Source organism: Pseudonaja textilis, chromosome 2 (assembly GCF_049901715.1).
Source record: "Pseudonaja textilis isolate UNSWEBS1 chromosome 2, rPseTex1.2, whole genome shotgun sequence".
Lineage (NCBI taxonomy): Eukaryota > Metazoa > Chordata > Lepidosauria > Squamata > Elapidae > Pseudonaja > Pseudonaja textilis.
This window is the reverse complement of record NC_141991.1, coordinates 77,267,575-77,411,753: the sequence shown is the minus strand read 5'-3', so window position 1 is coordinate 77,411,753 and position 144,179 is coordinate 77,267,575. Positions and strand designations below refer to the sequence as shown.

Below are 144,179 nucleotides of genomic sequence, written 5' to 3'. Positions count from 1 at the left end.
TGCACAAAAATAATTGGGAGAACATTCAAATATATATGAGGACCAGGTATTAGACTGTTCACTCAGTCAAAGCATGATATTGGAGGTGAATGAAGTGGGGAAGTGAGAAGGCTGGATTTAAGGGGTGTGGGTGAATGGATGGGTTGTGAGAGAAGTTCTGAATCCTAGTCTTCGGAAAGCTTCATGTGAAGAGATAATTTTTGCTAGATTACTCAAGTATTTGTAAGACATTGTAATATCGAGGGAACCTGTTTATTTAATAAACATTAATTAAATTCTTTGTTTAAATGTTACAAAGTAACTGTGCTGTTCTGTATCCCCCTGTGATGACCCGGGACAAGGCATGAAGGTCACACAGTCAGCTGAGAGTCCCCTTTAATGCTCCAAATTCTTTCACAAATGCTCCCATATTCTTGGCAAGTCCCAGAGCAAAGCATGCACACACACATGGCAGCTTCTAGCTACACACAGTCCATGAAGTAAGGAAGAAGCAATGAATCCATGAAACAAGGAACAAACAATGAGTTCACGAAGCAAGGAAAAAGCAAGTAGTCTTGCAAACTCCAAATGTCTGTACTGACACACCAAACTACAAATTCAGCATTTGTTCTCGACAAACGGCCCTCCCTTCAGCATCTCCTAAAATCTCAGTCCCCAGGTGTGCCTTGTGAGGGGTGGGGCGCTCTCCTCCTGAGTCGTTGGGTCGGCCTGCACTGTTCATGCCTTGTCTCCACTCTCTGTGCTTGGGGATTAGGAGGGGGTGGTCCTTGCTCATCGCCTGAGCTCCGTTGCTCCTCATGTCCACTACTTGCCCTCTCTTGGTCATCCTTCCCCCGTTCCTCCCTGCTAATAAGCCACCCCAATCCTGGTGGGCCTTGGGCTGCCTCGTCCTGCTCCTCCTCACATTCCTCCAAAGCCAACAAAGCTGCCTCATCGATGTCCGTCAGCTCCAGCTCCAGCTTGTCCTCCTCCACAGATTCAAGTTCCAACGGGGGCATGACACCCCCTTCTGTTTAGTCACATTACTTCTAATATATAAATTGAGGAAAGAAATTTAAAAAAATATTTCCAAGCTAGGAGGGAGTTTGATGGTGCCAGGCAAACCAATAGACCCCCAAGAGATCTGTTTTATGGGATTATGTTTCAGTTTTGAAAAACAAAAGATTTATGGAGGGTGCAGTATGCCAGCATAAAATTAAGACAATAACCTTTTTTAAAATACCAAAGTGAACTTTCTATATATGCCCTAGCCATATGGGAATGCCTGGGAACAGCATTCAAAGCAAAAAGGTACTTCATTCATGTTTCTTTGGATGCTGAAGAATTTCATATTTTTATGAGCCAATTCTGAGTGAGATTGAAAGATCTGACAAAGCAAAACATTGCTCTGAAGACTACAGAGATTGAATATGAAGTAACATCTGTTATTCAGTAATATGGAAGAGAGAATTTATTTCTAGTCCAAAGCTGCATAAGGGAAGAAAGGTGAGAAAAGAACTTTCAATAGAAGAGAATATATGTGGCTCATATATTGTTGAATTCTGGAGTACTTGGTGCTCTCTGAACTTGGTAGTTTGCTTGCAGGTATTTTGTTACTCAACTAAGTAACATCAGTGCCTGCCAGCATCAATATCTACTGACAATCTGAAGTAAGTATAATATCAAAGATTATTTAGGTACAGTAAAAAGTTACATCTTTTTTTGCATTAGGAAACTACTTTTCAGAGTGGCATCAAAATTGATGAAGTTTGTTTGAGACTTTAAATACTTTTCTCTAGTTATTTGCTGGTTATATTGTTACACTTTCCTCATATTTTTTCTCTTGGCATCTCTCTGCTGATAAGGAGAATGGAAAGGAAAGGAAAGAGATTCTCAGTAATCAATCTTTCTGTAGGTCGTCGGAGCTTTCTAATTATATTCCATATTTGAAAGACCTTTCAGAAGGTCATGGGCATAACTGATGGAAGTTTCTCTTATTGCTCTGAATTTAGAAATTTATCCATCTTGAATTCATGTACATTCCTTTTTTCTCCAAGTATATCTTGGATTCTGCACCTCACAACTAATTCCAGAAACATAGCACTGCTGCTTGATACAAGGGTGGTTGAGTCCAGATTTCTTCGAGAAGAAAGACATTTAGGTGTTTATCAAATTAAATCCAAATTCCTTCCAACCTGGAAGAATACAGTAACTTTTCTTATTAGTGAAACTAATTAGCGAAACTACTTGGAAATGTGGAAATCACAAATCTGCAATGATTATTGTGATTTGCTTTAAGTGGGTTAACTTGATCTTGATCTTGCTAGCAACAGTTAATAAAAATTAGAGTTTAGTTTCTTAGAACTTTGCACATGCATGTCCCTACCTTAAATCTAAGATGGCTAGCCAATATTCTAGTCCAAAATCAAGTACTTTAGTGTCCTCCAATATGTTGAACAACAATTCCACTGGATACTTGCCATCAGTCATGTATAAGTAACATTTGATGAGTATAGGTTGCTTTCAATTCCTTTGGGTCAATATTTGAGTACTGTCCAAGGTACTGAACCTGCTTTGCTCCAGCTTTGTAAGAGATGCCTATCACTCCACTACACAGAAAAACAACCCTGTAAAGAATATAATTATATTTTTATATTAGCTGCTTTGAGGGTCTGTTTTGAGAAACAAAACATGATGCATGGACATGTTTGAAAATGAATGGGAAAATTTTGTTTTGACCATGCACCCAACACAACACCTCTCAGCTACTCATTAAAGCAGCCACATTTCTCCCACAAAATGTTCTGCTTTAACAAATCCACTCATCAAACTCAATGGGATTCCTAGGGAAGTGGTACCATCTCTTCTTCCAGATTTGTACTGAAAGGGAAAAAGTGGGGCCATTCTAAGGAATTGTAGAGAATGCTTGCATTCATATGGCATCATTTTCCCCCAAATCTTTTCCCTGGGTACTCGGCTCTAATAAATAAATACATAAATAGTTTAAAATATATAGTACAGTTTAATCTGTCTATTAAAATAAATATTTTAAAAAGAACTTTGGAATTTTCTGCTCATGCTTGCTTGCTAATTCTGCAAGTTCCTGCCTTGTGATGTGATGCACCCCAACAAGTAATTAGTTGGAAGAAATAATTTAACAGCTGATGCTCTTCAGATGTGCAGGCATATCAAGTTCAAAAAGGAAAGAATGCCCATCTCTCACTAATGAGAAGATCAGTTCGCCTTATTTCCCCAAATTGTTGCTGAGACATTGATGACTTTGAGAAAACAACAGTTTAGTATGTCTTCGTTAAATAATTGAGAATATGGTGGACTTCTCTATTACCCAGCTGTTTAAATTTCAATCTGTCTGGTATACATTCATAAATTATTGATGCTTCATAAATCTCACTATTGTGTTTTCAGGCTTGTTATACCCTTACACAAATCAACAGACCAGCAAGCCCCAGTCTAGGCACAGCAAGTGATTACATGTTTTTATATCAATGCATCCTGGCTTATGGAAGTTATTAATGGTTTAAGTTTTCGCCTTGCCGTATGTGAAGGAACAAATCAAAAGATGACCAATCCAAGGGAGAATAGGGCAGGAAGACAAACCTTAACATTACAGCTGATATTACAGCAATTGATTAAGTATGTAAACGAGAAATATATCAGCCAATCAAACCTAGGCCAGAAACCTTCCTGTGGTTTTTGATTTCTAATAGGATGTGACCATAGTCAAGGCTGGAGTGTTCTAATCCTGTGATGACCCATTGCCTTCTGGAGTATGTTCAGAGCTTCTCCACTACCATGGTTGAATAAGAAGGATCAAGAAGCTCATATCTCATGTGTTTTTTTTAAAGAAAGAAATAGCAGATTGAGGGTGGAGTGAACCCTCCACCCTGTCCTCTCTCAGAGGACTGAGGCAATAGCATGTCCAGGATTCCTCTTCATGGTCCTAATTAAACTACCTCCCACCCAAGCTTCAATTAAAAGCAACTTCTGTTTTGGAATGTCTAGCAATTTTGAGGTTGCACCTTTCATTAGGCTATGGACTGTTTTCTAAACCATGACCAGATACAAACAGGGTCACCAAAAGTCAGGCCCCATAGAGAATTTTTAATATAATTTACATTAAATGGTCATATTCATTGCCATTTTCTTCTAAATATTTCCTTAACACATTACTTTTGAATGTGCCTACGAGCAGTAACATTATCTCTAAATATATCAATAAAATAAATTATTGTCATTGGCTTATGGGGTTTGAGGTTTCATATACTCTGTGTATGTTTCTCTCTCTCTCTCTCTCTCTCTCTCTCTCTCTCTCTGTGTGTGTGTGTGTGTGTGTCTGTGTCTGTGTCTGTGTCTCTGTGTGCAATATATGTTTACAGCAAAGGAAGTAGGAATGTCATTGATTATACTGACTTAATCAGTGAACCCAATTAAGTAAATTTGGAATACATTAACAAATAATCAAGAAAAAAGTGGCAGAAAACTAACACTGAACAGGAGTTTTAATTTAATTTAAAAACATAAAGAGGGGTAAGTCTGTTCTATCAATGTTCCCTAGGTGGTAAAATCACTTCTTACTGGTGTAATAATTTGAACAAAAGAGATAATTACTGTATGATCAATTGCAAGGTATTAAAAGGAAACCTGCTGCTAAATGGGAACTCTACTGATTAGGAATTTATATAAATCTATCCATGCAATCCAGAGGAAATGAAAAAGGGGGGATGAGATACTGACTTTTGCTTAGTAAAGCCATACATGGTTGGCTTAGAAATAGAGAAAGATGGAATCCAGTCGCAAGACAAGACATCTCATTACACCTGTCTATATGTTCAAATGAGGCTACCTATGGGAAGTTCAGCCCAGGAGCAAGAATTCTGTGGACTCAGCACTTGTGATGTAATTTAGTAGACAAAATAAGCACATACGTAGCACCTAATCTGGGTCACTTTAAGTCAAAAGCATCTTTTCCCAGGAATATATACCAGCAGCAAAGGGGAGCTAGACAAGTCCAGGAAAACACGTGGCTGCTTTGTAGCATTCCAAATAGATGCTCTGTGCAAAATAATATGGGCCTTAATCACATATTGACCAAGTGGCAACACCCAGCTGACTGATCTTGAAAAAAACAAGAAAGATTAGTGAAACTATTTAAGGAGGTGATCTGGAAACCACAAGACAGTAGACTAGATTGAGAAAGCAGTGTTGACAAGAAAATAACATGGGTATTAGGAGTTGCCAGGAGTCAAACAAGTCTTATCTATAACTTCAGAGATTTGGAAAAAATAATCTGAAATAAATACCTCAATTTAGTAGTGGAATCCCATGATCAATTCTGTGCTAATTTTTCAAGTAGCATCAATCAACTATCATTTAGAATAAATTCCCTCTGTTTTATGTGTGGCCATATTATTTATTAAAAACTGACTATGACTCTTTGATTCAAGTTTTCTACAATTAATAATATCTGACTAACTAAGTGGCTTTCCTTACACCAAAGGAACCATTTCTTCTGTTAGCGGAATAAATATAAAACCTTTTATGCAAAAATAAATCACTCCAATTGATGGTAAGAAACTGGACACACAGATAGTCATTCCATAGGAACCAGAGATGTATATTTGAATGTACACCTTAAACTCAATAATTGACACCACTTGGGAGAAATACCCACTTCTCTTGACGGCCCTAATTGCTACATGTAATTCTCTCTCAATGACTAGAGGTGGACCAGAGCCTGGGGCTGAATATGCATGCAATATTCCAAATGTTACCATAATTCTATTTCAAAACACAGTACGTCATGAAAGAAAGGTCAACCATTATTTACCCAGTTTTTCAAATTGATGAAATATGTGTCCCACTCTGTGTTGTAGTGCAAAATTTCACAATGGGTTCACCACAAATATGCAAAAATGGCTCTTCACTAATTATGCCACCAGAACTTTTATGATGTGATTGGGTAGTTGTTTGGAGTATAAAAATGTTAAAAGCACCAACTGTTTCAACGCATTCAGGCATATTCAGGAGGGAGATTTTTTTTAGTTGTTACGGCAATATAGGTAAGGATATGCACAAAATATTCAGTGGTTGGAGGACATGGTGCCTCAATGGAGATGCCACCATTACATATGTATTTAAATTGAATTTGCTCATATTGCCACAACATGTTATTTGAAGCAGTTAACAATTGTTTGGAGGGTGTATTTGCAAATTTGGTGGATTATATCTGTTGGTAACTGTTTCCATTTTTTAACAGTACTAATACCGTTTGCCTATAAAATCTAGTTATGGAAAATTAAGAAACTGCAGGATAACCTGATTGCACATGCTTAGAACATACCTCAGAAATTAAACTTGGATTGGTAGTTACATAGCTATAGTCTCCTTAAAGCTTTTGCAGTTCCAGTTGAATACCATTAGACTAAATATTCCACCCAATGTGATGCTCCTAATTAAACTGTTAAACTACTATATAAACTCTCCTATTACATAAGAAGAAAAATATGGTTTCCACTTTTTTTCCTGTAAGTTTCTGAATATATTGCGTGTCTAAAACAGAATGTGAAAATAGCAATAGAATTTAGACTTATATACTGCTTCACGGTGCTTTACAGCCCTCTTTAAGCAGTTTACAGAGTCAGTATATTGCCCCCAACAATCTGGGTCCTCATTTTACCCACCTCGGAAGGATGGAAGGCTGAGTCAACCTTGAGCCGGTGAGACTCAAACTGCCAAACTGCTGGCAGCCAGCAATCAGCAGAAGTAGCCCACAATATTGCATTCTAACCACTGTGCCACCACTGCTCTTAATGGCACAATGATGGGATATATAGACTAACAAATGTCAGTGGCCCAATGCAATAGGCATTGCCTCGGGATTGGCTTCTCTGCATATTAATGTGTTTGTTTCAGGTTTCCCCATTAACAATCCTACCTGAAAGACCAGATCTCATGGGTGAGTCAGAGTAGCTCTCAAAGAGGGTATCATCTCAATGAAAGAAGTTTAATAATAATGTAAACACCTGAGGATTATTTCTAGGTGTTAGAATTACACTTGTGGCGCAGGTGTGGTGCTTTTATAGTCAGTGCTTTCCTGTTTGAAAGAAAGCCCACTGCTTTGAAGAGGCTAAAATTTAGTTCCATATCTGGATGGCTCTGACTTGGACTAATTTAAAGATAAAAGGAAACAAGGGAAAGAAGTCAAACATCTTCATGCTGAATTGTAAGTTTATCTAATGTAAGCAACTTGGCTGAGTGGTACAAAGAGAAAGGAAGGTTAAAAAAATATGATGGTATTAAATGAAAAGGGGGCTTATGAAAACAGGAGCTGAAAGAAAAAGGAACAATGGTGACCTTGTCAGGACAGTGAAAATAGCTAAGCCACTAAGCGGGGAGACTAAGAAGCTCAGGCTGCATCTGCCAGAAGAATCCTGGGTCTTCCTCCCTTGGTTCCATCACCTGATTTGGGATAGCAGCTTAGTAGTTCCTATTACTATCATGGAGAGGCATCTTAGGTGGTGCCCTGGCATTTATGTGAGATAGAGTGCCCACTCACCCATAGAAAGACATGGCGGTCCCTCCAACCAGTTATTTAATTTACATAGGTTTACCAGGTCCACAGTACCACAGAAGAACAGCAACCTTGTGTGAGAAAATCAAGAGGGGAATATTCATGCCCTGTCTGTATTATTTTAAACATTGCAATAATCTAGGAATAGATCATAGGAAAGTGGCAGTTCCACAGCTGCCTCAACGTAAAACACTTCTAATCTAAAAGTTTTGTCATTTTGATAAGATCAGAGATCTTTCCTTAATGCTACTTTGAACAGATTTAATCAAAAACCAAAAATAAGAAAAGGAAGAATTGATGGAAGATTTACAGCTCATGCAGAGTAATTTTGAGTTACTAATACCATGCAAATAAAATCTGGGCATCAGTTATTTCTTTGGAAGCTTACAGAATAGCTTTCAATAGACCTGTCATTTCAGCAAAGATCTTGTTAGTAATTTTACAATTAGCTGACTCATAGAAAATTACCAAATCCTACACCCAACATATGATTCTCAGCAAATTTCTTAATACCTGTTAAATGTTTATATGTTTAATTAATGTATTTGTTTTATAAAACATATTCAAGGTGTGAGAAGTAGGAAACAAGGCCCTTGCTGTATGGGCTTTGTTGTATCTGTTAGTTGTCCCAGTCCTTTTCCTTTGAAGTTCCATAAAAGCAGAAAGATGCTCAGGCTTGTACATTTCTCAATGTTCAAGTTAAAAATAATAATGCCAAACTGTGGAAATGATTGTTTTTCTTTTTCATAAAAGGTTCTTGTTAGGTATAACATTGGTCACCTAACTAGTTTGGGTAAGATAAAATAATATATAAGCTATGATTCTTAGTTTAGAGTATGTGTTACTTTAAATGCTGAGCATGTATTTTGGGTGTGGTGTGAAAACACCATAAGAGGCAGCTTGAGACGCTGACGAGATGCTGACATTCCCTGCTGCTTTGCTGACAATTACTGGAGTTGCAAACGGAAGAGAGGAGTTTCGGAGTTTGTTGCATATCTCTTTTTACTGCAAAGAGATAAATTACCGGACTGTTATTTTGTAAGTGTACCGACCTCTCATTTTGGACATTGGAATTTGCAAATGAATACTCCCTGGACGGACTGAAATAAGTGTATGATATATGGACTGTTTTTGACTATGCTTAAACTCTTGCTGGAATAAAACTACTTTAATTGGCACTGTATCTGCTTTTACTGAGTGTAAGCTACACAATACTCATCTCACATATTTTGCCTGCCTGCCTGACTGCCCTGCAGATCTTGCTAGGGGTATATCCCTAACAGTTCTTTTAAAATACTTTGCGGAGACAGCCCCAAACAATATTAATTCTCTGAACAGACACATTTCTTTAAATACTTCTTACGACTGGTAAGCAACAAACTGCTAGAGTTTCTTACAAATTATACTGTCGTAAACATATTCTGCAAGTAAACAATAATTATAATCAACCATTTTCTCCTAGCAGAATAATGTCCAGTTTGGTTGAAGAATTTAACTAATTACTGGTAGATAGCTGCATTTGGCTTCTCTTTTTACCTCAGGAGAAATTGAATAAATGTTTTAACATCTTCACCCTCACTGTCTTTGCTTTAGCTTTTAAGGGCCTCCTGCTGCCCTTATCATGTAAATTATGACACTGAATGTAGTGGCTATGTGGAAGTGTAATGAATATACTTGTAAATGTTCATACCAATCACATAATATTCAGTTTTCTATTTTAAGCCATAGGAATTGTTCATTTTAGCACATGTTCAAGAAAATTGCTTTTTTTTCCCCTAGCCTAACTTTAAGCAAAACACTCCCTGTATTCTTCATATTTTGCTCTTTCTGCTTCATTAATTAAAGAAGTGCTTATTGTAAAGGATTTAGATGTAGTCTGTCAGTAGTGGAAAAGAATCTTCTTAGTGAACCCTTAGCTCAAAAAGTAATTGTGTATCTACTTTGCACTAATTCGGTAATTCTTCCTCTTTCCCACTTCTGCAGTGTTACTCAGAAAAACTGGATATTTTTTCTTCCTCTGAGTAGAGTTTTCCCATTATGAGAAAAACATAAATATCAAATAGAACCTATAACTGAAATAGACTCTCTTTCTACAATGTTCCAAAAATAAAAAATAAACAAAACAAAACAAAACAAAACAAAAACATGCAGGTGGGACAACCAAACAGTTTAAAGCAAAACAAACCTCAGGGCAAACCTACATCTAGCTTGTCTGAACTAGAAATCTTGTCTCAAACTCTTCCTTGTTGTAACTGATTTGTATATACAAGACTTCTTTTTGAATAAGAGATCTTTCTGCTACCCCGACTGCTATCCTATACAAATTTACATGAGAATAATTCTCCTACTGAATATGGTGTGGTTTACTACTAAGTTAACATGCTTCAACTGTGCAAGTCAAATTCTTTGTGGTCAAAGGAAAGATCCTATGGGGTTTAGGGAGGAAGTGAAGGGAGTGCTAGGGAAAGTAAGAGATGATTAGAAAACAGCTGTGGTAACTATTGGCACATTATATGGTGCCACATTATAGTAAAGAATATATGGCATGCAGAATGCCACCAATGGCTCATGGCTCACACAGATAACCTACTGATTTAACATTTAGGTATATATTGGTGACTAACCTGAAGGGCAATAATAGAAATGAAAGTGTCATCTTGACCAATGACCAATGTAGCTTGACCTTTAATTTTCTGAAATTAAAGTAAAGAACCACATGTTCATACCATCTGCTTTTTCTCCTTTGCTAGCTGAATATTATAACAATCTGGAATCTCTTACTACTACCTCTGAGACGGAAAGACAGAGAACGGCATGCCCAGAAAAGAAGTAAACAGGACAGCTCTTCTGGTTTTTGTTTTCTTTAAAATAGGATATCTTGGAAATCTGAGTCTCCTTCCTGAAAACCAGGCTGTTTCTTATTTAGCAGGAACATGGAAGCTTTCTATTTGTTGCATTTTCTGAATTTTGCTACTCATCCTAAATGTCACTAATTGTTTTTCCCTACATTTGTGACTACTTGAATACACAAACCAAAAACACGCAACTCCCCGCAGACCTCTCTTAATGCTTGCTAAGGTTCATGGTCAGATTCATCATCTGATAGATCCAGGACAGATATAATCTCATCTGGAGCAAAGGTAACCCACCTTCATTCAAAATTCTATTTTTTTTTCTGAGATCCACTTGGGCTAGATCCATGAACTATATGGAATGAATGGATTGCACAGAACATAGTTGTTATAATTGTATTTGTTAAATTTATTTAATGGCCTATCTTGCTGTAGGGCTACGCTTAGGCAGCTTATAACAATAAAAAGGAAGAAAAATGAAAAGAGTTTAACCAAAAGTAAAATAACAGAACAATAAAATAAACAATGACAAAGGAACACAATCATTGTTATAGAATTGTTAATACTTATGACAACACAATTGGTGGCTGTGGTTAAGAGTCTGATTAGTGACCCTATAGAAAGAACAATTGCTACTTGAAGAATGTGGGCATTTGAGATATATCTTCTGGCAACTTGATAAGAATGAGATTTATGCCAAAAAGGGGGGAAAAAGAAGACTAGTAGAGCAGCTATGGAAATGAAAGCTCCTTAGGGTGGGAGGCAGGATCGAACTACAAGTTCTTAAAATGATTCTGTGACATTGCTGAAGGATGATTGTCTGGGGATGATTTGTTTTTTCCTGCTATCTAGTAACTGCTTTCTGCAAGTAAACTGTCTGAGTCAAATGAAGCTTCTTTCTAGGTTAAGTAAATCTAGCATTGCAGATTTAGACGAATTTTTTCACATAATTAACTGAATGTAAATCTTGGATGCTTACGAGTGGCCTTAACCACTACACCAATCTGCCTCTACTGATTGCACTAGACTCCAAATAACTGGATTGCTTCTCCCAATAGCTCAATATAAATATTCCAGGGAGGAGAAGGGGAAGAGAATAGGTTTCTCCACTACTTAAAAGGGAGCAACCACTAAGCTGCTCTTTTTCCCCCAACTGACTGTTACTTTCCTCTAAAGAAGGGTGTCCATGATTGGCTAGGAAATTCTGGAAGTTGAAGTATACAAGTCTTAAAGTTGCCAAGCTTGGACATCCCTGCTCTAAGGAAAGAGCAAAACAAACAGCTGATCAACAAGCCAGAAGCAGTGATTTCACACCTCTCGCTGGTCCTCCAGATAGTTTCTTCCTTGTTATCCCCAACTCATTAGACAATATACCCCTTAATGCCTACACTCAAAATAACTTCCCCTCCATTGACCCACCCTTGATGTCCCACTAATATGGACATGGATTGGAGGCAGATGTGGAGTTTTCCAACTACAACTGAGACCAGGTGTTCTGACACCAGATACCTAGGATTAGAAAAGGAGGTAAAAAAAGGAATTATTTTGATGATTTTTCCTCTGTTTCAAATATCCATAAATAGAAATATTTAGACCTCTTTTGTGAGTTAATATCAGAGAAGAGGAAAGGGATGAGAACTTGGTTTTGTATGTATGTATCTTCAATGTTTTAGTACGTAATTTTTAAAATAGATAACACATAATAGAAACACAAGTGCTGTCCCACAAGGCATTTACCAACAATAGACTTTTGTTTGCCACAAATCTCCATCTTCTGTCTCTCTCTTGGGTGATTACTCATAGACTTTGTGTTCTTCAGCCAGGTTTTACATTCTTGATATTGAATACATTTTGTTAAGAAGCAAAACACACATTGGGACTTGAGATCAAAGTCTAGGACTTCTAGCATTTGGGTGGTCATTTATAACCATTTAAGTCTTCGGGTATTTAAGACTTCTTTTATTAAGTACAACATTCTTAAAGATTAATGAAAAAAGCAAGTGAATATTAATATTACACTGCTCAAATGGGTGACTTCTGGGGATTTAGTGGAGCAAAGACCCAAATGCTGAGAGCTTTAGGCTGAATTTGGAATTATAAAAGAAACATCCAGGAATTAACAGTAGACTTGGCCCAGTTTATTTGTAAATGTTCAGGTTTCTCCTCTTTAAAATTATGATTAACTCAAGTAAATGACTGATAGCTCATGATGAAATTCAAAATAATAGTTTTGGGTCAGCTTGTCCTTGATATAAAGGTCAGTGAGTGGAATGCCTATTCACATGTGACACAAATAGATTAGCACTTCAAAATATGTTGTGAAGAATTACATTGGGTCCTCTCTTCCTCCCTCTGCCTCAATATGACACAACATCTAAGTACTGTAGAACTTAGAATTACAATTATCTTTATAATGCTGGTTTTAACATCAATCCCTTTAGTCTTTTAAACACACTTTGTGATGCATGAACCTACTTAAGGGCCCAAAAATATCACTAGATAATATAATGGTTAATACATGATTATGAGAAGGGCAGCTGTCATGATTTCTGAAAAAATTATATATATTTATAAATTATGATTGGTGTAGGCTGACATGTTAACCATAGGTATCTATTGAATTACTGTTGTGTTAATATGCATTGACTGTTTAACAACAGACTATAAATAGACTACACTACTAGCGTAGGTGTGTATAATTCTATTCACCCATTAATACTTAATATATGTTTTACTTTTAGAAGGATATACCTTGTGTGTGCATGTGTGTGAATGCAAATGTGTGTGAGAGAAGTTATTGCCCAATGAAAACACAGACATCTAGAAACATTAGTGGTTACTTAGAGATCCAATTATGCTACTTCAGGCATGTTTTAAAAAGTCTCAAGAAAGTAGGAAAAATGTAAATGCTGTATGCCTTCGTTCCTTTTCTGAAGACTGTATTATAGTTTGTCATTTGTGCCTGATAAATAAACATTAACCAAAAATAAGTCTATAAACATCTTCAAGATGATTAAGACTGGTGACGTCTGAAAATGGTTTATTTTGGAAAAACAAATGTTATGCTATTTGAGGATAGATTGTTTCTATGTGATAGGAAGACTTGAAAAAGTCTTTTAAAAGTATCTTGGGCATTCAAAATCCAGCACAATAGGGGTTTGGTTGTGTCCAGCTTTAGCTCTTGTGCAAAACCATCACTAAATTATGCTGGTAAATTGAAAAGTGATAGAATACTGACAAGCCAACAAGGAGAAGGCAAAGGACAGTTTTCCTAGCTGATACTCACAAGTGAAGCTGAAGCTCTTTTGATTGTTATGTTGAAAACATCCTATGCGTTCATATGCTATGGATGTTCATGGAAGTGGCCTTATGACAATTTGACACATGCCCAAATCACAGGCTGATGCATCTTAACAATGGAATTAAATTTGTGCACAAGCACAAATTGTTATGATATACAAAATAATGTATTTCTTCCTAAAGAAAGCAAATTTGAAACCTAATGTACTGGGCCAAATTTTTAAAAAAAGTGGTTGCTGTTTTTTAAAAAATGGCTGAAAGTGTATTGCGTTGATGTTTTTTTCTTCATAGTGATTGTTTATGTGCCATTACATCAATGCAACTGCATAGATTTTCCCCACAATAATGTATTCCTAAACTGGTTCTCCAGGTATTCTACAGCTATAGTTTTTCTTGCAAAATTGGAGAACAAATTTTCTAAACAGTTAGTCCTCATCTTACGACCACAATTGAACCCAATGTTCCTATTGCTAAGCAAAACTGTTGTAATGTGAATTTTGCCCCATTTTATGACCTTCCTTGTCCCCGTTGTTAGGTGAATCACTGCAATCATTGAATTAGTAAGCACAGTTCAGTGAATCTAGCTTCCCCGTTGATTTTGCTTGTTGGAAGGTCACAAAAGGTAGATCCCCTGATCCTGGGACACTTCAAATGTCATAAAATACATGACAGTTGTGAAGCATCTGAATTTTGATCACATGGTACATGTCAGCATATAAGAAATTATGAGTTGGGATAGTGTTGTGGTTAGCTGGTAGCAGGTGCAGATGGCTGAGGAAAGCGAGGAGTCAGATGAGGGGCCAGGACCATTAGGGAGTGGACTGCTGCCTTTAGAGATTGTGGGGGCTGGCAGCAGTGTTGAGGAGGTTTCCAAGGAGCCAAGTGCACATGCGCGCAGGATTGCTCGTAGGAAAGAGCAGCTGCAACAGCACAGGCAACTTGGGAGAAAGGCTGCAAAGTAATGGTCCCTCCTTCAAGAAGATAAAAGCCAGCTATGAAACGAACATACTTTGCAGAAGGCAAAGACATTTTGAAATTACAGCCTCGTGGACATTCCAATATCCTGAGTTTGTATTTGAAGATTCGTATTTTGCAAATTATTTCTTGTCTGTTATCTTTTGGCAAGTCTCGCTCAGTTTGGCAAGGCTTGTGCTTATCACAGCTAATTATTTTGTAAAAGCATTACAAGGTTTCTGTTCTTTTTGAATTGTGTTTGATATGTCAGAATAGGGCGACATAGAACAGATAGCCATAACAACAAGTCAGCCAATGGGAAACGTTTGGTGACTAAGAACCAGCTCCTGTTGCAAGCCAGACGGCTTGGACCCTGGGCATGGCTTAGCTTACTGATCTGTATATAAGAGTTAGTTTGTCCTTGGATCTTTGCTTCTGTGTTTATATTGCTTCTGTGTTCTGGATTCTGAGTTCCAGTTCTGGGTATTGTATACATGCATCATACTTTATATTATTGAATATAAACAAGTTTCTTCTGTAAATGAACCCTGCTGAATTATTTACTTGTGTGCTGGTTGGATTGCTGCAAACTCTGACAGCATGGGGATGCTACAACAGTCATAAACATGAGAAATGGTCATGCCACTTTTCTCAGTACCACTGTAACTTCAAATGGTCACTAAATGAATGGTTGTAAGTCAAGGACTACCTGTAATGGTATGGATTGAACATGTTGTTGCCCAGGACTTGGGTACAATAGCCAGTAACCAAGCAAAGGGAACTTACATAGATATAAGGAAGCAGGATTCTACCCCTTCTTCTCTCAGGGTGACGATACAGCATAACATTCAGGCCAAGGGGCAAGAGAACCATCATTTCAGCAGCCTCACCAATCAGTCAAATCATTTGCTTCTCCTGTACACTTATGAATCACATGAATAGAAAACTGCTGTAGCATAAGGCTTCAGCCAGAGGTCTAATATTTAAAGGCTTCTTTCTTTTCTCTCTTAGCAGAGGATGGGCTTTAGGCATTGATTAAGAGTTAAGAGCTGTTTTGATTTGATGCCTTTGAGTCAGTGTTGATTCCTGTCAACTACCAGACAAGTCCCTACAGTTTTCTTGGCAGGATTTCGGAAGTGGTTTGCCATTGCCTGCTTCTTAGGGCTGAGGGAAAGTGAGTGGCCCAAGGTCACCCAGCTGGCTTTGTACCTAAGGCTGGATTAGAACTATTTTGGTAACGCATGAAGCAAATTAAGTTGTATTTCCTGTCAGTGAATAGATTGACACAGGCAGATCACAAGCCAAATGGTGCAGATGGCTTTTCTATTCACAGGTGATATTTACTACAAATAGTAAAAGAAGAAGAGGGAATGTGAAATCCCAAGAATGCCAAGATTTGGATCCGTGAAGATGCTTTTCCTGACAACATGCCATGTCTCTTTGATGTCTTTGTAGTTCCACACTTACCTGAGATGGGTGGATTCCAAAGTTTTCAATGGTTTTGGAAAAGGAAGGGCTCCAACTATTTACACCTATGTATGGTTTCATACTGTGGGAATTAAAGATGCAGACTATGATCTGGAAAAGTGGGATAGTACACTGGAAACAGTATGAATTAGAGAAGTTAAATGACAGAAACAGATATATGCATAGTCAACCTTGGGTGGCAAGATTCTATGGAGATTCTTAGTCATCCAGATTGTGGTTGTCCCAAAGGTGCTTTTTCAAAAGGCAACTGGGCTTTATTTTTCCTTGAAGACATTTTGCTTCTCATCCAAGAAAATTTTTCAGTTCTGACTGAATGGCTATTCACTTCAGTCAGCCCTGAAGAAGCTTCTTGGATGAGAAGCAAAGTGTACTCAACGAAAAACAAAGTCCAGTTGCTTTTTAAAAAGCACCTTTGGGACTTGGGTGGGAAGCATCAATCTAAGTCCATAATATTATACGCAACCACATACCATCACAGTATATCAAATCAGTAGTCACTTTAAAAAATAAAGATCCTCTCCTCTCCTCCTCTCCTTTCTCCGTTAGGATGATATTTGGATTAATGAAGGTGACATCTTTCTCCTCCATCTCAGTATCCTTGTTCTGGTTTGTTTATAATATTTTCATTTTCACTGTCATGAACCCTAAGCACAAGGCAACTAATTTCTAACGAATAAATTAAGTATAGTGGATACTAATGAAAGCAAGTTTAAGGAAAACAATGCTTTAAGGTCCCAATGCATTTCAGATAAGCATGACCACATTTATTTGATTGTCCCACAGAAGAGGACTGATTTTAAAAGGCAATTATTATGGTAACTTCTTAATTGCCAGGTTCATATCTGGTTTCCTAAGAATAATATTTTTATTAATGGAATTGGCAGTCATAAATACAGATCTACTTGTAAGTTTAAAAAAGAAACCCTTCCTCCTTTTCTCTATCCACCCACCACCCACCTTAATTGATATCAGATGAGTAATTACTTCTTTGATGTTAGAGTTCCTTTGGTCCACTTGCCAAAGAGGTGAGGAGCAGTACAATCACTTTTCCGCCTACACTCTGCTACTCACTCACAATCTCTTTCTCGTGTACTATACTTTCTTTGAATTTCTTTTTTGGCAGAATGCCATTTTGTTATTCATTGATTACGGTGTACTTAGTACATCATACCGATACTGGACAGCTGTGTAAATACAATTAAACATTTTACTATATAGGATTATGCTGGAGAAGCATTCATTTCCACAGTATTACAAAACAAAATGATTTTGGAGGATCCATCATGTAATTGTGGGACAACCCCCCCCCTGCCCCCCCGTAATACTATTTTTGAATTTAATTTGATTTTTTTCCTCCTCTTCTTTTAGCTCCTTGTTCTTTGACCAGTAAGTTGAACATCTTCAGAGTACAGCCAAAATTAGGCACAAAGTGACCACCCAACCTGATTTGGTCATCCTATCTGAAACTCCAGAACTGGGATAGACGAGGTTGTAGTTGTAGTTGTAGTTGTAGTTCAGCTGACTCTGGAGCCAGGTTTGGGAAGGAAAACTATAGCACCTTCTTGGAAACCCCTTATGCTTTCAGAGTAATTTATTAAACTGTCCCAAAGTATATCAAGTAAAGGATCAGCCTTTCATTGCCTTCTGGATGACAGATCCAGTTCTCAGATTTTGTATATGATCCAGTCCCTCCTAGGTGCGGTTACTGCCAAACCGCATAGAACAGGTTCTTGAGTAAACAAAGACAGCTTGGGCATTTGAGCATGGTGGCGCAGTGGTTAGAATGTAGTATTGTAGGCTAATTCTGCTGACTGCCAACAGTTTGATTCTGACCGGCTCAAGGTTGACTCAGTTTTCCATCCTTCCAAGATTGGCAAAATGAGGATTGTTGGGGGGAATATGTTGACTCTGTAACTGCTTAGAGATGGCTGTAAAGCACTATAAAGTGGTCTGTAAGTCTAAATGCTATTCCTATTTCTTGGGGTACTTGTCCATTTTACATCTGCACCAGAAGGCATTTAAATCCTGGCTGAAAAGGGTTGTTTGGAATGAAGGAATGCTAAGTCAGGCTGGCTTTTCTTTTCGTTCTCTGCTGATGTACATTGGTCCTTCTAAATTACCATCCAACAAGGAAAACCAGTAGAAGAAAGAACAGTATTCAGACAGCTGCAATTTTAGTAAAGGCTTCTACAAAAGGACTACGTCAGTATATGTCCATAGTAATTATTAGCAAAAAGATGGAATATTGCCGTATAGATACAATGTCTTTATTAGGCTGGAACTATAACCTATAACGAGTACATGGATTTGCAAAAGCAAATTGCATGAAGTTTGCAATTGCCACCACATCATCAGTATGAACTAAATAAATGAATAAAACTAAGCCAAATATGGGATATGATCAAATTGATCATCAACTCAACTTCAATCTAATCCAAATTTAGCCATAAGAGGGACATCCTTTCAAGTTAGAAGACATTGTAACTATTTTTGTACGGATAGTATAAATTCTCACCCAGAAATAGTTGATATCTCTGAAACATAATATTCATATGTACATTGCATATATTTATATATTGATTCATATACATGTATAATTGAAGAGTTCAATGTCATACTTTTTCAATGAAGCTCTATACAAGTTTTTACAAGCTTCTATATATTGTCATCAGTTTCCTGCTGCAATGAGAGAAAACATAACAATGTAACAAAATATTTCTGGAATTAGCCAGTTCTTTAAAGCACCCCAATGCAGACTCCATTATGAATAAACCAAGAAATGCTACAGGTTTTGTTTTTGCACACAGGGCATGTAAACACTGGTGGTTTATACAAGTGCTACCTTGTTTTGGTAGAAGCTGTTCCCATTGGTATCCATTAACTTCTAAAAATGTTAATCTAATGTAAAATGAAGGCCTACGCTTAAAAAAAAAACCTGTGGTACAAAGGCCAAAAGCTATTCAGCTATGTTTTTATAGGATTGGGATTTCAATATATATATCAATGATACTCCAGAGAGATTCCACCAAACGCTGCTATAGGTATCTCTGTCACCAGTTTCAATCCTTCTGTCCACACAGAATACATTTTGAAAGTTTGGAAAAGAGAAACAGAAAAATGTTTACTATACTGAATGTTGGCAGTCAAAAACATTTTTAGGGAGAGTGTATTCCATTTAAACTGGATTTTTTTCTCCTAGGAATAATATCAGAAAGATATAGGAAGGATTTAATGTATCTTATAGTACATGTATTGATGGCAGCTAGAATAATATATGCACAATACTGGAAAAATGAAAACATACCTCCAGAAACAGACATAATGAAAAATAATGGCTTGTGCGAATCAGATCAGTTAACTCTAGAAGTAAAAAACAAAGGAGAATCTAAATATTATGAAACATGGAATAAATTTTATCAATGGTTATATAGAAGAAGGCATGGTTGGATCATTAGTAGCTATGATGATTAGAATAATTAGTAAATAATATATCAAAAAAGGAGATTATAAATGATGAAGTAAAATGTATATGTGTATAACAATTGTAATGCTAGATTGGCTGCACCATGTTGTATTCTTAAAATTAAAATAAAAAAATAAAACATTTTTAGGGTTCCCATTCCACTGTGGCAGGTGTCAGTTGCTTTCATGACAAACTGAAACTACATAAACAATGTCTCATTATTCAAAATATTTCAAGGTTTTGAACATTTGCTAAGTGAGGTGTAGCAACGCTGCAGAGGAATCCTCAAATGCAAACAGAATAGACAGGGCCATCAAATACAGGTCAAAACATTTTTATTTATGCATTTATTCTTAAAAAAAAGAACAAACAACTCCACTATCCTCATCACCAGCAACAGTTTAAAGGCATTTGGAGCTCATGTTTTTACAAGGTGCTGAGAAACAAGCTACATTTTCAACAAAATTGTATTTAAAACATTAAGACGTAGCATGAGGACCATCTGTTCAAAGATTAAAGTGAAAATAGCCTTCAATATTTTAGATCTCTGGGCAGATGAAGCTAATCTTTAGAAACCAATCTCATTAATGTTCTGTTTCACAATGATGGAGAGATGCCAAAATACTTAAGGATAATGAGATATATAACACTTTTCTCCTACAAGGAAAGATTGAAGCAGCTCAGTCTATCTTTGACTTATTTGGAAATATATTCAGTTGGTGCTCTTGTTTTATTGCATTACTCACTCAAATTTATATTTCAACACAGATCTTTTTAACATTTATATTTTATTGTGTTTGACTAATCTAGGTGAAATGTTAATATACAGTATGTTACTAGATCATGTATGATATGCTAAATAAATACTCACACAAAAAGACTCCAGAACCATTTATATGTAAACAGTGGGAAGGGAACAGGAAATAATTAGAAATCTTAAAGTTTATTAGTCATTCTTACCAGTTAAAGGTAGAGGAAACATTCAAGAATCCTGAACTTAAAGCAGAAATGCTCTTTGTGGCAGTAATTTGAAACTTCTGCATCACTATTCTTTCCTATATCTTTCCTGGAAGATACTGGCATTTTAGGCCATCAAAAGCATTATCAAGATCAGCTGAGAGTATTGACTTGGGGCTGCTAGTTATCATTGTCACACTACTGTGCTTCCTTCCAGTCCTTCAACTGGTAGAAAAACATGCTGGAATAAAATGCTCTGAGTGTCAAACTCTAATCTGCCCCAGCAATAAGAGTGGGCATGGCACTGACCTTATTGCCTGAAATAAAATAATAATTGAAAGTCAATGAATGGCAGATTCCTCAGCTTCATTGCCCAGTTGACCCAGCAGAGGAAAACTATTGACTGTTCTAAAAGTCTGTAGAGATTCTCAGTCATCCCTGGTTGCCCCAAAGGTGCTTTTTCAAGAGGCAACTGGACTTTGTTTCCTCTTTGAAGATGTTTCACTTCTTTTCCAAGAAGTTTCTTCAGTTCTGACTGAAGCAAAGTGTGCGCTCACTGAACCGGTTGTTATGCCGGCAGGATACTACCCACTCCCTCCACTAGTCCCAAAGATGCTTTTCAAAAAGCAACTGGACTTTCTTGGTTCTTTTTTTCTTTGGAAACATTTTGCTTCTCATCCAAGAAGCTTGTTCAGTTCTTGGATTAGAAGCAAAACATTTTCAATGAAAAAAACAGGAAAGTCCAGTTGTCTTTGGAAAAGCACCTTTCATTTTTAATCAGATTCAGATTATTCACACATATCTGCCTACCTGACCTAGAAAATGTCAAGAAAGGAAAAAAAAGCTTTGTGACAATTGGGAGGAAATAGAAAACCAGAAAAGTTGTCCCAAAGGTACTTTTTCAAGAGGCAAATGGACTTTCTCATTTTTCTTTGAAGACATTTTGCTTCTCATCCAAAAGAGCCTCATCAGGGACTTCAGCTCAGGGGAGGATAAACTAGTTCTTGGCAAGTCAGGAGCTCAATTGATGACTCTGAGCATCTGGCTTCAGCTGGCAAAAGCATGTAGTTGCAGATGTCAGTGAGGAAGAGGAGGAACTGCCTTCTGTACCTGATCCAAGAACACATAAGGCAGAGAAAAGGCAGGAGCAGAAAAGGTCAGCCAGACTACTCGAGAGGAGAAAGCCTCATCCTTCTTGATTGGCAGCACTAGAAGCTGGTTATTTAGCACAACAGAGACAGAGGGAGGCATTACTGGGAAACAACATGTCTGTTTCCTAACTGTGTATTTTCTGGTCATTGTGATTCCTGACTCACTTTGGATTGATACTGTACCATGACTTGAATCATGCTTGGACTTTTCTTGACTCGTGAGCTCTCTTATGCTGTGGGTTTAAGTTTGCTTGGGGGATTTATTTTGTTTGAGAAACTTTCAAGTGCTCTGTCGACTTTTTGGATGTCGCTCTGTGGACTAACATTGGCCTGCTTGTGGCTGGACTTATTTGGGACAGTTCTGGGTTTTTTTGGTGAAGGCAATTATTGGGGAATATTAATAAACTCATCAACCGTGTGTGTGTGTGTGTGTGTGTGTGTGAAAGGGGCAGCACACTATTAAGAGACCTATGCAAACAGATTCATTGAGGGGGGGAAGAAAAGGGGCAAGGGGAGCCAGACTCCAAGACAACCGCCTTTGCTGCTTCACTAGTGGTATAATTCCCATTGAGTAGACTGGACCCAGATGTAGAAACAGTGTTATGGTTCCCTTCAGATTTATTTCCAATGCGGCTAATAAAAAAAAAAGATAACAATCCCTATATACCGAGTTCCATGTCATTTGAATGTTTGCAATATATTATAATCAGATAATGCTGGAAACATGTCTTCTAAATCTTACCAGGGAGTATATAAATCTCTTCTGATTTTGCACGTGTCTTTTTGGGAGTGGGTGGGGAGGGGGGAAAAGTAACATGTTTTTACACATTTTTTTTCCCTATCTCAACTATCACCTGGCCCTAACCCCGAGCTATGTGAGTCCAGAAACACACACATGAAACAGCTTGTATGGATGCATCTCCTTGACATCCATAAGACATATATTTTCCTCAAGTCATCAGGACTCAGCATGCACTTTATCACTGATCTTCACAGAATGCCAACTTTCATAAAGTTTTGTTTGGAGTCAGCAGGCTAAGGCACTGGGAGGCGGGGAGTAGGATCTGAATGATAATCATACAAGAAACATGATATACAGCAGTAGAAGACATCATATTAGCACAGCTATTATTAATCCCCTTCTTTTTCTTTGGGCCAACCTTAAAGATGGAAAATAATCCCAGGATAGATCAGAGGCTGGCTTGCGTGAGGGACCTGGCAGGCAAGGAAGTCCGGGGAGTTGCAAAGCCAACAAACAGTGATTAAAATATTTAAAGCATCATTACTTTGTACAGGTGAGTAATAGAATCCATCCTCTATGACAAGGGTGTGAAACTGGTGGCCCAAGGACCAGATGTGTCATGCGCAGGCCACGGCCACCCCAGCTCCATGAAGGGAAGAAACATTGCAATGTCACATGATGGCAACGTGATGCCGTGAGTTTGACACCCGTGTTCTATGACCCATAATCTTTGCTCTTGCTGTTTTCTTTTGCCTTCCTTTAAGTCTTGGCATGTTTGCTTTTTCCCTAGTACAGGAAGTCCTCAACTTAGAACCATAATTGAACCCAACATTTATGTTGGTAACTGAGAAATTTATTAAGTGCATTTTGTCCCATTTTATGACTTTTTTCACCACATTTATTAAGTGAGTCATGTTCTTAAATTAGTAACAGTGTTGTTAAGTGAATCTGGTTTCCCCATTGACCTCGCTTGTCAGAAGGTTGCAAAAGATGATCCCATGACCCATGCAACCCATGCAACATAAATGTGAGTCAGCTGTCAAGCAGCCAAATGTAAATCATGTGCCCATGGGGATGCTGCAATGGTCATAAGTGTGAAAAATGATTATAAGTCACTTTTTTCAGTGTGATTATAACTTTGAACTGTCACTAAATAAACTGTTATAAGTTGAGGACTACCTGTAATAGCATCTGACTTTGAGATATACAGTGAGGTTTTGTCATTTCAGAGCCTGCTCTGGACCTGTGAGATCATATGGCAATATTATAGCTGTTTTTGAGACCTGAACCAACCAACTAACCAACTAACCAACCATCCTTCCTTCCTTCCTTCCTTCTGTTATGTCCGTGGAACTGGTGGGGGTTCCCAACCAGGTCCGCTGTTTGAGTGGGAGCACCAGCCGCTCCCATTGGTTGGCTCCGTTTGACAGTCGGCTATATAAGCCGGCTGTCGGGCAGAGCCAGCCCGTTGTCGCCCGCTAGTCTGCAAGTTAGCAAGCAGACGTGACAACCCTTTATTCCCTACAATAAAGCCTTGTTAGTTGTACGCTCTGGTCTCATGCCTCTTCCTTACCATCGCTCCACAACACTGGCGACGAGGATGGGATGGTCGAAGGCTAGCCAGACGCGTCTATTCAAAGAGCTGTAAATCACTGAGAGTGAAGTCACGAGCGCTGTAGCCACAGCCGCGCAACGCAGCTCACAAAGAGCGCGAAATTCAAACCACCATTACTCGAGCCGCAGTCACTGAAACGAGCCGCCGGCACCGTAGCCGCGGCCGCCAATGCTCACCAAGAGCGCGAAATTCAAAAAGAGCTACGTAGCCCAGAGAGACAGTCACAGCCTGCGCTCTTTTAAGAGCGCGATTTCAAAGACGATTGAAAAAGACGAACCCGACACTACCCACGATGAATACTAATCCAGCATTCCCGCCATTCAAGCCAAACGAGGAAACGTGGGACTCCTACAAGAATCGCTTCAGCCATTTCCTCGATGCCATCGGGTTAGCTGACGCTGCGGAACATAGAAAGAAGTCTTATTTCCTCAGCTATTGTGGGGCCGCCGTTTTTGACACCGCTACAGCGTTAGTCACACCACGCGCCATCAGAAGCGTCCCATGGGATGAACTACAAGAAATACTCTCCAATCACTACGCGCCAAAACCATCCCAGATCGCTAGAAGGTATGCCTTCAGAATCAGGAAGCAGGCAGTGGGGGAGTCGATCAACGAATACATGGCTGCCCTGAGGACAGCTGCCTTACAGTGCGGCTTCAAAGAATATCTGGAAGACATGCTGCTGGACCAGATCGTCTGTGGGGTTAGAGACCTGAGACTCCAAAGACGTTTGCTGGCAAAAAAGGACTTGAATCTGGCCCTAGCCATGGAGGAAGCCCTGGCTGCTGAGCAATCTGGCTAGTCAGCAGCTGAGATTCAGGGCACTCCATTAAAGCCCAGCAGTCCAACCGTCCATTCTGAAGAAGTGCTCAGTGAAGAAGACCCCACAGACTCATCAGACATTAACTGCCTTAAGCATCAGAAGCCTTCACAGGTAGGAGCGGGACAGACAAACAACTTCAAACAACCGCCCTTGTGCCTAACCTGCGGAGGCTCCCACTCTAGGGCATCCTGCAGGTTTAGAAACGCCATCTGCCTGAACTGCCAAAAGAAGGGTCACCTCGCTAGAGTATGCCAAGCAGGGCGCTCCTTGCCTCAAAGACCTCCACCACCTTCTATTTCCCAAAGGCAAGGGGAGGACTGCTATACCTGCTACCACGCTAACCATACTTCCCAAACCCCCGATAAAATTAAAATTTCTGTTTTCCTAGAAGGTAAACCCTGCAGGATGGAGGTAGACACGGGATCTGCGCTCTCAATCATCTCCTGGGACACTCTGAAGAAGATCCAGCCCAGACTGTCAAGGAAACAGCTCCAAAGATGCCACCTGACACTGCGGGACTACCAGGGGAAGAACATTCCTGTCCTCGGGAAAGGCAAGTTCCTCGTTCAATTCCAAGCCTTTAAAGGCCATTTGCCTCTAGTGGTTGTTAACGGTGCCCTCCCCAGCCTGTTGGGACTTGATTGGTTTCCTTCCCTTGGCCTTAGTGTAACTGGGATCCATGCTGTCTCAACTTCTGACGTAGATACATTATTTTCTGATTTTTCTGACGTATTTAGCAGCGAACTGGGTTGCTATTCGGGCACCCCCATCTCGTTTTCCATAGATCCCCAGGCAATTCCTCTCCGCCTTAAGCCACGCAGGGTGCCTTTCGCCATCCGTCCTAAATTGGACGCAGAATTAGACAAACTACTTAAACAAGGGGTGTTAGAACCTACTGATTTTGCCAAATGGGAGACCCCCATAGTCACCCCACTCAAGAAGGATGGCAGTTTAAGGATCTGCGCAGACTATAAAACCACGCTCAACCGTTATTTACAGGTCAGCGCATACCCCGTCCCTGTTATTCAGCACCTGTTACACACATTCGAACCTCGGTACCATTTTCGCCAAGTTAGATATGTCCCAGGCATACCAACAGTTCCCTGTTGATGATCAGACAGCTGAATTACAAACCATAGTCACGCATAGAGGGGCATTCAAATGTAAGCGCCTCCAATTCGGGGTCAGTGTGGCCCGGGTATTTTCCAATCACTCATGGAACGGATTCTCCAAGGTCTCCCAGGAGTTGTTCCGTATTTCGATGACATCTTAGTCTCAGCTACTAGCCGACCTCAACTCATTCAGAGGGTCAGGACAGTGCTAGAGAAGTTTAGGCAGCATGGACTCAAACTTAAAAGGGAGAAGTGCGCCATCGCCACTAGGCAGGTGGACTTTCTGGGTTATAGGATAGACGCCTCTGGCATCCACCCAATTGAGTCCAAGGTGAAGGCCATCCACGAGGCACCCACACCAACCAACAAGACTGAACTACAAGCCTTTCTGGGGCTTCTAAACTTTTACGCCTCATTCCTCCCGCACAAAGCATCAGTCGCTGAACCCCTACATAGACTCTTAGATAAAGACTCACCCTGGCATTGGGGACCCAAAGAAGCCCACGCTTTCAAATCAGTCAAATCATTACTCACATCGAAGCGGTTTTAGTCCAGTTCGATCAACGCCTTCCTCTGGTCCTGGCTGCTGACGCATCCCCTTTTGGGATTGGGGCTGTCCTAAGCCACAGACTCCCCAACGGCTCCGAGGCACCAATTGCCTTCTTTTCTAGGACCTTCTCCACGGCAGAAAGGAACTACAGCCAAATCGATAAAGAGGCCCTGGCTGCGGTTGCTGCAGTTAAAAAGTTCCACGAATTCTTATTTGGCCACCATTTTGAACTTGTGACTGACCACAAACCTCTCCTAGGACTTTTATCTGGAGATAAGCAAACCCCGCAGGTACTTTCACCCAGAATGACCAGATGGACTTTGTTTCTGGCCGCCTACTCATTCAAGTTGGTGCATCGTCCTGGCAAGAACTTGAGTCATGCCGATGCCCTCAGTCGCTGCCCCCTGCCAGTCCCAGTCGAGGACCCTGCACCAATTCACGCCATTTTTGAGGTCAACGAACTCAAACTTCCAGTGACAGCCGAAGACATCGCGGCGCACTCAAAAAGACAGACAAATAATCGCCCAGGTTCTGGACTGGGTGGGAAGGGTGGCCGGAAACTCAATGTACAGTTGACTTTGTTCCCTTTAAAACCCGCCAGCAGGAACTGTCGAGGCTACAGGGATGTCTATTGTGGGGCACAAGAGTAGTCATCCCAGCCACCCTTTGAGTACCCATCCTGAAGGTGCTTCACGAGGGCCATCCAGGCATTGTAAGGATGAAGGCGTTGGCCCACAGCTACGTTTGGTGGCCCGGCATGGATGCTCAAATCGCCAACTGGGTAAGCTCTTGCCAACCTTGCCAAGAAACCAGGGCTGCCCCACCCGCCGCCACGCCCACCAGGTGGGAAAGTGCTAGTGCCCCGTGGTCTCGCCTGCACATCGACCTGGCTGGACCAGTGCATGGCAAGACTTTCTTGGTGGTCGTGGATTCCTACTCAAGTGGATTGACGTGGCCTTGCTTCCCACGACCACCACCCAAGCAGTAGTCAAAGCCCTGACCCGTTTGTTTGTCACCCATCGACTTCCAGACACGCTGGTGTCTGACAATGGCCCGCAGTTCACATCATGTGAGTTCAGTGTGTACGTGGCTAATTTGGGCATCAGACATGTCCTTACAGCTCCCTTTCACCCCGCTAGCAACGGGATGGCAGAAAGAGCAGTAAGGTCAGCCAAAGAGGCACTCGCCAGGTTTGGCCAGGAAGACTGGCACTCTAAACTGTCTCGTTTCCTGCTTAGCCAATATACGACGCCTTGCACCACTACTAACAAATCTCCCGCCAACTTTTAATGGGAGACGCCTTAGAACCACCCTGGACAGGCTACACCCCACTACTGCCCAGACACCCCTTTAGGGTCTGACAGTCTGGTCAGAGACTTTGCCTTGCAAGACCTGGTGTTCGCCAGGAACTATGCAGGGGATCCTTTGTGGGTACCAGGTCAAATCGTGTCAGTCACAGGTCCAAGATCCTACAGGGTCCTCCTGGAAGATGGACGCTTGTGGCGAAGGCACGTGGACCAACTCAGAAGGGGACGTGCGGCTGATACCAACCCAACCCGACCTGCCAGCGCCAACGCCCCTGCCGGTGCCAGACGGAAGCTCCCTGTGGGACCCGGTTTTCCCGACAAACAGGAAGGTCTACTGGAGAACCCGAGCCCGCCAGGATCACCGACTCAGCAGCCGAGCGTTCCAGTTTGCCAACCGGACCATGAGACTCGCCCGGGTCAGCCCGAGCAAAGGGACTCGCCGACTTCGCAGAACACCGCGCCAGGGCAAGCCCATGCCCCGACGACTGCCGAGGCACGTCCCGAGGGCCTGGACTTGTCACCAGCCAACAGTTCACCCGAACTGCGACGTTCTGGTCGCCAGCGCAGACAGCCAACTTACCTACAGAACTACGCATGTTCCCAGCTGGGGGAAAGGAGTGTTATGTCCGTGGAACTGGTGGGGGTTCCCAACCAGGTCCGCTGTTTGAGCGGGAGCACCAGCCGCTCCCATTGGTTGGCTCCGTTTGACAGTCGGCTATATAAGCCGGCTGTCGGGCAGAGCCAGCCCGTTGTCGCCCGCTAGTCTGCAAGTTAGCAAGCAGACGCGACAACCCTTTATTCCCTACAATAAAGCCTTGTTAGTTGTACGCTCTGGTCTCATGCCTCTTCCTTACCATCGCTCCACAACACCTTCCTTCCTTCCTTCCTCCCTCCCTCCCTCCCTCCCTCCCTCCCTTCCTTCCTTCCTTCCTTCCTTCCTTCCCTTCCCTCCCTCCCTCCCTCCCTCCCTCCAGTTTATTGAAAACTGGAGCAGAAATGACATTCCTTTTGTCATATTGTGGATCTGTTACTCAGTGTCATGCTCCCGTTAGAATCTGACTCCAAGGGAGAGGGGGAACAGCCGACAGGGAGTGGGAATATGGCACCAGAGGTTGTGGAGGAAACTGGGTAAGGGCATTGAGAGGAACACCCAGGCCGATCCCCTCTTCATCCTAGGGCACACAGGGAGGAGCGGATAAGGGAGAAACTTGAATGATGTGGTCTACAGGGGAGGAAAGGGCCTTGATCCCCTTCATAGGCTGCAGCGGTGAGGACTGTTTAAAAGGACAAACTGCACATGGGCCAGTGCTGGAAGCAAAGCATGAAAACATTTCTGATTTGTCAGTTCTTGTCTGAGTCCTGGCATCCTTCCCAGTGTATGTATTTTGATATCTGTGGACGTCTTCAAGCCCTTATCCTGCTTTGTCTAATTAATTGCTTCAGTGTGGTTTCTGGTTTTTTTTTTTCTGTTTATAATTTATATGTATTTTGAGTTTGAATGAAAGTTCTTCCTTTTTGCAACTGTTTGTGGGGGAGTTTTTTGTCCAGTCAATGATAATTGGACCTTTGAAGCCAAGTTGAAGGAGTTAAAGGGACTTCACCTGTTTTTGTGACTTTGTTGCTTTTATATCCCACCCTGGGTCATCACACTCAGCTTGTAGCCATCTCTTTCTGGAATTCACAGCTATTAAAAGATCCAGCAGGATTGACAGAAACAGACTTTGTCTTTTTCTGCAAGAAGTTATCTGTCAGGATCACCATAACTGTTTCTTCCGGGATGCAACTGCTCTAGTAGAATGTTCAAGATGAAAGATCATTTGATGCATTTGCAGCTTCCGTTCGTACACTGGTTGTTGTTGTTGATTTTTCATTCATTCAAGCATAACAAACTGAGGAGAATTTGTAACAGTGTGTAAGTACCCTGTGTTTGCTGTTCCCTTGGAAATTAACCTTCTAAATTGTTTACAGTGATCATCACGTATACAAACATACCAGGAAAACCCTAACAGATTAAACACAATGTGGTATAGAAAATAATAAGGGACAATTTAACCAAATTTTTCTGCCCATACCTTAAATACTATCTTCTGGGAAACAACCCAGAGATGGGCTGCTGCAGGTTTGCACGGGTTCAGGCAATCCTCTAGCTAAGATTCTGTGTGGTTCAGTGAACCCACAAATCCCACCCCTGGCTGGCCCCACCTGTCCTCCCCCACCGCTCCCAGGAGTCCCCACACAGCCGGTTTTGGATGCCAGGTGAGTACAGGGCCTGCGTGGAGGCTCAGGGTGGGTGAAAAATGGGCCTCTCAAAAGTTCCAAAGGCCAAACACAGGCCTGTTTCTGGCTTCCAGAGGCCAGGGAGGCCATTTTTGCACTCCCAGAGGCTTGAGGAAAGCCTCTGGAGCCAGGGGAGGGTAAAAATACCCCCCCCCACACACACACACCATAGTGCAGGAGCTGACTAGGCTGCACCCACCATGGTCACACCCATCCAGCAACCTGGCAGAGAACCGGTTGCTAAAATTTTTGAAACCCACCCCTGAAACAACCCCTTCCTAAACATGCAGCTCAAAAGCATCTGTTTAGAAACACCATGACACAAAATGCTGAACTAGATGATGCATTTAAGTTGATACTTTTGTTAACAGCTGGATAGACAACAATGGGGAAAAAAATCTTCCCTCTCCTAGCCTCATACCTGAATGCAAGTTCAATCATTTCTCTGGCAACCATTTTTTAACTTTTAATGTAACATCCTAAGTATATAGAAGAAAATAGAGTCTCAGCTGTAAATTCTGTATTTAGTATTCAATTTATTTTGACTAAATCAGTTCTTAAATTGAGAAGGATTTGTGGACTAATTTATTTATTACCACTGTATCTTGGTGAAACTGGGGCAACTCCTATTTTTGCTCTCACCACCATCATTTAGATAACACAATACAGTCAAATTGTCATGTTATGTATTTAAGGAGCATAAGGTTTTGGAACTGTATTTGTGGTTTGTCCAGTTACTTGATAATATCCAGCTTGGGTCAGTATGTCATTTGTTAATTTAGCTATACTCACTGAATAGTTAATTTAACAAAGTTAGTTTTAGTGATGCAAGACAAACGGGTAGACAGCGGATGGGTAGTGGATGTGGTCTAAACAATAAATGTTTTCCCTTAAAACATCTGGTATTCAGCAAATGGTTTTCCAGGAAACCATTTCCATAACAGTCTAGAATGCCTCTTAATTCTCATTGAGAACCTTAACATGTTGTGGCAACAATCAGAGTTCAGTGTCTTTTTAAAACAAAAAACACTGTTGTATAGCTAAAAATGGCATTCTTTGTTAAAGTGCATGTATTTAAATAAATAGCATGATTTAACATGGAAAACATTACTGGAATTTATTGCAGCATGGAAAAAGTCAAACATGACAGTAGGATTTAAGGCACCATTTCAAGGAACAATTTGCCTACAAATTTAATATTTAAAGATCTGGTGAATTACTGTATTTTACAGATTAATTCAATTGGAAGTATTCAAATGGGCTATGGATAAAGCCTCCCTAAATATATACCATGGTAGAAGCTAAAGTCACTTTGATGGATAACCTGAAGAAAGGGTTTCCCAATATCTATCAAATGATAATAATTTTATGGCAAAATGACACAAAAGATTTTAAAAATGTACCCAAAGTTTTCATCTATGTATGATGTCTGCACATCAAAATCAGATTCAAGTTGTTCTGAGTAGTTGTTTAGAAAAAAAAGGTTATACAATGATGTTCTGAAACATAAAGGAGTGTGTATGATTCCTTAGAAAAACCATGGGATGGTTTCCTCACAGACTTGGGAAGTCCTCCTGGCTACTTTAAAAATTCAGAAAAAGGTTTTTTATTCATATTCCTGCATTTTCCAAAGCACCTTGTTCAAATGTTTTTCATAACCATCATTAATGGAAAGATGGGATACATATTTGTATAACAATGAATAAATACAGAGCTTGTAGACTGAACAGATTAGTCATTGGTAGGTTTTTTGATGTCAGGTTCTACCAGCAAAGACAAAAATAATGGGTAACTTTCCTCTCTCACTTTTGAATACAAAAGCATGTGTCCCCTTTTTCTTCTGTGCTGGCATGACAGCATAGAATATGTTACTAGATGAATAGGTAAAGATTACAATAGAGCGAGCTGATTTTTTCCAAAGTACTTGATTGCTGGCTTTGTGCATGCAATATTCTTATACTTGATACTTGAGTGGTGTTGACAAATCAATAGAGCTGCCATAATTCCTATAATGAAGTTCTTCAACCACAACTCTAATCTAGCCTTTTCCTGCCTTTAAAAAACATTTTTAAATAGGTAGTATGTACTGATTTGTTCCTTTTCTTAACCCTCTCTGTCTGAAGCAAATTATTCTCTCAATACCTGAAGAGTTGACAGCATCCACCCAACTTTGGATGATCCCCAAACTCTACAATTCAAGATTTAGTACTGAGATAGGGTTGATGGCTAGACTGGGAATCAAAAATAAAATAAAATGGAAATGGAAAACCACTTCTGTAATGCTGATGGGAGCACTGCATGGATGCTGTTCCCAGGAGTTGAGCTTAACTTTGTAGGATCTTCCTTTTTAAAATAATCATGGCACTAAAGAATCAAACTCTGTAGTGTGTGTGAGGCTATCACTGCAAAAAAGCTTCTTGAGAAGTACAATTTTGTTCTATTACTTGACTTACAGTGACTGAGGTCTAGAGTAGACTAGCCTGGTTAACATTGTTTTGTAAGAGTTTTCCCTTAGTATAGGCATACTATACTAATTAATTAATTGGATCTATTAAGATTAAAACATTAAAATCACTTGATGCAAGTGCAGGCAAGTCTCAATTCTTTCTGAAAGACAATCAAGCAGATTTTAAAAAAATAAGTAAAGAAAAGAAATAAGTAAAGAATTCCTTTAACAAAGAAATTTTCTAAAAATATATCAGGAATGGACATTTGTTTAGCTGACTTTTTTTGGGCCTTCTTAACATCTGAAGAATGAATGAGTCTGGAAAATTAAAAAGACAAAAAACTTTTGAGGGTGGGAATGGAAGTGGTAAGGCAGAAGAAAGAGATAAGAAGTTTAAAGAACAAAAGACAATTGTTCCACCAATACACTGTGAAAGCAGAGATAATGAGGATAATGAGATAGATGAATGGGTATAAATTAAATATAGTTATATCTCCTTTTCTTTTTCTATTAAATACCTTTATTTCTAGAGTTTACAATACTTTACTTCTTTTCTGTAGCTTGCATAACATGGCTTACCTTAAAAAGGAGTAGAATGTATGTGTGTGTAAATTGTAATTGCAGTTATTTGAATCTGTTTTTAAGCAAACTGCTCATATCATTTTGTAGGGTTAGAATTCCATCCCTATTCATCCAGATACCAGTTAGGTAAAATATATATTTTAGATATATAGATGGAGGGAGGGAGGATAGATAGATAGATAGATAGATAGATAGATAGATAGATAGATAGATAGATAATCAAAATATATCATCTGGTATCAGTTATGTAAAATGTCAAGATATTCACAATATCAGTCTTGTTAGCAACTAGTATCATAGTTATGGTCAAGAAAGGAAGCTTACGATGAGGAAGAAATGGAGGTACAAATTGTCTTTCTCTCAGATTCTAGTATATATGACACAACATAGGATCTGAACAGCTTCTCAAATTATGCTTCATTTACAATGTGTACTTTTTGGAATGAGCACAATGTATCTTGCTTAAAACAACTTTGTGCCAGACACTGTGATGTTTTGCCACAAGAACAAGTTTCCCCTACATTTCTATATGTTGTGAGTGGTTTAAATGATGGACTTCATATAGAAGAATATCTGTTCAAAAAAAGATTTATGTAAGAACTCATAAAGCAAAACAGATGTTATAGGTTCTATAAAAAATTACAAGCCTACATCTATATATTTTTAAGAAAACCTTTGTTTTAAACAAATGATTTAAGCCAGAAAAGTTGTCACAGCTGGCGAGAAAAAGATTACTCCCATATATCTATCCTGAAGAAAAACACCTGGATTTAGAGACTTAATGACATTTTTGAAAGGAACAAGAGGGTGCTTGAAGATTTAGCCTATTATTGATATCTTATGCTTCCTTGACAAGTTTTGCAGAATGACCTTTATTACATTATTCTATAAACCTGTAGACTAAAATTTTGGAGAAAACAGGTGTTGATTTATTCCATTTTCAAATATAATTTGTTCAATATTTCTTATATTTTTGTGTTGCTTAAAGACAGACAACAATATTTTTATTATAAAACATTAACAACCAATAATTGTATTTGCCCCAAAGGAAACTATTTATTGTTTCTGATTTTTCTTTATTGCCTAGAACACATGGAATTGTCAGCTGCTTTTATCTGGCTATTGGGCTAAACTCAAAAGCAATATGCAAAAAAACAGCTCAGGACTTTCATAAGAAATTCCTGTCACTTGTCTGCATCTGCTTGACAGAGAAAGTTGCTTAGAAAGAAAATGCAGGAGAGGAAGAACTCCCTTGGAATCTTATTTATGACCTCACACAAGAATACAAACTGCTTCTTTGATGTCACAGCTGAATCTTTCCATTATTCACGGTCTGTGGTTTAACAGAAGGTAAGCATGGAAAGAGACTACCTACTTATCTCTAAAGCTTCTGATTTATGGACAAAATTTCAAAACATATAATTAAGGTTTCTCTAAAGAAATGAAATGAAGATTTGTGATGTTTATTTAAACCTCCCAACTCCTTGAGCTGAGATTACCTTTTTAACTTTTCATCTCATGATAAACTTTAAAAAGTGTGAATTTTTACTGCATACTAAAAACTTTACAGGATTAATTGAAACACTTTTCAAGGAAATATTGCTCCAAAAATTATAATTGGTAGGAAAAATAGTTATTTAGGACCGGATATAGGTAAAACTCTTCAAATCAAATGCTACGTGAGAAAAAAAGGGTCTTTCAATGTTCCTCTCAAATACAGTAATATATTCCAATTATTGTTGTAGCTGAATCAAGATCAGATTCATTTTGTTACCACGTAGAAAATAATATAGAAACTTAGTAAATGATTTGGAGGTGCGTTGAGGCTGTGCACATTTCTTAGCCTTTGGTTCATTTAAGCTCTCTCATATGCAAACATAATGGCTACAATAAAAACACTGATCTCATTAAACACTGATTTAAATATCTGCTAGGTTAAATCAATGGGAATGTTTGACCTGTGGTAAACTATGACTTGCTTTCATTGCAAGTACACTTTTGAGATGGATAGGAAAGCACCAAAGAATCTAATTTCCCTGCATACCCTTCAGAATATTAAAATCTTTTGTAGGGCAAGGAAAAATTACAAACTGGATTAAACAAAGAAAGTATCCTGGAAAAAGTTATGGGATAATGTTTATAGGCATGGGTAAAACTATTGTAAATAAATGAGCAAAGAGAATCAAGATAGAAAGAGCAGACAAAATTGCAGAAACTTCTGGTAAAAAGAAGGGAGGAGGCTTATGTTTATATATTAACAATCAGAGTTATATCCAGAGATATAACTATACTAAAGAAATTCTGTGATGTGGAATTAGAGACATTAATTATCAATTGTAAACCTATTCTCCACAAGAGCTTTCCTTGTTTCTCCTAATTGCTGTTTATGGTACTCTACAAGCTTGTGTAAACAATGCATTATGAACTTTAGCTGACCAGATTATGTGGGCTGAAGTTAAATACCCAGATTCATTTCAAATTATTTTAGGAGATTTAAATAAAGCAAACTTAAGGAAAGAGCTACCAAAATATTTTCAGCATGTCAATTGTCTCACTAGAGGCAAGAATACTTCAGACCATTGCTACACAACATTAAAAGATGTTATCGGTCTTTACTAGAGCAGCTGTGGGACACTGATCATTGTATGGATCACCTACTTACAGACAAAGACTTGAAACCAACAATTAAATCAGTGAGGACTTGGACTGAGGAGGCAAAGCTAAAGCTACAGGCTTGCCTTGACTGCACTGATTGGAATGTGTTCAAAGATGCCTCTGCAACTTGGATGAACTCATAGATACTGTAACATCATATGTCAGTTTTTGTGAAGACCTATGTGTGCCGAGCAGAAACCTGAGAATATACAATAATAATAAACCTTGGTTCACAGCTAAACTTAAGCAGCTACATTGTAGCAAAGAGGAAGCTTACAGAATAGAATACTGTACAATCAGGTGATCAGAGCAGTGAAAAGAAGCTACTCTGAAAGCTAAGGAATCAGTTCTCAACAAATGAACCAGCAAACATGTGGAAAACTCTTTAAAATATACAGCAAACCTCCTTCTCATGCTGAAGGAAATCAACAACTGGCAGATGACCTGAATGTGTTTTACTGTAGGTTTGAGATAAAACTACTGCCACCCATCTCCACAATCCCCATCTCAGACACACCAACAACAGCCAAGCCTCCTACAACCTACTCCATTCCATTGGGCCCACCACCTCTGGTGATTACAGAGAATGAGATGCAAGGTCTATTTCACAGACAAAAGCCAGGAAAAGCACCAGGCCCAGACAAGATAACTCCTTCTTGCTTAAAAGCTTGTGCTGATCAGCTGGCCCCCATCCTTCACCCACATATTTAATAAACCACTAGATATGTTCTATGTTCCTTCTTGCTTCAAATGCTCTACTCTCATCCCAGTGCTGAAGAAACCTTCCATGAAGAAACTGAACGATTTGAGACTGGTTGCTCTAACATCTGTAGTTATGGAGGCCTTTGAAAGACTAGTGCTGGCCCACCTGAAAACCATCACAGATCCGCTGTTAGACTCCTTACAATTTGACTACAGAGCAAATAGGTCAACAGATGATACTGTTAATATGACTGTGCGCTACATCCTACAACATCTTGAACTTCCAAAGACCTATGCAAGGGTCCTCTTTGAAAACTTCAGGTCAGCAGTCAAAACCATCATTCCATATATTCTTCTAACTAAACTAAATCAGTTAGCTGTACCTGACCACGCTTGTAAATGGATCATAAGCTTCCTAACAGATAGGAAGCAGCATGTGAAGCTAGGCAAAATCACAACAGATACCTGTACAATTAGCACAGGAGCCCCCTCTCCAGGCTGTGTGCTTTCTCCACTTTTCTTATATTTATATACCAATGACTGCATCTCAAAAAGATCCTTCTGTTAAAGGGCTGAAGTTTGTAGATGATACAGCAGTGATTGGTCTCATTCAAGACACCAATACATCTGTATACAGACGGTAGGTTGGACGACTAGCCTAGTGGTGCAACTCGAGCAATCTTGAATTAAATACACTCAAGACCGTAGAAATGGTGATAGATTTTAGTAGAAACTCTCCTATACAACCACCTCTTACAATACTAGACAACACAGTATCAACAGTAGAGACCTTCAAGTTTCTAGGTTCTATCATATCTCAAGACTTAAAATGGACCTCTAACATCATAAACATCATCAAAAAAGCACAACAAAGAATGTTCTTTCTGCGCCAACTCAGAAAGCTCAAACTGCCCAAGGAGCTGCTGATACAGTTCTACAGAGGAATTATTGAGTCTGTCATCTGCATCTCTATGGTTGGGCTCCGCAAACAAGACAGACACAGACTTCAATGGATAATTAAAATTGCAGAAAAAACAATTGCTACTAATCTGCCTTCCATTGAGGACCTGTACATACTACACAAGTCAAAAAGAGGGCTGTGAAAATATTTACAGACCCGTCACATCCCGGACATAAATTGTTTCAACTTCTACCCTCAAAATGACGCTATAGGGCAATGCACACTAGAACAACTAGACACAAGGACAGTGTTTTTCCTGAATGTCATCACTCTGCTAAACAACTAATTCCCACAACACTGTCAAATTATTTACTAAGATGTATTACTATTCATCTTCTCATCCTTCCTAGTACCTATCTCTTTCCACTTATGACTATAAATGTATTGCTTGTATCTTTACAATTTATATTGTTTTATTTGTTTCCTAGTATGAACTGATTGCTTATCAGTAACCTATGACTATCACTAAGTGGTGTATCTTATGATTCTTGATGAATGTTTTTTTTTTATGTACACTGAGAGCATATGCACCAAAGACAAATTCCTTGTGTGGCCAATAAAGAAATCCTATTCTATTCTATTCTATTCTGTTCCGTTCCGTTCCATTCCATTCCATTCCATTCCATTCCATTCCATTCCATTCCATTCCATTCCATTCCATTCTATTCTATTCTATTCTATTCTATTCTATTCTATTCTATTCTATTCTATTCTATACCATAAATACATTTACACACACCTGATGGAAAAATGGAAATCTATAATATCCTATTCAGAGTGCTTTGCATTCAGTAACCACCATTTCCATTTAAGATTGAATTGAGCGCTGGAAAGCTAAGAACAATGATGGAAAGAGCAACAACAAATGGAAACATGAAATTAATTTAGAGTTAACAACGGCTGTATATTTTTCTGCTTTGCAAGTAATGATCAAGAATTGAATCCAGAAACATTCCTTGGTTGAAGTAGCAGGACTTAATTTCATGAAACACTAAACAAAACACACAGAGAGATTTACTTTTTAGATGCTAACAAGCCTTCTGGTTTGACCATATTGTATTCCTTCTCTATTTCACGAGGGGGTCCTGCTGTTAAATCTTTATATCACTTAGATCAAGGGTATCAAACTCAAGACCTGTGGGCCAGATCCGGTCCATAGGGTGCTTAGATCTGTCCCATGGGGCTGCCTGGAAACAGCGAAGAACTGGCCCATGGTGCCTGTGCGAGTGAAAATGCAGCTGTTTTTGCTGGCAGAGCGCTGGGGCCACCACAGGTATCCCCAACACGAGTAACGTCAAGCTGACCATGCCCACCCTGGCCAAGCCCCCCCCCCCAGGTCAAACACAACCCTGATGCAGACCTCAATGAAATCAAGTTTGACACCCCTGACTTAAATATTCTTTGCTTATGTGCGGTTCACACTTAATTCTGGGAGCAGAAGCCGTCAATAGAATATTGTCACTTATGACCTTCTCAACTAGATGGCTTAAAAAGTGATTTTTAAAAAAACTATTCCCATGGAGCAATTGTATTCTTCTCTAAAATAATGTTGCTTCTTGTTTTTTAATATTGTGAAACTAGTTGGGATCATTTTGCAGTTGGGTGGCTTAGAAATTTGATAAATAAATTCAGCACCCGAGATTCTCATCCTATTCTTTCACAATTTCCAAAGACAATGTAAAAAAAAGACTTATAGCTACAGAATCAACTCTTCTCCCAGATCTCTACTAAGGACTTAGTCCAGCGGTTAATTTTGTGCAATTGATATAAAGTTCACAATGAGATAACCCCATATAGAATAGCAGATATAATCCTTTCAATTGGGATGGATATACAAAGATATTACATATCGTGGAGCCTCCAATATGGAAGTCCTTTGAAACTAGGCAATACATTGTTATATCCAATATCCTGGCTTTTAGAGCTGTACTGATTTCTGAATAAATTATTTTGTTTTGATATTTTTTTTCCTCTTAAAGCTGGTCAGGATGAAAAAGGAGAATAATAGAGAAGCAAATGTGATGATCCATGAAAAGGCTTATAGCAAAAAAATGAGATACAAATTAATGAAGAGGCAAACAAAAAATGGAATTTCTCCATGGCAGAAAACTGAGAATAGAAAGGTATGCCATATAGACTCTGATTCAGTATTAGAAGTAGGTCTTTATTTTTTAAAAATTTCTCTACCAGCATTTTAAACATTTGTTAGAATAATAAATGCTACTTTACACTCCTGCCTTTCCTTCAGGAGTGTCAGGTAGCATACTTAGCATCCCCTTCTCTCACATTTTTCCACAACCATCACACTAGTTAGGCTGGGTTGAAAGAGAGTAACTGGTACCCAGTCACTTCCTGATCTCCTATGGCTGAGACTAACCTGGGGTGTCATTGAGGCCAATCTAACAACTCCATTTCTATCTGGCTGTTGCTTTCTTGCACAAAATGCTGCATCCTATTTATTGAATTACTGATACTTATCAACAGACAAAAGATAATCTTTTTAAAAATGAGTGGGAATTATTATATGTTCTTCTGCCTTAATTTTCCAACGTACTTTCTCTTGTGTTATCTGTGTCTGTGTAAGTGTGTGTGTGTGTGTGTGTGTGTGTCTCTTTCTCCAACATTATGATTATAGATGATATTTGCATGGTATTCTAAATAAAGGAGTGAGGAGAAAAATAAAAAAAATCCAATTTCTTTTATACCTTCCATTAGAATTAAATGCAGGTAGCCCTCAACCACAATGGACTCCCAAATTTATGTGGCTAAGTGAGAAATTTGTTAAGTGAGTTTTGCCTCATTTTACAACTTTTCTTGCCACATTTATTAAGTGAATCATGGCAGTTGTTAAATTAGTTAAGTGAATCTGGTGTCCCCATTGACTTTTGCTTGTCAGATGGTCCCAAAAGGAGATCATGTGACTCCAAGACACTGCAACCGTCATAAATGTGAATTACTTATCAAACATCCAAATGTAAATCATGTGACCATGGGGAGGCTGCAACAGTCGTAAGTGTGAAAAATGGTCATAAGTCACTTTGTTCAGTGCCATTGTAACTTCAAACGGTTACTAAGTGAACTGTTGTAAGTCAAGGACTAACCTGTAGATCATATTTTGATACCACTCAGTTTCCAATCGATCAAATATTTAGGATTCCACTGAAGAGAAATAACTGCACCAGTAGTATATTGCAAGTAAACATTCTAGATTCTGTGATTCCTGATAAAAGCTGAAGGAAAGTTGGCTTTTTAATCAACTAATGCTGGAGCCTTCATCCATGCCAGTGAACCAAGTCATTTCTGCATTTATAGAAGGGCACTCATCATTAAACTAAACTAGATTTCCATTTGGTTTCTATGGGGAAAATGATACACAAATTCATTTTCTATCCCACGGATCATCCTTCACACTTTGAAATAATACATTACAGAATTTTGTCTTCATTTGTCAATATCTTCTAGAATGGCGTCCACAGTCTTCAGGAAAGAAATGAAAGCACTCCAACATTAATCCATCCAGAAACTTCAAAACTCCTACCTCTATCAACTGAAGATGGTGTTGAGGATTTCAATACTGAGTTGACACATTTTAATGATCTGGTGGTAAGGTGCAACAACACAACCATCTGTTCTGAATACATGCCTTATTATAGAACTGATACCAATCTTGTGGAAAGCCCTTACTGCATAAACTCAGAAGTGAACCAGAACAGCCCAGAGGGAGAAGACAGAGTTCAAACCAATTGCTGTGTTTTTATGTTAAAATACAAAGAAGAGTCCACAAATGAAAGAGAGCTCGACACTGAATATTTCCCATATTATCGAACATATGAAGAATGTTTGAACAGCTCAAATCCCTCTGAAGAAATGAAAAGAACAGAGGAGAATGAAGAGGTTGATACTAACAGTGATGAAAAAATAAACAGGGAAGCTGTCTCTAATGCTGAGACTGAATATGCTAATACAGTAAGTTGCACAAGAATGGCAAATCTTTTGTATATTTGATCCAGTGGTGTAACTTTCCCAATGTGATGATCTTCAGATGGGTTGCTGACTGGAAATTCTAGAATTTCCAGTCAGCAAAATTGCAAAATTGTATTATAACTGCTTTTTTCAAAGATCCAATATGGAAACTGTACTTTCTGTTCATTTGGGGAAATGGAATTAAGGCATTTAATTGTTTTTACAGATAATTCTTATATTCAAATTTGGTAGTTATTGTTGTTGTTAGTTGCGAAGTCAAATCCCATCGCAACACCATGGACAACGTTCCTCCAGGCCTTCCTGTCCTCTACCATCCCCCGGAGTCAATTTAAGCTCACACCTAGTGCTTCAGTGACTCCATCCAGCCACCTCATTCTCTGGCGTCCCCTTCTTCTATTGCCCTCAATCTTTCCAAGCATTAAGGCTCTTCTCCAGTGAGTCCTTCCTTCTCATTAGGTGGCCAAAGTATTTGAGTTTCATCTTCAGGATCTGGCCTTCTAAAGAGAAGTCAGGGTTGATCTCCTTTAGGACTGACTGGTTTGATCGCCTTGCAGTCCAAGGGACTCGCAGGAGTCTTCTCCAGCACCATAGTTCAAAGGCCTCAATTCTTTGGTGCTCAGCCTTTCTTACGGTTCACCTTTCACAGCCATACATTGCAACTGGGAAAACCATAGTCTTGACTATACACACTTTGGTTGGCAGGGTGATGTCTCTTATTTTCAGTATGCTGTCTAGATTTGCTATAGCTTTCCTCCCCAGGATCAAGTGTCTTTTAATTTCTTGGCTGCAGACCCCATCTGTGGTGATTTTGGAGCCCAGGAAAATCTTTTAATAATTTTCATAACTATCACAAATTCTTTCAGTCCATTTAAAAATTGATCAGTTTTCATCAAATGTGGGTTTGATAGCTGTAGCTTGGTAATCCTTCTCTCTCTCTCTCATATATATATATATATATATATATATATATATATATATATATATATATATATATATATATATATATATATATATATATATGAAAGACTGTCCCATTTTAATTTTAACACACATATTAGGAACTAGTCGTTAGTTCACATTGAACTCATTTTGACAATTTGTCTATTTTTTTGTTTTTAGGATATTCAGGTAAACAATATAACAAATGAAGATACTGGCCAATGCCTTGAGAATTTTGATTTCACTGAATCCATTTTATCCACTAATTCCATAGTAGAGTCTGGTGATTCTGAGAAGTTTTTCTTAGAAGAAATATTAAGCCGGAATCAATTACCTTCTTCTTCCAATGGCTATTTTCCATACTATCGGACATATGGTAAATTAATTGTTACTCCAAAAGACTCAATTAACTTCAGCCATAGTGGCAATATACTGGGATAATTTGCGATGAAAAGGAAAGATTTTAGAAAGGGAAATAATTCCAGCTGTTCAATGTGTTGACTCTAGTGAGACAGAAGTCACAGGCATTGTTTTAAAGAAGTTTGCCTTATTGCAGGCCTAATTTAAATCTTGATATATGAAATTATTATTGAATCTCAGGGAATGTTTTATCTTGAATGATCTTGGTCTCAGAATGGAGGATCTTTTGCAGACAGAGTGAAATGGACAACAGTGATTTTTTTTTTAAAAGCACTTTATCAGAGACTATAGAAGGCAAACTATATCAGTTAACAAGGGAGAGTGGTTGGTTGTTCTGATTGGGCATGTTCTCAGATAAGGATGGTTTTGTTTTTCTAATTGTTTAAAATAATATGAGAATCCAGATTGAAAGATTCCTTTCCTCTATATACACTCCATCCATGAAAAGGAAAGATACTGTAATATGTTTTTTAAATAATAATAATAATAAAGTTCAAATGTAAAAGATGGAAAGTGAGATACTGTAGATGAAAACTAATGTGCAATACATAATTCAGTAGCAACTGGCTTTATTTTTGTACCATAATCTACATTATTTAAACTCGTATATCATCAATTCCAGCAGAAATGGTGCCTCAAAGCCTATGCTTCTCTGTAAGCCCCATTCCACCAAATAAAAAGGAAACCAAAAATAATTTTCTGTACATCAGCTACTTATTTTTGCTGACAAAAAGTCTCTGCTTCCATAGATTTTGAAGGGTTTTTTTTTTCTTATGTATTTTAACTTTGGCTATCACAAAGGGAATTAACTTTTGGGAAGAGGGTCTGGTTTCGCTCCTGACACTCAACCAGAGGCTTTTCTAGGTCTCCCAATTTTGTTTTTCCCTCAGTTGTTAGTACCTGTTGTAAGTCTATTCAACCATATCCTTTAGGGCAGTATTCAAACTTGGGCTTCCTACAATTTCCCAATCGGCCAGAATTGAGAATTCTGAAGATTGAAGCTCGCACATTTGTAGTTGAGGAAATCATGCTCAACAGAAGGCTTTTCACTGCATTATTATTTGCGTTTGTTTAGTTGTGTTTTATCCCTGGGATTTGCAAAATGTCCAGAGGAAAGTTGGTGGGAATTCCAATAGGGAGGTGAGACTGAAAAGATACAGGTAGTCCTCAACTTAAAACCATTCATTTAGTGACCGTTCAAAGTTACAAAGGAATTGAGAAAGTGGCTTCTGATCATTTTTGCACTTAACAATTATTGCAGCATTCCCATGGTGACATGATCAAAGTTTGGACACTTGGCAACTGGAGCGTATTTATGACAGTTGCAGTGTCCCAGGGTCATGTGATCACCTTTTGTTCTGACCCAAGCCTCGTTCAAATCAAACGAACGCAAAACATAAATAAAAGCAACACCTTTTAAATGTGTCTCTATAAATTTTGTTCATTCACAGCAAAGCATTATTAAAACTAATTGTCCCAGATAAGAGCAAGCCCTGTCAAGGTTGTGCAAGGCTACCAGGAACACAAGATTAAGTGCAAGGAAATATTCAAAGTCAAAAGTTTCCGAAAACAAACCAGGATAGACCGAACTCCCACGACGACTTGAAGTGCAAGAACTTCTTTGCTTCCTGCAAAGAATCCCACCTCTGAGGGCTGGCTTTTATCCCTTAAGGGAGGGGCCATCACCTTGCAGCCTCACTCCCAAGTCGCCCATGCTGCTGCAGCTGCTCTTTCCTTCTAGCAGCTCTGCGCACACATGCACTGGGCACAGACTCCTCAGCATCCTCTGTATCACTGCTGCCAGACTCCACAAGCTCTGAAGGCAGCACCCCACTCTCTGATAGTCCTGGCCCCATCCCTGCATCACACGCAGACCCCTCATCTGAGTCTTCACTCTCAGCGACCTCAGCCATCCACACCTGCTGCCAGCGAACCAGAACACCTTTTGTGACCTTCTGACAAGCAAAGCAAATGGAAAAGTCAGATTCATTTAAAAACTGTGTTACAAACTAAACAACTGCAGGGATTCACTTAACAACTGGGGCAACAAAGATTGTAAAATGGGGCAAAATTCACTTAACTGCCTTGCTTAGCAATGGGAATGGTGGGCTCGACTGTGGTCATCAGTGGAGGACAATTTATCATCCTCACTTTAGGCTGATAAATATCTATATTCATCCTTCCCTTTAGGTTATTCTGATAAGGTAAGATGGAAACACATGTATTCTCTCATCCTCAGCTTCTACAGGCTGTCCATCTGCTACTTCAGTTTACTTAAACCCGAGTAAAGTTATCATCTCATTCCTTGATCCCATTCAGAAATGGCATTGAGGGGAAAGTTCTTTGGGGAAGTCTAAGTCTGGTGGAGGCTGATCCTGAGTTGGAGCACCTACAACTGATATAGGGATATCTTCCCTAGGGATCTTATAGCCTTTGAACTAGGATCCAGCCCCAACTTGGATCTTATAACCTTTGAATCAGGATGCAGCATTGACTCCCCACCCCACCTCTTTTAACATACATGTTGGTCATGTTGAGGAATGGAGATCAGCTCTTCCTCTTGCTGATTAACCTTGTTCAGAGTTGTCTTTTTTTCCTACCTCACCCTCCTTTTGGGGTCTACCTGAAGACTTGAACTTAAGGGAATATTGCCTTTGCTGACATTTAATCAGGTTATCACAGATAAACGGCAGAATGTACTGGAGTAATTGAGATCTCATTTGGTAAGAGCCTCAGTGGCGCAGTGGTTAGAGTGCTGTACTGCAGGGCTACTTCTGCTGACTATCGGCTGCCTGCAATTTGGCAGTTCAAATCCCACCAGATTGACCCATCCTTCCATCCTTCCAAGGTGGGTAAAATGAGGACCCAGATTATTGGTGGCAATATGCTGACTCTGTAAAACCACTTAAAGAGGGCTATAAAGCACAATAAAGCAGTATATAAGTCTTAAGGGCTATTGCTGTTGCCATCTCCATTGGGATTTCAAAGATGAGGTGGAAAAACCATACTTGTGATATATGTTGCCCTTGGGATAGAGGCTTCAATTTGGACACCAGGGACAAGAGATGCTTTGGCTGTTTACCTGAGTTGCCAGGTACATGGAGAAATGAGGAGGGCTAGCTTATACAAGCACAATCTTTCAGGCAATGTCTGCCAAACTTTGTACTTTCTGGGGATAAGCTCAGATTGTTCTTGTGGAAGCTGCAATCCATTGTGTGAAGAGCTCTGCCCAAATTTAAATCCTTACTATATACATTTGCTGTTGATGTTCTGTTATAGAGTTTGGGCTTACTTTCCCACATCTTTGAAACATTAATTCAGTAGCTAATATTTTCATTTCAGGGCAGGACAGGATATGGCTTCTTCCCCTTCTGTATTGCTTAACTGTATCCTTAATTTCTACTCCTCTTTCCATTCCTTTTTCTGCTAGTTCAACTCCTCTTTGAAAAGCAGGATTTTTCATTGCCAGCTTTGTCAGTGGAATGAGTTCCAAGGTTCAGACATTTTGGTGTGGGGTGTGTGTGAATTGACCCAGAAATAACTACATATACCTTAAACTGTCTACCGTGGATCTCACTCCATTCGTAAGAGGTCTGTAAGGGGGCGTGCATAAGCACATCAGCGTGCCTACCATCCTGTCCTACTGTTCTTATTTATTCATACTCACTTATGATGTATATGCTTATATCTGTTTATACTTAGATGTTTATATGTTATGTTCATACTTGTTTTCTCATACATGCATGGCAAACTAACTAACTAAAAATAAATATCTTTTAATAAGAAATCCTGATAACAGCAATAAATGTAAATATATGTTCTTTTAGAAACATATTTAATTATATTTTAATATAATGTATAAAAATAAAATATTTATACTTTAATATAAAAACCTATAAAGTTTACACTCTGCAAAATTAGTCCTATTTACTAATTTAGCTGTTATCAAACAGCCTAAGAGGTTCAAATCAGATTGCATCTGGTTTGAAAACTATTCTGCCACCCAAATATTGTATTTGGAATAACCTCTGCATAAAATTTAATTGTGTGCTGTAAACAGATCATTTTCTGATCACACATAATATGTACAACTAGTTTTAAAGTACTTGCCCATTCTTATAAAAGAAAACATGAAGAGGAATTTGAGTCAATATTGTTAACTAGTTGTTTTCAATTATTGATTCCCAAACCCTTAGAGCTGCTCCAAAATCCATCATACAGATGACCTAGAAAAGCAAATATTGCCTATTCTCACAACATATTTCAATGAACTAATCATTCATGCTTTTATTACATGTTCACCCTTTTTAGTAGCCCTTTGTCATTTACAATAGCAATAGCACTTAGACTTATATACCGCTTTACTCTAAGCCCTCTCTAAGTAGTTTACAGAGTCAGCATATTTTCCCCAACAATCTGGGTCCTCATTTTATCCACCTTGGAAGGATGAAAGGCTGAGTCAACCTTGAGCCTGATGGGATTTGAACTGCCAAATGGCAGCAGGCAGCAGGCAGCAGAAGTAACCCTTCCTATAAAATTTGCATGGGTTCAAATACATAAGGACAATCAATGAAAAAAATTGAAACCTATGTGAAGACTATACTGTATCAGGGCAGTTCATAAATCATTATGATTTATGAGGAAGATTGTGCAAATCAATCTTTGATAGTGACGACATCAGCCAATTGATAATTATAAGTGTGTACACACACACACACACACACACATATGAATTCAAATGAATTAGCACCTTTGCATTTAAACTATTAAATCCACTATTTACATAAAAATATACATCTGTTCAATAATTTTACTGTCTTACAGAATTGTTTTGTTTTAACTAATCAAGAAATGCCTATCCTGTGATGGAAAGTGAAAATGACCTTGGAAGACATGGAAGAAAGATTAGAGATACTGCCTAGGGAATGATTAGATAAAAGGGAGTGGAGACCACAATTTAGTAACAAACAGAAAAAGAAAGTTACAAAGGACTCATTCTAACTACCAGGCAATTCAAACAGGCAAGGGAGATTTATACTTTCAGACTTGCAAGATTCTGTTAATGTAGCCTTATAATAAAGTCAGATTAGCTAACTTATTGCATTTCCTGTCTGGTCCACTTGGGAGGCTGACACATTCTTATCAATAGTATTTAATGATATTGACTTTCTTAATATCATATAATCAATCAATCAATAGTATATTCATGACCTGCTTTGAAATAATAGCAGCAGCAACAGTAATTTAATATCATTGTAAGTACTGCAATTAAGCAGTGAGATTGGGTGGAATGTGCAATGCAGTAGAAACATACAGTTTAAAAGAAAGGTAACTATTTTCATTGCTACTGGGAAGAATGAAAGGATATTTTAACTCCTGATAAATATGTCATGTCTTTCAGAATGAACTAAAACTTGACAAAACATATAGACAGACTTTCTCCCCTAATATTAAATGTGTTTATCTTGGCATTTGAATAGCATCATAATTTATGTTAAATGGGCACTAGAAAATTAAGTTTGTGTTCCTTAACAAAACAATCAGCAATGCAATGACAGCAAGACATGGAGGTTCAACCTCTTCACTTTCAGCAACGTTGAATTTGTAGAGCCAAAGTTCTCAATTTCTCTCGTCTTGTTTACTGTATGTATTTACAAAACCCTTTAAAGAATTGGCAGTCCTCATCAGAAGAATTGGCAGAAGGCAACTGGTAGGGCTGCAGCCCTTGGTCTTTGGGGCTGGATTCCAAGACCAAGCTCACCTAATTAATTTCTTTGCAGCATTTCTTCACCAGCTTTCTATGATCAAAGGTAATTTTTCTATGATCAAAAAAAAAAAAACAATTTAGGAGTGGGTTTAAACTATTTATTTACCTAGGGATTTTAATTAGTCTCATGATAAATGTTTTTAACTATTTTAATATTTACTGTTGTGTAATAGGTGGAATAATTTGAATGTTTTAATATTTGGATGAAAGTGTACTTTTGTTATAATTGCTTTTCTGGAAGCACCCTTGAACCATTAAGGCCATACACATGTTCAAAAGAAATCAACTAACCAACCTGTTCTCCCAGTTGTAGTAGGAGTGATATCAATATAAACCGAGGATGCTGACTCTGCTTCTCACTTCTCCAGGTTTGTTGTAGTTGAGGACTATTTTCACTGCTCAACTCTTAATGTATTAAATACAAGGACTGAGGGGTCTGAAACTAGAGGAGAATAATTTATGTAATCAGGGACTCAGAGTCCACCAATTCCATTGAGAGAAATGCCAGTATTTCATAGACTTGAATAAAGCCTAGAAACTGGGGTTTTGTCTCTTAAGAGATTTAGGTCTGCGCCTTCATCTCAGGGGATTTGATTTTCTTGAGTTAGATCTTAATCCAAGTAACAGAAGAATTCAGGATTTTTAGAGTCCACCTTCCATCCCCATTCTTGAAACTGTTCTAAATTTAATCCCATAATGTACATTTGTTATTTTATCTTCCGAATAGCACGATAACTAATCAGTAGTTCCATTTTCAGATCAAGCAGTGAAATTCGATCCTGCTTTGCTCCTAAATTGAACTTAGGCTGGCCAAACTATCCTGAAGATAACAAGGTAATATGACAACAATTCCTTACCCAACAGAAGTCAATTACATGTGCTCAGCATTCATACAACACCAGTTTGCCAATTCCAGTTCGGATTATGACACGAGATGGTTTATGCTTAGGAAATTGTACTAACTATACCCTAAAACAGTTTGGATATGCCAGAATACAGTTTGGATTTGTCAGGGCAACTGGAGCCAGCAAAAAAATTGTTGCACTGTATCTTCTGTTCCTAACACAGAAAGAGTGATGCATGATTCTCCTAAATTGGTGAAATATGGCTTCCAGCTTAATTGGTCAATGGTAGGTGTGGCTGGGAGTTGTAGGTTAAAGCCACATCTGAAGATTAGTACTTCATATGTTCTTCCCCATATTTTGGATAGCCACAACTTTTCCCAGGATCCTGCAAGTCACAGTGAGCAGACTTTTGGTAATTAATTGTTTTAGAAGTATTATAGCTTTTGCCCGTTTGCTGAAATTTCCTTCTTAAAATCCCATTTTTAAAATTCCTTTCTCAGTCTGTAGGTTATGCAAAAATATGAACATTATAATGCAATTTTGCCTTTTTCTGCTCCAACAACATCAAATAAAAATATGTGTAGCTATGAGATAGATCTAAAATTAGCTTCCCTACACCTGGAATTAAATTTATTGGTATTTTTCTTAATTAGGAAAAAAAGTAGCAAAACTATTGAGACCTCTACAATATAGAAGAAGCTATTCATTTCGTCTATAGTTATACAATGGAAGAACAGAAAAGTAAACAAGAAGGTGCAGTAAAGTTCCTTATTTTATTATCTAAATGTATTTTTATTAATATTCCCTCTCCATTGTTTGTTACCTTCCATAGAATTTATGAAGGAGAACAAAGCCCTCAAAAATGTCTCCATTTGTTATGTTCAATCCAAAAGAATATGATGTATCTTTTTGCCAAAGAAAATGCCTCATTGAGGGAATGATAAATATTTTGGTAAAGGCTTGCCAGATGAAACATATTTACTTTTATGTTTCTATCTGAAATATCTACAATTATTACTCTGAGACCTCAATATTTCAATATGGCCCTTTCATGTTTGCAAAACAATTCACAATTACTTAGGTTTACCTCATGTTGTTTTCATTGATCTTATATAATCCTTTAATTTCAGGATTCCATGAAGTTCATTCTTCAAAACAAGCCTAAACAAAATATGCTGTTTTAATAATGAGTGGGACATAGGGTGTATTCATATTTTAATAATGAAATTATTGGTGTGTATTGATGAATCGTCAGAGATATTTCTCAAGAAGTTACATCAGACCATATTTTGAGGCATATTAAAAAATCCATCACATTTTTTGTTTCTGTATTCGATAACATTTTAACTAAACCTATCTCAAAGTGGTAGGCTTCAACTCCCAGAATTCCCCAGCCAACTTCTTGGCCAGAGACCTCTGGGAGTTGCAGTTTACACATCTTAAAGTTGCCAGGGTTCGAAAACACTAATTTAGATGCTCTCTACAGCTTTCAAACTGAGTGAAAAATTCCAATAAAGTACTGCTTTCCTACCAAAAAAAATACAATCAATATGACCTTTACCACCAATATATAATCTTGGGGCACTGAGTTTTCAGTGTTGATATTATCCATAGACTATGTGCAGAAATTGTCTTATAACTTCTGTTAATGCAAGGCGGCATTGCTCCGTATTTTATATCATATTATTCTATATACAGTAAAACACACACACCCAAATCCTACTGGGCTGCTTCATTGTCGAATAGGGGTTCCTGGGAGGGATAAGTGAAGAATGTTGGAAAGTATATATTCCTGGCAGAGTCACCCAAGGTGTGAAGGTCATCCCAGCTATCCACATAAAGCAAGCATGATGGAAGCAGACAATCAATTTAGAGATAATAGCAAAAGCATCCATTCACACTGTGTGGGGATAGGCAATGGTAACTCAGTCCTGTATTTTTACCAAGAAAATCACATGTCACAGAGCCAATCGCTTTCTCTCAACCCTAGGAAGGAGGCAATGGTATACCATTTCTGAAAAACTCTGCCAAGAAACTGCAGGGATTTGTCCAGATTGACTCTGAGGATCGAACACAATTGAAGGGGGTGGGGGGACAGATATCAACATGGACGATATTTTAGAAGATATTCCTTACTTAAAAGAACCTTTAATACTAGAAGATGAAGTTAGATCAGCACTCCAGTCATTATCAGGTTGGAGGATTACAAGGATATCCATTGAAATATGGCAGGGGTGTCAAACTTGATTTCATTGAGGGATGCATTAGGGTTGTGTTTGACCTCGATTGGCCAGAGTGAGTGTGGCCAGCTCAACATCACTCATGACAGGGGCACCTGTGGTGGTCAACTGCTGAGGCAGAACTTGCCTCAGATCCTCCCTCACTCTCATTATAATCTTCTTTCCTTCCTTCCTTTCCTTCCTTCCTTTTCTTCTTTTTCCTTCCCTCTTCATTCTCCTTCTTCTTTTCTCCCTTTCCTTATTTTTCTCTCTTCCCATCTTCCCATCTTTTTCTTTGTCTTTTCTCCTTCCCTTTCTCCTTTCCTGTCCCTTCTTGCATGTTCAAATGCAAAAGGAGAAACCTTTCTCCCTTCATTTTGTTTTTAGTTTGTTTTGCTAGGCCTCTGCCAGTGAAAAGGCAGTTCAGAGGGGCTGTGTGCGGCCCCACTGGGCCCCATTTTTGGCCATGACGGCCTCCTGCAGCCCTCTGCCAGTGAAAATGGGCTCCATTTTCACTGACAGAGGGCTGCAGGAGGCTGTCGCAGCTGAAAACGGGGGCCAGGAAGGCCACATGTGGCTGTCCTGAGCTCCATTTTCACTGACAGAGGCGCCAGTCTTTTGCTGTTTCCAGGGCAGCCCCGCAGGCCAGATCTAAGCACCCCATGGGCCGGATCCAGCCTGCTCGCCTTGAGTTTGACACTCCTGAAATATGGCAAGCAACAGAAGAATCAGTCAAGATTCTAACTAAGTTATGCCAGAAAATTTGAGAAAGTCACAGTGACCAACTGTTTGGAAGAGGTCAATCTACATTCCAATATCAAAAAAGGAGATGTAACAGCATGTGCAAACTAACATACAATATCCTTAATTTCACACATTAGCAAAATAATGCTTAGGCTCACCCATCACAGCTTAGAGCCCTACCCGTTCAAGCTGGTTTTAGAAAAGTCCAAGGAATACAAGACATTGCTGATGCCTGCTGGATAATTGAGAAAGCCAAAAGACTAAAGCATGCACTACATAATTATAGAAAAACCATTATCTGTGTCAATCACATCAAGATGTGGCTCTAATGTTGGAAAAGGTGGAAAGCAAGAGGATGTTCAGCAGCCAAGTAGATGGACTCAGTTACAGTAGTAATGCCTGCAGTGTTGGAAGATCTGAAAAATCAAGTATAGAGATGGGTTGTCACGGAGAAAAATCTATGTTGTTACTAGGAATAAAAAAAATGGCACATAATCATTGATATAAATAAGAGGAAACTGGGAACCATTGCAATCAAGATATAGCTTGTTGCTTACTGATACAGTAGATGCTGTTCATCTGATGTTTATCAGATTTACCAAGTCTTTGCCAAAGAGATTTTAAGAACAATAGAGATTAACATATTTTAATAAGCTCTATAGCGGTCTGTTTGGATTTAGTTTAGCATTGCATATGCATCTAGACAATCATGGGCTATTGAATAAACTGTGGTTTAAAATGATGTGTTAAGTCAGCAGATCTGTGGCTTGGAGTATTTACCAAAGAAAGGAAGTTCTCTCCAGCATAAACAAACTCTACCTAGTCAAGCTAATCACTGTATTACACAGTGAGAAAGTTATGCATTAGACTTAGATTGACATTTAAACTGAGCAAGAATTGGTTCCAGTAGAGTTTAATGTAGTTTTCATTCTTTGGCACAACTGCTGAGAGTAACATAGGGAAGGCTTTGCTTTGGAATCACACACAACTGAACCACTCAGCTCAGATTGGTTGTGGCTCTCCAGGAAGCAAGACGAGATTTCATTCTGTCTCTGAAGAGCAGAAACAACTTTAACTCTTCTGTGTAAAGTCAAACAAGCTGTGCGGATAATAATGACAAATATTTTTAAAAGCTTTTTTCTTATTATAATAGATTACTTCCTTCAATTACTCTCCCTCCTGAATAGCTCAATCAGCTTTTCCTAAACTATTGCCTTCCAGATGTGCTGGAGGATAACCCAATCACCTCCAACACTGCATAGCTGCTGGGATTTGTAATCTAACATATCTGGAGGATAGGAGGCTGTGAGCGGGATATGGGCAACGCTTCAGTGTATTGGGGCTTGAACAAAGCACCTGCTTCCACTCCTTAAACAAAAGGATTTCTCAGGATTGTACAGCAGCTGGGAAGAGCAGGCATACAATTGAGGAAAGAAACATGGCTCCTTGAAGGACTTAGAGGTCAATAGTATGTTTGCATTCCAGTAGATGCTGAAGCACCTTTTTCAGCTTCAAATTGTTTCATGGCCTTATTAGTTCATTTCAATATTTATAGACTGTCCTTTAGAGATGGGGTTGTGCGCAATAAAACAGTAAAATGCAACCTCAAAACTTCATGAAAGGATATTAAATATGTTACAGAACAAGATCGGTATCTAAAGTACACTTATACTAATGTAATTTTCCCCTTCCCAATTTTTTATGACTTTTCCCTTTCTCATCAAATTCTGGTTTCCCATTCTAAGCAAACTTCACCATCTCTGTTCTGAATTAATGACATGTCTCCCTCTCTTGTTCTTTCATAATTCTTCCTACTTATTGATCTTTCCTATCATCTCCACTTTTGCCCTCTTGTTTCTGGGAGACATGATCATGCATGTTGCAGATATGTGAGTTTACTCAAAAGCAACTTTATTTTCGGCAATGTCTCCAGGATACGACACGGTGTGTCTGCTCTGTTTCCAATCATTAACGGCTTTATATGTTTTTTTGGTTGACATCCTTAAACCATATATCTACAAGAGCATATTTCCATTCCAATATCTACTGAGGTTAATCCCCAAAGCCTCAATTTTTCCCTCTTAACCCGCCAAGTTTAAAAATTAAAAGCATAAAGACAATTGCAGAAAATTATATTAAAGGATCTGTTGTAAAGCAATTTAGACAACAATCCTATGCCCATTTACTTGGGAGGAAGCTGCACTGAGCTCCACAAGACAAGCTGGGGCGGGACATTTAACACTGTGCCTCACCTGCTGAATCTGATTTAATGACTTGGCTTTGAACTCTTCTTAGAAGCTCTTCAGCTTTTGGCATTTTGCATTTATCACAGAACAACAGAACTTGACATTTAACAAAAGAAGCTTATAGAGATTTTGCCTTATCATTTCATGCAAAAATGAAAATGATTCATTCTAAAGGAGTTAATTTGCTCCTGGAATTTTCCTTCCCAAGTTGATTTTAGAAACTTGACAAGCTGTTTTTTTTAGGTATATTATTTTATACATTCACTTATCCCTGAAATGTCTACATTCAGAGCATTTCTGGCTTTCTTCACTAAGAGCTGCTTGAATATTTAAGTGAAGTACGTACTGACATATTCAACAAATTCTCAATTTATAATAAAATTCCCCTTTCAGTTCTTGTTCACATGAGTGATTTAGGCTTTCTCCTGAGAATGGTCATGCAAATGGCTACAATTTGTATTTAGATCTGAGCCATTCCCCATATACATCTGCATGGAAAATCTGGCCTAATTCCCTATAACCCTCATTAGGAAATAGAGTTATTAAAATAGCACATGGTCATTATTCCCATGAATGTATTATATGCATAATATGAAGAAAGGTACAATTACTAATAGAAGAGAATATTTGTTACTCATGGTTGAATTGTGGGGTCCTCTCTAAACTCAGATGCTTACTTGCAGACATTAATGCACTGATGATGTTACCTCGTTTGGTAATGAAATGTCTGCAAGAAAACAACCAAGCTCAGAAAGCTCCAAGAACCCCCATAAGGTATAATTATCCACAAAATGCAGATAAGCTTATAAGCTTATCCACTACTTGGATTAAATAATATTTATTTTTAGGGCCAGGTAGGAATATAGGGCCACACATTTGAGTTTCCATTTTCTCTTTTGCTTGTGTTGTTATTTCAGAGAATGAATCATTGCATTTCCTAATCATGTATGATATGCCTATGTAACCATTTTTATATGTCACCAGACAACCCGTGACCTGAATAGAATAGAATAGAATAGAATAGAATAGAATAGAATAGAATAGAATAGAATTCTTTACTGGCCAGGTATGGTTGGACACACAAGGAATTTGTCTTGCTGCAAATTCTCTTAGTATACATAAAAGAAAAGATACATTCGTCAATAATCATAAGGTACAACACTTAATGATAGTCATAGGGTACAATAAGCAATCAAATCATACTAGGGAACAATCAATATAAATCGTAGGGATACAAGTGACAAAGTTACAGTCATACAGTCACAAGTGGGAAGAGATGGATGATAAGGAGTGATCAGAAGATTAACAGTAATAGTGCAGACTTTGTAAATAGTTGGACAGTGTCTAGTAGAACCTAGAAATTTGAAGGTCTCTACTGTTGATACTGTTGGGTCATTTCAGAGATATTTCTTTACCATAGTCCTCAGTGCCTTCAAAAATAAAGAGTTCCTAATGCATTTCCTTCATTGGAAAAGGGAGGGAAAGAGATGTTCGAGAGATATTCATATATATACATATACATATACATATACATATATCTTTGGTTATTCGGGTTTTCTCCTGCGTAAAATTGGAAGTATCTAGGCAACGTTTCGATGAAGTCTCATTCATCATCTTCAGGCTTGTGTCTTCGGCTTTGTGCTTCTCAGAGTGCAATGTTGCCTAGATACTTCCAATTTTACCTGAATAACCAAAGATCCACATACAAATACTCACAAGAACCTCAGAAAACAAATATATCTTATAATCCATGTTGAACTGTATAGTACAGTCAAACATCAGGAGTCGACACAGGAAATGTTTTGGGACATTTTGTATTTGAATTGTACAAATGCTTTGTAAAGCATTTATGTCATAAATTGCTTTATGAGCATTTTATGTCAAAATGTTTGATAAAATTTGCCAAATTTCAGTTCCACTGGAATCGGGGGTCCAAGAATTTGGACTGTATTCTGTATGCTGCATTGAAGTGTCTTGGTTCCAAAAATGTTGCCCCATGTTGTATTGTTTTGCCCAATTAAAGGCGAAATGAGAATTTTAGTAGTTTGGGTATATAAATTATCACTTGGTATTGCATTCTTCCCATCCCTAGTTCATAATAGAGACTCCTTAAAGTTATATTTCATCTTCCAGTTTGAGATGATATTTTCCTAATTCTTCCAGTGCAGATTTTGCTGTGGACATAATCGAGGACACTTCATCAATTATATGCTTTATGATTTCATTGGGGTGGGGAAGTTGGTGTTACTGACATGCCCCCTTTTCGCTGGGCATTTCCCTCTTATTTTACTATGACTATGGAAAAGATCAAATACAAATGCTCAATGGAATGGGGAACCTATTATCATGCGTGGTGGAGCTGCAAAAAGTACAAGAGTTTTGGCTCAGGACGGGGAAGTGGTTGGAGGAAATGTTGGCTTTTAAATTAGATCATGTACCAGAATGATTTCTATTAGGAATCATGTCAAAAAATACAATAAGGATGAGCTATATTTGATTATACATATTATCACTGTGACAAGGATAGTATTTGCCCAGAACTGGAAAGAAACAGCCATACCGAGTGAAGACGAAGTAATAACCAAAACCTTGATAGGCGCTGAAATGGACAAGCTAACTTTAAAGGTGAAAACTAAAGACGAGTCGGCATATTACACAATTTGGGAAAGATTCTAACACTGGTGGGAGCAGAAAGGAAGGTCTTAAGTTGGGAAAGGAGTTCCTGAGAGGGTAAATGGATGTATGAGATGAAAATAGGACTAATGGTGTTGGAAAATGTAATATATGAGTGAACAAATGTATATATGTATATATTTGAATAATTGTATATAGGAAATATGCGATACTGACCAGTTTGACCAGTTATGTCAAACTGACTTCACTCTGTTCAATTTTTGTAATTGTTTTATTCAATAAAATATTTTAAAAAAGAAAAGAAAAAAAAGGAAAAGATCAAATACCTAGCCTCTATAGAGTGTAATGCCTGACTAGTGTTTTCTGAAACACTTGGAAACACTTGTTAGGTTTTGGGTAGACTCCTTATACACATAGATTTAGTGCTGTTTTGAAAGATATCTAGTCCTGTTTTGTACACTTAGTTTAGTGCTCTTGAAAAGAGAGTACTAGTTCTATGCTATACTGAAGGTTAATTTAAGTCAAGAAAAAGGTCTGGGTTCTGTAAACTGTGCATTGCTGCTCCTGTCACCAGGCTTTTGCGCTGCTTCTACCAATAAGGTAGTTCACAAAACCATAGCATACAAACCCAGTGTCCAAGGCTAAAACAATAGCGCCACTCACAAAGAAACACCTCAACAGTAGCAGAGCTCACCCAATCTGTCCCAAAGAATGATGTCCCAAAGAAAGATTTTTTTAAACAAAGATTTTCTTCATTGTTAGCATCTACCTCTAAGATTTGGGGATTTTAGGCTCTCTAACCATCAGGGATTGCTACCTGCTCTCATTTTGGATTTTCTGGAATGCTCGCGAAGGGTATGCTTTTCACTACATTGGATACAAGGGAAGCTTACAATTTAGTTTGAATGAAGGAGGGCATGAATACTTTGCAGACTTTGACCATAGTCAAGGATGAAGCTTGCTATTGGGTGGTTGATTCCCCCCCGCCCCCCATTCAGCCTGTTCCCCTTTGCCATGTCTGTTAGCCTGACTGACAGCACACAGGCTTGAAGGAGGAGAAAGTGCATCTGAACCTCTTGGCCAACTCCACTTCTGCACCTGTGACCTGTCGGCTGGGCTATTCCTAAAATTCTTTGGAAAGAATGCCAATCCCCCATCCAAAAGTGACTATTTGAAAAGTCCCACATATAGAAGTGGAGAGTGGGATGAAGTTAGGGCTCCAGACATAAAGCTATGACTTGGGCACCTTGAAAGATGGCTGTACCTTCAATTCCAAGCACCCACCCTCTCTAGTCCAATCCTGCTCTACCTCCCGTTAAAAACAAGAATTGGTGGTTATTTTCTAGCTGGCAGGTGATGTTTAGTGGGAGGGGAACCCAAGCCAGGGAATCTGCCAACTGCTTTTCTTAACTTGTTCTGCTTTAGAACAGTAAGGATCCCATTAGTCACCAGTTTCATTATTGTGGCTTGGCAGTCAAGGCAGTGCAATATATTCCAACTCAAGGACTGGAGGATAGCATGTTAACATGGACAGCTGGCTGTGCCCGTACAGAAAGAACTGCCAGTTTACACTTGCTCAGCCACAAAACCAAATGGAATCTGCAAGAACAGTGCTATTGAGCTAAGATGGATGGCAACCACACAAAAAAGCAATTGCCCACAGGTTGCTTAACCCTTGTTGTTTTGCTTTCTAAATAAATAAACTCTGGTTCTCATGGTTATTGGGAGAAAAATTACAGCCTTATGTCGATCAGTCTTCATGACACTTAATCCATGATGTTATGGCATACTTGAAAAGAGACAACTGAGGAAAACATACTTTTCTCCCACTGCACCATTCCATAGTCAAGTTCACATCTCCATAACCTCAGTATCAAAGCCTTCTGTCTACCCACAGACTCCAGTTCATGATCACTCATTGCTTGTGTAATACACATATGGTATATTACCAAAACTTAAGATAACTTGAGGCAAAAAAAAAACAACCTTCTGCATTTTGGATCCTGCCACAGTTTTGAACTATTTACTACATGAGGGGAAAAGGTTTCAGTGAGGTTACCTATTTTATTTGTTACTGAGGGCCTGCCCCCATGATGTCAAAGAAATAAATACCTATACTGAACTGTAAGACAAGCTGGATATTCTTCTGCTATTCTGGTGGCCTTGCTGCCCAGTGGGAACTCTCTTGGGGCTCCTGGACTTTGTCACTTGGCTGATATTTAGTTCAGATGTCCTTTGGTGATGAGTTACTTCAATCTCATGTCCTGAGGGAAAGATAAGGAACAGTTATGGAGTTCAGGACCTTCATGGTAGCCATGATTTTGTATAGATAATATCTGGTTCATCACATATAGGTAGACACATTTTGAATCTTATCTTCTGCTAGTCCATTGCACAGTCAGATAACTTCCTCATCCAACTGAGATTGACTGCCACCTGAAAATTTGGTAGAGTTGAAAGACCTGTTAGGAAAATTCTTTTCCCTCCACTTGGGGCAGATCAAATTCAAAAGAAAAAGTTGAAGTTCTATTTTCTTACTTCAACATCCTTACTCCTAGAGTAATACATGTGTTATTGAAATACTGTAAACTGAATGACTAATCTGTGAACCAGTGCTTTTACTATAATACATAATCATTCCTTCAATTAAAAAATGAAAATAAAGAGGATTTTTTTCTTTTTCTTTTAAAAAAGATGAAATTTAAGCACATACTGCTGCCTAAAGGAAATACAAGGAATGATGCAGAGTTATGGAGAAAGAAATAAGATCATCTGGAAAACTAAACGTGAGAGGGTTGATACATCTGCTTGTCTTTTCAGAAATCAAACATGATGCATTTCATTATGATAATTACACTGTGTTTAATTATTCTACCTGTGTGTTCAATTGATATTTTAATTACGATAAGCCTCGAAATGTATGGAGGCAATCTTAAATCTGCATACACTTTCCCTCAAACACTGACTGATAACATTTCCAGAGTGTATAACACTTTATCACGTGTTCTTGAATGGTAGTGTTCAGGTAAATCAATACTTTTATGTAAAACAGATTTTTCACTAAAAACTGAAGTACCCTCCATGGGACAGAATATGAGAAAAGCTTTTTGGAACAGATCAAAATCTACCTAGATCAGAAGTCCTTCCCACCCACCCCCAATAGTGGCTAAACTAAATTTTATGGGATTTTCACATTCCCTCCCCTCAGTAACTAATATTCAGCATAAGCTTTAAATTTTGTGTAAGAAATTATGTATGGGGATGGGGGGAGGATAGAGAGAAAAGATAAAAACATCAACTGCTTTGGGAATAGACAACGATAAATCTTAAGTTTGTGTCTATGTATTTTTATAAAAATCTGTTTAAAAGTAAGGTAAACTACATCATTATCCCTAGCTCCGAATTTCAGGAAACAACAGTCTCTAATTGTTAGGAGGTGATCAGGCTGAGCCTGAGACAGGGGTCAAATATGTCATCAGTCTCAAGTCCCTTTGTGCCCACAAAAGAGATCTAAGTCCAGCCCACCTTAAATTCTACTGGCTCTTATCTACTGCCAGTTTGCTTGGACCATTAGTAGTTCAGATTCTTGTAGAGAGCATAAGCTTGCAATAAACCTTTATATTCATTTGAACTACCTGGAACTTTTGATTTCCCCAGTGCTTGACACTTGAAAACTTGAAAACTTTAGGCTGGTACTTATTCACTCAGATAATGTAGTACAACTACCTTTATCCAGAGATTTATCTAATACCCTTTCAAAGCCATCCAAATGAACAACAGCACTGCATCTTATTAAATTCTGCAGTTTGATAATGTGTTTGTGAGGAGATAATCTTTTCTCTCTATTCTAGACTCTCCCATTGTGCATTATTGGTTATTTCAGGACAGTAATCTTTTGAGAAGAACAGACTGCAAACAAGAAGTGAAACTTTGTCTCCTTACATTGCTGGCAAGGTGTTGTTTTTTTTAATGCAAAAACCTGTGATTTTTTTTTCCAAAGAAAATTAAAGATTATATCCATTTTTTCCCCAACCTATTTTTTGATATATCTATTTCTAAATTGTATTTTACTATGGATTGTATTCCTTTTGGTAGATATATAGGTTCTTAGGGCTAGTCTCTATAGAATTCTCTTTCTTTTTCTGTTACAGATAGCTTGAATTGCCCAAGTTGGCTCAAATTATTTTTATTATTAAAGTTCACTGTTATCAGGGCTTAGCTAGGCCCATTTTAGTCCAGCTGAAGAATGTGAAGAAACAACCCCCCTTAGCTTGAGTCCCACTCAGTCTTCAGCCTGCAAGGTTTCACTGACATGGTTGTTAGTTGGTTTTTCAGCCAGGTTGCCTCAGCTGCTGTCCATTACTGGTTGGAAGGGGAAAGCTTGTTATGCTGTTGGCAGTTCTGCAGAAGCTGGTGTGGCTGCAGAGTTCTGTCTCTGCCCACAGTGCAGCTGCTCTTCTGAACTAGTTTCCCCTTCTTCCAGGCCTTCGGTTGTCTGCTCCCCACAGGCTCTGACCTCACACGTTCATCAAGCCAGCTTTATCTGGGACATCCTTTGCTTTGATCTTCTCTCAGCTATGATGCTCTCTTTCCTGCACTCTAGTGCAAAACTGTGTAACCCCTCCTCCTCCTGACACACCCATACCCCAGCCTGCCAGTCTCCTGCTTCTGTAGCTTTTTGAGGATAGGTGTGGTACAGCTAATTCAGGTCTGGCCTGAAATGGAGTGAAAGCAGGACAGACTTATGCAAACTGCTGCCAGCATCTCTTCCCCTGCCTTTATCTTTATCACAATTGTTTATTCCCTGCATAATATTTTTTAACCCTTTTAAAACCCTTTTTTAACCCTCAAATACTATAACCTTTCCTCATAGGAAAATTCTTCCAATCTCATGATGATTTTGGTTGCCCTTTTCTCTGGACTTTTCTTGTGCAGCTTCTGAATTATGTATAGAGTTCTATACACAATAGCAATTTTGGCAGTGCGATGGTGAATGGCTGGGTCACATTAGTTTAACAGCAAGAATTATGATCATTTATATATGCCTGGGATCCGAATGATCCCCAGTGCAATTCCGCTTTGTATTTGTATGGAGCGTTTCTTCCCATGGACTGTAATTAAAGTAATACTTTTTAAAATATGTCAGTGCATTTGTAGTCTAAAAGTTTTTCCTTTTCTTTTTATTGAATTTGCAGTAAATTATCTCCAAATGTTTTGTTGTGGTTCACAAACCCTGAGTACTTCAGCCTGCAAAGCACATATTATGCTTTGTGGTAGAAATTAACTCTAAGAAAATAACGCAAAGCTTCTACCAGGAGCATTTCTTGTTAAAATTTCACACATGCACATACTTCTGGTTTTGCAATGACTTCCCAAGAAAAAGTACTGTTTCATTTGATGATGTATAATCTAAAATAATAATAAAATATAGGCAGGTACAATCTGAGATAAGAAAGTTATGTGATTATATAAAGCAGTAATCGGTGGTTATTGCTGTTTTTTTTTTAGGACAGGAGATGTTTAATTTGGGATTGTATAACTCTCCCTAAAGGAAACATTTCAAAACATTAGTTGAAGAAAAGGCATCTGAATCAAACAGATTTGTAATTAAAATTTGGGGGAAGTTTAGAACAAATACGGAGATTTGGGTTTTCAAAGCAATGTATTAGCATAACTATTCCCTTTGTACTTACACATAGTATAAAAGATGAGCAAAACCATCCTGCCACAACCCAAAACTTCAAGGAAAAGAAGCACACTACTTTTATAGCACCCTTCAACACAATTACTACCCATACAACTGAAAGGTGCCTTTCCATATAACCAATTAAAACAAAAACCCATAAGAAGAATACTTCTTCCGCACACCAAAAGTATTTGAGAAACAAATTGGCAGATTATTTCAACGACTATTAAATGCAATAGGCAGTTACAGATATAAAATGATATTAAAAGTTTTAAGCAACCAATTGAAACTTAACCACACAGAATCTTATTGCTCACCTTTATGCTGATAAAAACTTCCTGGTTATTACCTTCATGGCAAAGGAAGAGGTGGTATTCAGCCAGTTCTGATAGGTTCTGGAGAACCGGTAGCAGAAATTTTGAGTACTTTGGAGAACCGGTAAATACCACCTCTGGTTGGCCACGCTCCCATCTATTCACTGCCTCCTGAGTCCCAGCTGATCGGCTGGGTCTTCTTTGGTTGCCCTGCACAGGAGAATGGAGCTGGAAAGAAGGTTAGTGGGGTGGGGATGGAATGGGGATTTTACAGTATCCTTCCCCTGCCATGCCCACAAAGCAACGCTCACCAAGCCATGCCACACCCACCAAGCCATGCCCACAGAACTGGTAGTAAAAAAATTTAAATACCACCACTGGGCACGGGGTCAGTTTATTTGTGAGACCACTTCTCCTTGAGTGATCCACCATCCCATTAGGTTATAGTGAGCACACTCCAGGTCCTCTACCTTAAATGTTTTCACCTGATGGGACTTAGCTGTTTTTGGCAAATCATATTCATTTTGTGATCTTGCAAACATTTTAAAAGCATCATTACGGTAGCTGTTCTGTTCTCATTCTACATTTATCTGCCATTATTAAATATAGTATACCAATTTTGAGGTGATTCTAATGTTCACTATATTCATTCTTTCTCAGAAGCTTATGGGTACTTTCAACCATCTATTAATTTTACTATCAATATACATTATCCAAGTGTGTCATATGTGTGTGGTGGTTTTTTTTAAACAACACTGGCATCATTATTGTAGCATTTACTTTCTCTATTAAAATTGCTCAGCAATTAAATGGCCTTTCTAATTGTTTTTTTTTTTCTGTAGGGCATTCTTTTTCCTCATGACTGTTTGCCAGGGTCTGTGAGTAAACAGAAACATTTTCCTTTAAAACAAGCCAGTTTCTCTTTCTTCAGCCATTATTTCAGAGTACAATCATGCCAAATGTTGGCACTAAAATAATCCCATGCAACAAAAGCAAACCACAGGATAAGACGGATAGAAGAATGCCTGAGAGATAAACATGGATGAAACTGTAATTAGCTCTCCAAAACCTCCCACGAAAGTTGAATGAAATACATCAACAATTTAAAAACAGGATTTGTGTTAAGTTTCAGAAATCCATGGCTCTAAACTTGTGAATGTTAAACTACTTTGCCAGAAAAACTCTAATTCACTTCCATTTTTCCTTTTACCAAGAGACACTGAGAAACTAGCTGCATGTCATATTTGTATTTGAGTTTTGAAAATATTAAATAGATGGCTATTTTTAATCAGGACCACTGCATGCAGGAAGCACTATGGTCCTGAAAAGGACTTGTCCTGGACACAGCAATTCACAATTGAAAAATACCTCCCTCCAAACACCACTACAGCAATAGGAGCTTCGTTTTCCATCAAAAACTACAGCACAATGAATTGGATTTGGGGTTTTTTAAATCAAAAGCGTAGAAGAATTAAACTTACCCTTTCTTTACATTCTGATCATACCATTGTATTTTAAATGCTATTTCATTTTTACAAAGGGAAAAGCACTGTGGGCAATGTTTATAACATTCTGAGTACTTAAAGCCCTGTGTATTTTAATTACATAGCCACAAATACTGTAGCAGTCCTGCCAGCGGCATTTGCAGAAAGAATAATAAAAAAGATTATGATGCAAACCACAATTCCATGATTGAATCCCCACAATTTTTATACCAGCCTTCTATTTTTTACATGGGGGCATCCATTATTTTCCTCATCTTCCCCAAAATTGCTAAGATCAGCAATCATCTATACACTTCAAGTAATCAGTTCTACTTTCCTCTTCTTGAAATATAATGAGAGGCAATTATCCTCAGGACAGCAATATGAGAAAAATAGGGCCAATTCTCCAACTGTTGCAGTTGTATTTAGGAAAAAAAAGGAAAGCAAAGTAAATGGAAAGACGGTATTATGTAGAGAAGGTCTGAGGGGGAGGGGTGGCTAATAAAAGCTCAGTAGTTTCTTTAACTTAGAAAGTGCATTAACTGCTGTTTTTAGTATGATGGGAGGCAAAAATTACTATTTATGAGTTCCAATCACAATTAATAAGTGCTAATTGACATGCTGGAAACGAACACTGACACTAGTGTTTTGATGAGAATTATCACAGCTAGTTCCCATATGGAGTGGAACAAATACTTTTTATTGAATTGCAATTCTATTCAGGTGATGTGCAATAAATGGAATTTTGCAACTGTTTGAAAAGGATCTTTTTCTTTGATGTATGATCATACTGCAGTATGATGTAACCTTTTGCTTGTTAAAGCAATGTGTTTGTGTTTTATCTCTTTGTAATCTTTGTGTTTCTCCTTAGAAAGAGAAGATTACTCTGAATTCTGCTAGGCACAAAAGGTTATATTAACCTATGTATGTGAATCTGTACAAGGAATGCTGCCAAAATTTGAAACAAAAAAAGTTCTTTAGTGTTTTAACTGTGAAGGTGGTGACTATGTCCATGGGATGTGAATAATCTTGTTGCTTTAAGCCACAGGCAGACAAGAATGTTTCTGATAGATGAATTGGGGTTCTTGTTGTTATCCAGGTGGCTTGCTTCTTCCACTCTTGTCAAATTTCCAGTTGCCAACTGACTTCAGCGCTTCTAGGAAAGCTGCTCCATTATAGCAAAAGGTATTAATAATGAAGATAAACAAATTGTTAAAATGGGGGTTCCAAAACAGCTAGAATTCAAAAATCTTATATTGAGGGCCTGGAGTGTGCTCACTCTATAACCTGGTAAGATGGTACATACCCTCAAGGAGAAGTGGTCCCACAAATAACCTACATGATCCTGTGCCATGCAGGAATATAAAGGTAATAACCAGGAACTCTTTATCAGCGTAAAGGTGAGTAATATTACATTTTATGTGGTTAAGTTTCAATTGGTTATTTAAAACCTTTAATAGCAGTTCATAGCTGTAACTACCTATTGCATTTAATTCATCACATTTTAATTACATTTCCATTTGAATTTCATTTAATTGTTCTGTTCTGCCAGAAACAAACACTAGTGTTGAAAGACAACCCAATGACTAATTCTCTGCTCTGTGAACCTATTTCTCTCGATCTCATCTTGAGAGCTATTGTTTCCCTCACTACCTCCATTCTCTCCTAGGCCAACTGGAACTAGCACAGATCAAGTTTTGTAACAAAGCACCCCCAGCAGGTAGATTTTATTGTTTCAGTTTTCCATGAGCACAATAGTCTCCGCATAAGGTAACAGTGGCTGGAAGAACATAAAACGTTAATTGAAAGGCTACAATTGCCATAGCCTGAGAGGATCAAAGAAGTAGAATAAGATATTTCAAAGTCCCAAGTCATCTCAGTTGGAGCTCTTGCATAGCAACTGCCATTTCTTGACATGAGGAGATTTCCTTCCATTGTCAGCTGTGTGAATTTCAACTGTTGTCCTGCTTTCTCCTCCCAGAAAGTCTAAGGGGTATTAATCCCTCGGAGTTGTGGAAGCCAAGAGATTGTGGAAAGTTGTGGTGTTCCTTAAATGTGAGCATTTCCGGAAGCAGGAATATGACCTGACCAAGAGATAATGAAGCAGGTGTTATTATTCTATCTGAAAGGAGATAGGAAAAGCCTAGCACCTTGCTAGCCATATCCTACGAAGAGGAGAAGTCAGAAGCATTTGCTCTGTGCATGTGAACCTGGAAAAAGGGAGTGGTCTTAAATTAGCAATCTCTTAGACAAAGATTAGAATGCTATACAAAGAGTTGTCACAGAAAATCCTTCCTGTGGTCTTAAGGTACTGTTGGTGGCACTAGAATTGGACCTCCAATAAGGTTTATTTGGGAGATATGAAGAATTTGAGTAAGAAATGCTGCCAAAAGAATGCTGGCCTTTTATCAGCATCATATTATTTTTATTGATATTACATTTGTACAGAAATATTTTTGCAGTAACTAATCCTTGCACTGTTGCTGTGTGCCAAAGCTATCAACTACCAAACCTGCAAAAATCAAGATTATTTCTAAAAAGCAGCAGTTAGAATTTTCTCTATCTCTTTGTTTCCATCTAGTGGTTATCTACATTTTTGCATCCTAGGCTGATAATCCTACTTTGTTTCTCATATCATGGTAGAAAATGTAGCACCTTGTTACCGAAAGTGTTAAATATTTATCTCTATTAAACCATTTATTGGAACTTTTAAGGAAAAAAAAATAACAACTTATAGCAATTATGAGAAATTCTGGAATAGCAGCATTAAGAGGATTTAATACTCTGTATGCTGTTTGCCCTGATTAATAGAAATGGAAAGATTTGATTTTCTCAGACTAACATTTAAGAATTGTTTTAAATTCCTAATATCTAACTGCAGAATCTTTTCACATTTCTATTCTCAACTATTAAAGGGATGGTTAAACTCAAGATAAATTGATCTTGCTGACAGCAGATGGCAGTGTGATAACATTCTTCCTTTTAAAAAATTTAATATGTGGTTCATGTCAATATTCACAGAGGATTCAGAGCATTTGGCTGAAAGTGAACATTCAAAACATTCACCGATGACCTTTAATCTGTCATCATTACACACAATGATTTCTTATTCTAGAAGTGAATCATAAACTAAGGTTATAGATTCACACAAAGGGCAAGAAACTAACACCTAACCCTTTCTCTTTTCCTGGTTTTGAGAAGGAGAGTTGGAGATTAGTGGCTGGTGCTAGTTCAACACATATTTTTAAGGATATCTTGAATTCTTAATTATCTGTATGCAGAAAAAGTATAATCGAATTTGAAATACAATTTTAAATTATATCTATATCTATCTATCATCTATCTATCTATCTATCTATCTATCTATCTATCTATCTATCTATCTATTCAGGATGTACACATATGTTAATTACTTAACAGGTTGAGTCTACATGTGATGCATCTGGCCTGCGGGCCCCAGTTTGACACCCCTGTCCTACACTTATTTTTGCAATTTCCACACATTTAGTTAGGCATGGAATGAAGAATGTGTGCAATGTTGATATCACCTCCAGTTATTACCCAGCCAGTACTCATGCCCTACTGTGCTATTCATGTCCCAGGCTTTTGGTGTTCATATGTGGCCTGTGGCAGGCCTCCCAAGCCCTCATTCAATTCATTCATGACCTGCACCAGCCCTTCTAAGGCCTCCCTCAGACTCCCAACAACACTCCCTCATGCCCCTCTATAGCAGCACTCCACATCTCTATTCCTTACCTAAGATTCATTTTACTTCCTGATTAGTGACCCACGCATCTTGTGATTAATGATAGGGTTACATGACATCACACTTTACAGCCATTGACCTAGTTCCAATTGCTATCTATGTCATCCCACAGGAGGTATATAAATCAGAGCGGCTGCTGTTTATCATAACATAATATGGCCATGTAGTGTTTCACCTTTGATGACAGATAGGTGCAAATTGAGTTCAGTTATAGAACTTGTATCCATGGCTTTAAAACAGCTATTTCCAGTCCTATATCTCATAGCAAGTGCAGAGAATAACCTGATAAATTTGCTTTAAAGAATGAAGATGGGTATTATGTTTGCATTCCTACCTGTACTGTAGAATCTTCTTAGAATCAGATTTAAAGACGGCACAGCTTATTATAGAAAGTCTTTTTACTTCTAGGTCAATAAGTTTACAGACTGAGTCACTTACAAAATACAATTGAAGAACAATAAAGGAATACTACTAATAGTGGTTAAAAAAAAACCTACGTATGCCATGAGGCTTGATCCAGATGATAAATTCATAAACAAGATTATGTATGATATTCTGCCTGGAGTTACATATCACAAAAGATTTAGGACATGGTAATTAGAAATATCTGGGAACAGTGGAAACAGTTTAAAAGCAATAGTAATAAAGTATTGGGAGGTGGCTGCAATTTTTAAAAAAACTACTATATTTTAACCACTTGCTTTTATCCAAAATAAAATAGCTAAAATATAAGTTAGACTGTTTTAACTTTGTATAATCTGCTTTTGTATCTTAGTTGAAAAGTATTTTGTTTCTGTAGATGTTTCAATATCATTGTTAAAATCATAATTATATAATTACTCACAGGCAAGGCTTTCCGATGCAAAGAAGAATTATCTCTAGTTTAATAATTCTTTCAGACTGAAATAGGTTACCTTTGGGAAAAAGTATATGATGGAGATGATCATGCTACGAAATTCATTATCCCTATTAATGCACAAGGAGCTGTGAATGAGATGATGAATAGCTTGAATAGTTTGTTATTGTTACACACACATAGACAGGACTTTGCCAAACTAAAGTACACTCTGCATAACCAGCAGATATATCCTGTGAAGCAGAGGTGGGTATTCAGCAGGTTCTGACCAGTTCTGGAGAACAGGTAGTGGAAATTTTGAGTAGTTTGGAGAACCGGCAAATACCACTTCTGACTGGGGATTTTACAGTATCCTTCCTCTGCCACACCCACCAAGCCACTCCCACAGAACTGGTAGTAAAAAAAAATTGAATCCCACCACTGCTGTGAAGGTTTAGGAAAAGTCCTTCAAGAGCCTTTTTCTGTATACTAAGGACTCAAGGCGGATTTGTCTCTTAGTTCGTTGGGGAAGAACCCCCCCCTCTTGCAACTAAGCATCAGATTCCATGATAGAATGGAAAAGAATGATAGTTCTGATAGGTTGGTTACTTAGTCTAAGTCCATTAGGCATTTCCCTCTCCCATTCAAAGTACAGTATTATTTTAGAACCCTCTGGAACCTGTATGCACATACTTTGGCCACAGACAGTGAAGTATCAAATGTTTAGATTGGAAAAGAAAAGTATAAATTCTCTCCAAGAAGATAGGTATTTTGTCTTTTGTCTCATTTTTAGTACAATCATGCATCTATTTGGAATGAATGAATATGTGTGTGTGAGTGTGTGTAATATATACATATATATAGTCTTTCTGATACATATATACTATAGTGTATATATGGATCTTTGGTTGTTCGGGTTTTCTCCCGCGTAAGATTCGAAGTATCTAGGCAACGTTTCGATGAAGTCTCATTCATCATCTTCAGGCTTCTGTCTTCGGCTCTTGCTTCTCAGAGTGAATATAGTGTATATCTGTGTATATTCTTTAACTTATGACCATTATGTCTTAGTGATCTTTTGAAATTGTGACAGACATTGTCAGAGCTACTTATGATACAATTTCAAAATTATGATGACTGACACCTCCCTCCTGAAGACACATCATCACATTTTGGATGCTTGGCAACCAGCCCACATTTACAGCAGTGGTGTGTTTCAAATATTTTTACCGCCAGTTTGGTGGGCGTGCTTTGCGCGTGCACACACACTTTGTGCGAGTGCACGCATTTAACGCATACTTTGTGCAGGCACAGAGGTGTTTTGAGTCACCTCCTGCAATCCTGCACTCTTCCTGACGCTTCAGCAACTGCTGCGCAACAATTGCTGTGCTGCGCAAAGCAGCTGCGCTTCAAAAGCAGAATATAGAGGTTAGTACGGGAGCCCGGGCAGGTGGGTGGGCCCAACACAGCGCGTCGGAGAAAATCGGTTCAGTCTCCGCTGCTCATTGCCACTACTGGCTTGGCAGAACCGGGCAGAACCGGTAGAATACCATCACTGCATTTGCAGTATCCAACAGTCACATGACCTCAATTTAGTTTTTTTTTTTTTTTGCTGGAAACTGGCATTTATTTTCAGTTTCTAGTTTTAAAAAGTGTGTATTGGTCAAGATGGGTTTGCTTAATGGCCACAGTATTTGGTAAAGAAACATGCAAAAAGGGCATAAAATTAGGCAAAGGACCCATGGAGGCCTGATTAATGACTGGTACGTCTTACAAGTGTAATTCCGAGCTCAATTACTGTCATAAATCAAAAAGTGTAATTATAGATAGACACATCAACAATACTAATTATGCTGTTTTAGACCCTGCACGGGAGTGTGTATGTGTGTATAAACACACACACACACACACACACACACACACAGAGTTACTTTATATTTCAAAATTTTGAGATTGCTTTTCCAGTTCTCAGCATTCACACAAGAGGTATCATTACTCATAGAACACCCAGTGGTTTAGATCTTTAGGACTCTGTCTTCAAACATATCTATCTATTTAATTTCTGTGCTATTCATTTGTTTCATATTCTCTTTTGATATTAAGGGTCAATTCTGATCTAACGTGAAAGGAAAATTAGCAGAAATAGTAACAATAGTGGAAGATACACAGGAACAAATCTGACAACAATTGTAGTGCTGTTAGTAACATGATTCCAAATCAAATTAATCATACAGGATAACGATATGGAGATGAACAATGGGCCTGCATTTGAATCTATTCAAAGTAATTGTGACTGAGAAACAGAGGAGTGTAGAATATGCATACATAACATCTGCATACAAATTTTACAATTATAACTCTTGGTCACATCTTGGAACAAAAAGAGGGAGCTGAAAAAGGAAAATTCTCTTCTCCATGAAGTTATATAATGCGGATGCGTACATTAATAGTTCTAGAAGTGTTAATATTTAAAGTAATGGATTAGTGTAAAACAGAAGAAAAGGAACAGCTGAGGTCCAGAGACCAGGCATGTATAGTGATGCACAAGCGTTTATGTGTCACAAAACAATGTAATGCTGTTTTATCTCAACTTGGCTACAATGCATATATTGAAGAGCTGGAAAAATTATTAAACATAGCAATACACTTAGGCTTATATATCGCTTCACAGTGCTTTGTAGCACTCTCTAAGCAGTTTACAGAGTCAACGTATTTCTCCCAACAATCTGGGGCCTCATTCTACCCACCTCAGAAGGATGGAAGGCTGAGTCAACCTTGAGCCGGGTGAGATTTGAATTGCAAAATTGCAGGCAACTGGTAGTCAGCAGAAGTAGTCTGCAGTACTGCACTCTAACCACTGCACTACCATTGCTCATAAACATATAACCAATATAACTATAATGTCTGAACATTGCATGTTAAATTATTATGGAAACAGACAAAGAAGCTACAGGTACTCCTTGACTTACAACCCCAATTGAGATTGGAAATAGTAAGTGGTTCAGTCATTAGGTGTGGTATTACATGAATATACCCAATTTTGTCACCTTTTCTGCTGTGTTAAGTGAATAACTAAGGTTGTTAATTGAGACATTATGTGATTGTGACTTACGACCTTCCTTGCCAGCTTCCCCATTGACTTTGCTTGTCAGAAACCAACTAAAGTGGTCACAAATGGTGATCATGTGACTGCAGGATTGTTGTAAGTTCAAACTGATTTCCAAGATTCTGAATTGTGATCACATGACTACAAAGATGCTGCAACGATCATATGTGCACGGACCAATCATAAGTCACTTTTTTCAGCAGTCTAAATGAATGGTCATTCCTTTGAATGGTTGCTTAAACAAATAGTCTTAACTTGAGGACTATCGGTATTAATGGGCTTTCACGCAAAAACTCACATAGAACTCAAGTAACTATAAAAGTATTTCAAATTCTATACATTTATAAAAATTAAAATATGGGGATAATAACTGAAAGCTCACTGGAATTAATATCCATGTTTCTGATACGTATCTACTATATTTTCTTATCAGTTTAAAATAAATTTCCTTTACAACAGAACTCCAACTCAGAAGCATGGAAGAATATGGTGCATTCAACTTAGTGAGCTGGTTACAAATGTCATAAAACTCAGCTGCAGAAAATGTAATGGAACTTAAAGTATGATTAACTTTTTTCACTGTGATTTTCCTTAAAGGATTTGATTCAACTCTTCAGCCCAAATAACCCTGTAGCCAGTTTATATGTATAAAAATCAACAACACCAACAGCAAGGAAACACAAATCTTGAGTTTACAAGTTCACAACCTATAAAACTATACACTTGGTGAAAAGGGAGGACAGAGCAAAGTTCAGACCCCAGTTTTATAATGAAATATGTCAAATACAGTGGCAATCTAGATATAACTTTTGACAATGAAGATATTGAAGTGGTAAGTATCTTCTGCCTTTGACAATCAGTTATCAATGGTAAAGGAACCAACATTCAAGAAATATGACACAGACAAGCATTTGATTCAGCACCAATGAAAGTCTGGAAAAAGTTATTCAGTTGCCAAAAATGTGGCTATACCTACAAAAACCAGAATGACACCAGCATTGTTTTCTCTGTGAATCTATGGAAGCAGGACAGAAAGATTACTCCTGCTTTTGAACTTTGGAATTAGAGAAACATTTGAACTTTGGTATTAGAGAAAACTCCTGAGAGAGTACAATGGAGAGCTAAGAAAACAAATAAACCCATTATTATTTAACCCAATTTGTCTTGATATGGCTATTTTCCACTTCAATTCCTATGAAAATACTACTAAAATATCACATCCTCTCAATGTTTTTGGCTACATCTTCCATTACCCAAGAAATCTTCTTTTCATCTTTTTTTCTCCTATACTTTCAGGTTCTTGGTGATTCTCCAAATCTGCTTTAAAGGATCCTCAATTCAACAGAACAGTTTCAAAGAATGCAGGCTCACTCTTTTCCAATAGCGGATGCTGTTCCATCACTGGATGAACCCAGTTCTATTTCATCCATTGTAAATTCATCCTAGGAGGAATATCATAAAACTTTCAGGTTATAATATTTTTTCATCACCATTCTTCTGAAATACTGTAGTCACTTGGATGCTTTCACTCTGAACAATTTAGTTTCCACATGTACAATTTTGGTTTGGTTTGGTTTGGTTACAAAACCAAATATACAAGACATAAAGTGTTCATTATTTTGTATGTTGACCATAGATTAGCTATTTGCCTTTAATTAGTAACATGCAAGAGTGACTTCTGGAATCTGTGGTTCTTATTGTACTGTCCCTTTAAGCTTTGTGACTATGAGGTCACTTTGTGCTTTGAAGGCACTTTTGCAGGGAAGAGAGACAGAGACTAGAATCGAGTTGTTTGAGTTCTGAGGCTGTTGAAAGTTGTCAAAGAAACCACTGCTCTGCAGTCATAATAGGATAAAAAAAAAACCACCCAGATTTAAAAGAGGCACATTGAGACTCTCTTCTTTGCTTGCCTGGTGCTGAAGGAGATGAATGTAACCGCATCACCCAAGACTAAAACTGAACAGGACTGCTTAAGATATGGTAAAACGGGCAGCTTTCAATTGGATGATTTTATAGCTGGATGGGTAGGAGGTAAGTGTTTCATGTGGGAATAATGTGAAAATACAACAAAGGAGCATTAAAAGGGGCACAGATTTAGCTGGATGTTGAACAATTCTGAATGTAACAGTTTGCACACATAAAGTTCAGTGTATTTCTCAGCCATTTGTACGGTTCCATGAGTATAATTTACCCAATTACTGAAGAAAACATCATCTGAATTAAGTAGTAATTGCTTGTTATGAACACTCAGACCTGTGATCTTTCAAAGGTACTAGATCCATAAATCACAGTTGGTTCAGGAGAGGAAAACACAAACAGGGTTAAGTTTAATGAAAAATTACTCCGGTTCCTTCCCCATTTTACTCATGCCTCTAATAAATATTTAATAGAGATCTAATTAATTGAGCTGTGGAGTCAAATCCAGATCTTTAGACAGCTGGTCTAATATTGGCCAGTCAGAAACCTCCGTACAGCCACTCCTTTCATGAACTGTTGGTTTGACTAGAGATCAAGATAAGAACATGTGGAAAAATACCAACATTGTCTACCTATTTCCCTACTGGTCCACAACTTACAATCTAATGCTCTTATGGTTTCAAATACTCTAAACTCCATAACTGCTGGCGAATGACAACAGAGTGATCATCTGGCAATCACAATTCATCTTCTGTAGTTAAGGTCTGTGTGTTGAAGAAAGAATTAGAAGACATTTATATACTCCTTATATGATCTCCCAGCCATAAACTCATATATTATGAAGTACATTCCTTCAGAGTTAAGGTTATAAATGCGAGTAGCAAGCAGCAAATACTGTATAGGAGGTGATAGTTTCTAAATTCCCAAGTTATATCATGGTTATTAAATAACTGAAAAAGATAAGTTGTGTATTTATAGATCGTCCAGCAACTCTGAAGGTCACAAAAGGCTTTGGAGAAGAAGACCCCATCTGCCCAAAGATCTAAGCATGGCAGATGCAATGGTTCCACATGATTCATGTGCTTTTCAAAATGCACAAGTATTCTGGCATTTCCACAGCAATCCATCCTTGCCCCTTTCAAATTTTCCTCTTTTATTGCCTCTTCTTGCTAGAATAGATTCTGCATCCTGGGTTTATAGCTTTTTGATCTTAAAATATACTCAGAGAATTAATAGGACAGTTAATTCAAAAAGTAATACTACAGAATAACATGCCATGATTATTCCAAACCATTTTCAGTTTGGAAATCCATCCTGCATAGATGTTTCACCTATGATGCATGGTAAGATGATTCTGGGTTATTCTGACAAGTTTAACTTGTTTATTGTCAATTTTTAATAAATTTCCTTTATCATTTTAGTTTTCCAAACAAATTAGACTATTTGCAACACTAGATTCCATGGGGAATGAGAAATTCTACTCCTCCACTTTCATATTGATATCTTCAATTTCATATGAAAAAAAATTAAAATTCCACGGTGGTGTAGATTGAGAAATATGACACACTCCTAAATTGTAATTTGGAAGTCATTCTATTTTTTCAGTTAAACACATCCCCTTCTGTTATCAGTGATTCAGGGGAGACTTTTGTGTAACTGGGTCCATACACAAATGGAACAATTAAAGATAATTTGCAGAATCCTCAAATGGAGCAGCATCCATGGGATAGAGACTTTTTTGGAAAATCCCATTTATTTCCATGGGATGGTCATAATTTAGCGACTCCTGGTCGCTAAATGTGAATTAAAATTACCATTTTACTACATTTAGAAATAGGAGGCATGGGTAACTTTATGACCAATCCTTGAATTTATTACTTTTACAAATTGGTAAATCAAAGGAAAACTAAAGTAAGATCGTAAATACAGTTGCAGTTTCATTTAGTGACTGCTTTGGTTAAGAACTGAGTTGCTGGTCCCATTTGTGGTCACTAAACAAGGACTAACTAATGTTAAGTTAAAATTATCTATTACTATCTATACATCTTGTTGAGATGTAGTGGCCTTTTATAATATCTACTTTTCTGTTATTGAGCCTTGGTTTTAGTATTATGATCTAGTGATTCCATTTTTTTTGAGGGCTTCTATTTTCTAGGGAATTAACTATCCTAATTTTAGTCCTAACTATCTACTATGTTTTCTGAATGCCTGCATATTTCTTTTCTTCAACTCAGAATTATACATGGGCATCACCCATGGAGTATATTGAGTTATATATTGAGTTTCAATGGTGTATATGTAAAAAGTAGAGCTGTACATGGTGACATGATAAATAAGTCTCTGCATAGTTTCCATTACTTGATGAACTTGCTCTCTTAATAAAATAATTCTGAAGGGAGAAGCAGTTATTAACACATGTATTTGAATAAAGTTTATATATAAAATATATGGTTCTGTTCACTTGATTCTTATTTTTTTCACCTGGGAATTATTGTATCTTGTCGAACATGCTTGGTGTCACTGGTTATCCTTTGCTTTTTAAAATAATACTGGTAATAATAATTTACTAGTAATAGCAAAAATAATTTACCAGTAATTTACTGGTAGTAGTAATTTATGCTCTTTATCTATAAAGATTGACATTAAGATCTTGTCAGTGCAATTTAAATGACCAATACAAGACTCATAGTTGGCTTGTGGGTTCATGATAGCAAGCGTTATAGCTCATTCTTTAATAGTCCCTGTAAGACAATTTCTTATAAATTGCCAGTTGCCTTTGGTTGCAATTTGTGTAGAGTTTCTAGCAGAAATTGTCAGAATATACTTAAGTTTGACTGTAGTGGGTGTAGAAGATAATTGGGAGAGAAATCTGGAGTGATGATAGTCTTAGCAAATGAAAATTTACTACTTTTCTGTTTCTTCTATTCATTCAGCAGATGTCCCATATACAAGTATGGAAAGTAGGAATTCAAAGGCTCTTTTTTTGGGGGGGGGGGGGAGAAATTAATATTTGCATTTTCAGACTCAAGCTATATTACACACAGTGGCCTCAACTGCTCCTGGTTTGTATTCATGCTGGTTTAACTTTAAGCTGCTTTAAGACAATGCTGTCTAAGTATCTGAGATCCTTTATCAACATTCTTGCAAGGCAATCAGTCCAGACAGCAGATTACCATGCCCTTCCATTAGATCAGGAGTTTCCAAACCTGGTGACTTGAAGACTTGCGCACTTCAATTTCCAGAATTCCTCAGCCAGCCTTAAAGTCGCCAAGTTTGGAGATCCCATGCAGGGTTAAAAGACATGCAGGCATAATAGCCAATCTGATGTTAGTCCCTGCTTATCTGGGTGTTATTTTCCGGGGAGAGAATGTATTGTGGTCTGTTTCTGTCTTAGCTGTTTATTGTCTCTTTTGAATGGTGTGTAAATGTGGGTTTTTTCTATGTCTGTTGATTGTTGATTTGAATGTCAAATGTTCAGAATATCTGAATGACAAGCTTCCAGGTATTCTCTAGCATTTTTGCACTTAACTTTGTTTAGGATGCTCACAATTTCCCAGTTGAAACTATGGTTGGGTCTATCCATGTGTTATGAGATTAAGCAGTTTTTCATTGTGTCTTTTGATTGCTAGTTGATGTGCAATGATGTGCTCTGCTAGTCTTCTGCTTGTCTGTCCTACACAGTGATCGTTAAGGTCCTTATATTGTATGTGGTACATGACTCCTGTTTTTATTTCTTGGGCTACTTAGATCTTCTGACTTTCTTAATATATTTTGAAGGTTTTAGTTGGATTATGTGCTACAAATGATGCTTTGTGGTTGTACAATCTGTTGATAGTTTCTAAGATGCTTTAAACATGGCAGTTATACCTTTTTCATAGCTCATGTTAGTTGGGCTATAGCGGGTTGAGTGGTGAGGAACTTTCTCATAAAGTTGAGTGCTGCCCATTTTGTTGGAAGTTGTTGTATAGGTGGCCTTTTCCCTTTTTCTGATATTCTGGGTTGTTGCTAGGGAAATCCTGCTCAGCATTCAGACAAATCAGCCATCAAGCAGAGATTATCACCAGACAAACAATCAAGGAAAATACAGTACTCTAATCAATGAACCACCAAGGAGAAAACTACACCCACCACCAATGCTGGCTGGAAAACTTAGTGTATACAAACAGGAAGCAAGCCCCACGTTCACAAGCACTGATGGATTTACGTAGTTGATGAATGAAACATATGCAACCAAACAACCTGTCCATCTAAACAGGTCACATTTCTTAATATCTGGTGACTCTTTGGACAATAATACTGTCAAACTGTAAAATGCTATGGAATGAATACTTTGGAAGATGTAAATGACCTATCGCCTTTCCAGTACAGATAGCAACAGTTACATTGATCAGTCATTAACAGCAAATGTTGTTTACTCATACAGCCAGAATTAAATCTCTCCTTTTCAGAATATGCCTTATGATAGAAATGTGTCTACCTTGATGGTTATCCTTTATACAATAAACATACTATGTTCCCACATGAAAAAGTAATATACTATTACAAATCAGATTAGGAAAATCAGTTAGATTCTATAATTAAAATTATGGGTAGTCATCTCTAAAGCTTACTAAATACTAAACATTATCCAGCAAATTACCTGACTCATGAATCCAAGAAAAGAAAATTTAAAGAACAATGAGTTAAATTAAACAGTGGAATTTTATTTAGGGAAATTTCCTGCAGTGAATTAAAATTGGCCATTTGTCCTTGATCATCAAATGAACACTGGAGGTGGCAGAGAATCTTGTAGGTGGAAGAAAGGATCAATGAAAATAATCTTCCTCCTTGTTCCAAAGTTCGGTAGTTGAAGTCAGCATCTAATTTTGTTTAATTTTCAAATCATTTTGAGTAGCAAAGTTGCAGTTATTTTTTAAAGTCATGCTTTGTGACAAAGTGTCTGAATCTAGTTACTGACACTGTGTTATTGGACTCTCAGACTGGAATAATATATAAATATGTTTCTGGTAAGCAGAATCATAGAGATAACATAAAAAGAAGAAACAAGCTCACATGGTTCCTAAGAACAGGCCTTAAAAGTCACATGTCTCCTCATAATAACAACTTCTCCTTCTTTCCTATTTCTTATAACTTAGGTGGAAACTACTGCTGGGGGGTGGGGGGGGGGGCTGACTTGCAAACTGGCTCCTATGTGCTTCTCTGCTGGCCATCTATGGTTCCCATTGTTTCATCGGTCACATAATTCTGACAGTGGGAGCTGAACAAGGAAGAATTGTGATTAGTTATGGTGACACAAGTGCTGGGAGTCAATAGAAAAATGTTCTTTTGTTGTTTTCTTTTTCATGAAACTATTTTTTTTTTTAATTTCAGGAGCTGCAGGTGTTATTGTGGGACATCCTTTGGACACAGTAAAGGTTAGTGTATAATTAATTGAAATCTTACATGTGTAAAAAAAATCATTTAGCATGAGGGAGAATGGAGATACTTTCTCTGGTAGTGTATATTTTGTGTAATTAACACAACCTACAAAAATCCCGTCCTGGTTTAATTACAGAGCACATTCATAAAGCTCACATGTAGTATGTGATTGTGCACATTAATACTTTTAGGCAGGTTGGGGGGAATCCATTAGTTAAGCAAATACTTAGGACTATTAAAAAATATACTGGCAATGCAGAGTACAGATAAGCCCAGAGTGATCTTGCATACATTCTAGCAAATTAATAAGCTTTTATTTCCCACTTTCTTCCAAGCGGATTATGTTATATTGTTTATATAACATATATAAATTATAGAAGTTTATGCGATATTAAAACTGGGATTTTAATGTGGAACTTTATTCCTTTTGGGAAGTTATTGTAGTTATGTGAAAAACTTTTTTTAACACTGGTAATTATAATTTAAATATACACATAAAGAAATTGACTTCTGAATAAGTATGTTCCATCAGAGTTCAGATTCTTGATTTAGCAGCCTGTCCCCAGCAGTTTATTTGGATGTATTATGGTACAAAGTGAAGAATCGCTTTGGTGCATTTGGATGGCATAGCCGATTCGAAGGAACCCTTTATTAATGTGGGAATAAGTCCTGACATTGTAACAAGCAGTTTATTTTCTTCATTCATGGCCTCATACACTTCGTGGTGCACATTGATGCAATATGTAACAATTACTAGGTTCCCATGAATAGCATTGCGGTTCTGTATGCTTGGAGGATTTTAAAGACAAAAGTGCCAAAGTACAGTGTTTGGTTGAATGCTCCCCTTTCCTGTAATAACGGTGCCAAAGAACTAATCACATTTGTGTATTTACAATTTGCTGTGCTGTCCGTGGATTTGTCTGGAAGTGAGGTCTGAAGGAATATGTGCTTTCCAGTTCTGCCAAATGGATGCCTTTACTGTCATTGCTGGTAGCGCGTGCTAGGAGTCAACAATAGACCTTGTGGGAACATTTTTGCTACGTTTCCTACTTTTGCTTGGGCACAGCCAAGAAACAAGCCACACATCGTTCAATACAACTGTCACGCTGGCCCCTTCTTTACTATTGGATCTCGATGCAGCTTGGGAATGGCAAATAGGCAGCTTTGTTCCATTTCCAAATCAGCAAGGGAAAGATCTTAAATAGCGAATTAAGAAGCAGAGTCATAGAGCAATTCAGTACTTACTGATTAAGTAGCAAAGGTGCATCCTGAGGAATAAGGGAATGAGAGCGGAGAGCTGTGCTGAATAGCACAGTGTATTTGAAAGTGGATTATGTCCTAGTACAGCAAGTCTCTTCAAATCAACAAATAAGGCACAGAGACCATGCTCGAAGTGAGTACTTTGACTCTTTGCAGGAAACCGTGAGCCCAGTTAGAAACACAACAGATTTCAATAAACAAGAAAATAACATGATGGTCGGGGAATAAGAATAATTTGAAAAGCAGTTTAAGTATAACCTGGATTGCTACACTGGACTGGTTTGGAAGGTGGATGAGTGAGTGGGGTGTTCTGATTTCACAATTATTGTGCTGTTGATCTGATGAATAACCAACCTGCTTCCTAAAAAATGTACTGCTTTTTTTGGCATAGACCTCAGTGCAGTAGTTAATGTTTACATTTCTTGTAGGTCATATGCGACTACCCTAAACAGACATTCTGTGAGATCCTCCTCTCCCACATTAAAAAAAAAAAGGAGGGGGGCGATGGCAGTGGTGGCGATAAGTTGACTTTTTCCAATATTGTGTCATTGCAAAAGCAGCAGTGTACAAATAACATTGATCACTAATTAATTAGTTGAGTTAGTGCCAGTATCTGTTTAGGCCTGAACCCAGACCACCCACCCTGAGCAGCGAAGCCCCTTGGAGCTATTTCTCCTCCTTTGTTGCTGAGATTTCCTGGCTGCTTCTCTCTTTCAGAAATCTGGACAGTGAGAAAGGCATAGCCCACATACATTCTCCTTTATAATGCAAGATGAGGGTTCAGGGATAGGGCAACAAACTGAGTGAAAACAAAAGGAGACAAGTTTGCTCTCCAATAGCTCAAACTGATTTGGCTGCTTAGTATGTTTTCCTTGTCACTTCTGGCCTCCTGCTAATAAGACTTATTAATGGATTTTCTCTTCATAGATACATTGTGGTATTTCTTGATAAGGTCCAGGAAAACATTTATATGTCTGAAACAACCATTTATACTGACTGATTGACTATCTGTGTCTGTCTGTCTATCTGTCTATCTAACTTTCCTCCAGGGAATTCATTAAGTTGTATCAAATTTTCTTATCAGAACAGCTATCTAGGTCTAAAACATTGTATGTATTTGGATTGGTATGGTAATACACCTCAGTATAGGTATTTATTATAAAACCAATGAAATGCACATCTGCTAGGTTAATCCTCCCAACTGTGATGGCTACATGGCATTTTTGTACCTATCACATATATTACCTATATGTAAAAGGAGGGATAGAAGTTTGCAGGCTTTGTAATGGCTGCTAGTGAAGTGATTTTGCTGAGAAAACTATTCTTCTTTTCTTTCCCACAATTTATCCAAGGAGTCTAAAATACATAGGCCTCCTTTTTGTCCTCTCAATAATTCTCTAAGATAAATTAGGCTGAGAATTGGTGATGAGCCCAAACTCACTAAAAGAGTTTTATGGCTGAATAGTAACTTGAACTGGGTCTCCTATTCTAAATCAAACTTTTCTAAAATAGCCAATTTTGCACTCATTGAAAGGATCGGCCTTAACTTGTAAGTATTTGCCACTCAGAATAAGAAATTTGTTTTCAGAATGTCCAGGATAAATGATTCCTGACTATAGAGGTTGGGGAGACATTCTGATAATGAAACTTCTGTCTAACCCTTCCAGGCTCAATTTCAGACAATATTATTGAGCTGTCCCTAACCACTGCAGAAACCAGGATGCTTAAGAAAGAGACATTTTGATGCCAGCCAATCCCCTCTTCAGTAAGAAAAAAAGAAACAAAACATTCTGGCAGTATTCTGCTTGCTGACTGGCATTTCTTCATCCTCTGTGCTGTAATCATTGCTGATATATCAGGAGTATTTCCTTTCAAACCAGGGCCCCATGGGAACCTGGGACTTGGGGAGCCAGATTCTCCAACGGTGAGAGCACAGGCCACTTCTCATTATCATTGTTATTCTTCATATGACAAAAGAAATAGGGGCAATATGCATTTGCAAGAATATCAGCCATGGTGAATAATCTGATTGGCAGGGCTCATTTGCCTTCTGTTATTGTGTTATGGTTTGCCAGTAGCAGGTGCAGACAGCTGAGATCTTGGAGAGTGAGGACTCGGATGAGGGGCCTGTGTGTGAGGCAGGGATGGGGCCAGGACCATCAGGGAGTGGAGTGCTGCCTTCGGAAATTGTGGAGGCTGGCAGCAGTTACGAAGAGATCCCCGAAGAGCCTGTGCCCAATGTGCGTGCGCACAGGGCTGCTTGAAGGAAAGAGCAGCTACAGCAGCATGGGCGATTCTGGTGTAAGGCTGCAAGGTAATGGCCCCTCCCTCAATAGATAAAAGCCAGCTGAGAAACCAGAGTTCTTTGCAGGAAGCAAAGAAGTTTTTGCACTCAAGCCTTGTGGATGTTTGGAAGATCTTGGTTGGTGTTTGGAGACCCTTTGTGTTTGAAATATTTCTTAGTAACTTTATCTAGTGTTCTTGGCAGCCTTGCACAACCTTGGCAAGGCTCGTTCTTATTAGAGACAATTAGTTTGAAACAGCCTTTTAACCGTGCAGGAACAGAATTTGTAAAGAATCATTAAAAGGCTTTGCTGTTACCTCTGTTTTGTATTTGCTTCCTTGGATCAAGGTTTGGGTCAGAACAAATTGAGTTGAAATACCAATTTGCAAGTGCTTCAAGATTTTTATGTGATTCTTGAAGTTAAGACTTATTTATAACTGTACTATAACTTTATACCTTATTGATCATCTAACACAGAGGTGTCAATCTCGATTTCATTAAGGGCTGCATCATGGTTGTGTTTGACTTGGGAGGCTTGTGTGGACATGACCAGGGTTGTCATGGCCAGCTCAACATCACTCATGTCAGGGGTACCTATGGTGGCCTGAGTGTTCTGCCAGTGAAATCGGGCAACCCTCTGCCAGCAAAAATGAAGCTCGAGAGGGCAGTGGTGGTATTTAAAAACTTTTATTACCGGTTCTGTCGGCGTGGCTTGGCGGGTGTGGCCATGTGACTGGGTGGGCGTGGCTTTTTTGCAGCCCCCACCCATTTTTGGGAGCTTCTTAGCCACAGAGGAGCCTCTGGAGGTGCGTTTTTGCTCCCCTAAGGCTCCTCTGGGGCTCTGCAAGTCAAAAAATGGAGGGTGGGGGGCTGAGCTCCTCCCTCCATTTTTTGCCTTCCTGGGCCTCAGCAAGGGGAATCCAGGCACAGCAGACTGTATCTACAGCTGATTATTGGGAGGGGGGAAAAAAGAAATACATACCTTAGGCGAATGTCAGGCAGGCGGGCAGGGTGAGCGAGCATCAGGTGGGAGGGCAACTGGGGGGGGGGCGTGGCCAGCCAGAACTTACTACCGGTCCAGCGACCCACGCCAAATTCTTGCTACTGGTTTGCCCGATCCGTTGCGAACCGGCTGAATACCGCCACTGGCCACAAGGTCTATTTTCACTGGCAGAGGCACCACAGGCTGATCTTTGCTGTTTCCATGGTGGCCCCATGGACCAGATCTAAGCACCCAGTGGGCCAAATCCAATCTGCGGGCCTTGATTTTCACACCCCTGATTTAACAGGAAGATTTTTTTCCCCCACCATTTATGTTAGCTTTATAAGCTTCCACCTGGCACCGTTTTCGTATTTCCAGCTTTTGCTGACTGTTTTCATTTTCACCAGTTCATTTTTAAATTAGGACTGCATTAATAGTAAACACATTTCTTTGTGTTACAAATAAAACCAAACATGGTATTCAAGCATATTATCAATTCAAGCTATGGGGTAAGGCATATTGAATGCAAGAATGGGAGATGAATTTCTCATAACCACTTTAGTTGTATTTCTTTCGATAATGTACCCCAACTTGGCAGCATTTGATTCTTATCTTTTCCTTTTGTGTGAGGGCATATTTTATTTTCTGCCCAAGTAAGGCAATTATTCTTGTTTAGTTTTGGAACCAGCTGTTTAGAAGGGTTTCCTATTCTTCCTTTCAAACCATGAATCAATACATTAAACAGCACTCATTTTGGCACAGGGCTTTGGCATGCCCTGTGAGCTCTAACAAAGGTATTAGAGCTCTTGGCCACGAGCAAAACTTAACAACAGAGCATAAGATTTGCCTACAAAAACTTGCAGGTTCATTCTTAGATTATGGCTTGGAAAGACTCATAGCTAGAGGTCCCCTACTAGTTACTATAAAAAGTAGTGAGTTGCAAAAACTAGTAATCTAGTCCAATACAAATCATTTCCTATAGGACCAATCATAATTTGCACATATAGTGGAGAATATATATATAGCCTGAGATAGACACCACAGGATTTTTAGTTGGGCTTTTAAAAATTCCAGAAAACTATGCCTTGACTTTATTAAATAGATTTTGATAATAAATAATAGAGTTTTTTCCTCATCTGAATTTTAAGAAGCGTGGACTACAATTGGGATCATCTATCAGGTGATGGCTAGGGATTCGAACCTCTGAACTGCCAACCTTTCTGATTGACAAGCTCAGCATCTTAGCCACTGAGCCACCGTGTCCCTTCGAATCCCTAGCACTGTGTAACGGAGTGAGTTCCCGTTACTTGTCCCAGCTTCTGCCAACCTAGCAGTTCGAAAGCATATAAAAATTCAAGTAGAAAAATAGGAACCACTTTGGTGGGAAGGTAGCAGCATTCTGTGTGCCTTCGGCTTTTAGTCATGCCAGACACATGACCACAGAGACCTCTTCGGACAGCACTGGCTCTTTGACTTTGTAAAGGAGATGAGCATTGCTCCACAGAGGCAGAAACGACTAGCATGTATGTATGAGGGGAACCTTTACCTTTACCATTATCAGGTGATGGCAATGTGTATAGAATATGAATAATTATATAGGATCATAGAATCATTGGAAAGGTTCTTGAGGTCTTTTGGTCCAACCCCCTGCCCAAGGCAGGAGTCCTTAGACAAATAGTATCCAGATCTGGTTTTCCAATACAGAGATGACTACCTAGATAGTTTCAGACCATCAGATGTTTGCAAGAAAGCTGTTTCTGTAAAATTTAATTAAATGTAATTAATCTGGATATTCTATGCAGAAGTGTACCCATGGAGTTCTCTAAACCTATAGATTCTACAAAATTCTACATTGCAGAAGTGACATTGTTTTACTAAACAACTGCAGAGCTACTTACCAGTCATAAGACGTGTTTAAGCATAATATTTAAGAAAGCTGAACAGATTATTCTGAATCAGAAGTGTGCATAAATAATTTAGGAAGATGACAATCATAAATCAAATACATTTGCACAATACTCAGAGTTGCTGTTTTTCATTTACAGAGTATGCTGACAGTGAATATTAAGCTATTATATACACTTTTTATCTTTGGCAGATACTTGAAAGAATGCAAGTTTTTCTTTTATTTTCTTGTTTTCTCCACTTTTGGAACAAAGCATAGATTGGAGTAAAATACAAGAGTTCTTTGTTAAATCTGAGCTCTCAGTAATTGCATTCTATTATTGTATTCTTCTGCAGACTCGCTTACAAGCTGGGCAAGGCTATGGAAACACATTTAACTGTGTCCGCACTATATATAGAAATGAAGCTGTAAGTATGCTCTTGTGTCTGAAACATACCCTGTACAAAGAACAAGGGAAGTTTTTGATGTGCATTAATTTATAAGCATTGTCTCCAGACAAGTAATATTCAACTGAGAATGAGATTCCTTTAAACCAGTATCACTTGTACAAATGTTTAATGCTGGGATTTCAAAACTGTTTGAATCTATGACAGGAATACAGTCATCTAAAAGATCTGAAGAAAGCTTCAACTAAAATGGGTTAATACCATCCCCCTATTTTAATGGAAGACTTAACCTATTAATATTTTAATCAACAAATTTATGTACTGATAGCACATAAGTACTCAGATTATATAGCAAGAACACTTAAAATCAATTCTGATTTGCTATTTTGCTTGTATATTGTCTATCAAGTAAAACATTTGTGGCCTAATCTATGATGGTATAGAAATACAGTAAGTCAAGCAATCTTTTCATTACAACTGTTAAGAGAGATTATGACTTATTGTATGGGTAAGTAGGATTTTGAACAGTGTTGTCTCAGCTCTCTTCTAACATTGTTACCCATGCAGTAAGTACTCTGGCATGCATTTTGCAGTGCAGTCTGTGGGCTCTCCCAGACAGGTGTTTAGATCTAATCAAAAGAATATGATGTTTCCCCTCCACATACCACTATTGCTGGGTACAAGCAGTTTTTCGGGTTTCTGGTTTCCCCTGCTCTAGTTACAATAGATTTGGCCAATAGAAATGAAAGGAAGATAGAATCCACTCAAAGATATTAATAATAATGGTGTATGTGGAGCCGTGGTGGTGCAGTGGTTAGAATGTAATACTCCAGGATAACTCTGCCCACAGCCTGGAGATCCTGATGGGGCTCAAGATTGACTCAGACTTCCATCCTTCCTTGGTTGGTAAAATGGGGACCCAGATTGTTGGAAGCAATATGCTGACTCTGCTTAGAGAGGGCTGTAGAGCACTATGAAGCAGTATAATCTAAGTGCTCTGCTAAGTGATATGTGTCTGTGCAATAATGTCACATCTGAAAGGCGCCTAACTTTTCCTCATTATTGGGTAACTAGTATTTTAGAACAAGAATTAAAACCTATCATAGAGTTGAAGAGCATCCTAAAGATCTTCACTATTTTCTGAGCAATCTGCTCTACCATAAACTTGAGATGAATTACCCTTTCTTAACGTTTGAAAGTCAGGGGCAGCAAATAAATTCATTCTGTCATCCATGATTTCTTACTTCAGATAGGAAGATATCTATAATAACAATCCTTGACAATATACAAAACACAGTCAAGCTTCCCACATAATGCAACTCAACACACTGTAGTTTAATAGTTAAATATACAAACTTATCCTTTATTGTATCATGAACATCCATAAAACATTTCCCTTTCCAGTTTAGAAATATCATACAATGTACCTATTGTGTTTTTGTCTTCATTTTATGCAAAAGATAGACTTACTGATAAAAGGGGACTTCAAAGCCTTTTATTTTACTTTAAACACTATTACTTGTCCATACATATTTGGTCCCCCCACCCGATATTAAAATGCATCTATTTCATTCTTTTTTCCTTTTCTTTTACTCTTAGAATATTTCATATAACTAAGCTTATTCTCAGGTGAAACTCTCCTGACATGTTCTACATCTTTCTGCTATCAGATTTTCTTTATGTTAGACAGTTGGTTCTTCCTCACTGGAATGGAATTGTACATTCAGTATGTACTATATGATTGATTGATTGATTGATTGATTGACAGGAAGATATATTTCTCTGCTTAAACAATAATAAAAAGAAAAAGCTCATCAAAACAAAATTAAAACATAGGAAAATAAAAGTGTAAAAATGAAAGTAAACAAACAACTTTTCCCTAAGAAGTTGTCCTGAGAAAAAGTAATGGAAGAAACTAGGAACATTCAGTCTTGAGAAGATTGTGATGGATGTAATAACACACTTTGAATACCTAGAAGAATTGACATAGAAGACACTGAACATCTCTATTGTTTCAGAGCAAAAGACATGGAATAGATTATCCGATTAAATGCTATAAAATAAATTCTTAGAAATAAAATCAATTTCCTATAAATAAAGTGGACTCCCCTTTACTGAATGAGTTCAAGTAGAGGCTAGGCATCCTTCAGGAATTTAATTTGAGGCAGCTGGACTTGATGTCTTAAATTGCCCCTTCTAATTCCATGATTCATACCTCAGTGACTTCTAAAGATACAGTCTGCTTTTCATTATTGATACTGCCATTCTTTCTGAAAGTTTGGAAATCTTGTTCAATATGGCATCGTTTTGCATTTCTTAGTGATCTTTGGTATACTACAAACCACTCTCAAAATGTTCCATATTTAGATTAATGCTTTTAAGTGTATACATCAGTATCTCATTATAACATTAACCCTTCCTTTCCAACTGACCTATTCTTTTTTAATATCTCATACGCTATTATAGGATTCAATTTCAACACTCAAATTCTACCTCTCATCCTATCATCTTCCTTTACTTATTACTGATGTATTTATAAACCATTTGTCTTATTTCAAACACATTGCATGCAGTTGGGTGGAGAGATGTTGGAAACCACGTGTGTTTATTACGTTGATTTTTCTTGCATTTTGGGAGTTCTTCCACTGTCACTCTGGTTTCATACATGTTTCATTTTCCACCACTTGGAATCATGCTGGGGTAGTTTTTGAAATTTCATTGCTCTTGATCAGCTCACAAAATTCACACCAAATGCATTTTTCTGCTCCTTGTAAGGAACAATTCAGGGGTGGGATTCTACTGGTTCGCACCTATTCGCTAGAACCGGTTGTTAACATTCTAAGCAGTTCGGAGAACTGGTTGTTAGAAGAAATTACTGGGGTATTCCTGTAAGGAAGGCAGGAAGGAAACATTCTGGTGTTGCTTACAGAAACTGCCTCTCCGTTAACCCTTTTTACATTCTTGGCAGGACTAGACTTCCTGTCTCAGGAACTTCTCTGGAGTTATTTTCCCCTCCTTTGCTGGTATTTTGCTTGTGTGGAGTGACCATTCAAAGTTACAATGGCACTGAAAAAAGTGACTTATGACTGTTTTTCACACTTATGACTGTTGCAACATTCCCACAGTCATGAGAGGCCAAGCGAGGAGATGCATGCCTCAATGTGAGTAATGTTGAATTGACCATGACCAGCCAGTCACATGACCACCAAGCCACACCCACCAATTAATCCACGCCCACAGAACCGGTTGTTAAAAAAATTTAATCCCATGCCTGGAACAATTCTTCTTATGGTAAATATTTTTCATCACAAAAACAGAAACACATCCAAGAATCAAAACTTTTTCAAACAATATTATTTGTGTAGTCCTCTACTCTGAGTATTTCCCTGTCATCTTAGAATATGCCTATAATAGTATATTCAGAATCTAAGATAAGGTGACATTCTGGCCAGTGGGATATTCTCTTGTCAATTAAGATCATACCCTCCTTGACAATTTATACAGATTTTTTTGCTGTTAATAAAAGACTGAAGACTATTTTAACTAGGTGACTATAAATTAGATTTTAAGGTAAAGCAATCCAGTAGCTGAGATCTCTGTAACCTTGTTCTGTTCTCTTTCAATAAATCTTATTAAAAGAAACTCTGGGAGAATCTTGCTTTCTATGAAAGTGGATTGCCAAGAGCTTGACAGTGACCTTCAACAAGAATGTCAAAGAATATGATTTCTGGAGTACTACAAAAAGAATTACAAAAAGAATTCAGAAAGATCTGCTAACATTTCAAGTAAGAATTCCTGGTGCTTAACAAAATTAACAGAAGTCTGTTTTCATGCTTTCCAGTTTTAATACCTATATATTTCTAACAGATAATATTTGTAATGCCAGAATGTACTGTATATAGAGATAAGCATATGTATTTTTCCCCTTCTTTTTCCCATCCACTTCCTTTCTTCTGGATCTCTTCAGAAGAAGGCACAACTGATGAAGAGAAAAAGGAAAGTCAGAGAAGTGCAAGAGCATAAATGATGCTGCCATATAGTACAAAAGGGTAGTTAGTGATTGTGTAAAGATCATCAATGCTATGTTCTGAAGTTCCCCCTCTGGTCCGGTTTCCAGCAGGGGGCGCCTAGCCGCAACCTGATTGGCCAATAGTTTGACAGTCGACTATACAAGGATCTGTCAAATAGGCCAACAGCTGTTGCCTCACAGCTGAGTGGTTTATTCGCTGTTAGCGCGCGAATTCAATAAAGCCTAAGCAACCAATTTAGCCGCCTCACCTCATTCTGTTGTGCATTCATTCCCAATACAAAGCACTGGTGACGAAGGTGGGATGTCCACCCTCAAGGCATTAGGCGAGCTTGAAGTCTTCCTGTGGGGCAACCAAAAGAGCTGATCACTGTGGCAGAGAGAGCCAAACAAGCCAGAAGGGCATACAATAAGAGCAAAGTCACGCTGAGGGAGCTCGATAAAGTCCACCAGCCACCTGCCTAAGGATCAAGGGTTCTGTGAATCTGTTCAGAATGGCAGCATTAAATTCATTTGCTCCATTTGATGCATCCACAGAGACTTGGGAGTCATATATTGAGTGTTTTGACTGTTTCCTAAAGGCAAACGATCTGGTGGATTTGACAGGCAACCAGCGAACGGCGCTGTTTCTAAATTTCTGTGGCAAACGAATGTTTGACACAGCCAGAGCTCTGTTAGCACCTCAGTCCCTGAATTCTGTCACCTGGGAGGCATTAATGGCAAAGCTTAAGAACCATTACTCTCCCACTCCCTCACAAATTGCCCAAAGGCACGCATTTCACTGGTGCAAGCAAACTGAGGGGGAAACTGTTAATCAATTTATGGCGGGTCTCCGAACAGCTGCTCTCAATTGCGAGTTCAATGAGCTGGATGATGCCTTGCTGGATTGGTTAGTCTGTGGGTTAAGAGACCTCCAAATCCAGCGCAGACTACTAGCAAAGTCTGACCTATCGCTACAATCAGCATTGGACGAAGCCTGAGCTGCGGAGCTATCCAACAAGTCAATGGTAGGGATTCATGGCACGAGCAGCCCAGCTTTGGGAAGAAAAACCTTAGCTGTCTACCAAAAAAGGCTACAGAGGAAGACATCGATCTACCAGGGGATGATGACATCCACCAGCTGAAGATTGCGTCAGTAATAATTGGCAATCCACAAAAACAGCCCAGGCACAATCCTGCATAGGGTGTGGAGGTAACCAGCCATGAGCAGCCTGCAGATTTAGAATTGCAAACTGTCAGTGCTGCGGGAAGAGAGGCCATTTAGCTAGGAAGTGCAGAGCTATCCTGCCTGATGACAGAGTCCAGGCAAAACAAGGGCAAATGAAGGGGACCCCTAGAAAAGTTCCTAGGTTGGGGGAAGAGTGTTTCATCATCCAAAGAGATAATTGCCACATCATCCCCAGAGTAGGGCAAACAAACTTATCACTAAAGAATATTTTTTTTCTTTCAGTGAAAATTGAGGGTCAGGATTGTCAAATGGAGGTTGACACAGGATCTTCTTGTCATTGGTCAGTTGGAGCACAAACAAAAGATTGGTGCCCAAAATGGCAAAGAAAGATTAAGACCCTGTTCCCTCACATTAAGAGACTATCAAGGGAATACAATTCCCATTTTGGGTCTCACTAAAGTGACAGTAGCTTTCAAAAAATTCAAAGGCCACTAATAGTTGTGGAAAGGGCATTGCCGAGCTTACTGGGCCTTGACTGGTTCGAATCCCTAGGTCTGGCCATAAGTGGAGTGCATACCACAAATGGTCAAAACACTGACACCATAGTTGCACTGGCAAAGGAATTTGCTAGTGTTTTTGACAATGACCTAGGTAAATATACAGGGAAGCCTATTTCACTGCATTTAGACCCTACAGTTATGCCTAGGAGATTGAAAGCCAGGCGAGTGCCTTTCGCACTCCGCCCAAAAATCAATGCTGAACTTGATAAGCTTATATCACAAGGAGTATTAGAGCCAATAGATCACTCTCCCTGGGAGACCCCAATTGTCATGCCACTCAAGGCTGACGGATCAGTCAGGATCTGCACAGAATATAAGGCAACCCTGAATTTGGCATTACAGCAAAGCACATAACCAGTGCCTGTGGTGCAACATCTATTGCATTCACTGGGTAACGGAATTTATTTTGCATAGCTTGACATGGTTCAAGCATATCAACAGCTGCCTGTGGACTCAGCCATCGCAGAAGCCCAAACTATAGTAACACATATAGAGGCATTTAGATGCAATAGGCTACAATTTGGCATTAGTGCTGCCACTAGAGATATTCCAGTCTCTAATGGAACGACTCTTACAAGGTATCCCTGGAGTCGTTCCATACTTTGACGACATTATTGTGTCAGCTAGAGATGAAAAGGCACTTTTAAACAGCCTAAGGGAAGTTTTTAAGAGATTCCAGGCAAGAGGTTTGAAACTAAAAAAAAGCAAGTGCCATTTGGGTGTACCTAAGGTGGAGTTCCTGGGGTTCCTGATCGATGCTGCTGGAATTCATCCCATGACAGCTAAGGTCCAGGCCATAAAAAACGCTCCCACTCCAAACAACAAAACTGAACTGCAGGCTTTCCTAGGCCTCCTGAATTTCTACGCCATTTTCATTCCTCACAAGGCACCAGTAGCTGAACCCCTATACAGACTTTTAGACAAAAAATCTCCTTGGGTTTGGGGCAAGAAAGAGGCTAGCTCTTTTAAGACTGTGAAGGACTTGTTAACTTCAGACTCTGTTCTCATACAGTTCAACAAATTTTTACCATTAGTGTTGGCATGCGATGCTTCTCCATATGGAGGAGGGGCGGTGTTGAGTCACAGACTGCCTAATGGCTCTGAGGCCCCTATAGTGTTCTTTTCTAGGACCCTATCTCCAGCGGAACGCAATTACAGCCAAATAGATTGTAAGGCCCTTGCTGCCATTACTGGCATTAAACATTTCCACGAGTCTGTTTATGGACATAAGTTTGAACTTATCATGGATCATAAGCCCTTATTAGGCTTATTCGCTGGGGATAAACAGACTCCTCAAATACTCTCCACTCGAATGACAAGGTGGGGTTTTTTTTTGGCAGCATACTCATACACACTGACATATCACCCGGGCAAAAACCTCAGCCATGCTGATGCCCTCAGCAGGTGCCTGATTCCAGCTGCATCAGAGGACCAGGAGGCTGAGGAATCCATCCTCCTCATTGACCATCACCAGAACTTCCTATTGACCGCTGCAGACATTGCTGCCCATTCAGCTAAAGACAGACTCTTAAGGCAAATTCTGGACTGGGTGAAGAGGGGATGGCCACAAGGGTCTGTGCCTGCTGATTTTCATCCTTTCAAAATAAGGCAACAGGAGCTGTCTTGCAGCAAGGGTTGTTTACTATGGAGGAGCAGAGTGGTAATTCCCTCATCCTTACAAAAGCACGTACTGGAGGCACTCCACAAGGGTCACCCGGGCATAGTTCGTATGAAGTCCTTAGGCTGAAGTTATGTGTGATGGCCAGGGATGGATCAAGCAATAACTGAATGGGTGTCAGCAGTGTCAGGAAACTAGGCCATTACCCCCAAAAGGCCCAGTAAGAGAGTGGGAAGGCCCCAGAGATCCATGGTCATGCCTGCACATTGATTTCACAGGGCCCTTCCAAGGCCAGACCTTTCTCATCTTAGATGCTTTCTCCAAGTGGGTTGAGATAGTTTTAATGACCCCCACAACATCCGAAGCTGTTAGCTTGGCTTTACAAAAGGTGTTCGCCACCCATGGTCTTCCTGATCTAATTGTATGAGATAACGGGCCACAATTTACTTCAAGAAGTTTTGAGCTGTTTCTCATTGGTTTAGGCATATGACATGCATTAATTGCTCCTTTCAATCCCGCTAGTAGTGGTATAGCAGAACGAGGGATAAGTTCTGCAAAAGAGGCTCTAGCAAAGATGGGCCCAGGGCCATGGCCAACCAGAGTATCCAAGTATCTGCTAATTCAGCATTCTACCCATGTCCATCTACAAATCATAGCCCAACAGAATTATTAATGGGTCGAAGACTTAGGACAATCTTAGATAGGCTGCATCCTGCCTATACACCAGACAAATTCCCTCGCATAGCAACACAGGGAGTTTGATGTGGGGGACCAGGCATTCGCTAGGAATTACACTGGTAATCCCCTGTGGCTACCAGTGTCCATAACTAGCATAACTGGGGCATGTTCATACATTGTGAAGTTAGAGGATGGCCAGACCTGGAGGCATCACATTAATCAACTAAGGGGGCGAGGGAACCTGAGGCCAGGAGCTGTATTAACTAGGGAGAACTATGAGTTCTCAGGAACCGACACAAGAGCATCTACACCAACAATGCCAGCAGCCACACTCGCCAGAGAGGCCATGGGTCAAGGAATCACCGGCAGAGGTCAACTGCAGCAGTCGGAGGTTCCGATCGAAGAGGTTCCAGCCGAGGAGGTTCCTGCCATGTCCAACGAGCCATTGCTGTGCAGATCAACTAGGATCTGGCACCATCCGGCCTACCTCGAAGACTACGCATGCACTGTCGAGGTGGGAAGGAGTGCTATGTTCTGAAGTTCCCCCTCTGGTCCAGTTTCCAGAAGGGGGTGCCCAGCCGCAACCTGATTGGCCGATAATTTGACAGCCAACTATATAAGGAGCTGTCAAACAGGCCAAGAGCTGTTGCCTCACGGCTGAGTGGTTTATTTGTTGTTAGCGCGCAAATTCAATAAAGCCTGAGCAACCAATTTAGCCGCCTCGCCTCATTCTGTTGTGCATTCGTTCCCAATACAAAGCAATCAACATGGGCAATTAGGAACATGTACATTTTTCCCTCCTCTGTTGTTGAAAACACCATAGTTTCTAGCCCTCAGCACCTCTTTCTAAGTACATCAATGCTTTTATGGAAACCTTACACAAAAACATATGTTCATACCAACATCTGCTTTGTCATAAAATTAATTATGTTAGGGAAGTTCTTAGATAAGCTCTTCATTGATTAACAAGTTAATATATAATTCCTCAATACAATGTATCCCCCAATATAATTAGGGGATGTCTGGATGAAAACCAGAAGTTCTCTAGTAACTACATAATCTGCCTTTTTACTAGAATCCAAGAAATCTGTTTCTAATATCCTCTATGTTGTTCCTATGTGTACCTCACAGTAAATTAATTCATTATACTTTTCTATATTTCATCAATTTTCCACATACCTTTTGTTCCTATTAACTCCAGCCTGTTGACAATGGAGCAGACCAAAGCAGAATTTCTTATGCAACACTCATAGGCTACCTATTTCTGCTAGATATAGAAACTAACTCAGTTAACAAAACTCTGCATTGGGGACAGGAAGGGTATCTGGCCATTAAAACACTCTGCTAGCTCCATTCAGTTGTTCAGACTCCACTCCTAACTCTCAAGGGATTATGGGGTTGTTATATGATGATGATGATAGAAACTAACTCAGTGCTGTCTGCCAGTTCTGTGCAGTTCCGCCAGTTCTCAATTAATCCCTTCAAGATCTTTTTACATGTTTACCTTTAGAAATAAATTTCATGTCTAACTATGTATATTTATTAAATTACTTTTTTCTATTTTACTGTAAACAACACCTTCTGTTTTAAATGAGGGAAGAACTGTAATTAATCAACTCTCTTACATTGTTAAAGTGCATTGACTGCCAAATTTATCTAACATCTGTCATTAGCAATATTCAGTTCTTAGATTTTATATGTTTTGTGCCCTTCAGAGTCTCCTCTAATTTGCTAATTTAAAATCTTAATGAGAATACAGATAAGATTTTTAAAAACTAAAAATATATGTGGAATACAAATTTTCCAGCAAAAAAAAACCTATTAAAAAGCTGTCATTTGGATCTTAAAGAGGCAATGAAACAAATGTTATTTATTTAAAAGTTATTGGCTGCCCAACTCCAGTGGAGCCGTATTCACATCTTATTTTACTTTTCTTGCAGGTTACTGGTTTTTTTAAGGGAATGTCTTTCCCATTAATCAGCATTGCTGCTTATAATTCATTGGTATTTGGTGTCTTCAGCAGTACTCAAAGGTTTATTTGCCAATATCGTTATGGGAAACCTTACCATCCTCCTGCACTTACAGATATAACTTTAGCAAGCATGGTGACTGGGGCTTTCTCAGTAGGAATTGGTTGCCCAGTTGACCTAGTAAAAATAAGGCTACAGATGCAGACACAGACTTTTCCTAAGGGTAAGTCCGGAATGTACCTTTGCTGTTTATCATGCCAGTTTAAAAAAATCTTCCTTTTTACCAGCCTGGAATTCCTACATTTAGGGTAGAATCAGGGCAAGTGGTTGGAGCTGAGCATTTACTGGCCAGATGCCCTTCCTGATCTCATGCGGAGTTCTCAGCAGACATTTTTTCTTTGTTTCCTAGGAGAGAAACATCTGCCCTACCTAGGAGTGAACTCTCAACTTTCTCAATGGGAGGCTAGGCCATCTTCCCCACTAGGCCACCACACTACTCTTGTCTCATACCAATTATGTATAATATAATGATAGGATAGGATAGGATGTAACATGTCATGACATCAGGATAGCAAATCCAAAACTTATATATTTCTATCCAATGGCAGGACACAAGTCTGTATGAGCAGAATTTGCATCCTAATATCACAAAACATGCGCCATCTTTTTAATGCAACCTTACTTTGTTCTGCACTTGATTAATCCATATAATTATTCCTATAAAGCAATAATACAACTATCTCTGAAAGAATTGACTTCAGCAACCCTCAGTATATAAACAGTATTGCTGATCTTATTAAATAAACCTTTATCTCATAAAACACAGTTGCAATACAGTAACAGTTGTTCATTCAGTATGAATATTTCCATACTGGGTTAAAATCACCTATCATTTATAAAAAAAAGTTTTATTGACCTTTATTTAAAAATATTCATCTTTTTTTTAATAATATGAGCCACCAATAGCATTGTACAACACAAATGTTGATGGTTCATGTCCAGGTCAATAGGCTAGCATCATTTTTCACAGAGATCACAACCAGATTTCTTTGGAAAGTAACCAAATAAAGCATGAGAGAAACAGACATGGAAAAAACAAACATAGCATCATCACTTGCACGGGTACAACTGATCCATAAAGTCAAAAGGAAATTGTTTAGTTAAAAGCAGTTCTAAATCAAATGAAAGAGATGAAAAGATGAAATGTGGGTGTTTGAATTCCATGAATCATTTTCATTTTTCTGATTTCTGGTGACACCATACTAGTGAACCTAGATCTAGGAAGGGTATATAATTTGCTGTGTAGCTGCTGGCCATTCCACCCATTTGGCATGGCCTGCCTTCTTGTGGAAGTATCCCTACCCTTTTAGGTTTCTGGTAGGCTGTAAAGACCAGGCATCTTCCCTTCCCACCCACAACCCAAGGATGCTAGGATGGGATTTGAGCTGGAAGCCTAGTTGGTCTGGCCCTGGGAAGGAGGGTACTTAAGTTTTCATCCTTGTTTATATAGATTGTTGTGAGCTGCTTAGAATAATTATATGAGATAAGTGACTAGATAAGCAAGTAAGTAAATAAATAAGCAAACCAGCTTTCAGGTATTATAAAGTGGTAGTATGAAAGTGCTTTTGCCTCCATGGGTCTTAGGCAGAAAAAGAAAAGCAATAGGAAAGAAGAAATCCAAACAAATCCACTCTCTTCCCCCTAAGCCAATATACATAGCAAATCTTTGATGAATTATTTGTATCTGATCTTGAAATCTCCCTTTTACTTCTTCTCTAGCCAACCTGGAAATGAAGCATAAAGCAACTGGCATCTCAGTACAGGCTGCCTACCGAGGTCCAATTCACTGTGTCGCTACAATTCTTCAGCAGGAAGGTTTGCCAGGCCTCTTTCGAGGTACGACCGCCATGCTTCTGAGAGACGTCCCAGGATACTGCCTCTACTTTATCCCTTACGCATTGGTTTCTGTCTGGATCACTTCAGATGAATGTCTTTCTCCCACTCCCTTTGCTGCATGGATGGCTGGTGGCATTGCAGGTATGAACTTATCCAGTGGTGGGATTCAAAGATTTTTACTACCGGTTCTGTGGGCATAGCTTTGTGGGCGTGGCAGGGGAAGGATACTGTAAAATCCACCCCACTTTCCAGCTCTTTTCTCCTGTGCAGGGCAACAAAAGAAGACCCAGTTGATCAGCTGGGACTCAGGGGGCAGAGAATAGATGGGGCGGTGCCAGTCAGAGGTGGTATTCCAAACTACTCAACATTTCCACTACTGGTTGTCAGAACTACTAAAAATTTCCGCTACTGGTTCTCCAGAACTGGTCAGAACCTGCTGAATACCACCTCTGAACTTATCACTCCGTATGTTATTTGCCTGGGTTCACATCCTGATATTGGGCCTTAATATGGTTGGTTTGCTTTTGCATTGGAATGATAAATAAACGCACTGGCTATATAGGCTAGCATGTTAAACTAGAAAAAAATAAAGTATTATTTAAAGCTCTTCGCATAGCATTATGTATGTATGAATGTATGTATGAATGCGGGTGCATTCATTCATAAAATCAAGGACTGCCAAAAATTGTCACTTATTTTGGAAGACTGGTTTTGGAAAGGGTTCTCCATATCTTTGAAAATCATTTTCCCCCTTTTTTCTTCTTCAAATTATAGTAATATATCACCACTAAGAGTCACTGCAAGCTTTCCTTTTTCTCCAAATCCCCTTAAATGTTGTGTGGGAAGAGTCACAATTTTAAAGTGAAAAAGAAAAGGATATGAAGAAACAATCCTCTGACCTTCCTCAGAAATAGAAGGGATGTGAGAATGGCAGGTTTTACATGACATACTGTTTTTAGTTCATTTTTTCAGAGGGCAGGCAGCACTGCACTTGTTAAACATGTAAATTTATTTAAAAAAATTTTTCAAGGCCTGGATTGCTCCATGCAGCACCAGATGCTTTCAGTGAAGTTTCTTCTTAAGTGTTTTATTTTGAATTGGTCATTCAGACAGAAATGGAAAAAGTATCTTTTCACCCTTCTGTTTTTCTTCTTATCTCGTTTTAATGCCTCAGCATCCATAAGCTTTGCTCCATTTTGCTGCAATTTATGCACAATATTCTTCATTTTAAAAAGGAGAACCTACTTATATTTTCTTTTCAACCACAGGATTTGGGGGGAAAAAAGACCTGAGTTTCAGTTTTTAATATGAACTTATAAACAGCTTCTCGGAATGTAACCCATTTATAAATTGAAGAATGTCTATACAGTATTATCCCCTAAAACACAGAAGAGTTTCTATTCTTACATCCTGTAATGTCCTCCTTTCTCTTTTCTGAATGGAAGGTTCTAGAATACACCAGAAGATCCCTTTGTCCCTGATCCCTTTGTAGTGAAGGGGAAGTTGATATTGTGGATCATGTGTTGATGAACTGTTAAAATACATAATTAGATCTATTTTTCTTTTACTAGAAAAGGGGAAGAAGTATCCCTGAGATATTTTAAAAATTATTTTTTAATGATTGGCTATTTTTTTAAATACAGAAATGGGGAAAATCACAGACTTTTAATGTTTTTTTTTTCTCACGTAACAATTTCCATTGAGGGATGGTAATTTCTGATATGTGCCATTGCAGGTTGGTCTACTAATTTATAAAATAATATGAAATTATTTGACTACCCCTCTCTCTTACTGTGTTTGCTGATTTACTTTCAATGATCGATAGGAGTTCCACTGAAGTCAGTATTTAACCTGTCCAATTATTTTCAAACCTTGGCATTGGCTCACATAAAAGGAAAGCCAGTTATTGGTTAACATGAAATAGATTTTTCCAACATTTCACAAGAGTAGCACAACCTAACTACATTCCTCTAAGCCAGTGCTCTGTAAAAACATTCACGGACATAGAGCAATGTGCAAAACATAGGTTAACCTATAATGTACAATCCATTTATCTGAAACTCTGAGGCAATTGTGTTTGAGGTATGCGAAATTCTAAGATTATACCATAATTTGACTGCTACTTATTTATTTTGAATGTATAACCTTTATAGGTAGTCCTCAACTTACAATCACAATTGACCCTAAAATTTCTGTTGCTAAGCAAGACAGGTATTAAGTGAGTTTTGTCCCATTTTACAATTTTGCTTGCCATAGTTGTTAAGGGAACCACTGCAGTTAAGTTAGTAAAATACATGTTAAGTGAATCTAGCTATCCCATTGACTTTGCTTGTCAGATGGTCACAACAGGTGATCACATGACCCCAGAATACTGCAACTGTCAAGTGTCCAAATTTTCATCATTTGCTTATTGATCACAATTGGGACTATCAATTTGATAGCTAAATGATGTAATCAGTAAGCAAAAACATCACTTCACTATGATGGACTCATCTCATCTCCTGTCAGAAATGCAGGAACTAAAAGGGAAATATTAATTTAAATTTTAAAACATTGAAAACTGTAATAAAAACATAAATTTACATAGTTCTAGCATAGTGCCGGGGCACACTGATGGCAGGAATATTTCAAATCAGCAAGTCATTAATGGTGACCTTGATGGACTAATGACCTCTCTACTCTGCAGTCATTAAATGTGTCATCTACTATCATACAATTGCAACTTGCAATTTTATTGCCAGGTTCTCCATTGATTGACAAAATCCAGCTATGAAGCATGCAAATAGTGATCACACCACTGAGGGTCACTACAATGATTGAAAAAGTGCCCATCAATTGTGAGGTGCCCAAATGATGATCACATGACCATGGGGATGCTGAGATGGTTGGTTGTAAAGTAACTTTTTCATTGCCATTATAACTTTGAATGGTTGTTAACCATTAACCAAGGATTACCTATAATAACTTTCCACCACTCTTTCTCCGCCTTAGCAAAAATGCTTCAAAACCAAAACATTTTGCTTTTACAAATCTCCTATACCCGATTTTTAAGAATTTCTCCAATTCCTTCATCCCAAAAGATACTAACCCAGCTATTCCTAAATGAATTCAAAATGTATTGTCTTATTTAATGACTAACGTCTACCAATTTCTCCCTAGGAATCATATCTTGGGGAACAGCAACTCCTATGGATGTTGTGAAATGTCGTCTCCAAGCAGATGGAGTTTACTTAAACAAATACAAAGGAGTCATTGACTGTATTTATCAAAGTTACAACAGTGAAGGTTTAAAAGTAAGCACTAACCGTAACAAATTTAATATGAATAAATTATCCATGGGAAGTGGAAAAGCAAGTAGGATCGGAATGACAAAAGCAACATCACACCGTAAGCTTTAGGCATGCATGAATATTAAGTAGAAAAAGGTGATATAAAAATGCTGCTTTCATTAATCTGATTCCTTTACCTTCCAACTCACCAAGGGATATTGATAAATATAGACAGGGGCTGGTTTCTACCGGTTCTGTCCACCTCTGTAGAATCGGTTGCTCCGAAGAGCAGCAGACATAGAACTGGTTCTATGTCTGCTGCTGTTGTGGCCCATCTGGCATTTACCTGACCTTTATTTCCTGCTTTGTCAACTGTAGCTGCTTTATGCGACACAGCTGCAGTTGAAAAAGCAGGAAAAAAGGGCTTTTCCAACCACTGCACACTTGCACACAGTGCTGCTCAGCTGTCCAGGCAGCTCAGAAGGTTGTAAATTGCACTCACATGACTCACGCAACTTATGCATGTGTGCGTGACGCTAATAGACAGAACCAGTAATTATACCAATTGGATCCCATCCCTGAATATAGATATACCAAGAAAATTTCAGTAAAACCATACCATAACATTTCTGGTCAAAATATAAGGGTTAGAATTCTGGCCATTTTCACAGTTGTTTTTAAAGGGTAATTTAAATATACTTTATATGGCTTTAATTTTATTAATGTTTTTCTAGTTTATATTTAAACCTTTTATTGTAAGCTGCCTTGATGATCACATGCATAGAACTGGAGGACATAAATTTAGTCATTTCAAAAAGAGATATATAACTATAGCAGAACCTGTAGGATAGGCCTAACAGCAGCTATGAGACCAAAATAGCTAAATGGAATCAGCACCACCAAGGAGTCTCATTCATTATCTCATTTGAAGCAGTACTATCACACCATGTTACTCAATTGATTTGTTCAATTGCTGCACCTCAAGCAAAAATATATTTCAAGGTCGCTGACACACAAACAAACACAGCACTTTAGAAGAATACTTACTTCACTTTAGGAAGATAATAACAGGAATGTGATTGAAGCGCTTAGTATAAAATGCTTGCCTGAAGGAAACTGAACATAGCTCAAGAAGCAATAGAGTTGTCCATAGAGATTCCAAGTCACAGGACTCCAAATCAGCAGTCAGGTGGTCCAAGGATTAAGAGCCACAAACAAGAAGCAAGAACACAATTCAAGAGCTAGACAGACAAATTGTTTACAAGAAGGACTCAAGCACAGAAGCTAACTAAATCTATCTGCAGCACTGGCTACAATTACTCATGCCTTGCTCTTTGTTTCACGAGAAGTCTCATTGAGGAAAACAGCTTTGCTTGCTTCTTTATGTACCAACACCTGGGCTTATGCCTCATCATTGGATTGGTGCAGTTGAACAGGAGATGCCTGTGAGTGATCAGGCTCAATTGAATCCTGACTTATTGATTCTTCAGGCTGACAATTCTGAAGCATAGGCTCAGCTGGAGTAACATCTCCAGAGTCAAGTTCAGACTCTGAATTCTGGCTCATTACAATATATGAATTTTGAAGGTGGCAACAAAAATATAAGCAACTAAAAGTAAATCAATAGAGATGTCTCACATGTTTTTACTCTTCTGGATTCCCTCTTTTTGTCTTACAACATGTTACTGGTAATAGATCAATGGTTTCAATTCAGTCCTCCTGCTATGTTGGGATAATTCCTGGAAGGCTCAAGAAAGTCATCTTAGTTAGCGGAAGACTTCATGCAATTTCATATATCAGCTCACAAACTCGGGTATAGCAATGAGGGGTGGGGGAATGGTCCATTAGAGAACTTCCTCCTATAAAACAGCCACCAGTATTTTGAGCGTTATGGTTCAATGAGATAGTTGGTATCACAAAATAACACAATTCTCATCAAGAATAGAATGCATCACTCTGAATCCTCTCCCAGCAACCCCAAGGAATACTGAAAGTAGGTCAGGGGGTTGCTTTGGGAAGCAACTTCCAAAACATGAAGTGCACAACCCTTTATTGAAGCAAAACACCCTTTCAAAGCTTCACACAACTCTATTGGGCAAATGGAAAAGTCTGATGACTATGTGTTTGAAGAAAAGCACTGGAATATAGTGATCATAATTCTCTTTGTCTTTTGAACTTACTAACAGAAATAAAACTCTCTTTTTTTGTCCAAATATAAAAATAAGACTTTTCTTTTAGGATGCATATCATTTTCCAGTATCATCTTCTCCTGCTTTTTTCCCTTCTGTAATTAGAAGTAGTTGATATTTCTCATTGTATATGTGTCCTAAATATTCCAATTTTCTTTTTTATGAAATTCATAAATTAGGTTTTCTGTTTGAGGAAGTGCCTCATTTTGTATACATTCAACCATGGTATTGTAAATAATCTGCAAATCCAAGATTTCTATTCTGCTGATAGCATCACTTGGCAAGACCTTGTACTATCTATCAATGGAGTTATGGTCTTACAATCCAAAAACTTAATAAATTGACTTATTTTTCAAAAAGTTATTCTTGTATTTTCAATCCTGCTCCATCTATTCAATCTTGCTATGAACCCATTTATAATTCAAAATACAGGTCAGACATTTATACTGTTACACTCCACACTTATTTTTCGCCAGGCATAGTAGTTGGTTCAACAGTAACAGTATGAATTTATTTACATTGAAAGCCTCAATGTTTGTCTCAGTCATCACGTTGTATCAATTTACGTATATCAAATCTTGCTGTTGTATCTCCATGGGCATTTCCAAAGCCAGTTTCTCACTGCCACAGGCATTCACAAGATTGTTTAATCTTGTTCTTGGTAGAAGAATGCCATTTCCCTGCTAGACAAATCCTAACATGGAATATGATAGATTGTCTAAAATAACATGATTGTACTTGTTTGGCAGTCAATGGCCTTGAAAAAGTTAAGTTTAATTTTGGATGGATGGATGGATGATCTTGACCATTCAAAGACATACCAGATATTTGGATTCTAGAAATCCTTTTCAGCATGCTTATTTTGGAATTCTAAGTAGGGGAAATCACCAAGTTGAGTAAAATTGGTATGTACTTGAAAATACAGCTGCCCTCTTCCTCAATTCCCACAGGAGAGGGAGAGAGAGGGAGGGAGGGAAGGAGAGAGAGAAAACAGGTGACCAGCTTTGTATATGGAAGACAAAAGTGCTAATCTTACCCTTTGTAGCATCGTGGTTTTAATCTGAACCTTTTTGAGGGCAAAACATTGCTTTCTGGCTCATATTTTGGTTACAGTGATTCATCAAACAAGTCACAGCAACAATATTTATGATGTGGTTTACAGAGTTATTTCTAATATTATGTCTACATCTGATTTATACTTGCTCTGTCCTGAGGGTAACTGCTTCTCTTTTTTATCTTCATTTCACTTCCCTTATGCCCTTAGGACCTCACAACCTTTTGATAATTAGTCTCTACTGAAAATCAGAAACATGAAGACATTGCTTCTTACAATTTTGAGGCAGTAAATTAGCTCCTGCACACATACATGCACACAACTCCCCCCAAAAACAAGAAACTCTAGAAAGCAGGCCCTAAATATATATATATTTTTTAAAAAGTGAATGACTAAAACAACTCTCCTGACCTGTAACTCCCTTTCAAACATTCCACCTCCCCCCCCCAAAAAAAACTTGGCCTCCTTCACATCTGTGATCAAATTCTTCTCTTCGCTCAGCTTGTGTTGTTGTGACTCTCATCCCTAAAAACACCCAACCCTAATCTAAAGGATATTTTAGAGAAAAACCTGAGCAAATAATTGCTGATATATTCTGCTTTCCCTTTCATTTTTTAATCAGTAATTAGGTATGGGCAATTCCCCTCCCATTTATTTGGAATTAGATCAGCAAACATTTTTCCTCCAAACACTAATGCCAAGGAAAAAAATTCAATCTGTTTTAGGCTGTTTGCAATTCTATTCATGAGAACATTATATGAACATAACCAGGGCAGGAAAATAGGAAAGAGTTTACTTGCATCTATGGAGGGAAGCATTATGGGTGTGGGGTCAATCAAATTACAGTAGTGATAGCCTATAGAACAAAAATCAGCCATCTCTTTTGCATTTTTACAATATTAAAGTATTGCATAATATTTATGCAACTCTTTTACTTAGAACTACTCTTTCCATATATTACTATCAAATATCACAACGTTAAATCTGTTGATATATAAAAGGAAAGGCAATTGATTACTTTTTGCTGGAAATTAATTTAGCTATTCTGATCTGTAGATAAATAGGATATGAATACACACATATTCTTTGGGTTCAAAGGTGACATTCTATTGTGCAATTCATCTGTGAACAGAAGTGGTTTTGCAGTAAGTCTGAAAGCACAGAATCTATAGCAAAACGGGGACACTAGAAGGCCATTGTTATAATAACTGTGGGTGATATTCTGTGATGCTGCGTGCCCCCCCTTTTTTATATCAGTTTTAGGCAGTGCCTAACTTCAAAGCCAGTGGAGGCTTCATAGCATAGGCCTTGCCAGTGGGTTCTGTCAGCAGTCAGCGCTTCTAGCTCCTTTGGCGGAATGTCACAGTGGCATAGGGTATCTTTTACGCACGGCATCTTTGTAATGCTTGCATGGACCATGGGGTTAATATGTGCCACAGTCTGGTAAAATACTTTTGTCTTGTTCAGGCTGATAGTTAGGTCAAAGAGAAAGGCAGCACCTGAGAATTTGTTTTTCATCAACTATGCACCAGGATCACACAGTCATCAGCTTCAATTTAAAACCAAGTTAGTTATCTAAACAATAAAAATATTATAAAATAATGTATAAAGCAGAAATACATGCTAACAATAACATGAATGTTATATTAAAGTTTCTGGACAGATTTCATTGATGCTGGAATAGCATTATTAGATGTGCACTGGTTCTTTCTAGAGAGAGTATTTCATAATCAGAATGTTGTAACTGAAAAAGTTGTCACCACTACCATCTTCAAAAAGGTCTCTTGAAGAAGGACTTTTCACCTTGATGTCACTATTGAGCTATCTAGTCAATGTCTCCATAACTAATCTTCTTTCAATTCTACAAAGTCTCCATGTGAGTTCTGAAACCAACTTTTTATATATGTTAAAATATTTCAGTTTTATGCATTGTTGCACCTCTACTTTTAAGCCCAGAATGCTTATTTGTTTCTCTCAAAGGTGGTATATGTGTACACACACACACTTGTAAACAAATGGGAAATGTACTATAATAGGTCTGATATGAGAAACAATTATTCACATTTTTAGAAACACTGAAATGTTCCAAAGCTTCCCAGAAATGTTCCAAAGCTTCCCACATTTCCTCTTTTACATAAAAAAACTGTGAGTTGTGAAATGAAATGTTACTGTAACAGTAATTTTGTAACCAACTCTTTTCCAAATAATTAGGACTATGGGTTTATGTTACTATATCAGATGGATTTACTATATTTCTGGGAATAAAAGAAGAAATACATGCTAACAATAACATGAGGTTTAGGATGCTGAATTACCGTACAAGGGGAAAAGAGAGAAAGAGGGAAAAAAGTAAGGCTAGCTTGAGCCAGTACCTGAGAAATAGGTTATAGCAACAATTCACACCATTGGAAAACCAGAGTACAAGGTCTGCAGACAATGTAGTGTTACAGTGATTTTTGATTTGTACAGATTTACTGTAATAAACTGGAACCAAAGCAGAAACAAATGGATTCTACATCTCACATAAGTTCTGAAGCTAATCCTGAAATGGGACAGAATATTGATAAGGAAAATTCTTTATGGAGACTGAACTTTATGAAATCTGAATACTGCTCTGACAACAATTTCTAAGCCTGAAGACAACAGCCTTGGACTGCCCAATATTGAAAAAAAATGGAAGCCTAGAAGAACACATTTATTGCAGAGTTAATAAAGGGAAAGTATAGGTGAATATAGAAAGGTACCATCAAGCTTGCATTCCCATATGCAGTACTGGCAAATAGTCATGTATCCACAGTATTTTCAGATCCTTGAGTATTTGAGCAATTGGAAACCTTGTTTGGGAATCTTTGATCCTGATGTAGTTCCACTACATAGAATCTATCAACTGGCTCTCATTGTATTCTGCATGTAGGATCATAGGTTGCATATTTTCATCTTGTAATTGTAATATTGGATGTTAAAAGGACAGGGATTAATGTTAATGCATACAATGCAGAAACTTGTAGGAAATCATTTAGCTGAGCCTACTCTTTGTGTTTCTTGTAAAATAATGACGAGAAAATACACATTTCTCGATATCTGATTTTTCTTTCCTGCTCAAATAATTTCTTCAAAAAATATCTGACAGACACAACATTTTCTTTCTTTTTCTTATAATCAGGTCTTTTTCAGAGGTCTTACCGTGAATACAGTGCGAGGATTCCCTGTAAGTGCTGCCACATTCCTTGGATACGAACTTTCACTCAAAGCCTTAAGAAAAGAAGCAGAGACAAATCCTTAAATTCCAGGTCAGTTTCACAGAACCTTGAGCACTTCCAAATATGCTCCATTAGTACAGTCATCTGAAAAAGATGAATGATGGGTGGATATCATGGACAGTATCCTTTTCTGCATCTGAACAAACCATGTTTTGGGCACTTTAAAAAACTGTTTAATTGTTTGAAATTCTGTTATTTGTAAGGAAAAACACACAAAGATAATTTAACAAGAGTTACTTCTAGGCACCCTGCCTGCCCTCAAACATTTTTTTAAAAGTAATATATGAAGGTTAATGAAAAGCAATGTCTCTGCTTTCACGATTTTAATTTAATTAGTGATACTGTAATTAATAAAACAGACAAATTATTCTTGAAATGAATCCTTTGTTATCAGTATTTATTTCTTCCTGCAATGACTACCATTTGCTGCATACTTCTGCCACCCAATGGGACAAGCTGCTTTAAAAAAAGGAACTAAACCCTTTTGTCTTTTGTCTTTTGACTTTTGTCTCTTGAACCAGATCCTGACAGTCTTTTCCATTTCTTGAGACAAACAGATAAGCACCGTCCCTTCGATTTGGGGGCGGGGTGGAAATCAAATGGTACTAAATCTACTCTGATATGAATACCAGATCCAGAGTGTAACCACTATCCTGCATCAGGCTCTGGAGGACCTAAGATAGGCCCACGGCTGTCATGAAGACCATGAACTCCCAAGCCATCTCAGATCTCATTCGTAGGGAAGGCAGATTAAAGTCCCCCCCAAAACTGTAAGTCTGAAGAACTCCCATCACCAACCCAGAAATGGACTCAAGGAGCAGCAGGTAAAAAAGCTGCTATGTGGAAGAGAGCTAGTACAACAGTAACAATCTTGACTGATTCCTAGAACCCAACTTAATGAACAGGGTTTCAAATCTGGAAATCTATAGCATAGCACCTATGAAGACCATAAGGAATTCCCCAATGACTGTCACCTCACTTTTCCAGGGGCTCAACAGAATCATTACTTGTAACTTCTGTCACAACCTTATCAACTCAATCACATTTAGGAAAATCATTATTTGTTTGTTTCTTTGCTTGTTTTCAGTTATTCAGAACTAAACTAGCTATTTACATACTTTTTTTTTTCTTCCAAGCAAATATTTTTGGTTTACACAAAAAAATAGCAATCTTCTATAAAACATCTTAACTATTTTAAAAGTTATGATTTTGGAGCAATTTAAAAAAGCAGCAGCAAGGTCAGATCTCATTTAAAAAACAGATAGTAAGAGGCTTATCCCACCCACTACAATGTGACAAAAGACTTCAGTGGAATACAACTGATAAAACTGAGCTTCTTAAATTGGCACCAGTGGTGCCACATAGTATGACACCTAACCATAAAATGTTTTTAACCAAATGTGTGTGACATCTTATGGATTAGATATGTACAAACATATCTAATTATATCCTTATTCTTACACTGCCTACAGGTACAATACATGAAATATGTGTAGTTTTCAAGTTATGACTGTAATGGAGCTTGTCCATAACGGTTGTAAGTTATTACAGTCTTGAAATGGGTTGCCAATGTGCCCGACCCAATTTTACATTTTTTTGTGGCAGTCATTAAGAAAATGTCATTGTCATTAAGTGAATGGTTTGAACAGTTTGCGGAAAACCAGAAGTATCTGCTGGTGTTTGGCAAAACCATTGTAAAATGAGTTTAATGTCCCTGCGGGATGTTGCAAGCTGCTGTAAATGTTTTTATGTTTTTACAGAGAAGGTTAGTTATCAGTTTACTGTATGTTTTATATTGCATGTTCATCTCATATAATGTAACACCTAGCACACTACATCAGTCTTTATCCAATCCACCTTCTGATCTCATCAGGTGTTTTAGTTATTTGCATTATTCTGAATTTCTTTTTGATTTAATGATCGGTCTAGTTGTCACAAAGAATAGATCAATTCCAGCTTCCAACTTTTTCTTAGTGGTTATAAAGCAAAAGCAGAATAATTGCTAGCTATAAGTGTACTAACTTAATAACATAACACTGACATCTACTGGTTTTCACCTATTACAGCACTCTTTGTTAGAATTTGGCAATTAGAAGGGGCATTGGTCCTACCTGAATGCTTCTTCTTGGGGAGCCGAAGGGAGAATCCAGGATGGGTAGTCTCCTAGCTCTGCAGACCGAGTTGAAAAACTGAGGACACACCCCCTGGTAACGATCCCCAGTTCTGAACGACGTTGAAGCAAATTCAGCTGTGCCTTGTCTTCAAACAGATAGTTCATTGATACTGCAAAAAAAGGGACATTTCCTCCCTATTCCGACCAGACAGAATACAGGGTGGGACTGGATTCTCCCTTCGGCTCCCCAAGAAGCAGCATTCAGGTAGGACCAATGCCCCTTCTCCACTGAGTCGAAGGGAGAATCCAGGATGGGACATACCAAAGCTGGCTGATGGCTGTCCTACGGGTGGGAGCTGGATTGGTCGGAGGTCCCCACCTCTACGTGCACACCCTGCAGGACTCGTCTTCCAAAGGAGGCCTTTCCTGAGGCAAAGGAGTCAATTTTGTAATGTCTTATGAATGGGGTCACCGATGACCAGGTCGCAGCTCTACAAATGTCCAGAATCGATGCCTGCACTGCCCAGGCTGTGGTGGTCGCTGCACTTCTGGTTGAGTGCGCTGTGATCCTCTTCGTAACTCATAGGCTTTTGCAATGCAGGCTCTGAGCCAGCGACCTACTGTGGAAGGTGTCACCCTGCAACCTAAAGTTGACGGCTGAAAGGAAACAAACAAGGCTTCCATTCTTCTAAAAGAAGAAGTTCTTTTAATGTAAATACGGAGGGCCGTCCTAATGTCTAAGGTGTGCCATTTTTTCTCTAGTGCGTGGGTAGGCTCAGGACAGAAATTAGGCAAAATCAACTCCTGTGAATGATGGAATAAGGAGTTCACCTTGGGCAGGAAGGTAGGGTCCAACCGCAGAACCACCCTGTCTGCATGGAATACGCACAGATCCTTCCTGATGGATAAGGCTGCCAACTCCGAAATACACCTGGCCGAGGTAATGGCCACCAAGAATGACACCTTGCACGTGAGAAGTTGAAGGCAGACTTCACGTAAGGGTTCAAATGGGGGAGAAGCTAGTGCCTGCAGGACCTTAGGCAAATCCCAGGTGGGGTAACGGTGGACCACCAGTGGCCTCAGATTCGTGGCTCCCCTAAGGAAGGCTTTCACTCGAGGGTGTTGGGCCAGAGTAGAGCCCTTGACCGAAATCACCGAGGCCAAGGCAGCCACCTGTCTCTTCAAGGTATTGGGGGCAAGACCTTTATCCAACCCGTCCTGCAGGAACTCTAATACCTTTGCAACAGAAACTCCAGTGGGTTCCAATTGGTTACAAGCGCACCAACTGCAGAAAATCTTACACGTTGTGTTATATATCCTGGTTATGGAAGGTCTTCTGGCCACCTGGATGGTCTGAATGACCTTTGTGGAAAGCTTCTCTCATTTCAGGATCTCTCACTCAAGTGCCAGACAGTCAATCGAAACCAGGCTGGATCTGGGTGCTCGATCGGGCCCTGGCTGAGGGAGATCTTGTGCAGGGGAATTCTCCAGGGTCTGGCAACTGACAGCCCATCAGGTCGGCAAACCAAGGATGCCTGGGCCAGTAAGGGTCTACCAACAGAATTTCCGCCCTTTCTATAAGGACTTTCCTGATTGCCCCCGGAATTAGGGGAAGGGGGGAAGGCATACAATAGTCCCTGGGGCCACCTGCACTGGAGAGCATTGACCCCTTCTACTCCTCGGGCAGGAATCGAACAAAGAACTTCGGGAGGTCCATGGCTCAGGACTGCCACCAATGGAGGGAATGAAGAACTGGCAAGGGGACACGAACCCTCCTTGGAGAGTCGCCCCTGCTCACCCTCTGGTGAGGAACCACTGAAGGGCTTGGGCGTGGAAGCGGGCCCATGGGACAATCCCGATGCATGATATCATTTTGCCGAGAAGTTGAGACAGCAAGATGATAGGCGCCTCTTTGGAAGACAGGATCAGTGACGTGACTACCCTGATACTGTCTCAACGCTCCTGTGAGAGAAAAACCTGCCCGGCCAACGTGTCTATAATGGCCCCCAAATGCAAAAGCCAAGTCGATGGTACGAGGTGGCATTTGTCCAGATTTATCGAGAACCCATGCTATCGAAGAATCCTGATTGTCGACATCAGATCCTTCTCTGCCTGGGGTCTGGAAGAGGATGTTATCAGGATGTCGTCCAAACAGCATTGGATCCTTATGGGTAAGGCTCTGAGGTGTGCCGCTACTGCTGCCAAGAGCTTGGTAAAAGTCTGAGGGGCTGATGACAGGCCGAACGGGAGAGCCCTGTATTGAAAATGGCAGCTGCCATAGCAAAACCTCAGGAACTGATGGTGGTTGGGGTGTATGGGCACATGGAGGTAGGCCTCTGTCAAGTCTACCGAGGCCAAAAAATCTCCCTCCCGCAGTCCCTCTAGAATGGAGTGCAGGGAGTGCATCTTGAACATTCGATAGATTAGATGTCTGTTGAGCCCTTTCAGGTTGAGGATTGCTCCCCCCCACCCCCCCAGGCCTTTGCAATCACAAACAACATTGAATAGAAACCCTGTCTCTCCTAGTCCACCGGAACCGGCTGGATGGCCCGAATGTCCAGCAGATGGTGGATCGCTGATTCCATGAGATTCCTCTTTGAGGGGTCCCTGGAGATGGGGCAGCACACAAAAGCTCTTGGGGGGGGAAGGAGAGAAACTCTAGAGAGAGACCCGACCGTAAAGTTGACAGGATCCAAACATCCATTGTGGTCTGTTCCCATCTCTGCCAGAACAGTCCCAGGCGGCCCCCTATGGGGCATGAGGCTCGGGCGTCACTTGTTGCGCCTGAAAGGTCTGTTGGAACCCCTAAAGGACCTTCTGCCCTCTTGCCTCTGACGCCTCTGGCGGCAAAGGCCTGTCTATCGGCCTGAGAGGAGGATCTCTGGAAAAAGGGCCTACTTTGACGGGGAAAGCCTGCCCCAGCTTCCCCCTGCTAAAAGAGGGTTTCCTGTAATAGGGATGAGACCTGTAATCAAAGCGCTTCCCCTAAGAGGGCAGGATCTTTCACTTGTCCCTGGTTTCCATCAAAAAGGGATCCAGGGCTTCCCCAAAAAGCCTCTCTCCTTTAAAGGGAGCCAACGCCAGCTTCCATTTGGTTCTGACGTCCATCTGCCAATTTCTTAGCCAGAGAAGCCTGTGTGCTGTTATGGAAGAGGCCATGGCTCTGGAAGAAAATTTGGCTGATGTGAGGGTGGCATCAGCAGTCAATTGAGCCGCAGCTATAATCTTATTGAGGTCCTGATGCACCCTGAGATCCTCAGGTAGGATTCTGTCCTGTAGTTGCCTCAAAGAGGCCTGAGTAAAAAAAAAATGCGGTCATTGATGCTCTGATGGCCCAGGAGTCAGTTTGATGAGCTCTCCGGAGCGCCATCTCCTCCTTCCAGTCCTCTGTCTTTAGAACATCCTCCGCATCAGGTAGAATGACAGATGAGGAAGCTAGGGCTACCACTGGGCCATCTACCTTTGGCACTTCCATAATGTCGAAAAGGTCTTTGTCCACATTAAATAAGGTAGACTCAGACCCACTGGGGTGAGTGTACATCCCAAGGGACTCCCACTGCTTTTTGATCAGGTTCAAAAACATCTGGGGCACAGGTACAGCGTCCACCACAGATGCTTTCTTAGTGAACAGGAAATCTTCCTGATCCTCTCTCTCAGTGGGAAGGTCCTGAGTGACCGTGTCCTTTTTGAGATGAGCCGTGCTCTTGGCCTTAACCAGCAGAGTCTTGAAAAGAGCCGGCTGGAAAAGGCCCTTAAAGGAGGGGGGCCTGCTACCTCCGACTCCTCATCCGAAAAATCCCTTTCTGGAAGGAGGTCCCTCTCGGAGCCATAAATTTGGCTGCTTTCTGAAGGGGAGGCCGAGCGCTCTCTGAAGTGGACTCACTGTTCAGCAGAAGCCTGCCCCTGCAGGACTCCTCTGCTAGGTTCCAAATAAGACAGCTGGCACAGCTGGTTGACCTCTGTCTGCAATTCCTGTCTTATTGTCTGGGAGAGCCAGGCTCTCATGAAGGATGGCATTTCTTGCATCTGGGTCTCCTCTGGTTGTAAGCCAGCTGCCGTAGGTGTAAAGGTGGCTGCAGGCACAGGTCTGGCTCCACTGGAGACTTGGTCTGCAAGTGCCACCATCAAGATCCCCTGAGGTGGCTCAGAAAAATTCAGAGAGGTCTCAGCTCTGATTTGGAGGTTACCCTGCAAATCATGAGTACTTGAGCTCCCAGGAGACTAGGCAGTCATATATTGTCTATCTGCCAGTTGGTCTGGCTGCCTGTCATCTTGAGAAGGCAAAGTTTGAGGGGGGGGGGCTCTGTATTCAGCCATCCTGGAATCTTTCACTGCCCTGTCAAACTGTTTGTCCAAGGCTTTTTGTCTACACCTGGCCTGTCTATCCTCAGCCCTAGAGGATCTCTTAGGGGCTAGAGCCCTGGCTCTAATCCTAGCTGCTGCCTCTAGACCAGCAGACCTGGGCTTAGGAGATCCCTTTACAGCCTTCTCTCTACCCTGCTGAGAAACTGACAATTCTTGATCAGCTCCCTTGGTGGCCATCTCTGAGCCCGCCAAAAATAACTGTTACTTGACAGGGGTAGAGAAAGGGAGAAAGAAGTAAAAATAAAATAAAGAATATTCAGCCTAAGCTGTCAGCTACAGCCACAGTAGCTGTGCACCACTTCAGGAGGCTAGTGGGACCTAAAGTGGTGAGCTCAGCCCAGCTCCGCAATTCAAAGGCCGAGTCAAGGAAAAAAAGTTGAAAAAAAAATGGCTGCCTCTTTGATGCTGGCTGCACCGCAATTATCAGGCAAACTCAAACGTCTCGCAGCTGCCACAGTGCTCTGAGGACTGGATGGGGGGTCAGGATTTAATCCTGATGGCCAGAACCCCCCCAAGGGACAATCCTGGAGATGAACTGCAAGATTATCCCCAAACGAAATAAATGGCCGCTGCCGCCGAAAAGGGACAGAAGCACTTAGCGGCAGCTGCAGCTTGTCCCAGGCAAGGGAAAGTGGATCAGGAGGAGGCGAGTTAAATAAGATGACGATTCCCGCCCCAGCCCGGGCCACACGGGCTCTCAGGGTCACCTCCACTCCAGTTTTGACAGAAAACAAAACAAAAACCAGTCCACCAGCAAGGAAAGTCAAAAATTAAAATAACAAGTAAAAAAACGCAAACCGGAAAAAAGGCGCGAAAAAATGAAAGTGCTAAACTGGCAAGCTGGTTAGCTGTCAAACCTGATCTAAGCCTCTCTGTGAAAAAAAGCTTAATCCAGGGGGTGAATATTCTTCTACAATCCTAACTATTCAGAGCCCTTAAAGGGTGGTCTGAACACACTGAGACCGAGCGAAGAACTGGGGACTGTTACCAGGGGGTGTGTCCTCAGTTTTTCAACTTAGTCTGCAGAGCTAGGAGACTAGAGACTACCCATCCTGGATTCTCCCTTCGGCTCAGTGGAGAATGTGGCAATTTTAATATTTGTTTTACTATAGTAAAAAAAATGAATTTGCCAGTAGCTATGGAAAATTAGGTGATGAGAATTCCCTTTAACAGAGAAGGTGAAACAAGAGAAGACACTATAAATCAATTTTGGCTGCTTATGCAAAGCTGTTTGATATAAATATTTTGTTGTCTTGCATCTGGAATTTTTTGTTAAAAATTACTCAGTTTTTACTGTAGCAGCATTGAAAAACTGATTAATTACATTAACAATATGGCAGTACCCTCCTGTGGCCTAACACAGCATTACTATTTGTAACAGGAAAAGAAGAACAGAAAAATAACAGAAGTGTTGAATAGAAGAAAAGTTAAGAAACTTTTATGAGTATTCTATGCCAGATTAAAGCAGTTCTGAATCTCTGCATTCCCAGTATCAGAACTGAAAAGCTAAGATGGTTTATTTGAAAATAGGGCAGAAGACATACTGAAATTTAATCAAAAATGCTTCTGAACTGAAATGAGCATAGCATCTTTCAGATTTTATTAAAGCAGTTGTGTCTTTTTTGTGTGTGGCAGATATCTATTTGAATATGATTAAAACAGCTACATCTCTTTTCAGGTCATGTGTTAATTAAGTGGTCCCAGGCTACTGAATACTTTCCCCCTTTTCTCCTCTCTTTTTAAGTTGGAGGTGCATTGCTTTTTATTGCTTCTGAACCTGAAGTAGCTTGGGCCAGGGAAATAATTTACATTATTCTTGATATTTCAAGCTAACAGAAGACAGTTAAGATTCAAAGAACTTCTGAAGTTTTCAAGAATGAAAACAATGGCAGTGTGGAAGTTCCCTCAGTTAAAGTATTAGAGGACAGATTAAAGAGACTTAAACATTATTGAAAAGAGAGAACTGTATAGACCACAGGAAAACTCATCTTCAAGTTAAATGAGAAAAAACTTAATGTCTTGACTTTAAATGAGAAATTCATTCTCACTTTGTCATGTTGAGAATATTGCAAGGATTCAATGTGAATAGCCTGGGTAAGTTGCCACTGATAAAAGGCAAAGGATGCAAGGCCAATCTGACTTGATTGGCTATTTCACATAGATGGAATTGGGGCTGGAAGGGACCACGGAGATTTTCTAACTCTGTCTTTATTCTTCCATCCCAGATAAATGGTTGTTCAATCTTTTCTTGAAAACCACCAGTGGCAGAGCACCTATAAACTCTAGGAGGCAAGGTGTTTCATTGACTAATTGTTCTCATTGTCAGGAAGTTTTCCTTACTTTATGGTTGGATCTCTCTCTGAACTTCCATCCATCGCTTCTTGTTCTGCCATCAGGTGCTTTGGAGAATAAATCAATCCTCTTTTCTCTGTGGCAGTCCGAGTATTTGTAAACAACTATCCTTATCACTCTTATCTTGGTTAAGTTAAACATACCTAAGTTTAGCCTCCGAAATCCAGACCTCTCATTATCTCTGTTGTTCTCTGCACTCTTTCTAGGGCCTCAGCATATTTTTTGTATCATGGTGACCAGAACCAGATGTAGTATTTTAATTGTGGCCTTATTAGTACAATACAGAGAGGTACTATCATTTCTTGTGTTCCGTTATCCCTGTTGATGCAGCCTAGGACTTCATTGGCTTTTTTGTCAACTGCAACATACTGCAGGCTCATACTTAAGTGGTGGTTCCCTCTCACAGATATTACTGTTGAGCAAGGTACTGCCTATTTTATACCTATGAATTTGGTTGTTCCTGCCTAAGTGTAGGATCTTATTTTTCTTATCACTGAACTGCATCTAGTTCAATGCATTATTGAATCAGTTTCTGTGCATTTGCAAAGGAATGTTTGGATGAGTAAAAGGTTGGGTCAGTTCCCACAGTCAGAAGTAGGGTCTACAGTGCTTACTTCGGATGCTCTGAAGGAGTTCTTTCCTCAAACTGTGATTTTAAATACACATTTAAAGATTTTCATAGCCCTAAAAACTGCTGAGTACAGATTCATTAGCCATATACCCATGATTGAGGCAGTTACCATAGCATCTTCCTCTGATGGATATAGAAGTTTTAGCTTATTTAAAACAAAGAAGAGATTTCTAGGGAAAATGTGGGATTAAGGAATAGGGCTGACTTAATTTGAAATCTCCAGGAAATTAGAGAATATGTTTCCAATGCTACTATTAAGTCCTATACTTTTCCAAGCCAATTCTGGTTCCTCTATAACGTTCTTGTGTGCCTATTACTTAAAATTCAGCTCTGCAGAATTATACCATTTAGGATAAGAAACTCTGGCAATCAAAGTTGCCTTGCAACTTGGTGTCACCATCTAGAAAAAGCCTGCCATCAGGGAGAAGTACATATTGATCCTTGAAATTTGGGAGTATTTACAAACTGCCATAAACTCAACCAGCGTCAGATGATAATCACTGTTCCTATTTCAACTTCTGAGTAGCCAGTAGCCGCAACAAGCTAATGCCCCTGAAAACAGAAAATTATGATTGCAAAATTCAATAAATACCATTTTCTGGAAAAGTTTTCATAGTCATTGTGGTGGTTTTGGATCAGGAACAGAGCACATGATACAAAATTGTCCATCATGGAACTGATACTCCTAGAAGATATTTTCAAAATTTTCATCAGCTTCTTGCAGATGAACAGATCTGCATATTGTTTATTTATAGGCAGATTTCAAAACTGCATGTTTGATACAAATATAGGCACCACTGTTAACCATCTAGATACAAGATTCCTTTATATGCCAGTCATTTCCTGTTTTTCAGTGCTGATGCTCATGTTTCAAATGAGTGTGCTGTGTTTCTTTTTACTATTACTCTAAGAATGGCAAACGTGTTGTTTTAAACTATGATAGCACCAAACAAGAATATTTATATAAAATAATTAAAAGCCAGTCAAAAATTAAATAACTTCTCACATGTTTATTAATTATATTAAATTAATTACTGTAGTAGGCTTATAATTTGCTGCATACTTTCTATTCACTTTTGATTACTTGGGAATAACTATTTCCACTGCTAGTTCAATAAATGTATATGACACCGGGTATAATCTTATAATCTCATAAGCATGATTCAGGACAGCTAACAGTAAAAAACAGAAAACAGTTTAAAACAATAAAGGTAACATAATTTAGTAGCCAAGAACACTCAATTAATACAAAACGGGCTCAACCATACTACAATATCAGGTCTCCAGCCTTGACGCCAAAGCCAGAGTTTCAATGCTTTGCAAAAGACCAGTAGAATAAGTCTCATCTCCGGGGGAATGATTTTCCAGAGGGTAGGTGCCATGGCAGAAAAGGTCTTTTCTTAGGTCCAACCACCTGGCACCTTCTTGTGGATAGGACCCCGATCATGTCTTTCCTGCTGGTTATGGCCACCTGTTTAATGTCTTATGTATGGCAAATACCTAACATTTCAGTTGCCATTCTCCCTCTGATTGTTGTGCTTAGTTACCATTCTATATTTATATCTTGTTTATTATGAGTTTTTCACTTCTTTTTTGTTTGCTTTTATATTATATGCCTCCCAGAGTTATCTATCTGAGTTGGGGGGCATTATAAATCTTAGAATAATTAAATTTACTCTGACTTCTGTGAGTGAAGAGACATCTTTCACATATTCCTAAACTTTTTAACTTCAAATGCTGCATTTCTTGCACCAATATACTCAAGAACTATGTTATTTGCTTGCCAACCTAATCTATTTTAAAATATGGGAAAGTATGGCAATTATTTTCAAAAACAGGTCAAGATGAAATAACATCAATTTTACACATAAAACTTAACTTTTTAAAATAAAAATCTATACAGAAGTACCATAAGGTTGGGTATTTTAAATCTTGACAAGCAATTCAAGTACTTGAGTAGGTGATTTTTTTTAAAAAAAAGAAGCAATTGTTTCTTCTTAAAATGAAGAACAAATCAAATTGCCTAAACCACTTGAAAGAATATTTTTAGTCACACGCTCCTGAAAACTGCTCGGTGATGAATAAATCTATTAGCACCTTCTTGAATGTGACATACTAACCTACTTCAAAGATATTAATGTTGTTCCCATTTCTGTCTCTTTGGCAATTTTAATCCAACAGAACTGCAGTATCTAATTATGGTAAGATTTAGTAATCAAGAATTGGATTGATAGTTGAAGCTCTAATTTTACTAAGTAGAAAAAAACGATACAATTATGCACAGGTATGCATTGCTTTCCTACTACAGTGTACTATAGTACTATAGTACTATATAGTACTATAGTGTACATTTGTATTACTAAGATCTATCTACATGTAGTTTGCAAAACACCGCATTCTATGACTTGTACGAAAAGATACATCATTGAGGATGTCAAGGAAATTATTTTCTGCAAATGTATTTGCAGTAGGAAGTACAATTTCTTGCAATCTCAAAATTCAAGAGTAAGACAATGTTTTTTTTTAAAGTGGTATGTGCTAGAAGAATAAAATGAGGCTATTCTATAAGAAATCCTAGGACACTGAAGATTGTCCTAGAAATCTGTAAGTAATAAACCCTCATTTTATGCTCAGCATGTATATCTGTATAAATAAATATTGTCTTCAGTGACCTGCTTCCAAGGAAAGCCAGATAAGTGCTGGCAGCACTGAAGCTCCTCACAGTTCAGAGATGAGTATACAAATTTAGCTATTCTGACTGGAGCAACACAGAAACCTATAAAAATATTCACTGACCTTTTAAATGTGTAATAAATATAAAGTAAACCCCCCCACCTCCAAAATGCAGACAAATTCATACAAGAAATTAAAACTGGGTGTACTACAATTGAGAAGAACAATAGTAATTTTGCCAGACTGGAGATACTTTGATGACAAGAACATCCTTGAGAATCCCATCTTCCATAAATCTAAGGAATGTAAACAACGCAGCAGCCAATCATTCAAAACTTACAGGATTATGATTTTTTTTCATCTGCAGAATCCCAACCCCCTATTACAGAGGTCAAATAGCAAAGAGGAAATTTCTTATTTGGAAGAGTGTTTAACACATTTGTAGTTATTTGTATATTATCCCTAGTTTTGCTGATAAAATGTGAGCCACATTCACCATTGCTAAAAACATTGATAGCCCATAGTATTATTTTTTTTTGCTACACTAAATATAAGTGGCCTCAACTTATACAGTAAGTCATAAACTTAGAAACAGTTTAGAACCAATGTGTATTTCTGAAACAGCTACCCCTCCCATAAACTTGTGGCAGAAAGATTTTAAAGATTTCATTTCGACACAAATGAAGATGAAAATATTCCAGGTCCGCCTGCAAAGAGATGTTAAAACACTTGCAAGGTTTTCAAGATTTGAATTAAACAATTGTCTAGTGCATGCCAATCCTGTCTGCAACTCCTATTTCAGCAATGAAGGCTCCATGTTAGATTATGAAATACCTTCAATATTTTTGTGCAGTAGGAATGTCCAGTTTATGCAATGTATTTTATATTTTTTCACAGAGGATATTTTATAGAAGAAAGCATTTTATGTAAATACATTTTAACATAAAGAGGCAAACTTATTTTAATTATTGAATACCTCAATTCTAAATGTCCTTCATACAAGTTTCATTACCAGTGGATCTTATTCCTTAAAGCAAATATCTCCAGCCTCAAATTTTTGAGGGATGCCTATAAATTAGGCCTTACTCATGGCAAGAAAACTGTGGTTTTCTTGGCAACGTTTTTGGAAGTGGCTTGCCACTGCCTGCTACCTAGGGCTGAGAGAGGGACTGCCTCAAGGCCACACTAACCACCACCGCCTCCTCCTTTCTAGTTTGACACCTTCATCATGACACCAAACTGGTTCTTATATAACCTCAATTACCAGAGATAATTTTACAACTGAATAGCGCAACGCTTGCAGCTAATTCATGAGTAAGCCCTGGAACTCAATGGGATTATATATTCTTAATTTTTAAAAAAGCAATTTAGTATTCTTTATTTTTTATTTTTAAAAAGCCCTGCCTTCCAAACTTGAGAGTCGTCTTAACGTTTTGCATTAACTCCTCACCATATTCCCCTTTCTTCCCATCTTTGCTTACAGACTCTACCCGCTACGTCCAAAAATAAAATAAAATAGCAAGACTGCCCGCTAAATTTCCCGAAGTGATAAAATCGCCCTTTCTACCATCTTAAACGCCCACAAAACCCCCTCGGAGCCCAAAATGGCAGCAAAGGTCACGTGAGGATCTTTTTTTTTTTCCTCCGACGCCGCGAGGTCCGCGCATGCGTTATGGTCTTTTCCCACCTTTCTCGGGAGCGAGGCGAGATGGAGAAGGTAGTTACCTCCGCCGTCCGCAAGGGAGCGGAAGCGAGCGACGAGAAGTTCGAGCTCCCGAATCTGGGTCAACCGGGTGCGTAGCAAGGCAAGCGCCTGCGCGGGAAGAACACGTCGGTGGGCGGGGGGAAACTGCTGTCAAGCGGCAACACCCACTCTAGTCCGTAGTCGCGGAAGTGGGTCTCGGTGGCGTCGCGTGCGGCTCCTCTGCCCCCCCACCCCCCTTCGCAGCCGCTGTGCTGCCTGAATCCCGGCGGACTGAGGCGCGGCGATCGACGTAAGTTGCGGGGAAGGCGGGGGGGCGCCTATCATTTAGGCGAGATCTGGCTTCTGCGCCAGAAGCCTGGGCCTGGCTCTGCGGAGGCCGGTGAGGTCAGCAGAGATTGGAAGGTAGAGAAAGAGCCTCGGGAAAAAGAGCCAGTTGGTTCGGAGGTCCGGACTAGCGGCGGGGACATGTAGAAGGGACTGAAGGGAAGGACGTACCGGTAGCTCGCGTGGGAAGCCGCCTTCTGATGTTGACCAGCCTTCCTTGCCAAGCTCCCCGGCCCAAGTAGTTTACGTTGCACTCTGGCTTGGCGGCTGTCGGTGGCTGGCCAGGCAGGTAAGCTATCCCTAAGAATAGCTTCAGGGGACCAAAATACTTTCAGAGTCGTGGTTTTTCAGGAGAGGGTTGGGACGGTTGTGTGCCTCATCTGACGCCTGTCTTTGCGAGGATTTCTCCCCGCAAGAGAAAGACTTGATGCAGGTAAAACGGTAAACCCAAAAGGGAGGGATGAAATGGAGATCTCTCGCCTAGAAGCTCTTCCTGGATACCTGTTGTTTTGTTTCATCGCTGTTAGGTCACTAAACGGAAAAAAAAGAAAAAAGCAAAGAATAAGGCCAAAACTGTGAGTTTTGAGTGCGGTGGTGACGATATGCACACAATAAAGCAATTATAAGTCAAGAAAAAGAAAAGTCAAGCGGTAGCCTAAATAAGTAATTCTCAGCAATTCATCCAGAGTCTGTGATTCATTATGAACTGAAAATCTGTTTGATGTAATTCCATGTGTCTGGCTGTGCTTCCCACAGCTGTTTGTAAACACTCGTATAACAGCTAGACATAACTGCATCCCCCCCCAACATCTATGTAAGTCTGGTCAGTGCATCTTGAAAATGGGTCAAGATGACACTTTGGGTGCTTTCATTTTCTATGTCTTTTATTGCTAGCATGTTACAAAGGTTAATGGTCTCACCAGGCTCAAAGTTGACTCAGCCTTCCATCCTTCTGAGATGGGTAAAAATGAGGACCCAAATTGTTGGGGGCAATATGCTGACTCTGTAAACCACTTAGAGAGGGCTGTAAAGCTTTGTAAAGTGGTATATAAGTCTATTGCTATTAATGGTGCTATCTCATTAACAGTGCCATTGTATTATTTTGACATATGTGTGTGTGTCTGTGTGTGTGTCTGTGTGTGTATATAAATGGTATTCAGCTTTGTTTGGGTATTTTCCCACGTCGTAGTTGTGCTTTTAAAGTTGTAGCAACATTTCGGCAGAATACAACTTTTGCTACAACTTTGAAAGCACAACTACAATGACGTGGGAAAATACCCGAACAAAGCTGAATACCATACATGTAAATACCCACGAAAGCTTAAGAAAACATATATACACACACACACACACACACACACACACACACACACACACACACACACACACGAAGACATGGACATATACATCATGAAAGAATACATCTATGATGGCTACTGTTTGTTCTGGCAGGTTTTGAAAAGGTGCAAATGCAGAAGTCCTCATTGCAAGTTGGAGTATGCAAACAGACTTCCAGAGAAAATTGTGCTTAGTTTATCAGACAGCTGCAGGAAATAGTGTCAATATATAACTGCGTGTAATTTGGTACATTTGGTAGCATATGTTTTAAAATGCATTCTCTAATTTTTTTACTGAAATTGCCTTTTTAACACAATTATAGTTATTGAAGATAAACAGTTACTACAATAATCCATTTAGTTCTCCCCAGAACAGAGTGAGGCCAGTGACATGAGAATGCCAGAACAGAGTGAGGCCAGTGACATGAAATAACTAGGGGGCAGTACAGTTTATCAATCTGCTTACCTCCTGTCTCAGATACAACAGGATAGCATATTAACCTGGCTGTAAGGAAGAACTTACAGAATTTATTTTTCCAAACTATGGCAACCTTAAGACTTGTGGACTTCAACTCCCAGCTATGTTGGCTGGAGAATTCTGGGAGTTGAAGTCCAGAAGTCTTAAAGTTTACAGGTTTGTAGACATCTGCTCTATGTAAATGAGACTAGAGTCATTGTAATGATGATTACATTCTTGCATTTTCTGAAAAGTTGAGAAAACTGTTCTGAAGTAATGTTTTGGCAGATTATAATAGAATTTCTTTACTGTTTTATATAGCCTAGAAGTGCAAGCAGGCAGATGCAGGTAATTGCCTCATGGCCACAATTAACCATTGGGATGAACATCATTCATCCAGCATTGTGTAACGTGGACCGGCATTTTAGGTAAGGAAATACTCCTACAGAAAGATGTTTCAAAGCCTCACTGTATTTAATTTTATCATTTTAATTAATACTAAAACATTCATAAAAGTTTGCTTATATATTTTTCCCCAGAAATATGTATGGTGAATCTAACAATCATCTTGATTCTGTTTTATTGTTACAGGTATATATTGTTTTATTGTTATGTAAACAAAAAAGATATCTTCCGCAAGACTATCATATATCTTGGAAAATATTGAAATTGAAGAGTCCTATAATGAAATTATATTAATTTAACTTTCTATGACTATTTCTGGTTAATTTAGCATTTAATATATTAATATTGCATCCAAAATGTCATGACAGGCATATAGCCAGTTTCTACACTTAGGTGTATATATACTCAAAATGTATGTGATTGTTAATCAAATATTGATATTTGTTTTTTCAGTTATTTAAATAACTGATCTGCATTTAATAAGCATTTTTAATTAGTGTGTATCTTTTCAACCCTGTGCTCTAGTATGAGTAGTTTCTTTTCGCCAAACCCATTGGTAAATCTTGATAAATCTCATATTACTCAGAATTAGATTCTCAACATTGATTTCCACTGGCAGGGAAAAATATCGTGTCTTATAACCTAATTCTATTTGATTATTAACTAGATTTATATTTTGATTTTTTTTATTCAGAAGATAAAGGCAAAGTATTATAGCTTTGTCCTCATTTTTTAACTCCCATAACAACCTATGGGTATAAATTCGACAGAGATAAACAGAGAGTAATTGGTCCAAAGTCACCCAGTGAGCTTCTGGGGCAACTCTGTACCCAGTGGAAGTCTAACATCTTAGCCACTTCACAACACTGGTTGTCATCATGTTATGAATACTTATATGGTATAAATCTACATTTAATTCACTGCAGCTTAGTGTTTGATTATTCATCAGGACTATTCTTATATTACTAACAAACTTCAACATCTTGCATCCTAGAATGCTCTTGCATCCACATGGATGGCATAAATATAACCAGCTTTTTCCTTTCTATTTTGTACAGATATTCATTGGCATATTGCTGATGGGCTTAGATATTAACATGGCCATAATGATTACTAGCTATTGACATACTTAATTTATCTAATTGTCTTTAAAAGCCATTTAAATAATGGCTACTGCTGAATTTTATACCAACAAAATATGCCATATGTATTTTTTCCTTTTTTTGCCTATTCTGAATTTCCTGCCAATTGGCTAAAATTGATTGTAAGTTCTAATGTTTCATGGAGAGATAATTTTCTCATCTTTTTTTTCTCAGTGCCTACATTATCATTATGTTAAATATTTTTTTTGCAATGTCACTATAAAGTAAAAAAAGACATATATTTGAGGAATCCTATTTTTTACATTGCTCAAATTTTGAAATGCTTGTAAGGTTGTAGTTTTAGTCTCCTCATTCTTATTTATGCTAGAGCAGTCTGCTTAGAAAACATGAGCATTGGAGCCTCATTCATGCTTCCAAAATGTAACCAGATGAAGATAGTTGGTGAAAATCAATCCTACATAAGCAGCCATATGACTGTTAGATAACAGCAATGAAATTTGGATACTCACTTTGTTGTCATGTACAGTTGGTCCTCAATTTATGACTTGTCGAAGATACAACCAACCTGAAAAGGGGGATTTATAATCTCAATCTGAAGCTATCCTTGTTGGAGCCTCCCTGCCATCATGTGACCACATTTCAAATGCTTGGCATCATGGTCAAATTTACATCCGTTCGCAGTATGCTGTGATCATGTGATTGCATTTAACAACAGTTTAACTGAAAACGACAATGTTGTTAATGCTGCATTTGCTTAATGACCACTGCAAAAAAGTCATAAAACCAGGTTGATCATCTGTCTGACCTGTTTTATAACCACTATGCAGGCTTCATTATGGTCATAATTTGAGGACTACCTGTAGTGAATGTTTGAATTTTTTAGCCCAAATCTGATAGCCATATCCATATCCATATCCATATGTTACAAAGCTGGCATTCTGTCATAAAAGCCTTGAGAGCTATTTTCTAGCTATTTGTTTTTGCTGTTGCTTTTGCACATAAATGATTACAGTTTAATGTTATCAGATGAACGTTGATGAGTTTAAATGTTTGTATTTACTTTTTCATAAGTAAAGCCACAAAGAAATTGGAAATTTTCATTTCCTTTCTTATGAAAGCTTAGATTTGGTCAGTAATTATTGGTTTTCAGGCTAAGATTTCAATAATTGTAGTTAAAATTCACAATTTTCTGAATTTGGATGCAATAAATACTAAATTGCATTTCGCAAAAAGCGAAAGCTGAATCTTCCAAAGTGGATTACTCTGAAACAGGCTTGCCAAGTTGGTTCTTATAATGCTAAATGAGTTTCTTATGCGCAAATGAAACTGTTCTCTCTCTCTTGCTTCAGGAGACAAAAAGATGCATACACTATAACTATAGCTCTACACTGTATTCTCACAGCTTGAGAAACACAGTACAAAGTGCTGAAGGAAGGGTGGTAGGGCATTTTCCATTCAGCACTCACACAGTCAAGAGAAGGGGTGTAACAAATTGCTTGGGTGTGTTAAGTTATTTACAAATTATCCTAAACACACATATGTATCCATGGCACTCTTCTCTCTGTTATTGCAAGTTGAGTTCTGAAAGTTAAAAGAACATATTTTGTCTACCAATTTCTTAAGTTTGCACAAAATCATAGAGGTTTTTTTAGCTTCCTTCCTTAGAATTTCCAGATAATACTGTAAAATTATTAACACTGGTAGCCTTTATATTTTTCAATATTAATCAAATATGAATCAAAGTGCATTTGCTTGAAGAATTATTTGTACTGTATCGCAGATGAGCTCTGTATATAATATAATTTGTAATACACTTGTACTGTAATATCAGTGCAATCAGAATAAATAATGATTTACAGATAAAATATGCGGTTCAATTCACTATACTATATATAAAAGAAATTAGAATCAATTTTCTTCTCCAAGTGATGTCATCTTTAAGGAACTTAATGGAAAAAGTATTTCTTTTTACATTGTTTCATATCAGAAACTTTTCTTGTCAGCAAATATATTGTACATAATATAGATTTTGTAATTTTTCAAGCATGCACTTGAAGAGTATCATCCATAGCATTTTTATGAATACAGGCAATCTTTTAAACCACTGTTAAATAATTCAGACTTTGTGGTGCTTTGATATCACAAGTATCCAACTGAAAAATATCCATGATAACTTTCAGTTTCCTCTTTAATTAGCTATATGGTGATGTTTCATATGGTTAACCAGTTTTGGATATTTTTGTATTCAAAACATGAAATAATCTCCTTAAACAAGCATTAGTTCCAAACCCTAACTTAGTCCCTTCCATGGGTTTCTTAAACTGGGCAGGTCAGTTTTCTCTGGTGGATGACTTCACAGGTCAATCATTCTCCTGAGATTCCACCCTGCTCAGCAATGGGATGGATGTTCAGACACCAGAAAGGTGTTTGTGCTAGGCAGGAATTTCCACATTTTCTGAAGTATATAGGGGCATGTGCACCTCTGCAAGGCCAGCTGATTTGTGAAACTAGCCATCAGGCTGGAGTGAATTTAACATACTTAAATCTATATGAAATATTTTGTGTTGTGTTTTATTCTGAATAAGATACCAGGTAAAGTTTTATGATGTACAGGTCAATAATCTCTACAATATTCTGATCTGTACTTAAATTGGCTGAAAAGAAATATAACTGTTTTTTACATTTCATGACCTAGCCAGTATTTTATGTTGCATTATAATGCATATTATCTCTGAAATATAAGTATAATATGTATAATATCTTACTTAAAGCATTAGAGTAATATTAAGAGTGTTATTACCATGCATTAACAGAAGTCATAGTGGACTTATTAATGTCCTCAGTACTAGAGTGGTCCATGTAATGTTATTTTCTGGAGAATTTTATGATGGAATCATACTATCTTTCCCCAAAAATAAGACTGGGTCTTATATTAATTTTTGCTCCAAAAGACACATTAGGGCTTATTTTCCAGTTAGATCTTATTTTGAGTGGGGAAACATAGTTGAAACTTTGAGGCCCAATACTACAATTGGGAATGCAGTGCTGTGCAACCAATCTGTTGGTAAAAATGGCATCCATGAGAACAGAATTTCTGTTGGGCACTTTCTGAAGGGTAGAACTTAAGGCCACATTATTCTTCTACCCAATTAAATTATTTGTTGACTGGAAAAACAAAACATTTTGGGGTTGTATATCCTGGATCCAGAAGGTATAATATGGAAAACTGGTTGGTTACTTGGTTTATTTATTTCAGTGGGTCTGCCGTATTCTGTTGTATTCCATTTTAAAACTGAAAAATAGCAGAAAAATTTATACAGGCTTGATTTTCTATTCAATCTATACATAGTGTATTAATACATACAGATTTTAATCAAAGGATGAAATAATAAAACATTGATAGTGTGGTCTGTTGTATTTTGCTTGATTGCATGTTTTAAAACAGGAGTTGTATGTTGACTCTGCAACTCTTTCAGGGCGTGGCTCAAAGGTACCTGTGATTCGTACATCAGACCCATTTGATTTTACAAATGCATGTACAAACATGCATACTTGTAAGGATTCCTGAGAAGGATATGAATCTTGAACCTCATCCATAGTTCTGCTTATCATGATGCTTGCTGTATATCCTCTGCCAGATAGTTGCCTGCATGTATTTAAAAAAATGATATCATGAGAATTATAATTTCTTGAATTTAATAATGTCTCCTCTTATCAGTAAGTTTTCATATGTCCATATAAACTAGTACAAACTTTCATACTAATTCTCACCACAGTATATTGTTAATTACATTCTGTGACTTATTTACTAGTCATTCTAATTTAGTAGTATTAATGTATATATTTATATACATTTCAAATATAATATTTTCTTCAAAATATTTTTAAGTGAACTTAGTGTATGCAACGGTTGCTGGAGTAACATCCCTGGTGGCTGAACTCTTCTGACCACAACAGTGATGATAGCAGTAGAGATATCTTCAGCAATGTTATCCCTTGATTGAAGGTAACTGCTTTTCAGAATGGTCTGAACCTTTGGATTCCAGTCTATCTTGCCTCCAGAAAATGCCATGATTTGGGGGTGAAAGGATGGGTGGGAACATCTTTAATATTTCAAAAATATTTGGCTACAGTGGTCCAACAGAGATTTAAACCATGAAACTACAACTACTAATCTTTTAATTGGCACACTGATTTCAGGAGGAAAAATTGCAGCTTTGTTAAGGAACTAATAAATTTGTGTATGGCAGTAGTTGGGCTTAATATACTATAACATTATTTTTATTTTATTTATTGAATAAATAAATGTATGTTCTGCCCATCTCACGAGAAAGTGACTCTGATTGCTTAGATTGAGTGTCAGGTATCTTATATCCCTGAACTTGTTCTTTATGAAGGTTCTTTTATAGACAATAAGGTTGACAAGGATAACTAGTCTATTGGTTCTATTTGTTATTTATTATTTTCTATTATTGGTTCTCTTATTAATAACCCTCTGAATATTGGTCTGTATTTGGGGGTGAAGATACCTTATATGAGTAGGAGGAATGCCATTTCATGGCCTAACAGTAGGTGTTGGACTAATTAAGTTCTGTTCTGTTCCTAGGCCATTCTTATTTTTAAACTTCTTCACTAGTAATCTCAATGAGACAAATTTAATGGATCTGGCATCAAACAATTAGGCTTACAATTGCCCTTATCCAGTTTTTGAGAAAAATGAATTTCAGTTATAGCACTTGCACTAGTTCAATGTATTTCAGCTTACCTGAAAGATAACTCAGTGTCCCAGAGATAAATGCTTCTTTTCAATAAATCCTATTATACTGTCCATTCTGTTTTGCATTTTCTTTACCTAAACCCAGGAAAGGGTTACATGATAGTAAATTAAAGAAAAGGGTTATCCAGACTGTCTTTTGTCTGATGACCAGAAAAATTAATGATTATCATGGTTAAGATGCTCGCCTGAAAACCAGAACTCAGTTCTAGGAATGAAAGATGGCTGAGTGACTTTCGGTTGGTTACTCTGTCTTAGCTTAATCCACCTCACAATGTGATTGTTGTGGATAAAATAGGAGAAGGAAGAAATATTATGTGTGTTCACTGCTTTGAATTATTTTTAAAGGCAGAATAAAAATCTAATAAACATTCTCACTTATGCATGGAATTACATTGTTGGAGACATTTTATGTAACATCAATTTGTACTCTGAAATAGTATGCATTGAATAGTTTTAGAACCTGTACTGTACAACAGAATTTCTCGATATATTTCATAGGTCAAAGAGATGCAGATAGGATTATGTATTCAGATACAACTTTTCCATTCTGTTTTACCATGTGCATACATATAAAGTTTTACTGTAATATATGTAGTCTTAATCACTTCTTTTTGTTTTATTCCTGGATTTAAGTTTCAGACTAATTAATTATGCTATAACTGATTAAACTGATAATGAAAGTCCAGTATAGTTGATAAAATGATAAATTTATTAAATAAATTTGAAACCATTAATCCTAATTTTTATTTCATTAAAAGCTTTCCATCAAAGGAAATGAGAATGCCATTTTGAAGATTTTACTTGCCAGCTGCAATTTAACATGCAATTAATTAGACAATTTTTAGTTAGACATTCTTACTTAGTCAATTTAACAAGTCTCAAAAGTCCAGGGCCAGACCAAGGGTAGAACCACAGCACACAGCCCCCCCCGCCCCCCAGGTATGACAAGTCCCGGATTGGGGCTCAACAAGTTAATAATTGCCTAAAAAAATATAATTAACATAAATACTATAAAACAGATGTCTCTATTACTAGCAGCTTTGTACATTTTAATTATGAAGGGGGAAAGAGGAGATGAACACTTGAATAAGGAAATTTACATAGTAGCTTTTCAACCAATCCAATGTTGCCCTTTTTAATTGACATTTGTCCCCTTTAGTTTTTATATAGGTCTCTAGTAGAGTCTTTCTATTAAATGTTCTTTGGAATCTAGAAACTTGTATATACAGGGAATGAGTTAAATATTTCATCGTATAAAATTAAGCATACTTTAAATACTTGATTGAAACTAACATTATTTATCCATTCAGTATCAGTAGCCTCAGCTTCATGGTCAAAATTTCAAATTGTTGCCAATTAGAGAAAAAACATAAAAAGAAACTATCCTCTTATTTTTTTAAATGGGTCTTTTTATGATATGTCTTGTAAACTTATTTTCTGGTATTAAGCAGTTTCTTTAAGTTTCAATATGCATGTATTAATTTATTGAGTTTATAGGCTTGCTGCAGTCTGCTGATTCTGGTTGTATGGAACAGTTAAAACACATAATCATGTAAAATAGCAACTAGAAATATGATTCAGGAGCCATAATTAAAAATATTAACAGTTGTAAAGAAAGTCTCCCAAACAAGAAGCCAATGGAACAATCTACCCTCCTTGACTTTATTGATTATTTCAATTTATATGGTTGCCTATCTCAAATTCAGGACTGGGTAGCTAACAGTCTTAAAAGAAAAAGAAAAAAGCATTTTTTAAAAACAAAAACACTGCACATAAGATAGCAGCCTGGCTAAAAACAAACTCATCAGTCACAAGTTGACATAACTAATGAATGTGCTCAGCCCTACCTCCTAACCCCCAGACTTGATGGAACAACCCATTTCTTAAAAGAGAAAGGGCCAATCACATAATGTGCAGAATGCTATTTTAGAGAAGGGGAACAGTGACTGAATGTTCATATATACGTGGTGGTCGTAAAAATGTGATCCTCTAACTATGGGGGACATGTGAGGAGCTCACAGATACTGCCATGTAAGTAGATATTACAGGGAGAACATGATCCTGCAGATATCCAGGCCCTGAACCATGAATGGTTTTTAAAGTGTCAACTAGCTTCTTAAATTGTATTTGGAAGTCAACTGGCAACAGAAACATCCATCATTACCAAAGCTACTGCATTCTAAACTTCCAAATGTCTCGAATGCTTCTAAATGTTCCTCAATGGTAGCTCCAGGTACAGTGCACTACAGTAGTCCAATTAAAAAGTAGATAAGGCATGAGTAGACAGTGAATATTGGCTGCCATTCCAGAACAGAGCAGTCTAGATGGAACTGAGCAAAGGCTTCCTAGCAGTAGCTGTCATCTGCTCCTAAAGCAGGAGCTGGGACTCTAGAGGATTCAGAGGACTAAAGCAGGAACTCCCAAGCTGTGAACTAAAACTGCTCAGGGAAGTGCAAAGTTATTCAAAATTAATAATGGAATCTCCCAGGAAGCAGCTGACTTTCAAACCCACAGTGGCTCCCATCTTGCTGGATTTGCATGTTACTCTCCCCATTTAAAGAGACAGATTCTATGCACCTGCAAGTACTTCAATAGTGTCACTTACTCAGCCAACGGTTAAGAGGTACAGGTTGGTGTTGTCCGCAGACTGATTAAATCTGACCCTATGCCACTGGATGATCTTACCATGTAGTTTCATTTACCTAAAAGGAATGGGAGAAAGTATATGGTTCAGGGCATCCCTCAAGAGGTTTAAAGTTTGATTTCTCCCTCAGTCCTTCCACACTCCTTTCGGGAAAGAGGAAAACTGTATATAGATAATTATGCATATTCTTTTGGGGGAAAAACATATGTTTACAGTTTATCCACAATAGCCAGTGGTAAATTAATTTTCTATGAAGGAGCCTGAAGTGAAAATTAACTTAAGAATCTGTTATGCCATGGGTCCTCAACCTGTTGGCCAGCAGGTCACATGAGTGGCTGGCCAGCATGCATGTGCATCCCCGCTTGCGCTAGCATCACCACAAGTGACATGCAGGTGCTAGCATCGCCATGGGTGCTACCATCTACGCAGCTCACAGCCCCATTTGCACACATTCATGTCCCCCCGGGCCACCAACCCAGAAAGCTTGGGGAACTCTGTATTATACTATGGGTGCAGCAGTTTAACTTGCAACTACTTTTGTGGCTCCCTGGATCTCTGAGATTGCACTGCCAAAATTCAGTGACAGAATAGCTGAATTTGATTGCCAACTTCCTAGAAAGGAATGAGGACAGGAACCTTCTGAGAGGTAAACCTATATTCTATATTCTCACCCTCAGTGCCATTTTTAGTACAGTTTTTAAGCCTTTGTAAAGAAGAAAATAATAAGGGAGATTTATGAAGATGAATAAATCAAGTGTGATGGAATGTAATCTGGATTTCCTGGAAGGTGGAGGTGGATTCCAAAGGAATAAGAGGCAGCTCAGTCCAAATACTTCATGTAAGAGAAAGAGGGTGAAGATAGCCACTCCCTAATAGTTCTCAGAGTGTATGCTTCATGTTGAAAGAGTGTTTAGTTTGGCAAGATAGATGTCAAAAGTAAGAAAGACACGTGATTCTTCCAAGCACATTTCTTTATTCTTCCACACCTATAAGACAGAATCTTTCGAAACTGATTCCTCTGAAATGCACCCCTTTCCTCCTGGGAATTCAGACTGCTACATGCCATCATCTAGGAATCACTGCTAGACAGTTTTCATCTTCAAAGCCCTGAAAAAAAATCCTGAAATTGGCATTTTCAAGACTCACCTTAAATATAACAGTGGAATTTGGAACAAAGAGTCATGAGATGGGCAGCTATTTAAATAAAATAAATTGCTTTCCAAAGGCCTATAGTTACCACTTTACTAAACCCAGAGAGGGAGAAGTAATCTTTAAGTCAGCCACAACTTTTCTTGGATGTCAGCAGAAGACATCTAACTGACCAGTGTAAAATTTGGGATTTGAATGGCTTCCATTCACCCCTCAGACAGCGTGTAATCTTTCTAAAAATAAGGATTGTATAAATATTGATTAATATTGACAGATTTTGCATTCTGAAAGTCCTTTAATTCTGTCCCTATTTTTGTAGAGATCAACTGTATTTCAAAACTTACAGAAACCTTTGTCAATTCTACACAATTCAACAGTATTTGACGTGATTTCTTTTTGTCATCGGTATGAAGAGGATCAAGGAGACAGTTAAATATGAAAATCCCATTCTTCAAACACTAGAAAGCAAAAAAAAGCAAAAAACTGGTTTTTATAGCTCAATGTTTGCTGCATCTCATTCTTTCAACTTGATTGACTGGGGAAACCTGCCCATCCATGTAGTATTGCAAATCTTTCAGTATCTGCCTCTTGTTGATCGTGCTCGAGCCTCTTCAGTTTGCCGGAGATGGAATGAAGTATTTCATATCCCTGATCTTTGGAGAAAGTTTGAATTTGAACTGAATCAGCCTGCTACGTCTTACTTGAAGTCTACTCATCCCGATCTTATTCAGCAGATTATCAAGAGACATGCTAATCATTTGCAGTATGTAAGCTTCAAGGTAAAGAATGTTTTAATAACTCTGCATTTTGTTATATTTTCCCCCCTTGGGTTGCATTTTCTTGGGGAGTTTTTTGTGGGGAAGCTTATTTTATATATTGCCTACTTGAAGTATTGAAAAAATGCTACTTAGGAGTGTTAAAGTAGATTTGGGGATTCCAGCTCAATCATTCCCTTACCCCCTTTTCCCTTCAACCCTGATGTGATTCACAATATCCCCCAGTTCTTAATTTATTAATATATGCTAATATATATTGCTAGTACGTGTATGATATGCCATACACTAAATACATGAATAAATCCCCCCAGTCCTTCAGAGCAGGAGGTGTGGGAGGAATTGCTGGCAGCAAACAATATACATTCAGCACAAGTTAACAGACATCTTTATATACAGACCAAACAGAAGCAGAGTGAAATATAGATCATTATTTCTCATCACATCTAACTTTAGAAATCTGGGAATAAACATGTAAGGGACTGTCTTTTACTGTCTCTTGAGTGAAGTCTTAGTGTATTTTCTTTAAAAATGAATCAATCTTGATCACCTGAATAGTATGTCAGGCATATCCTATGCACGGTGATTCCTTGTATTTTTTTATATTTTTAAATGTACAAGTAGAACTTGCTTAACAACTGCCTGTTCAGCAACCTGTTTAGCAAAGATTGAAGTTACAATGGCACTGTAAAAGTAAATTTACAGCCAGTTCTTGCTCTTGCAATCATAGCAGTATCCCTGTGGTCACATGATCAAGATTAAGCAGTAGGCTTTTATGATTGTTGTAGCATCCCTCGGTCATGTGATCACTATTTGTACGCTTCATAGCTGGCTTCTGATTAGCAGAATCAATGGAAAAGCCAATCTTAAAATTGCAAGTTGTGTTCACAAGATGTCTCACTAATGACCTATGTCATTACTTAACAACCAAATGAAAATGGTGTTGTAAGTCCATTGTGGTCACATGAGGTTTTGCTTAATGGCCATATTACTTAGTTGCTAGGCCCACTTGTTGCAAAGCAAGGACCACCTGTGTTCAATTTATACATGCTTGTTTGAAATCCTGTATCAGCTTCTATATATATATTTGGGCACCTTTCTGTTCAAGAGTTGTAGGTGATGAGTGGTTAACCTTAATTACCCGATGAAAAGCTTAAGTAGCCCTGAGGATCAAAGGGTTCCAATATGCTTTAAAGCTAGGAAAGAAGTATGAAAGGAATGGCAGCATGAGATAATCTTTATCTTGATGAAATACTGTTTTTTTTTTTCCAGGTTGATAGTAGTACCGAGTCTGCAGAAGCAGCATGTGATATTCTTTCTCAGCTGGTGAATTGTTCTATCAAGACACTTGGCTTAATTTCAACAGCAAAGCCAAGTTTTATGGATGTTTCTAAGGTATTGCTTGCAAAGATATGAACTTGGAAAACTGATAGTTACATATATATTTATGCTGCATATATATTTGGAAACACAGCCTATAGAATTCCCACATGCCCCCACCCCCATGTGTCACCTTTGAAAATAATTCATTGATTAGTTTTGCTTTAAGAACAAAGTTCTGGTACAATAGGAACATTTACAAATTGAGAGAAAAAGGACTTTTTGTAGTCCTCTCTTTCTGTTGCAGTCCCTTGTCATTTCAAGAAGATCCATCAATCCTTGGGAACAAAGTGAAGAAGTAGCTACAGTATAAAGAAGGGATTAATGAATTTGTTTCCCATCCTTTTCCATTCACTGAATCAAGTATTGCTACAACAAGTGGAACAGCACAGTTGGATATCACTATAATTTAAATAAGCAGGTTCTGCTATGAAAACCTTAGATCTTGACAAATGCTAGTCTGAGAAAACAACCCCTGTGACCAAAAGAATTATAGTTTTTTTGAATATATACTGTACATGTTTAGTTGAAAACACTACATTAGTATTATGTTCATCACTTGATGATCAGTACATAGGCAAAAATAGAAAATATACCAAGTTTGAAAAAATGTTATGGATGGGATGAGGTTGCTGAAATAGAATCCTCCAAATCCATATTCTTTAAAACATATGTTGTATATATCCTGTATCGTAAAATAGTTTTGTAAGAGCTGGAATATTCAGGTGATATATTACCATTTCGGTTGCTTCTGAAAATCTTAGCCATTTGCTGATTCATTATCTTGCAAATGTACTGCGTATTTCTGCTAAATTAGATAAATAAGCATTCAAGTTTGTATACTATAATTCACATCACTAGCCCCCAGGATCATACTGACTAGAGTTGGGGAAGTTTTAAAGCACCGTTTCTGATTATAAAATCTAAAAGAAGAGTGTTTTTTTAAAAAAACTATCCTCATGTCATTGGACTCCTTTCAATATAATTACAGTGAACATTCACTCAAACTGTATTTCTTCACAATTATTTCAAATCGGTTGTTTCATAAATCGATGTAATTAAGATTATTTCACAGTAATCCCCTTTCCACAATTCATTTTCTGTGTGCGTCTCAAATTTACTGCAGTCGATGTTCAACTCAGCAGACAGGGTGAGGGGGGGTAATCTATTGCTCAATGCTTTTCTTTCATCTAAATTACATAAGTGGTTGTAAACTTTGGGCAAAATTATGCTATTACCACGCCGTTTGAATTTGATCTGCTGAGTAGTTGTTATTGCATTCAGGCCTGGTGTACTCATAAATAAAGAAAATTCTTTGATTGTTAAGGGTCTATTCTTCAATATTAATAGCTCTAAATCATCTACTCTATGTGTATTTTATGGTAATGACTCATTAAATATTTCTATATAATCATCCCTTCTGAAAAAGTTTTCCTTAAACAGCTTTTTAGAAATATGAACTGACAATATTACCCCTTTTAATAAAAATACAGTGAATTTATAACTCTATAGGAGATATATATGAAATGTTTCTTTTCTAATTTGTTTGAATAGGCTCATTTTGTATCAGCGCTGACAGTAGTGTTCATCAATTCCAAGTCATTATCTTCCATTAAGATTGAAGATACACCAGTAGATGATCCATCCTTGAAGGTCCTTGTTGCTAACAATAGTGACACTTTAAAATTGCTTAAAATGAGCAGCTGCCCTCATGTGTCACCTGCTGGTAAGTAATAAACTCAAGTAAACAAAAATACAACACTGCGGCAAGAGTAATGAACTATTGTTATTGCATTGCCTTTATCTTTTGGGTTCAAAATTATCTTGCTATATAGAATTTTTTTCCATGCCATTTTTTACTCTTGTCATTGCAGCTCCTGGGTTCATTCTTAAGTAGAAACTTAGAGCAGCTTTTTGGATGTAGCAACAGAAGCTATATATTTTAAATGAAGAAGCAGGTTTATGATTTTAGTTTGGTAATGTCAGTCTGCTGTGGAGTGCTCTGAATTTCATAGAATCATAAAACATAAGATCTGAAGGACTTTGCAAATCATCTAATCCAAAACCCTGTACCATAATGGCTTCTTAAATTCTCCCATCTTTCTTCTCATTGGAGTGGTGTGTAGTTGGTCATATTCTGGGAACATTACTGACTCTCCTATATTTTTTAATTTTAGGATAGCTGTCCATGGGGTTCCACCTAGTATTGGTGGGATACTATCTAGTATGGGGTCCCATCTAATATTCCCACCTAGAGTTTGCTGACATTAGCTTTCCTGAAATATTGTGTATGTGTGTGTGGATGTATGATCAGCATATTGAAAACCAGTATGTCATGTCACTTTCCCATTTAGAGCTGTACCCCTCAGTGTGACTGTGGTGATCCTTGACAAAATATCCATCACATTGTGTCCAAATGTCCATCAAGAGCTTATATACCGGCCCTATATCTGATTTTTTTCAACATAGACCACCCTGTCTTTGAATGGCTGGGTGAGCTGGACATTAACATTTAAACCACTATAAGTCCATGTATGTGCCATACGCTAAATAAATAGGTGTTCCCATTCTGTTTAGCTCTTCAACCAGCTCTTCCCTGTTGATTAAAATCAAATATAGGAGGATCTTTTGTTTTCCCCTTCAACCTTTTGCAAAAAAAAAAAAAAATCAACAGTGGAAGCCTTGGCTGATTTGGTCTTCTAGCTGATGTCCAGGTAATTGAAGTCTGCCATTATTACTAGATCTCTCTTCACATGTCTTTGTAATCTTCTGCCTGACATGCCCGTCTGTAGCACAGATTAGTACAATACAATAATATGCTTGTAACTTCATGTCTCAAAGATACTTTTTCAAAAGGCAACTGGAGTTCCTTGCTTTTTTTCTTGAAAACATTTCACTTCTCCTGTTTACAATACAGTCCTTTCCGCAACCCCAAGAAAGTTCCCTGCCCATTTGCACTCTTAAGTCAGGCGACTCTGAGGATAGAGATAGATGATCTATATTTTTTTAAAATAAGTTATACTCTTCAGTCTGTGAAGTCACCTATGTATGCATTCTTCTGGTAGTTTCTTTCTACCAGACTTAAATAATGCTTAGTAAATTATGTTGGTTTTTCTGCATTGTTATCTATTCTTTTAGTTTGGTCTCCATATATCTCAAAGAATCAGAATCCAAACCATTTCCATTGGCACAACATGTTTAACCAATTATTTGATTCTTGTAGACTTTCTTGTAAGGTCATATCATTCAACAGGAAGTAGTTTAAAATACTGTTGGTACGTCTAGCTTCATTGCTTTATGGCAGAGAAATCCTTTCCCTTGCAGTATCTTCAGACTATATCAAGCTGCATCATTTGTGTCAATGTGTCTCAGTAGAAAGGCATAGTTAGGAACTTTTCAATCATGTTCTGAATGTGAGACCCAGGAAAGAAGTACACTTCTCTTCATAAGTTAACAGGTTGCTTCTTCAATATGTTTCAATAGGTGTCTCCAATTTTCATCACTTAATCACTTCATCCTCTTTGGGGTAAAGAGAGAAACCTTTTCCTTTCTAGAGCCTGTATAGTCCTCTTCCTCAGCTCTGTATCCAGTTCTTTGCTAAGGAATCCAGAAGCACCATAAATGGAGAGGCTCTGGAAATCACCTTTTCATCCAAGTGGTCACTGGCCTGCTGCAACTTACAACACATGTTCTTTTTTAAAAAAAGATGACAACAAACATAGTTGTCCTGTGAGAGTCAAGAGAGTTACTATTTTGATATGCATGTTTTTCAGATGAGGAGGTGGTCGGAGAAGAGTTTTGCTCACTAGATGTGCTGGTTTTTTTTATAAATTCCTAGTTAAGTAGGCATTTAGTTTATTTTTAGATCAAATTAGGCAAAATTACAAATTAATGAGTGTCAAAAGATTTCACAAAAATATCTTAATTATGCAGAATTAAAACTACATAAGCAATGGAACCAAAAACCCTCCTTGCACCACATTTTTGTCTTCCTGGTAGACAGTATATCTTTCTGTGACCAATTATTTTTTTTTGCAGATTATATCTATTATGCATGGTTTTGGACTGAAGCTGTATTGAAAGAAATTTTATTGATTTTAAATATACTTTTTCTAAATGATTAACACTGTATATCAGTGTTTTTGTTTAGAACTTGTCACTGTGGGAGAACCAAAATTTTAAATGATAAACCCATTGAGACATTGATAGTATTTCTTTGCTGAAATTGCAGGTTTCTGAAATTGTTTTCTGAACAAATAAAGGAAATAATGTAGAACTTCCCATCATTTTTATGATTTTTCCCCCCATTCAGAATACATAAAATTATTTGCAACTTTGCTGGGCATATAAGCACACTATAGCATAAAAAAAATAAATTGAAGTATATTTTATACACATCTGTTAAATGTTCTGCTTTTTTAGGAATTCTTTGTGTTGCTGACCAGTGTCACGGCCTTAGGGAGTTGGCTCTTAACTACCATCTACTAAGTGACGAACTGTTGCTGGCTCTTTCAAGTGAGAAGCATGTTAACCTGGAACATCTCCGTATAGATGTTGTAAGCGAGAATCCTGGACAGACTGAATTTCACACCATCAAAAAGCAAAGCTGGGATGCACTGATTAAGCATTCCCCTAAAGTCAACATTGTGATGTACTTCTTCCTATATGAGGAAGAGTTTGATGTATTCTTCAGAGAGGAAACGCCTGTAACTCATCTTTACTTTGGCCGTGCAGTAAGTAAATCAATGCTTGGCCGCATTGGATTGAACTGCCCAAGGCTTATTGAATTGGTTGTCTGTGCTAATGGTCTTCAGCCTTTGGATGATGAACTCATTCGCATTGCTGAACGTTGTAAGAATTTAACTGCCATGGGACTTGGTGAATGTGAAGTTACCTGTCGAGGCTTTATTGAATTTGTAAAGATGTGTGGAGGCAGACTCACACAACTATCCATTATGGAAGAAGTGCTCATTCCAGATAGTGACTATAATCTGGATCAAATTCATTCTGAAGTTTCCAAACATCTTGGAAGAATGTGGTTCCCTGATATGATGCCTACGTGGTAAACTGATCAAGCCATAAGACTATACTAGTCAGACCTGGCTATACAGGATGTTGATTTCTATGCAAATAAGGAATTCTGAAGCTGAGATGTACGTAACTATGTAGTGGCAATAACATGCCCCTTGAGAAATGGAATATGGTCTTTGCTGAAGTATATAGATTGAAAGTACATCTCTTAAATATTAAGTGCTTAGAGTATTCTCCAATTAATTAGAATAATTTAAAATTATGTCTTCAATTGTCACGGACATCATCTAGTGCAAAGTACTACAGTGCTAGTATTGTATCTGATACAATTGGATTTCTTTGGTGTCCTAAATTTTAAACTAAAGCTTGTTTTTCCTTTTCCTCTAATGAAAACTGATGGTAATGTACAAACTTGTAAAAAGCAGCAGAAACACTATTAGAATTGTGGCAAATGTATGACTGTGCTACAAAAGCTAGTGTTATAAAAATCTGCCTAAACATTCTGTATAACAATAATAATCTGCTTCTTGGCTGCAAATTGCAGGAATGTAAAACTCCAGATATTGGGGTTCTGTTACTGACATGTCAGTGGAAGAGAAGTATAGTTCTGAGAATTAAGAGTTCAGAATAAAGGGAAGAGTCTGTATCCACTGCTGAACTTCTTAAATTTCAAATATTGTAATTTGCCTTACCGAATTACTGAAAGTAACAAGTTATTGTTAAATGAAAAAAATATACTTGAACAATTCTCTAAAGTTCAGATAAAGCTATCAGGATGTAACATTCTGCATTATGGAAAGATATAGCAATTTAATTGTTAGTGTTTAAAACAATCCCAAGTAAAGTCATCTCACCAATTTTTTTCAGTGAGCAGTTTTGTAATAACCAGATCATAATGCTGTGTATAAAATAATGTCAGAATGTTGATGTACATGTACAAAAATAAAAAAGTCTATGACATTAATGTATTTTTATTACTATCACATATGTTAACAGGTATTTATCCGGGTGATAAATCTGAAATATTACTAGGTATAAGATAAAAATAAAAACTATATATCCCCTACAGTTAAGATGTATCAAACCAAAATGCATACCTTTACATTTGAACTAGTTGATACAGAAATAAAATTAAATGCAGTATGGTCCTTTATTTATTCATTCATTCATTTATTTATTTATAATGTAACTGAACCTGTCAAATAAACAGTGCCACCTTGTGGGAATCAGGAAATATATCTACCCTGTTGCCATTTGGAATGATCTCTCTGCAGACATTTCTCTGGCTCCTACTCTTCTGTTATTAAAGACCTGGCCTTGGGGACAGAGTGATTATGTAGCTCCTGATTTGGTTTTATTTGGTTCTGGTAGATTTATGATTGATGTTTTGCTTTTCTATTCAGCTCTTTGATATATTATAGATTTAAAATTGTGAACAGCTTATAATCATGGAGTATGATCTTTGTTTGTTTGGTGGCACAGTGGTTAAAGTGAGTATTGCAAGCAAACTCTGCCCACAGTCTAGAGTTCAATCTTGACCAACTCAAGATTGACTCAGCCTTCCATTCTGCCAATATTGGTAAAATAAGAGCAAAATATGCTGATATTATAATCTGCCGGACAGTTATGTAAAGCACTGTGGGACAATATATAAGTCTATTGCTATTGCTATTCATAGCTAGTTTAAAATTGAGCCAAATTCTATATTTCTATTTTATTTTAGGAAGAAATTTAAATTTATTGGGAATTTCTTTTGGTATTTGAATTTATTTTAATATTGCCCTTGTATTATAGTCTATTTAAATATAAACTTTTCAAAAGAATTAGACCTAACAAAAGGGGAGGTGGAGTTGCATTATATGTAAAAAAAATTCACTAATCTCTTCAGAAATGCATAAAACCAAGGATGAAAGCCTCTTTGAAGGCATACAGGCTAAAATAAAAGGAAAAAAGAATGGCACAGGTGTGTACTACAGGCCATCCAATCAAGCAGAGGAAAGAGATAACTTTTTGCTAATTAGTTAACTAATGTGTGTGGGAAACACATCACAGTAGAAATGGGGTTCTTTAATGACCCTGACAACTAGGAAAGTTAGCATTTAGACTTACTGCTTTACAACCCTCTCTAAGCGATTTACAAAATCAGCATATTGCCTGCAACAATCTGGGTCCTCGTTTACCAATCTTGGAAGGATGGGAGACTGAGTCAACCTTGAGCCGTTGAGAATCAAACTGCTGGCAGTCGTGTCAGCAGAATTACAGTTTATAGACCAATCAGTCTGACATCAATACCTGGGGAGAACCTGGAAAAGATAATCAAGCAACAGATCTGCAAACAATTAGAAGTAAGCAAAGTTATAACCAGAAGCCAACATGTGTTTGTCAAAAACAGTTCATGCCAAACAAATCTTACTTCATTTCTTGATAAAGTGACTAAATTAGTGGACTAGTGAAATGTTTTGGACATAAGTATACTTGGATTTCAGTAAGGCCACAACCTACTTCTTTGTAAGTTAGAAAAATGTGGGATAGCATCATCACCAGATAGATTTATAACTGCTGACAAACCGTACTCAACATGTAGTCTTTAATAGAACTACACCTACATGGAGGGAAGTAAGCAGT

General features: G+C 38.3%; 2 protein-coding genes and 1 long non-coding RNA gene across 8 annotated transcripts; 2 read left to right on the top strand and 1 right to left on the bottom strand.

The window, feature by feature from the left end:
- Positions 1-32,892: 32,892 nt before the first annotated feature.
- On the bottom strand, positions 32,893-81,350 carry LOC148126921 (uncharacterized). 2 transcript variants are annotated; one of them, XR_015741719.1, is made up of 4 exons: positions 81,074-81,350; positions 73,747-73,935; positions 59,418-59,569; positions 32,893-32,925 (listed from the first exon to the last, which is right to left on the bottom strand). It is a non-coding gene; the product is annotated as an uncharacterized LOC148126921 (long non-coding RNA). The 2 variants fall into 2 exon arrangements; XR_015741720.1 differs by lacking the exon at positions 59,418-59,569.
- SLC25A48 (solute carrier family 25 member 48) lies at positions 74,234-108,715 on the top strand. The gene is made up of 7 exons (XM_026696514.2): positions 74,234-74,524; positions 79,781-79,824; positions 86,596-86,667; positions 96,638-96,890; positions 98,447-98,704; positions 101,723-101,856; positions 108,239-108,715. Exons 1-7 carry the CDS (start codon positions 74,419-74,421, stop codon positions 108,356-108,358), a joined length of 987 nt encoding a protein of 328 aa, XP_026552299.1. The 5' UTR covers positions 74,234-74,418; the 3' UTR covers positions 108,359-108,715.
- A 13,637-nt stretch (positions 108,716-122,352) lies between these two features.
- Positions 122,353-142,707, top strand: LOC113433766 (F-box/LRR-repeat protein 21-like). Of its 5 annotated transcripts, none has more exons than XM_087924364.1 (7): positions 122,353-122,463; positions 124,614-124,720; positions 129,699-129,806; positions 134,690-135,149; positions 136,416-136,538; positions 138,078-138,249; positions 140,946-142,707. In XM_087924364.1, the coding sequence occupies exons 4-7, from the start codon at positions 134,778-134,780 to the stop codon at positions 141,587-141,589; spliced, it is 1,311 nt and encodes a 436-aa protein (XP_087780490.1). In that variant the 5' UTR covers positions 122,353-122,463; positions 124,614-124,720; positions 129,699-129,806; positions 134,690-134,777; the 3' UTR covers positions 141,590-142,707. The 5 variants fall into 5 exon arrangements, with proteins under 5 accessions (XP_087780490.1, XP_026552298.1, XP_087780491.1 ...); XM_026696513.2 differs by having other exon boundaries at positions 129,690-129,806; XM_087924365.1 differs by having other exon boundaries at positions 122,353-122,787.
- Positions 142,708-144,179: the final 1,472 nt, after the last annotated feature.

Bases quoted from the DNA above. Each gene is read 5' to 3' on its own strand.
- SLC25A48 (XM_026696514.2), top strand. From the start codon at position 74,419: ATGAATGTAACCGCATCACCCAAGACTAAAACTGAACAGGACTGCTTA. The intron at 79,825-86,595 runs GTTAGTGTATAA...ATTCTTCTGCAG, and splicing joins ATCCTTTGGACACAGTAAAG to ACTCGCTTACAAGCTGGGCA. The intron at 96,891-98,446 runs GTAAGTCCGGAA...CTTCTTCTCTAG, and splicing joins GACACAGACTTTTCCTAAGG to CCAACCTGGAAATGAAGCAT.
- LOC113433766 (XM_026696512.2), top strand. From the start codon at position 134,778: ATGAAGAGGATCAAGGAGACAGTTAAATATGAAAATCCCATTCTTCAA. The intron at 136,539-138,077 runs GTATTGCTTGCA...TTGTTTGAATAG, and splicing joins GTTTTATGGATGTTTCTAAG to GCTCATTTTGTATCAGCGCT. The intron at 138,250-140,945 runs GTAAGTAATAAA...CTGCTTTTTTAG, and splicing joins CCCTCATGTGTCACCTGCTG to GAATTCTTTGTGTTGCTGAC.